General features: G+C 38.3%; 7 protein-coding genes and 3 non-coding genes across 12 annotated transcripts in view; 7 read left to right on the top strand and 3 right to left on the bottom strand.

The window, feature by feature from the left end:
• Positions 1-702: 702 nt before the first annotated feature.
• Positions 703-3,383, bottom strand: LOC146332502 (uncharacterized). Its single transcript, XM_084723195.1, has 2 exons — positions 2,479-3,383; positions 703-1,718 (listed from the first exon to the last, which is right to left on the bottom strand). The coding sequence occupies exons 1-2, from the start codon at positions 3,355-3,357 to the stop codon at positions 1,392-1,394; spliced, it is 1,206 nt and encodes a 401-aa protein (XP_084579321.1). The 5' UTR covers positions 3,358-3,383; the 3' UTR covers positions 703-1,391.
• Positions 3,384-16,380: 12,997 nt separating this feature from the next.
• nqo1 (NAD(P)H dehydrogenase, quinone 1) lies at positions 16,381-25,452 on the top strand. The gene is made up of 6 exons (XM_084722772.1): positions 16,381-16,569; positions 20,315-20,491; positions 20,778-20,908; positions 22,310-22,423; positions 22,915-23,016; positions 24,984-25,452. The coding sequence occupies exons 1-6, from the start codon at positions 16,566-16,568 to the stop codon at positions 25,323-25,325; spliced, it is 870 nt and encodes a 289-aa protein (XP_084578898.1). The 5' UTR covers positions 16,381-16,565; the 3' UTR covers positions 25,326-25,452.
• Positions 25,453-26,492: 1,040 nt separating this feature from the next.
• LOC146332500 (gamma-aminobutyric acid receptor-associated protein-like 2) lies at positions 26,493-33,420 on the top strand. The gene is made up of 4 exons (XM_084722643.1): positions 26,493-26,720; positions 29,395-29,450; positions 29,553-29,725; positions 33,234-33,420. The coding sequence occupies exons 1-4, from the start codon at positions 26,687-26,689 to the stop codon at positions 33,322-33,324; spliced, it is 354 nt and encodes a 117-aa protein (XP_084578769.1). The 5' UTR covers positions 26,493-26,686; the 3' UTR covers positions 33,325-33,420.
• A 22,991-nt stretch (positions 33,421-56,411) lies between these two features.
• On the bottom strand, positions 56,412-71,044 carry LOC146332499 (voltage-gated potassium channel regulatory subunit KCNG4-like). Its single transcript, XM_084723182.1, has 3 exons — positions 70,654-71,044; positions 64,491-65,336; positions 56,412-58,290 (listed from the first exon to the last, which is right to left on the bottom strand). Exons 2-3 carry the CDS (start codon positions 65,250-65,252, stop codon positions 57,448-57,450), a joined length of 1,605 nt encoding a protein of 534 aa, XP_084579308.1. The 5' UTR covers positions 65,253-65,336; positions 70,654-71,044; the 3' UTR covers positions 56,412-57,447.
• A 24,346-nt stretch (positions 71,045-95,390) lies between these two features.
• On the top strand, positions 95,391-101,411 carry rpl12 (ribosomal protein L12). Of its 2 annotated transcripts, none has more exons than XM_084722428.1 (6): positions 95,391-95,549; positions 98,122-98,195; positions 99,010-99,108; positions 100,578-100,659; positions 100,767-100,853; positions 101,258-101,411. In XM_084722428.1, exons 1-6 carry the CDS (start codon positions 95,513-95,515, stop codon positions 101,374-101,376), a joined length of 498 nt encoding a protein of 165 aa, XP_084578554.1. In that variant the 5' UTR covers positions 95,391-95,512; the 3' UTR covers positions 101,377-101,411. The 2 variants fall into 2 exon arrangements, with proteins under 2 accessions (XP_084578554.1, XP_084578638.1); XM_084722512.1 differs by lacking the exon at positions 95,391-95,549 and adding an exon at positions 95,556-95,669.
• Positions 98,237-98,363, top strand: LOC146332498 (small nucleolar RNA SNORA65). Its single transcript, XR_014771357.1, has one exon. It is a non-coding gene; the product is annotated as a small nucleolar RNA SNORA65 (small nucleolar RNA).
• LOC146332497 (small nucleolar RNA SNORA65) lies at positions 99,522-99,648 on the top strand. Its single transcript, XR_014771358.1, has one exon. It is a non-coding gene; the product is annotated as a small nucleolar RNA SNORA65 (small nucleolar RNA).
• On the top strand, positions 100,971-101,097 carry LOC146332496 (small nucleolar RNA SNORA65). Its single transcript, XR_014771359.1, has one exon. It is a non-coding gene; the product is annotated as a small nucleolar RNA SNORA65 (small nucleolar RNA).
• Positions 101,412-106,047: 4,636 nt separating the features above from the next.
• On the bottom strand, positions 106,048-110,953 carry pole3 (polymerase (DNA directed), epsilon 3 (p17 subunit)). Its single transcript, XM_084722310.1, has 4 exons — positions 110,477-110,953; positions 108,687-108,772; positions 108,348-108,466; positions 106,048-106,593 (listed from the first exon to the last, which is right to left on the bottom strand). The coding sequence occupies exons 1-4, from the start codon at positions 110,540-110,542 to the stop codon at positions 106,412-106,414; spliced, it is 453 nt and encodes a 150-aa protein (XP_084578436.1). The 5' UTR covers positions 110,543-110,953; the 3' UTR covers positions 106,048-106,411.
• Positions 110,954-121,871: 10,918 nt separating this feature from the next.
• kmt5b (lysine methyltransferase 5B) overlaps positions 121,872-121,896 on the top strand; it is an 11,678-nt gene continuing 11,653 nt past the window's right edge. The window contains exon 1 of one of the 2 annotated variants that reach the window (XM_084722075.1): positions 121,872-121,896. This exon is cut by the window's right edge and continues 179 nt beyond it. The gene's annotated coding sequence lies outside the window, so the exon portion shown is untranslated. The other variant, XM_084722093.1, reaches the window with a different exon arrangement.

Here is a 121,896-nt window from a genome sequence, read left to right as displayed (position 1 = left end):
AATTTTCAATATGGAAAATGCTGACATATGTTTGTTAGTTAATGTTTAACTACAGTACGTTACTGTTTTAAGCACCAAGTTCACTTTAATTCCTAGTCTGAAAACTAATTTGGAAGACAGTTCAGGTCAGTTCTGACCTGCTTAATGACAAGTACTGTAGGTTCATACTGGTATTACAATTTGTCAAGGTTCACATTTTACTGGTCCGGGATAAGCATCTGCATTTGTTGTAAACAGTTACCTTCCTACCACTACCCTGCTGCTTCTGAAGACAAAATTGTGTTTGTTATTGAATGCTGGAAGTCCATCTTGAAAACTCTGGCAGATACTTTGTATGCACAGAGGCTTGTAGATGTGTTAAGCAACTTCTGAAATTCCAAGAACAGATGACTGCGCTTCAGAACACTGGCAAGAGATACATAGATTCTGCACAGGGGTAAATATGCTTGGACATCCCATCACTGTTCAGTTATTAGAGACTTATACATTCCAGTGTCAGTGACTTCAGTCTTGTGCTAAGAAGTACATGTTATCCAGCTTAATGACATGTATTTTCATACCAGTATTACAATGTTCAACTTTAGCTTATCTTTTACTGGTCCAAAACAAAATCTGTCTTTGTCCAGATATCTGTTGAAATAAAAACCACTGAAAAGTATTGTGTTAAGACCATTTATTGTACAATAGCACTATATTTGCTGGTATACTTTAAACAGAATATTGGTCACATCATTAAAGGCAGTCCAAATCCCAGCTAACAAACGTGAGTGCAATCAAGAGCTGTAAAAAGAAAATGTATTTTATTTTACACTCATTCAATGTCTGTGACACTGACAATTAAATTGAGTTTCAAAACCACAGGTAAAGAAAGATAAACTTAAAGACTATGCCCCTACCTTTTCTGCAGAAAGAAGCTTATTCATCATGTGTTATCCATAAGCCTTGATATACAATTAAACACAGATGTGTTCACTATTTTCTGTGCTGCAGCTGTACACAGAATAAACTTATGCCAGCATATGCCAAGATTGGCATCGTATCATTGATTAATAAGCAAAAAGAACAACAGAATACAAAGCCTTTGAATCAACTAAAGTAAAACAGATTATAAGCATTAAGGTGTATGCTTATTAATGCAATTTCAAGACTTTTAAACAAGGTGAACTATAGACTTGCTGTCCACTGCTGATCCTTTCACAGCCAACCTATCCTGATTTGTGTCATTGTTATGAAAAACATTACAAAAACATTAGAATCAGACCACAAATTTTTGGTGGAAATCCTTGCCAGACAAATTATTATCAAAAGCAGAGTATTTGAAGTCTTAAAACGTGTCTGGAGGGTATTTTTAATCATTTCAATTGTCACTTATGCAGTTTGCTGCGTGCTGCTCAGTTAAAGATGAGGGTCCGAAGAGCTTCCCGAATTGTCAAGTAAAACTCTTGAGCTTGAGATATGTCCTTGGGAAAAGTAAGGCCCATCTCTGACATGATCATATTACACAAGTCAAATATATCTTCGTCGCATGGGATGACTGAGAGGAATTTGCATGCCTCTTTGCAGACATCAAGATCATTATGTGGAACAATGAAGTCCTCAGAACCCCAGAGCTGTGGCACAGTGTACATCACGTCAGGAATCCCACTGGGTACATTGTGATTCTTTGTTGGCCGAATGCGGTGGCTGTTCCAGACCGCCTTGATCTCATCAAGCTCCTCCTACAAAGAGAATATGTACCTAAGGTTAAAAGAAATGATTAAAGACTCAGCGGGGGAGGGGTCCGTGTTTCAGTACCACGGACAGTGCTATTTGCTGCGTAGCCTATCGTGTTTGCGTGGGTTGGCTAGGTATGGAGCTGTCCATGGTCCTGAAACACAGCGGAGGAGGGATTTGTAACGTTTGATTAATAAGTCTGTTGTTTTTAACCCCTCCCCTACAGATGTTGAAAGACAACGTGCATAAATTCAATTTCACGGTTAAATCAATGATTGTTTTTTTGTTTTTGTTTTTTAATGAAAAAACTGGCCCCTTGCAATTTTTTTTTTAGCAGACCGCTAAGTCACTTCATCCCTGCGCCCGGCACTTCCGTATACAATTCGCGGTATAAACAAACAGTAGGCTACGATACCGTCAGTCCCATTTAATTCCTTAAATATTAGTTCGGTCGACGTTATTTTGTCTGAGCTTTTATCTTGGTAGCCTCTATAAAGACTTCGGGCCTACAGAGCTTTATCAATTAGACTTAGGATACATTTTTACTGTCAAATTGCCTCATCTTTTAACAAACCGGAGGAGCACCAGTTGTTCCTCCAAGCACAGAAAGCAGGCAATAAATCTGTTTACCTCTCATTAGCACTGGTAAATTAACAAAAGTACCGTGTTAACATCACTGTTAATATTTGTGCTTTGTTTAACATAAATACACCAGTTAAATGGATGTAAGAGCAGTTCACTTAAGCTACAGACTTTCAACCTCACCTGAATAATGTTCCGAAAGCACAGCTGCACAAGTGATTTGTCCAGGTAGTCCCCAGCACACAGGCCCTCATCTTTCATTTCGCCCAGAAACTGTATCCAGTACTCCATGCCTTCTTTCCGCAGCACACCCCACAAACTTTCAATCCTCTGATTCGCAGTACTTGCTCCTGCGATGTAGCTTTGTTCACCAGCTCTGCTGTCCACATCACTGCGGCGGAGGTAGGTCTGGATATCTCGGACAACCACATTCTCCGTTCCTGAATCTGTCCGGATGATCCGGGGACAGCCACCAAACTCCTCGATGGCCTGTATAAAGTAGCCCCCTATGACGCGTGGATCGCTGCTTGTGTATGCTGCTTTCAACCAAATTATTTTGCGCGAAAAGCCGTCCACGCAACCATTGATGCAGATTCCATATGGTTTTAACTTATCGTAAGAATCTACATGCCAGATATAGTTAGGTCCTTGAGCAAAATACTGCCTACGGTTCAGTCTCCTGGAACGACGGGTGGCTGACGCGTCAGGATCCAGAGCTGCCAGAATCAAGCGAACATCTTCCTTTTTTGCACGAATTCCATTCGTTAAGCACTTGTTGTACATCCACCTGTAGCCATGTAGTCTCCCAGGTCCTTCCATCTGGTGAACGATGAAATCTATTACTTCCCCGAGATCAGTATATTCCTTGCGTTTAAGCCCATGCATTTTGAGCAGCCGAATTAAATGTCTCTTGCTGAGAATTACTCCATGCCTTGCCGCAAGTGACTTAAGTATGTCATTGTAATTCATTCCCATATTAAAATAAAATGAAATTAAATCAAACTTGTCCATGATAAACAGTCTGCATGGGATGACTACAATAACTATCTCGTGGCCACGCATTAAATATCTCGTGGCCACGCGTTATTATCTCGTGGCCACGCATTAAGTATCTCGTGGCCACGCGTTATTATCTCGTGGCCACGAGATAGTAGTGCGTGGCCACGCATTAAGTATCTCGTGGCCACGCGTTATTATCTCGTGGCCACGAGATAGTAATGCGTGGCCACGCATTATTTTTTTTTCATCCAATGTCACCAGAGGGGCTCCGTAAGGTATAGATACTCCTGGTCAAATATTACTCAACAACAAGTGAGTTAAAGTATTAGAGTACTTGCTTTTAAAAACATTTTATTCAAAAGTACAAATGACAAAGTACATTTTCTAATATCAGTACACTGCTATGTTGTTTTCACGATGCATTCAAAGAACCTTGTAAAACTCTCTGAAACCACCTAATGATGCACTGACCTGCTTGTAGAACCACTCTGCCACACAAAGCCTAGAAAGAAAGAAATGTAGTGGAGTCAAAAGTACAATATTTGTCTTTGTCATAAGTTTCCAAAAAAGTAAAATACAGTACTCAAGTAAATGTACTTTGTTACTGTCCACCATTGGTTTTAAACAGCTGATCAACTTACAATAGAGGACTTGTCATCGCTTGTTATTGTCAATTTCCGATGCAGCGTGCATCCTGCATCCCTGCAGCCTGCCTGTTTTTTTTCAAAGTACACAATCAGTCGATTAATGGACAAAATAACCAGGTGATCAGCACCGAAACACGTCATCAGCTCATCCCCGGCTTTCGTCTTACTGTGTTTAACCACAGTTGTCTTTGTCTTTTGTGACTGGTAGCTGGTTTGTCATAAAACTTAAATTCTCAGCCATTACTACGTAGATTCTGGCGCCCAACAACACAGAAAGATAACATTTTAGCTTGGTTTTGTGACCTGCTAACCCGGCTTTGCCTTGAAATTTCATTTCATTTCAGTTTATACTTCCATCATAATGTTCTACACCTTTATACACTCTAAACTTTCATTTTTTAAATACAGATTTATAAGTAGGCATCAGCAGATTAATCCCTCATGGAAAATAATGAGAAATTGTAGATCCATACAAAAAATGTTCAAAATGAGCTCCAAACAATTACAACAGTAACATCCTGCTTTTACATCATCACATCACATGTCAAAATCATCTAATGATATCATATGTAACAGTAGAACAGAACATTTTCAGTGTTTCTGGTGTCATGTGCTTCTGGCCTCACAGTGAATCATAATCTGTGAAAATAAGACAGTGACCTAGTCATCTGTAAAACTGTGCTGACAGTATTTTCACTCCGAGAACAGCAGTCTTGGCAGCCACGCAAAATTACTGCAGCTTCATGACTTCACCGATTACTCACAGGCCTCACAGTGTTTTTTTCCTGCTAAATACTTTTGGGCTTTGATGAAACTGTGGCTTTTAAGATGGAGAGGTTCACATGATGAAATAGGAGAGCAGAGGGAAAAGAAACGAGGGTGGTACAAACAGATTTATGTCATTCATTTACCCAAATATGTGTTTCCATGGATATAATTGCAGCTCCCCCTCATTTTTAAATCCAACATTTATTCTTACGGTTTTGTTTTCAGGCATACTTTGATTCATGATGAGAAAGAGGATCTGGTACTAATAGACAGATGTACAGTGTAGATTTAATGCAAAGGTTGGATTGGAGGACTCAAATCCACTACACACTTCTAACCATGTTATTTAGGGGCTTAAGTACATAACAGTAAGCATTTAGAAAGTATCCAAATTTAAAATATTGTCATCTTAGTTTTTGTACACTTTCCTACTTTGGGTTTGAATTAGGTTGAGATTTATTGTGGAAATTACGCGATTCCAAAAACCAGTCATAAAAAATCCATTTCGCTTGCTGTGTGAGTGCAACTTCTCTTCTCCTGCTGCTGCAGTTTACGCTAAATTTAGAAAATCTTCCCTGCTTTAATCACAGCCACAAACATTTTTTTCCCCACAGGGCACAGGAGCTGCTGGTACACCAGTTACACGGTAACACAAACTAACAAATCTCTGCATGTCCTGCGAGATTAAAAAAGGATGGTTTCTGTCCACGAGTCTGGTGGTTGTAAAGAGAGCAGAGACAGCGGTTTCAGTTCTCCGTTGGAAAACGCTGTCTGACAACAAAGTAAAAGTGGAGAACATGTTCTAGATACAGCGTATGTTTTGCTGCTGCCTGCGTCTATAGCCATCCACAGCAGGACATTTGTCTTCTGCGTTGGGACTCCTGAGACAGCTGTCAATCAAACGTGCGCTGACACGCCCACACACTCTCCAAAAATGGTCTAAACATTTCACATTTTTCTAATAATTAAGAAGATTTATTTTCATTCATATCTTAGTGGATGCTTAATGAGAAACCAAACTTTAATATCATATAAACATTTTTACTACTTCAAGGCCAGTTGTCAGCGGCTTTAAAGGAGCAATATGTAGCCATTGTGCATGCAAAAGTACTTACGTTTGGGTACATTTGCTAATACAAGTATTTAATAACTCTTACAATAACATTAAAAACATGAAAGCTGAGGGCTGCACTACAAAGGAATCTCAACACAGCCAAGCTTCCTTTGCATGAGCTGGCTCAACAGAATTAAAACCAGACCGACCAGAGATAACCGGTATCACCACAGTCATCAACTTTCTTTGTTAACTCAACTTTTCTTCTTCAGGCTCGCTCAGTGCACGCAGTCATGTTTCTTTATTTTAAAGAGTGTGATATTAAGTCCTGAATGACCAAATCGTAATCTTGATATTACAGTTTCTGCGGATCTTGCCATCTTTCTCATCACACCCACTTTTCTTTGAATATGATAAATCCATCTGCCGGTTCTTCTTCCCACTTTTCTTTTAACTTGTGCTTAACTTTGGTCTTCATTTCTGTTTTACTTAAAGGACCTAGTATGTCAGTGTGATTAATTCTTGTTGCACACATGTCTGATGGGTGTATTTAGGACCCAGATGCAGCACTCTGGGAATAAGTGACAGTTGGTAATGATCTTTGTTATTAGTGCAAAACAGGAACTTGGGCAGACGAAGAAGCACAGCTAACAGTTTGTTGTTCCGGCTCAGAGCCCACACACAGTCTCTGGGTTTCAGGCTCGAGGAATGGGTTGAGCCAAACCCAGAAGCAGGACCGAGGGTGAGGACATGAGTCCTCAGACCTGAACAATTCCATTCACTTGCCGGCAGAAGTGACAGAGAGGGGCTTAAAGGAGGCAAGGAGGCAAGGAGCCCAGAACCAGAAGAGCAGGCAGACGAAGCAGCAGGGAAATCAGGACTAGGCAGAGAAGTCGGGACCAGGTGAGCAGCCAGAAACCAGAGACGTTGAGGCAGAACTCATGGTTGGGAACAGAAGGCTGGTGAGTTTACCAGGAGACAGGGAATGCAGGCAGGTTAGAGGCAGGCAGGTTAGAGGCAGGCAGGAAAGGAGTGCTGGAAAGTCCTGCATGTGTGCTGAAGGACAATCTGGCAAGGAGTGAGCGTGCTGGAGAAGCTTATATACTGGGCTGATTGGGGATGAGCTGCAGCTGAGCTTGCAGGTGGGTGGAGCTGGGCTGATGAAGTGGGAGTGGCACAGAGGCAGGGAGAGTGAAAAATTACTGAGGCAGAGGGAGAGGAGAGAAACTGGGAGAACGGGGAACTGGGCAAAGGAAACTGGGCCTGCAGAACTGTGACCCATGTCAGCTATTTCATTTTCAATCAGTCCTACATGAGCTGGTTGTTTGTATTTCCAGTAAAATATCCTGTCTGCTGTCTGGATGGCCGTATTTCATGTTGATGAACTGGAGTCAGGGCATATTACTGCCTTCAAAGGTCTCACCTCTTCAACCCACTGCACAGCTGATAATACAGCCATCATCTCCCCTGTATACACAGATAACTCATCACTGATTCTTTGGCAAACTTTAATGCTGAATTCTGGAATAAATTAAATATCTGTTTTGTTATTTGAACTTCTCAAAGCATCTGTATATATTTGAATGTAATCATAATAGTTATTTTCTATATAATCCTTTATTAACAGTGGAGATAAAATAAATCCCTTATCTTTGTCGTTTTTGTTGAACAGTGTGAGATCAACACTAGGTTCACCGGCCCTGTTCTGCTGCACACTGTCTGCTTTTAAGCACCAGGCCCTGATTGCCGATTGACTGCAGCTGCTGCCAATCAATGCCGCGTGACACCGTGACCAAGAACGGACGGTAGACACGAGGAATCTCCCTGAACTCTGCATCGTTTTGGTTCTTTATCAAACTGCTTGTGTTGAGTGGCTACTTTTTGTACAGTGTCCATTCCTCTTGGCCCAAGTAAATCTCGTCCTCTTGTTATTTTCCTTCAGCAATGGTTTCTTTGCAGCCATTTGACAAGAAGGCCTGATTCATGCAGTCCCCTTTGAGTTGTTGATGTGGGTGTGTCTGCTGCTGCTCCTTATTGGGTGCTGAGATTTTTTGATCCAATAAATTCCCATCAAAGCTCTGGCCCACCTTCAACCCGAGCAGACGTCTGATCAGCCAGAATAACTGAGAACACCTGTGTGGGTGTCCAGAGGCTTTAAGATGTTCTTCTCTTTCATGTTCTTTTTGTCTGTCCTCTTTGTGCCCACTCCACCTGTCACCCTGTGTTTCCATAATGTCCATCATTTTGTAACAGTCTGTTTTTCTTGTGCATCAGTATCCAGGCACACTCACACCGAGCCAAGGATATGGTTTAAAAAGCCTTCATTAGTTAGGGCACATCAAGGTTAAAAATCTCAACCCGTTTCGAGGGTGTGCTTGCATTGTGAGCGTGCATGGAGAGCAGAAGCAGCCCAGAACAGCCGTTGAAAAGAGAAAATGAGTGATTTACTTCTCAGCTGCAGAAACAAACCTTCAAATTAAACTGTATGAAGGATATATAGGGGTAATCACGAAAAAAGCCCAATACTGCTACATTTAACAAAATGGAGACAACTGGCAAACAGTAAATGTCAGGATAATGTAATCCCAGTGTACATTGTCCTGTTGTAATAGCTCACTTACTAGCCACCGCCTGTCCACTGAGACCTCAGCAACAACCCGGGCTTGATTCCAACCTGAAGCCGATCTTCATGTCATCCTCCTCGTCTCGTTCCTCCTTTTCATGTTTATCTTCAGCTGTACTATGTAACAAAAAGGCAAAAAGGCACTAAAAGCATTTTAGAGAAGATATACAAGCTTACTGTATGTCTTTTTGTTCTCACAGCTTGAACAAAATGAGTGAATAAATAACTTCAAGACAACTTTGGCACACATCTTTCTTAAACTATAAGTGTTAAACTTTTAAGTAAAAGGTCATTATTGGCTTTTATAGAAATTATTTTCTTAACTTTTTTTTTTTAATTAATGCATTCCTTGAAACTAATTTAAACAAATAAATTTATGTTTGGTCACATACAAAAATATCGAAACTTGTGTTTGTGCACAGACAGAAGAGAAGACACCTGAGCTGTCTTTAACACAGCTGAATTAAGCAGACAGACAGACAGACAGACAGACAGACAGACAGACAGACAGACAGTTGCACCTTGCATTCACCTGGAGTTTACTAACCCATCTATGTGAGCGCCCGATTTATTCTTTCTTGTTGACTCATTGCCCTTCATCCCCCTGTGAGCTGCTATCTACATAAAAGTTATCAAAAACATTCAAACTCTTAAATCTGTAGTTGAACATATTTGATTTTCTATGAACTATTCTAAAATCACTGATGCAGAACATGAATCTGTATAAAGAATAAACTCTGTAAGTTGTGACTCTTCTATCCACTGTAATGTTGTTGCAACTGCTGTCATTCCAGCTGTGCATCTGTTCCCAGTTCTCTCATCAGCCCTGCAGCAGCCTGTTTTCGGTTACCCGTTCTCAGTTCATTGTAGCTGGTTTGTCGATTTATGATGTGTAACGGCAGCTTGCGTCCTTGGTGTTGCATTGCTGCCATCTTCTGGAGTCACTTAAGTCCTACAGTGTCAGATTCTCCTCATCAATCCTCTCGTCTTCAGAAACACCTGTGCATACCTATATAAGCACATCCTACCCTGGTTAGACACTGCTCTAACCAGTCGGTCACAAGTTCTACCATTTCTGTTCCATTATCCCACTATAAAGAGCTGATTTGTCCTCCCTACATTCACCCGGGTCTCCACTGCACTCTCCGATTCCACCTCAAGACACGTATATTCAGCTAATACTTCCATTATTTATCATTAATTCTTCTTTCTTTCTCTCTTTCTTCCATAGGAACCGTGGCAGACCACGTGCCGAACCTCACCAATACATTTCCCCCACCCTGAGTCTCGACTACCCCAGGGTCCTAGTCGCCCAGCTCAACAACTGACCACCTTCCCCTCAACCCTTACCGTCCCTCTCCATTCAACCCCTATCATCCTATCCTTCCCGATTCCCATTGCCATTCCAAATAAAATATTTTTTTAATGTCAAACTTCTGGTGTGGTCTTGTTAGTGAATTTATTTATCCATCTGTCAAAGGTCAGCGCTGTCAGGATGGTTTGTTATAGACCCTTTTACACTTAACATCATCAAAAAGCTGTGGATGCACTTCCTGGGTCATTCCAATGAGTTATCAAGCTGCAAACACTGAATCAGGCAGTTTACCAGCAACACAATCACCAAAATGTCTGGTTGTTGCACGTACAGAAGTTGATCAGTATTCCACTGGTTGACTCAAGTTGTACAGATCTCCAACAGGATCACGATCGTTTCAGAGTAATTGGTGGCATCTGCGGCAGCAGGCTATGAAACGTGTTGACTGGACTGAGGGTGCGATCAAAACTGCTCGTGTTTGCAGCAGCGCCCCACTGACAATCTGTTGTGATCCGCCATTCTTCCGTTGCCAAACTGTGCATGCAGTTTGCTCATTGTTTGCAAACTGTAAAAGGGTCAGTTGGTCATCACAATTCCTATTTGCATGAGACAAGTATTACCTGGAGAAATCTAGTCATTTGTAATTATTGTGGAGGTTGTCTGTTATCTTAGTGCCATGCAAGTGTCCATAATTTGTGAAGTAAAAATTACACTGCAAATCACCTACCATATTTTATCAGACTGTTACATCAGCCCCTGGGACATCTGATTCATTCAAGACAACGTCAGAGGTCAGAATTTTCCCTTCTCCTACTAGAAAAAATATACCGGAACGCCACTCAAAAGTCTGAGCTCCTAATTGTTTACTCGGTGCAAATCCATCTTCACACAACAATGGCAACACCTGTGGAGGCCTAAAATAATAAATACTATCATGTAATAAAACCTGTTCGGCAAGTAAATTGATGTCAAAATACTGTGTGTCGCCAATGTCATTTTTCCTCCTGTGTCGTTTATGCAAGGATGCTGCACTGCTGAGGGTTAAACTGAGTTTACACTTGCCTGAGAGAGTCATTAGTTCGTCAGTCAGTTTACTTTTGGCGTTGTGCACCAGGAGTGCTTCAAGATCGAAAGTTGGAAATTTCAACGGGGAAAATCCTGACCTCCGCTGTTGTCTCAAATGCAGCAATCATGCTCTGTGCCTCAGTAACCTGGTGTGTGTGTGATTGTGTGCAGGTGCCACCAGCTGCATCTCATCACAGCCAATCAAGTCCTCTTAACATTCTCACGCTGCGTTCCAGACAACTTGGAACTCACAGATTTCCGACCTCCTGCTAGAAAATGTCCAATGGAGTTCCTACTTATGAACTCAGGGAAAATTATGAAGAAGCGGCTGTCAGAAGTCAACAACGGCGGCACACACTGATGCCTAAAATAATACAGACCGTCATATAGTTCTGCATGTAAATTTATATCTAATATATCACCAATGTTATTAAATGCCATGAAATAAAATGTATAATGGCGTCTGTGACTTCACATGTTGTTTTTCCTCCTGTGTTGTTTATCCAAAGAGGTTTCACTGATGAGGGTTTAATTGCACATGTGCACACCTGCTAAATAAAGAGGAAACTGTCGGTGTCAATGTTTTTTGCTTGCTTTTGGCGTTGTGCACCTGGAACGGTTTGACGTCAGAAGTTGGAAAATTCATCAGCTCTGCCATCTCTGCTCACTGTCAGATCAGAGTCAACAGTCAACATGTCCAGTTTTATTGTTGTTTCAGGCTTCAGTTTTTCATTGTCTTCATTGCCCTTTTGATCCTGACTCTGATCCCTGCCTTCACCTCCTTATCTGTTCGGGTTTCCTGTCCTAATTCCACCCTGCTGTCCTGGATCTTGGTTCACTTTTCCCCCTGAATGATAATTAGACCTGTTCCCACAGACTTTTACCTGCCTTTCCCAAGTGTTCCACACTTGGACACCGAATAACACTGATTATCTCTTCATCATGGCACCTGTTAGTGGGTGGAATATATTAGGCAGGAAGTGAACATTTTGTCCTCAAAGTTGATTAGAAGAAGGAAAAATGGGCAAGCGTAAGGATTTGAGCGAGTTTGACAAGGGTCACACTGTGATGGCTAGATGACTGGGTCAGAGCATCTTCAAAACTGCAGCTCTTGTGGGGTGTTCCTGGTCTGTAGTGGTCAGTATCTATCAAAAGTGGTCCAAGGAAGGAACAGTGGTGAACCGGCGACAGGGTCATGGGCGGCCGAGGCTCATTGATGCATGTGGGGAGTGAAGGCTGGCCCATGTGGTCCAGTCCAATAGACAAGCTACTGTTTTTTGTCAAATTGATGAAGAAGTTAATGCTGGTTCTGATAGAAAGGTGTCAGAATATACAGTGCATCGCAGTTTGTTGCGTATGGGGCTGCATAGCTGCAGACCAGTCAGGGTGCCCATGCTGACCTCTGTACACCGCAATTGTTTATTGTAGAATTCAATCAATTTGGGCATATTTTGAGCAATTATTGGGCTGGAAAAACAATCTGGCAACACTGGCGCTGATCTCAACATAAGATTGACCCTTCAAAATAAAATCTGCAATGATGCCACTAATGAGCTCAACTCTGCGGCTGTGGTTGTCAGCCCTTATCTTATGATACGTTATACTTTATCGTCCCCGTAGGGAAATTTGTTTAGGGCTCACATGCTGCGCACAAACATGCCTCCACACTTCCGGTAAAACAAACATAATAAATTGCACATTATCCACATACCCCCTGGTAAAAACACCATGAAACTACTGCACAATCCCTGCAGCCTCAAACTGCATTATTTAAAAGTATAATGGAGTTAGGAACAAGTGAGTTTTTAAACCAGTTAAGTTTACAGTGGGGAAATCTGTACCATCTGCCAGAGGGCAAGAGCTCGTATTATACGTGCAGGATGATGGGTTGGTCAATATCCTGTGAGCTTGCCTAAGAACAGACTGCTCATAAACTGACAGGAGGGGCTGGGATTTGTTTCTCCCCATCACCTTCACGGCCGTGTGTACCAGACGGGTAAGCTTAGTTTTAAGTTGTACACTAAGTTTCCCACACTGACATGCCATATCTGATCACACTCTCTAAAACAGCCTGTTAGAATAAAAACATAATCCTCTGGTCCAACATAAGCCCTTGTCCACACCTCTGTAAGTCCTGTGCAAAAAGGGCTAAAGTTGAATTAATGAGAAAATCAGTGCAGATTTTTGTCACTACGTCAACGAATCACTGCGATTCCAATGAAATGTGTTGATTTTCTGCAAAATTGTATGATTTTAAATGCTGGAGTGACTTGGCCTTAATACAAAGACTCCAATACCTGATTATTTAGATTGTTTAATAGATGAAAACCGCAGCCATCTGAATAGAGGCCTTCATAAGATCTAATTTGCTCTTTGAGACAAGCCTGAGAATCTGTGTCTCTTCTTAATGAAACATCTGGTTGCATGATTTCACTCAGACCACCAGGATGTTTCTACAGGTATTTAGTGATGATTTGCAGTTAAATGTATGAATGTGTTATTTCCTGGTACTTGGTGGTGCAGTTAACTAGAAATTTAGGCTGCAGCAGGTATTTTTCCTACGACAGGTGACAGATTCTGAGAAACTCACTGACTGTGGCGCTGGCACAGTTTTCACAGTGAATAAGAGCTAATGATGTTGGAGGGAAATAATGAGATCCAGTAACACAACAGGATCAGACTTTTTTGCTGTGTACTCGGGGGGTAAATTTGTCTTAATCCCACCAGTATGTCTCTCGGGCTGCTGCATGTCTGGATTGCCAGCTGGGCCTGCAGGGCAACCTGAAAAACAAAACTGTCACAACTGATGTGTATGAACTGGAAACACGCAAGAGGGACACACACACATTCAGCCTGAGACTGCACCTGTTTTTATCTTTGTGCAGGTGACGACAGGAAACAAAATGATAATTAACAGGACTTAAGCTCTTTTTTCCACCGAACAAAAAACCCACAAACACCCACCACCATCTGGCTTTTGTTGTCATTGGGAAAGTGCACAGTCAGCATTCATTACAGGTTAAACGACTCAAACTTGTCTACCGGGAATTGGGAAAGGAGTTGCAGGGGTACCCAGGTTTAAAAACCTGCATATATGCACTAACTTTGGTGTAAAAGACATATATGTATAACTACTTCCTAATTAGAAGCCATATGGGTGAGTGAGCCAGCAGCTTATTGCTTCAGTCCTCCTCCTCCGTCCTCCGAGGACGTCCTAACCTGCTCCATGCATCAGACCAACAGGCTTGTTTGAAAATTGCTTGCCCTGGCTCTATCCCAGCAAGGTTTCACACACCTCCAACCTATTTTATCTGGTTAAAATCAATGCGACATCCTTGATGTCTCTGTTTCCACCCATCAAAGCAGTTGACAGGGAGGACGAGGGAATAACTAACCAGGTTGAAAAGCCATGCCTTTATTTAATGATCCACAGCAGCCTCTTTGGAGGAACATCCTCAAAAAAGTACGGGGTGTGAGAGGGAAAAAAAGGACCTTTGGGAGTTACAAATGAGTTAAGTGAGTGCTTCAAATATATATGGGAATTTTCTACTGGCGTTTTTGGCAGTGCCAAGTCAAACATGCTCATTTGCATTTCCATTACCAGGTTTATCTCGCTGAGCCACACCAAGGAAGGAACCACTCTGGAGTTGAGCCAAAGTGAGCCCAACCCACCTGCAAGCAGGCTGCGATGCACAGTACTTCCTCCACCACTGGCTGTATAAGTAAAGTTCCCTTCCTTTCCACTGACTGGTTGTTCTGTTGATGCTCCGTGCACATGGTTACACAGTTACCTCCGAACTGTTTGCACAGCATCTGAAACATTTCCCTTCAGGCTGGTAATGTGATCAGCAGGTGACAGAAAGTGTCCAGGTAACATTCCTGTCACATTCCAGCCTGTCGAGCGTCACCATGCTGAGGGAGTGTCCGATCAACCGCAGGATAACTCTGTCTCAGGGTGACTGAAAGGATGTCTGCATACTTGCATTTGGTTCTTAGCAACAGAAAACAAATAAAAAACTTGTTTGCATCTATTGAGAAGTTGTATTAAAAACGACCTATCAAACACACACATGCTGCATGTACGGCGACCTCGTTCAGATTTTCTCCCTCACATGTCAGAAAGCCTGAAACAGCTAACATGATAAAGACACAGACTTTCTTGGTCTTCATCTCAGGGTTGGGCAATGTCTACCAAACTGGCACATGTCCAAGCTGATCCGATGCGATGGACGATGGTATCATTATGGGGAAGCAACTTTCATATAACAGATAAACCGAGTTGCTCGAGTGATGAGGAGCCTCCCACCACAAGCAAAGGGAGCAGGCAGATCAACTCACACATCCCAGCTCGGCTAGTGTCCAACATAAATCTCCATGCCGGGTTTAAAGGGACTTTGTCTCCACACCACATGTCTGTAACTTAGTTGTGTTCAGCCTCTGAAGCTTGAAACAATATTAACCGGCGAGCCATAGTCAGGAAACAAAGTTAAGAAACCAATAATAGATATAACGATGGCACGATTGAAAGATGCATACCAACAGCAGCCTGCAGAAAACTCTATATTGTACACACGTGTCAGTTTTCCTTTGATATGTGTGAATATTCCTGTATTTGTTTTCCATCAACACCATGCAGAAGCACTACAGTATGTCTATGCACAGTGGGTGTGGATGTGCAAAGTGGGATTAAACTTAAGCAGTAAAATTGTCTTGTGGCATTAAATGTACAGTTTGCCCACAAAAACACTGCAGAGGTCCATGAAGTTTCTGTGTCTTGACTCCCAGCTGCTGGGTGAAGCGAAGGAAAGTCTGTGGGATTAAACCGGAGCAGAGTGAGAGGTTAAAGAGGTTAAAAAAAAACATGAATAAAATACATTTTCACTGTGTTTTTATTGGGCACCAGCCCAAAATATGATCTCACTGGAACTACACTGTAGAAATAGTCCTTTCATAAACCCAATTATAAATGTAGCAGTTCCAGATGTGTTGAAATAGTTTTACATGTTAAGACATGCACCTTGTGGTGGGATTGTTTTTGCCAAAAACTACTTCCAAAGTCAAGGATGAACTTTCAGTCTTAACATTAACTCTAGTGTTTTTATTTTCATTTTCAAATATTTGTGAGAAAAAGTAAATTATCTACTATTAAGCCAGTGAGCAAGATTTCACCTGTTTTCCTCCAACTCTTCTCCACTAAATATTATTTGTATTATATTATATCATAATCTTCCCTGTAAAGTGTGTGAAAAGTCATCTCAGCGACTCTGACAGTCGGTCATTAAAGCCTGTTAAAGGAAAGAAGCTGGTGACAGGTGACGTTAAACTTGGGGACTCGACCGAGCGTCTTAGGCTCGACACCTTCGTCCACTTTTCTTTTAACGAGGTGAAATTAAGCCGGATTAAAGCGTTTATTAAGCCACATGACCCTGAAGGATAATCCCTTGAAAGTGACCCAAACATTCTTTTCCAGGCCAAATGAAACCAATCTTATTCCCCTGACATCACACACACACATGCACGCACGCACACACACACACACACACACACACACACACACACACACACACCTCCCTTTACAAACTTTGAACCGGTCCTACAGTCTGGCAGCAGGCTCTTTTTTTTTTTCTTCCTCCGGTGTGTAGTCGTGATTTACAGACACATTTTGCTCCATCTGATATCTAATCTAACCATGTTTCTCACGCAAAGAAATCCAGCAGGTCTATAAGAGCCACCGTGCCACCAGGAACCAGCTCTACACGGCGGACAGGACCCAGCAGACAGTCACACAGACAGGCAGGCATGGGTAAGACTCATTTATTGCCTCCTCTTCTTATCAACCTGTTTCTCTGCTGCTGCTCTGACACACAAACCAAACTCTGTACAGATTTTACTCGATTTAAGCCATTTAAGTTCCTGTGGTTGGTAAACAAGTAGAAAAGGCGTAGCGGTTTGTTTATTTTGAAGTAAAAGTGTCTGTGTTACACTTTTAGGACTGGAAAAACTACATACTTGTGTCAGGGGAAACCACCGTGGTTTAATTATCAGTGTGTGGCGACTTAATCATTTCAAATTTTCAGAATAAATAGGCCCAATGTTTCGTGTCAGATCAACAGATATAAACACAGTTGATGAAAAATGAAACAAAAATACTAAAAACAATCAAAAGGTTAAAAACTACACATGGAACTGGTAACAAAAATATTAAATAATAACTAAAAACGTGAAAACAACAATCTAAAAGCATACAGTAAAATGTGAATAAAGCTCTGTGGAAAATTTAATTGCATTTAATGTGTCATTGTTGTTGCTGACGCCCTGCGTTTCGTCTTGTCAGACATGTTTCTCTGCTCTTTAACTGTCATTGTTCAATAATCAGCTGTCTGTCCGGTGAATCCTCCTCCATCTGTTGTCCCTGATCATTACCTCTGATTACCTTAAAGGAATGTTGACTGTTGTCTGAGTCACAGAGAAGTGGTATATGTATCACCTGAAAGATTCATTTAAAATGCAGCGCTGTGTGTCAAATTTTTCTTGTCATAAATCTGTTCAAAACATTTTGAAAGTTACAGTCTCCTAGGCATTTCTTGGAGTCAGTAGTGGTGTTTCTTATTATTTTTTTTTAATTATTTAAATGTCATCTTACAGGGCAACTGGATAAAATTCAGCTTGGTGGCTAAGAGTTGCATGTTAGGAAATTTGCACTATCAGCATAATTAGCTCATTATCAGGTAAAATAAAGATGAAACTCAGAAATCGTCACAGACTTTCCAGAGTAAGTTAACAAACTGCAGACTGCAAATAAAATACAACATAAGAATTATTTTATTAGCATATTAATCATTAATAACACCATGTTGTTAACTTGCTATTTGTTATGTCAGGTTTGTTGTCTCTTTCAGCCTCACAGCAGCAGAGATGAAAAAGAATGGTAAAAAAAAAAAAAAAAAAAAGGCAAAACAGTAAAAAGGATGTAGATACTAACAATACTAGTCCTACTGTGAGAACAGGATACATAATATGTGTAGTAAAGTGTAAACTGAAGTATAAACTGTTAAAAGTAAAGTGAAGAACAGTGCAAACAGGGTGATGGACTTGTAGACAGTCTGCATAAATTACATGGAGGTATGAAATGTGCAAAACTGCAAAAAATCTTTTTAAATAAGGCAGTACAAACAAACTCTGAGAAACTCTGGGTGTCATACAGGCCTTATAAAGGTTTCCAGTAGAGTACAGGGGATTAGAACATTATGAATGAAGTATACGAAGGCCGTTCCCATGATGCTCTCCTATGTTTCATGAGTAATTGTAGCAGTTTTGGGGTTGATACCATTTATTACACAGATTACCCTGGAAGGAGGCGTGGCCTTGTTGACTGGGGCTGGACGATCTGTTAGGTCTGATGTATTGACTTCTGATATTGGAGCATGTGATGCCAAACAAATTTACGTGCGACCAAACAATAAAGGTCTTTCTTATCTTATCACATAGCGTGCAGCGTGCTCTGCAAGCTTTGTGAAAACACAGGTCATGATACATGTTAAGCCGACTGAAGAGTGTTTTCTTTCTCAGCGAAGAGCACAACAAAGAAGGGAGGTCCACACACTAACAGCTTAATACACGCATGAGTAATTTCTTAAAGATAACTCAGAATAAGGAAACTAATGGTTAAGTCAGCACTCAGTGGTGTGGTGAGGGTGTTTGGTGCTGCCAGAAGTTATGTGTAAAAGGGAACCGAGGCCAAACTGAACACAGTCAGACCAAACAAAATCAGGGTGGGTGCCAGCAGGGAGAGACGGAGCCATGTTTGATTCTCAAAGCTTTTAAAGGCCCCGGCGCAGGAGAGAGCGAACTCCCACCGAGGAGGGAGGGGCCGAGCAATCTGGGAGGATCTGGAGGAGAAAGCAGAGGCAGGAAGGCAGGAAAACATACTGACCTCCCTCTACATGCACATACTGCACCTCCTCCTCCGCGTGTAAATGAAGTAATCAGTTACTATTCCTTAATGTGTGTGTGTGTTTGTTTACAATCCATAGAACACTTGTGTTATTTGTATGTTGTTGGTCATTGTTACTTTTAATATATGTAGGGTTTCAAGCAGCATCACTCTTCTTCTTCTTCTCCTTATTTTTCTCCCCTGGTGTTTGTGCAGCAAAAACTGTTGTTGATCTGAAGTTATCAAAGCCAATCAATTTTTTATCAGAGTGGCTAATTTTAAAAAATCCGTAATAACTCTTGAATGCAATGAGATATCAAGGTGAAAATCAAGACGTGTTTAGGATTGGACGCTAAGCTAATGAATTTAAATGCATTGCATTTCACCTCTAGGGGGCACCACTAATGTGAAAAGTTAATATCTCATAATTGGCTGCATGGATTCGTACAAAAATGATTTTGCATGTCCTTTGATCTGTGCAGCCGTACGTCCTACAGAGCAGAAATTTGTTCTGAATTGTGACCAAAGTTTGTCTCACTGCAACCTGAGGTCAATTCAAACGTCCATCACTCTATATTTTTATAAGTAGGCAAAATAAATTAACATCTGTATCTCCAAAAGTCTTCAATCAAATGTGACTAACTGTGTTCAGATCAAACAGTGGGTCTGCAGTGGTATTTAATATCTGGCTGTAATTTGTACTGTATGTACAACATTTTCTTTTTCGCTCAGTGTTTGATGAAACGTCACCAAAATATTTGACAAAACACCTGAAAGCAGCAGAATGATGTGTATTTTTTGTTAAGAAGGTGTTAAGAAACCACGTCTCCCCATGTGTCACAGTCTGTAAGTCGCCTTCTCTGAGGATCCGAAGGTCAAATGTTCAAATCTCACTCGCCAACAATGTGACAACTTCTGCATGTCGTGTGTCTCATCAATGCTTGTTTCTTACAAGCATCCAAATATTTGCAGTCTGCCAGAACCCTGTTTCTTGCAGCTATATTTACATTAAACATATTTTGTAATATTTTAAATAACTGTTTTTTTTTGTTTTTTCTTTGTCCATCTGTGTCGTCATTGTGTTTAGCTGCATGCCAGTTTCTATCTTCCTGTAAACTGAAAACTTAACAGAGCTGCTAGCCTTGCTGTGGACACTGTTTAGGCTGGTGAATCCTGGTTTAATCTTAAATAATGCTGCAAACTTTATTTTAATTTGCCTAAAGTTTATTTAATTTAAGTTTCCATCAATAAACTTGGCTTTATTAAACAGAGATTTGTTTTTAATTGTTCAACAGAGCTCTGCTTAATTTTAAATCTGGATTTACTCATTTTAAAACTAGTTTTACAAAACTAAACCTGACTAGATCTACTCTTAGATTAAATTAATCTTGGTTGGTGCAACTCAGTCTCAGTCTTGTTAAACCGAAGCTGTTAGTTTCAACTTCTAGGCTTCTTTACTAAGTGCGGTTTATTAGAAAGTGGCATAAAAAATAGTCCACTACATGCAAGTTTGCTGAAAAACACAATAACGTGTGTGTGTGTATGTGTGTGTGTGTGTGTGTGTGTGTGTGTGTGTGTGTGTGTGTGTGTGTGTGTGTGTGTGTGTGTGTGACAGCTCAGAAGACGCAGAAGACAGTTCTGATCGTGTACGCCCACCAGAGTCTGGGTTCGTTCAACGCAGCGGTACGTGATGTGGCGATGGAAGAGCTGTCGGCGCAGGGCTACAGGGTCATCGTGTCTGACCTGTACGCCATGAACTTCAGAGCCAGTACCACGCAGGATGACATCATCGGTGACTCAATATTTTTTTTTAAATAATGTTTTGAGTTTATAAAATTCAAAGCTTTCAAAGTTCAAAGTTTATCTAAAGAAGCAACGAATTTGAGTTGCGCTCAAACAGGAGGAAAAAGTGCTTTTGTTGGGGACTATTTTCAGCGGTGAATTGATCCACATTTGTTGCTCTAGTGAGAATTTGGGGAAGAAGGATGGTGTGTGTTGGTCTTTTCATGGACAGAAAGAAAAATGTAGAATATCAGCAGAGTTATATTTGAAGTTCTGACAGAGTTTGCCGTGTCCAGGTGATCTGAAGAGTCCAGAGCTCTTCCAGTACGGAGAGGAGACGATGCACGCCTGGCTGGAGGGTCGCCTCAGGGAAGACATCGTAGCAGAGCAGCGCAAAGTAGAGGAGGCCGAGCTCATCATCTTCCAGGTCAGAGGTCACTCACATCGCCAGTTTGTCCCATTTTTTATTTTGTGATGAAAGCACTGTGAGCCAATCAAGTTTTTTTTTTTTTTTTCATGTTTTTCTTAATTTATGTTTTTAAAAATCTGACTAAGAGCCGACTTTTGGTAGTTTATCCCTGAACAACCGTGATGACGTCACTCACACAAGACCACACCTGTACGTCTACACACCTTTAGACCACAGAATTAGACCAGGCCTTAAAGAACCAGTGTGTAGGATTTAATCGCCATGAGGCTGCAGACTCGTGAAAGAGGAGTTGCTCGTTCTCAGGTAATAAAAACACAATTATTATTTTCAGGTGATTATACACTAATATAAACATACTTAAATCTTATACATTTGACCTTTAAACAGGGTTCTTATACTATAATACTGCAGCTTTTTATTAAATGATAAGGCAAAGAAGCTTTATTTATATAGTAAATTTCAGACACAGAGGTAATTAAAAATGTTTTATAGGCAACGAAGAGTATTAAAATGACATTTAAAAACAGTGACCAATATAAATCATAATAAAATCATTTAAGATCTAATAAAATGAAATGTTACAAATCAGATCAAATGACATAATTAGAGTTATAGGGCACTAATAAGTTTTACATTTCTCCCTCCCTCAAAAAACTATTAACAACACAACAATAAGCCGCACTTATACACTGACACCATGAACACACACACTGTTGTTAATTTTGACTCAGACCCACACACACCATCCTGCTGCCACATATACTCACTACAGCACCAAGTGTGGATTAATCCGCCGCTTAAAATAGTCCCCAGTTATTCCTGTTTGACTAACGTTTGATGAAAAACTACAGTGACCAGCTTCTTTAAGAATTATTGAACATCTTTTGAAAATGTAATGAAGTATTTGTGGGGTGTTTTTAAAGATTTCCGTCTTCAGTAGGAACCAGTGAGGCTGAAGCTGTAAACCACACACACAGAGTAGGAAGTGAAGAAAGAGGAAAGAGGAGAGACGGACAAACCACAGTGTTGGTTTTGGTCATTTAATCTGATTTGTCAACATTAAGAAAATATAATAACAACAGCAAATTTATCCTTTAAACCTGAAGTAAATCTATAGCATATAATTTTAAATACAGATTACAGATTCAAATTAGCCTCCTTACAAATATATAAAATTAGTGTACTTATAAAAAAATTTAATTAATTGATTTATTTGGTTTTATTCTGTCATGAAATGATATGTACCATACCTTACACACTTTCAAATATGTACGCATAACCCGAAACAAAGAGCACAGCAACAACAAAAGGAAAAGAAAATAAAGTAACTGAAAGGGACTAAAACAAACTATAAAAACATAAATATCAGTATGTGACGTGTTGTGTGTCCTCTTGCAGTTTCCTCTGTACTGGTTCAGTGTTCCTGCCATCATGAAGGGATGGATGGACAGAGTGTTGACACAAGGCTTCGCTTTCTCTCTGGAGAAGATGTACAATAACGGAATATTCAAGGTCAGTCTCTCTCAGCTGGACAGTATGTAAGGTATAATGTACAGTGAGGAGGTCGTTATCATAAAATAAATCCTGACAGGATGATCCAGGACCCCAACGCAAAGCTCACTGTACATTATACCATACCAAAAAATATTTGGTACACTTATGTGACACAAAATATCAATTTTAAAATGATTTTATAGCTTTATTTTGCAATAATGACCTGCTCAGTGTGCACCATCCTGCGTGTTACAGGGTTCTGTACAAAAACAAATCAATAATTTGACAAAAATGATTTTAGTGATTTAACAAAGATCTTATTACTTCTCCAGAGTCTATGATCAGAAGCTTTTCAGATTTAACAGAACGCTGTAACGGACCAACGAGAATCAAGTGTTCAACAAAGCTGTGTGAAAAATCCCAGTAAAACACTGACAGGAACCGTTTTACTGTACGACGACTGCTTTTACCTTTGATTCTAGTTTGTTTATTTTTGTGTTTCCGTGAAGCACAAGAAAGCGATGTTGTCCTTCACAACTGGAGCAACACAGACGATGTTCAGACCTGATGGGATCAACGGAGACATCAACGTCACGCTGTGGCCTCTACAGGTGAGGGAACACACACACACACACACACACACACACACACACACACACACACACACACACACACACACACACTATATACACACCTATACATGGACTAGGAATCAGGAAGAAGTCATTTTTATTTTATTTATTTTTATTTATAGACCACATTTCATGAAACAGACACAACATTCTGTCCTGGGTGAGGAGGATGAAGCACAACAAGACAGAATATAACCTGCATGAAAACAAGAGTTACATAAAAGAACAATTCACCACATACAAGACAGTTAGAGAATAAAACATAAATGCATCGGGATACCAAAAGGTATTTCACAATAATATGATAAATTAAAAAGCATAAACACATTAGTTGTTAGGAAAAGAGATTCTGTCTCTGGGGGTTTTGAAGAATTTTGAGTTGAGATTTAAAGGCAGACACAGGATTAACCAGAGGTAAAGTCAGACTCAAGGCACAAATTTGATGATTTTATACTCAACTTGAGAACCTCGTTCAAAATTTTAAGTTGCAGATAGAGCAGTAAGTCGAGGCTCTGTTGTTAAAATGACATTACATTTGGTGGCGAACACATTATGACTTGTTTCAGAGTGGAAACTCAAAGTTTAGGACTCGGGGCCTTTCTGTCTTGACTTGGGATTTGAGTGCATCGTGCCTGTGGAGAACAATGATCCCACGTCTGTTATTAACTAATCTGATCTTGACCGGACGGCTTTTCCTGAGCTGAGGAGCCAACACTTTTTTTCAGTCTGGAACAAATAAAGTGTTCAAACTGACACATCCGAGACCTCGTAAGGCAGACGCGCCAAACTCAGTTCCATCCAGGGCCGATTCAGCATTATAGTTGTCCTCAAAGGGCCGGTTCTAAATGTAAGACTATATAAATGAATACATGTATTATACAATTTACTTAAAAGAGACAAATTGGCTTGTTTCCATTAAGCACAAATGTGTATTTGCTTTCACATCTCTCATGAAATTGCCTTCCTCTGCGTCAGCGTTTCTTTTCTGGGACATTTTGTGAGTCTGCTACTGTTAACGGGGCAAAGCTCGGGGGTTACTGGTTGGAGGGGAGTGTGGCTGTGAGGTGAGCAGGCAGGCAGGCGGGAGGGTTGGCGGGCTGTGATCTTCAGGCACAGGGAAAAACAGGATTAGTTTCAAAGGAAGACACAAAGCAGATTTAAATCCAAAACTCGAGGGCCTGAAGCATGAAGCTGAAACACTGATCTGGTGAGCGCTGGAGAGAAGCACTGGTATGGGAAATGACCGAACGAGTTTTCAGACGCGACACTGAAATTTTCTGAACATCGATGCGTCAGTAGATGCATTGATGATATTTGTGTGATCCAAGCAGACCCGCCCAGCATCACGTAAACAAACTAAACACACCAGACAGCAGTGAAGTGTTTGCAGGTTTTATCGATGTTGCACGTTTTGAATGTTTGGTTTTGCCAACTATGATCCTGCATCCTGATGGCAAACTGCAACAGCCCACAGGCTGTTTAGTTAACAAGCTCACAAGCTAACAGCTAGCACCACCTTCCATATAACGGCTGTATCAGTGGCTAAAGCTGTTAGCCAATGTTAACGTAATTGTTTTGCTGCTGTTGGTACAACCTCTGCTTCTTTTCTACCACCACAGTGCAGTGTGGTGTGTGGCAGAAATAAAAAGGTGCATCATCTGTTCACTGGAATTTGCTGTGCATTGTGGGTATTTTGTAGTGGACTATAGAGACCCTTTTACAGCCGACGTCATCAAACGCTGCATGTGCATTTTGGCAACAGAAGTAGTGTTTTCCTCCAGTTATCCAGGCGTTGTTATTTGATGACCTGGGAATGAGGAAAGGCTGGTTACACTCATACCTCTCTCCTCATGTTATCATCAAAATAATCTAAAAGCCGTCTTAACTTTTCTCTGACTGTTGTTGACCTGTATCTCTCTAATCCCTCTGTCTCTTGTTCCTTTCAGAACGGCACTCTGCACTTCTGTGGATTTCAGGTTCTTCCTCCTCAGATATTCTGGAGTCCGGCTCACTGTCCCCCCGCCGTGCGAACGGCAATGCTGGACGGGTGGCGAGCCCGACTAAAAGGACTGCTGGCAGAGAAGCCTTTGACCTTTGCCCCCTGCGAGCTGTTTGACCTCAGCTTCCAAGGGGGGTTCATGCTGCAGCCCAATGTGAAAGAGGAGCGAGAGTCGCAGCCCTACGGCCTCACCACCGGACACCATCTGGGGAAACCGCTGCCGCCTGACAACCAGATCACAGCTCAGTGTGCCAGAGAAAGTAGTGCCAAACAAGACTGCAGGAAATAGGACCTTCTCTTCCCTCATGTGCCTTAAAACCCATTCATATATAATATCGCTTTAATATCAAAATATGGAATTTTATAGATGCTTCATGTTGACTGAAGCTGAAATAAAACTCTGTGGATAACTATGACTTGCATTTATTTTTATTTAGAAAATGATTTGCATACACACCAAACTGAGGCCAAAGGCTAAACTAAACTTCCCAGTGATGAACAGCAACATATAGTTTCGATGTACTTATATGCTGGTTTAGTATATCCATTCTCAAGTTTAGTACATTTTTGCTGATAATACCTGTGTACTTTTACTTCAATAACATTTTGAATTCAGGACATTCTGTATTTCTACTTTATGTTTGTTATTTCTATATATTCTCTACATAAGACACCTCTCCCTCCCCCCTCTGCTGCTCTACCCAAAGGTTTTTCCTCTTTTTATGCATTAAAATGTTTTTGGGGGCATTCTTAGTCATTTAAATAAACAACAACCCCATGACAAACAGGATAATATACAGCGAGCAGGTCACTGTTGTGAAAGACATAAAAATTATTTTAAAAATTACATTTTGTGTCACATGAATGTGTGACAATTTTAGTTAAGTAATCATGCAATAAATGGGATAATTCAAGAACCTTCCGCTTCACGCTGGGGTCCTGCATCATCCTTTTGGGAGTTATTTCACTCTAATGACCTGCTCACTGTACAGGAAAGATGAGTTATGGTCCTTTCAATATTTATTATTTTAATATAAGTAATGTTGTTTGTTAACTGGCCCTTGGCCTCTTGTCATCGTTCAAAAGGCCCAATGGTAAAGAAAGTCGAGTACCCCTGTGCAAGGGGTCCTAAACCTGAGAAAAAAACAAGAACTTCTTCCTGAGGATATGGTTATGTTTATGTTCTTGACAGGGCAGGAACAGTAGTAAGTACCAAATGTGACTAGCAGGGAACCACGTTAAAAGGTTGTCATGTAGAATGCGCATTTTTACTGTGAATGTTGAATTTTAAACAATAACTCATCAATGAATACGATAATGTAGACATGAATGCATTTGATTTCAGCAAGTTCAAGTACGAAAAGTCCTTTCGTCTCGTTTGGTTCCGGTCGCTCACCCCTCCTCTCTGCAGCGGCATGGACCGGTCCTGCAGTGACGTCACCACTGGGGCCGTCTTAGCAGGCTGATAGTGAGGAGGAGGTTGTTGTTTGTTGTTTTGCTGAACCGTTGAGGGCTGCTGTGTCGTTCCTACTGTCATTAAAGAGTTTTAACTAACAGTAGACGTTAAAGAAAGATATTTCAACCCTTAAATTAACCCTGAGTCGTGTTTAATCTGCCGCATCGAGCGAAAAGAGCCCGGACACGGCAAACATGAAATGGATGTTCAAAGAGGATCACTCGTTGGGTAAGGGAGGAGGAGGGAGGTGATATTTTGATGAAGAGTGATAAAAATGTCTACGCAGATTAATTTTTCAAGTGAAACCCTTTATGTTAGGCCAAGGGTAGCCGAATTAAGGTTTTAACTGATAGAAAATGCCACATTAAAATATGTCGGGCTCTCAGACTGGCCTGTCCTTCAGGCTTTTGTTTAGAGAGGAGAGGCTCTGGTTTTTAGCTAGCTGTATCCACACATGAAATAAAGCTGTAAAATACTGATGTCAGCTGATGTAAAAGTCAGATACCTTTTGTTTAACTTGAAATTAATGTGTTGTGTCGGTGTAGGTAAAGAAATGATCGCGTCTTTGTTCTTATTGGCACCCGTCGACGACCTGGTTTTAGGCTGATGGAGGATATTGACACATTAAGCTGCTAAGCCTCCATTCTGCCTTCAGTTACAGTAAACAGCTGCTTAATACAGCTGTGATCTGCCTGTTTACACAGCTAAACATGGTGTTTTACCTTTTCTACACTTGTCATAAATTAGAGGCCTTAGAGGCGTCAACAAGACGGAAATAAAGTTATTTTGGCAGAAGAGTTACAGGCCTGCAGGCTGGTTTTTACATCAGATCTTTAAGTCTTTTAATATGTGATGATATGATATATTATGTACCTGCAAATTAGTATTTTGTTAGTAAATCAACCTAATGAGTACATTAAATTGACAAAAATAAAGACAAAACACCTGACAAATAGAGGCCAAAGTGGTTCCTTAAAGGGACAGTTCACCCCCAAATCAGACAGCCTTATTTTTCCTCTCACCTGAAGTATTATTTATCTCTGTTTATTATGTTTTGGTGTGAGTTGCCAAGTTACAGTTGGCAAGTGTAGATCGGTAGGAAGAAAAAGAAACTATGCACAATAAGGTCTGTGGATTATCTTGAGTAACTGAGTCATGATTTCTTGAACGAGACGTTACTGTTGAGTTCTTTAAAAGTTCTTGGCACTTCAAGCACAGCAAGCCAAGTGCCATTCAGTTGCATTATACTGGAGAGAAGGCAAACATCTCTACGGTCGATATCTCCAAAATTCTGCAACTCGCACTGAAACAATCTAGATGGATAAATAGCACTACAGGTAGAAGGAAAAATATGTGTTTGATTTTGAAGTGAACTTTCCCTTTAAAAAGATGCTTCAGTGCTCAGTTTATTTGTTAAGAAGCAAAGCTGATGCGTGACTGTTGAGAAATAATTTGGCCTTTACAGGTGTCACACTTCTAAAAGTGAAAAACAAGCAATTGGCCTCTTTCCAACACATTGTTATTGTTAGTGGCAGTCGTAAGACTACATTACCCATAAACCCTCTGCTTCCTGTGACAAGGAGGATGTCCTTAATTCAGACAGTCACTGCATCCTCGCTTCATACTGCACTCTACTTCTATAACTGTGTGCAACTATCAATAATTTTCATATTTAATAATAATTAATTGATTATTTTTAATCACTTATTGGTAGGTTGGTAATAAAATAAGAGGGATTTTTAAAACAGAAGCTCATTCCAGTTTTTCCAGAGCTTAAGGTGAATTCAAATGCCTTTTTATTTAACCAAGGGACCAAAATACAAAAATAGTCAATTTACAGTAAATCAAAACAGAGAAAAGCAGCAAATCCTCAGTTTTAAGAAGTTTGAAAATATATGTGGTATTTTTCATCGATAAATGACTTTTAGAATGAATTGTCAATTAATTAATCCTTTCAGCCGAGGCAGAAACAAATAAAAAAAAAAAAAAAAAATCAAATAATCAAGTGATCTTTAATTCTGAGGAAATTCAGATGTTACAGCCCTTAAAAAGTACAGGTGGAAAAGGAGAGGCTGATAAATGGAAGAATAAAAGATCAAGTAAAAATTGAATTTTAAAAAAATCTTTATATAGATAAGACAAGTATACACACAAACTATTTACACATTAGTCATTACATAAATGAATAAATACATCATTATGTAATTTATTGTGTAATTGTCATTGATAGATAAGTACATTAATTAATATACAAATATGTAAATATATGCATAAATGATTATATAAATTCTAATGAATAAAAGTTCATAAACATTTATGTATATATCATGTCTCACCTAATTTGTGATGTATTTATTCATTGTGACAATTAAGAATTAAATTATATAATTGCTTTCAGCATTAAAACCTGTCTTATTCATTTAATCATTTAGTATATAAAATTAAGTTAAGAGGCATGATATATAGGGAGTAATTCAGATAATCGGACTTTAAAGTGATGCCTCAAACCTCATGACTTTGATCAGCAAAACAGTCCTTGTTTTATATCCGTTTTAATTTGATTGATAATTAAGATAAAAAATAAACATAAAGTGACAGAATCTTTTTTCTGTAAAATAATAATCCTCTGGTTTCAGCAGGAATGCAGCGTCGAGGCTGCTCTGCTGTTTATGTGCTGATGTTTTATTCATGAGCCAGTTCTGCACATTCACCTTTTAAGTGACTGGACTGATGGTTGCTGTGGTTCAGCTGGTCTCAGTGCGTCTTAATCCAGACGTCACGTATTGATTTTTGTCCATCACCAGTTTGTCTCTCGTGTCTGTACAGAAGAGGAAGTCTTAGTGTTTCTGTTGTGGGAAACATCACGTAATAATTAACATGAATGTTGCTTTTGGTTTCCCAGAACATCGATGCATAGAGTCAGCCAAAATCCGCAACAAGTACCCTGACAGGGTCCCGGTGAGTGAATTTAAGCTCCTGTGATATTACAGTGGATTTACAGGATGTTTAAAATTAATGTATAATCATGTCTGTGGCGTCTCTCTGTGTGTGTCCTGTCAGGTGATTGTGGAGAAAGTGTCCGGCTCACAGATTGTGGACATCGACAAGAGGAAGTACCTGGTCCCATCCGACATCACAGTGGCTCAGTTCATGTGGATCATCAGGAAACGCATCCAGCTGCCCTCAGAGAAGGCCATCTTCCTGTTCGTGGACAAGACGGTGCCTCAGTCCAGGTGAGGCGCGGCACTCTGAGGGGAGGAGTTTAATCAGTGCAGAGGTTCACACGATTAGAAATATGCCTAAGTCTGAAGATACTCCTTGAAAAATGCTTGATTTTTAACAGAATCTGGTGTTTCATCTCTGAACAGTCCCACAAAAAAATCATGATCAAAATGTGCAATGAAGGTTAATATGAACACCTGGTAAAATAAATAAACTGACAATAATACAGCGATTGATCAGGATATAAAGGACTTTGCCATCGCAGTTATAATGATAATTTAGATGTGATGATGAAGGCTTTGAAATTCTGGAAATGTTTGGTCTAAGTATCTTTAAAGTGCTTGAATTTTACTTTTAAAAAAAGAATTATGAACCCAAAATGTGAACAGTAATTAAAGTAAAGTAGGGCTGCAACTAACTATTATTTTCATCATCAGTTAATCTGTTGATTATTTTTGTGGTTAATCAAGTAGTTCTTTGGTCCATAAAATGTCAGAAAATGTTGAAAAATGGTGACTCATGTCCAAGATGATGTCCACACATGTCTTGTTTTGTCCACAACCCAAAGATACCCAGTTTACTGTCAGGGAGGAGTAACGAAACCAGGAAATATTTACATTTGAGAAGCTGAAATCAGAGACAATTGACTTTTTTATTCAATAGGCAAATATTAATCAATTAATAGAGAAAATGATCAGCCTAATCAATGATGAAAATGATCAATAGTTGCAGCTCTTGTGAGGATCATTACAGATCATCGCAAATAAAAAGAGTCGCTGTACGAAACTGACTGTAACTTAATAACATCACAAGCTTTTCTCTCTAATCGGTGGCACCAGATTTGAATTAACTTTTAAAGTTCAGAATCTTTCTCTGTTTTTAAATTCATTTAGTTTGTAATTCAAATGTTCCAGCACCTTTGAACTCACTTTGAAGTTAATAAAAAGTGCAGATAGAAGTGTGTTGCTTATAGAAAATGCACACAGTTGTTTATGAAGGCTGGTCCAGTTCAGGTCTGATTCAGTTAACCAGATAAAGGTGCAGTCAAATCACATTTATGGCTCGTATGAACAGGAACACTGTTTAATTTCAGATGCTGTAACACTCTGGACAAAGTGACTCTGTCCCGTTTTAATTTCCTGTGCAGCCTCTTATCTTAAGTATTTCATTTTCATGGAGGAGTGTAGACGTGATGTCGGCGCTCCTGATGAGGTCCGTTTAAGAAAAACTAACATTCATTAAGGAGCTAAAGTAAGAAAATGTAGGGCAGACAGAGGGGCTGGTTTTTTTGTTTTTCACTGAGTAGACAGCTGGAAAATATTAGCTAGTGAATGAAATGAAAAAAAAAACAAAACCTCCAAATAATGCCAGACGTCACACGTTAATGTGTTGTCAGGACTGCGTGTTTCGGCTGATTCAGCAGTAGTTAGACCCGACACTCCTCTGTGACCAGACCGTCATTCCTCAGCACTCTCAGTCTGTATTTTTAGCTCCGTCACAGAAACCAAGTATGTCCAGTCGGTTAGTCACAGTAGTGAGAAATGTGGTTTCTTTTCTTTTTTTTTTTTGTGCCATGCTAGATGACCACATCTGGTGGAGAAACAGCTGTGTGGAAATCTATTCAGAAACTGATGAGCGTGTTCTCAGATTGCAGACAGCTGATGAGGCAGCTTTAAAAAAAAAAAACATGGAGTCTTGGTTTTGAATATTTCGCTCAGTGTAAACAATTAGCTGGAACGAGCTGGTACAGAATATGTGAGCTCCTTTCCCACCTCAAAGCTACTTAAAGGGATAGTTTGGGTTTTTTGAGGTGGATTAGCATCAGGAAGCAGCAGGAGCACCGCTGTAGGAAGCTAAGCAGCGTCCTGCTGAGGACAGAGTCAGCAGTAAGACGTATTTAAGTCACGTAAAAAATCTATTTATTAATCTATCTATTTAGAATATTTTCACCATTTTACCTTGCTGTCCAACAGCCTTTTGTAATGGGAAACTACAGCTCTATAAGCCAAATATCGCTCTTTCCAAAGCAACCAAACTCCATTGACAAAAACAGTCATTTTAACTCACAGAACACAGGAGTTGCTGGTCTGCTGCTGCTTCGATCGGTTAGTTAGTTTGTGTTGTTGTGTGACTTTGGTGAATCCAAACTAACCCATTAAAACGACGACATCACACAGTAACACAAGCAAATGAACAGATCGAGGCAGCGGTAGATCAGACACTCCTGTGCTCTCTGAGCTACAATTACTGATTTTGCCAATGGAATTTGGTTGGTTTGGAGAGAAGAATATTTTTGCCCATATAACGGCAGTTTCCAACTGCAAAAGTCTGCCTGACATCAAGAGTCAGAACTGTTCTTTGTTTTTGTTGTCATAGTGATGTTAGTTAGATTTGGTTCAGTTAGAACAGTGGAACATTAAATCATCCATCTTTGCTCTGAGCCTTTCTTACCCTCAGGTGTCCATAAATTTTAGGTCATATGAACTTATTTTTAAAATGCAAAAATGTGTAACCTGTCATGAGAAGCAGGTCGTCATCAGTTGTTGTTTTGGCTGAACAGCATCCCTAAAAAATTGAAAGTCGTCTAGAAAATCATCTCACTGATAATTATGTTTATACTAAACAATTTTCCTGTTCAGATTTACTGGAGACAATTTTATTTTGGTAGGTAAATATGAGCAGTTTATTAGCATCCTGTTATAGCTCGTATTAGCAGATAGTTTGACATTTTCAAGTGAGACATTTTTGCCCTGAATAAAGTCTCTAAATCTTTGAAAATATCTCTCAAATCCAGAGCTGCACTGATTAATCGATTGTTTAATTAATCACCAACTATTTTATGAATCAGTTTATCGGTTTGAGTCATGCTTTTAAGGAAAAAAGTTAAAATTCTCTGATTTCAGCTTCTTAAATATGATTTTTTTTTCTTTAGTCCTCTCTGACAGTAAACTGAATATCTTTGGATTGTGAGTAAAACAAGACAGTTGACGTCGTTTTAGGCTTTGGGAAACGCTGATGGACATTTTTCACCATTTTCTGACATCGTAAAACAAACAGCTATCGACTGATTAATCAAGAAAATAATCTGCCCATCAATCAATTATGAAAATAATAGTCAGCTGCAGCCACATCCTAATGTGAAGTTTCATAAACAGGAGGAAATAGTGCATTTGTTGGGGACTATTTGAAGCGGCGGATTAATCAACATTTGGTGATCTAGTGAGTATTTGTGGCAGCAGGACGGTGTGTGTGGGACTGCGTTCAAATAAACAGTGTGTGTTCATGGTGATGAAAAAACATGTCAGCCAGTGACACAGTGCGACGCAGTAATGAGTTTTTAATTGTTTTTGAACAAACGTGGAGCTCAGTGGCACCGAGGAAGAAGATCCAACAATACTTGTTAGTAGAATAATTTAATTTAAACAAAAAGAAAAGTACAGAATATGATTAGTTTTTTTCAGTGTCATTGATCAGCTGAGAGGATCAATATTAACATTTTTTTCTTCTCTGATGTTTCAGCATCACGATGGGGCAGCTGTACGAGAAAGAGAAGGACGAGGACGGCTTTTTATACGTGGCCTACAGCGGTGAGAACACCTTTGGTTTTTAAAACGAGAAGCCATGATCGAGACCGGCCCGACCCCGCGGCGGCACCACCGCCGCACGGCCACACCGACACCCACCCACATCTAATCACAGCCCTCACTCGGCCCCTGGAGAAAACCTCGGGAAGCCCCGGAGAGATTCAGTGAACGTACCAGAATGCTGGACTTGACTGCTCACCTGACTGGAGAACCATAAACGAGTGCACCGGTGTGTTTGTTCTGGCCCATGTTGCACCAGTTCTTTAAAGATTCATAGATTCAGTTGTGTATAGTGTGTTTCTTTGCAATTCTTATTTGTTTGACGATGTGATTTGAGTGTTTTAGGAGGAACTTTGATTTGTTTTTTTGTTTTTTTTTTGTTTTTATTTTCACATTTTAAATGATGTGTGTGAATGAGTTTTGCTTTTAGTTGTGCTTTCCTCTTTGAAGACAATATTTAAAAGAACTTTTAATTTAATTATTTGATTATTTGAATTGAATTAGGGTGACCTAACTAATAAAAATATTAAAATTAAACCTGCTTGGGGTTTGTGTTTTTCAAAACGCTGGAGCTGTATTCATGTACATTTGGTTTGATGAGCCTCAACATGTCAAACTTTTGACTTGAAACAGCTAATTTGTTGTGTAACTAAGTACATTTACTCAAGTACTGCACTTTTCTTCTACTTTATAATTCTACTTCACTACATTTATTCATTAATTTTACTTTCCAGATTCAGATTAATGCTATAAAATATAATCAAGAAATAAATCAATGAAACTTCATTGATCCACGGAGGGAAATTCACAAACTGCCCAGTACGACCACAGGTATCATGGAAGTAGTGATGAAGCATTTCATTATATCCAATTAAAAACATGCATGAATAATTTTATTTACAAATTAATTTACTTTTCTATAAATTGACTAATTCATAAAGTAATTATTTGCTACATTAGTCAGCAATAAAAGAATTTTGAAAATATTAATCCATCAAACACCAAACAGCAACAACAAATTAAAAAGAGATTCATAATAACAACATGAAACAGTCAACAAGTGCATCATTTAAAATACATAAATGAATTCAGAAATAACTGGAATTTAAAAATCTCTGTTTAAGTAGAGAAATAAATATAAAACAGTAAATCAAAATTTGCTCCAAATTTACCAGCTGCAATGTCAAAGTGATGAACACAAATGATTAAATAATTATAATCCAATAATATAATAAATTATTCTGAAGAGGGCACGTTTGCTTCCAGTAGCATTTTGTGGAAGTATATAGGTATTTTTGATGCGATTCTTTTGCTCTTTTACTGAGTAAAATCTTAAATGCAGGACTTTTTACGTGTAAACTGAATTTTTAAACTGGTGTTTTTATAACCTGTACTTCTGTTAACTGTCGGCACGGAGCCACTTTCACAAAGACACACTCAGACTGTAACGTAAGTCAAACTAAAGCTCAGATAGACACGAAAAATTCATCAGCCTCGGTTCTTAAGTGAAATTATGGCATTTTTTAAACTAAAGACATGACTTTTTTATCACATGGTTCCTCTGGTCAGCAGGTGTCTCTGTCTAATACTCACTAATGAAATCGGCCACCAGGTGGCGGTAAAGAGCCTGAAGGTCCCATCAGTTTATTTACACTTTACAAACAGTATCAGCTTCTTCATTCACGATGAGTTTGTTAAGACATCTGTTTAATGCAGATGTGGTTACAAAGTACAGATACTTGTGTAAAAAAAAAGAGAGACTGGTAAAAGTAAAAGTATTGTTTCAACTTTTTTTACTGCAGTAAATGTGAAAAAAATTTAGGTTCTGAAATGTTCTCAAAGTATAAAAGTAAAAAACAGAACATTTCTGAAGGACGTGCTTTTCTCCACTCGAGCCTCCTTCACTCGTCTGTGTTCTTACGTTTTTTTTGTCGTTTCATCTTTTGTCATCTTTGTCTTTTAACATATTCAATATTGTTTTTCATCTTTTGTGGTTTGTTACATCTTTCACATTCATTTTCAGTTTTTGTTTTGTGTATTTTAAGTCTTGATATGTCTTTTTCACTTTATTACATTTTGTCATGTTACATCTCTTATGTTGTCTTTTTCTTGTCGACCAGGACTTCAGTGAAGAAAATGTGTGTGAAAATAGTTGCTGTGTGCTTTTTGTCTTGTTCCGTAGCTTTAACTTTTTTGCCTTGTTTCAGCTTTTTTTTCTCATTACGTCTTTTACGTTGTTGTTGTTTTTTTGTCATGTATCTTTTTTGTCTCATTATGCTGCTTTTGTTTCATCATGTCTTTTTTTTGTCTTGTTGTGTCTTTTACCTTTTTTTTGTTTTGTTGCATCTTTTTTGTCTTATGCTGTTTTTGTCTTTTGTCTCACTATGTCTTTTTGGTCTTGTTATGTCTTTTTTTTTTTATTTATTACGTAGTCTTAAGTCTTGTTTGTTTGTCTTTCTCGTCTCTTCATGCCTGTTTCTCATTACATAGTTTTTTTGTCCTGTTTTTTTTGTCTTGTTGCATCATTTCTGTTTTACAGTTTTTGTCTTTTGTCTTTTTTTGTCTTGTTACATCTCTTCCTATGTTGTTTTTTCATCCTGTTACGTCTTATGGTCTTGTTACGTCTGTCACTTGTGATGTGCACTGATGGAAACACCAAGACAGGAGCAGGCAGGTTAGTGAAACATAAAGTCTTTTATTCTGAAAATTTGGCAGGCAGGAGTCATGGCAGAGGTGAGGGGAATGGTGTCTGGGGCAGAGGGGTATTCTGGGAAACAGAGCTGGCTGGCAGTCTGAGCAAACTAGAGATCCTGGAGTCGTGTCCGACTTTGCAGGAAGGTAAACAAACTGCAGATGCAGAGTATTTTTGTAACGAGGAGGTGACGAGGCCTGAGGTCTGAAGATGCTGCTCAGGTGTGCAGAGAGAGAGAGGAAACAAGCAAACACACCAAACACAACTCACACATAACAAGGCAGAAAATAACAAGAATACACACACACACACACACACACACACACACACACACACACACACACACACACACACACACACACACATACACACACACACAGAGCAGGAGTGGCAGAGACAAAAGTGAAAGTCAGAAGAAGTATTCAGATCCTGTGCTTAGAAGTAACAGTAATATCACACTGTGAAAATACTCCATTACAAGTCTAATGAAAAAATACTTCACTGGGTGGAAATTTCACAATTTGTTGTCTTTAAATCAGTCAATCAATCAATTGTGCACAACAAAGGAAGCAACAGCTGGACAAACTAGTTAACTAGTAACCTTAGAGCTGCAACGATTAATCACTCATTAAGTGACTATTAAATCAATCTGCATCTAGTTTATTTAGATTTGAGTCACTTTCAAATTTAAAAAAAAGTCAAACACAGACATCATACCAAAAACTAAACAGAACTCTATGTTTAGTACTTTGTGGTTAATGATCTCATGATTAGTTCTGCTTCAGCCATGATTTCATTTGTGATTTAAAAACGTGAGAGGTTGGCTGGGACAGACAGTTGGGGGAAAAAAACAACAGAATGCAATTTTCAAAAATAGATATTTAATGTTCAAACTGATCAACTTTATTGTTTTTTGTAATGTACCACACATTTTCAATGGGAGACAGTTCTGGACTGCAGGCAGGTCAGTCTGGTACCTGAACTCTTTTACTGTGAAGCCCACAATGTGTCTTGGCATCATCCTGCTGAAATAATCAGGGACGTCCCTGAAAAAGACGTAGTCTGGATGGCAGCATGTGTCGCTCCAAAACCTGTATGTACCTTTGAGCATTAATGGGTCCTTCACAGATGTGACAGTTACCCATGATGCCATGAACAGCTGCTCTCTTTTGAAGTTAGCGCTGGTAACAATCTGGATGGTCCTTTTCCTCTTTAGCCCGGAGGACACGACGTCCATGATTTGTGAAAACAGTCTGAAATGTGGACTCTTCAGTCCATCTCAGATGAGCTCGGGTCCAGAGAAGTCTGCAGTGTTTCTGGATGTTGTTGATATATGTCTTTCTCTTTGCATGGTAGAGTCTGAACTTACATTTGTAGCTGCAGAGACAAACTGTGTTTACTGACAATGATTTTCCAAAGTGTTCCTGAGTCCATGTAGTATCCTTTATACAATGATGTGGGTTTTTAATGCAGTTTTTAATGCAGTGCTGCCTGAGGGGTCAAAGGTCACAGACATTCAACGCTGCCCTTACGTGAGTGTGTATTTTAAAAAAGACAATAAAGTTGATCAGTATGAACATTAAATATCTTGTCTGTATGCAGCTGAATAAATATTGGAAAGTATTTGTATATTTGTTTTTATTTACATTTAACACAGCGTCCAAACTATTTTTCAGTCAGGGTTGTATATGTTGATATATTCTGTTATATGATTGGTGGACTGATGTTGTAAAATGGTTTGGGGATGTCAGAGTTTAACACTGGCAGTAGAAATTTTATGCATAATGAATATTTTTTACTTTTGATATTTAAAGTTCAGTTTTCTGCTGTACTTTTATTCAAGTAGAATTTTAAATGCATGAATTTTACTTGTTCAGTAACAAAGTATGGCAAATATGAAGAAAGAGGTTGTTAGTAAAATAAAAAGGAAAAAGTTCAAATGACTAAGATTTATCTAGAAGATGTTGATGATCCACATGGGAAGAATGAGGAATGAATGATGAGGAAGAGGTGTGTGTGTGTGTGTGTGTGTGTGTGTGTGTGTGTGTGTGTGACAAAGGGTGTGTTGACAAAAACAGTCCTGGTCACCTCTTCCTTTGAATTCTAAATGAAGGAAGTTGCAACATTCTACATTTTCTACGTTCTTAGAAGTACAACTGAAGACAAGGAAGTGACCACAGGAAAGGAAAACTACTGAGACACGCAGATTTACAATAACGTTACTGGTTCTACTGTTCTCTGTATTTATATGTTAAACACAGACCCTTCAATGTACAGCTTCCTCTATTTTGCCATTAAAATGGCTTTAAGCAAGTTTTCCACACTCTTTGTCAGACCATCATCTGTAGATGGTTGTGTGTGAAAATCCCAGTAGATCAGCAGTTTCTGAAATACTCAGACCAGCCTGTCCGTCAACGACAGCCGTGCTGCGTTCAAAGTCACTTAAATCACCTTTCTTCTCCATTCTGATGCTCGGTTTGAACTGTAACAGCTCATCTTGACCGCGTCTACATGCCCAAATGCACTGAATTGCTGCTATGTGATTGGCTGATTAGATATTTGCGTTAACGAGCAGTTGAACAGGTGTACCTAATAAAGTGGCTGGTGAATGATGTTTATACCTGGATGATGCTGATGTATAGAGAGTAAAGTAGTAGTAGTTTAGAATAATATAGTAAGTGTAGTATAAAATATGAAATATCAAAAATATCATGCTGCATGAGCCAAAAAGTTTTCTAGCTTCTGGGTTTACTTCCTGGTTACACGGCCCTCTGAATACCTGCAGTGATGTTTCCCGCCTCGCACCCGCCGACAACTTCCTGCTCGGCTCGTAGACTTTACATTGCGATGAGGTCACAGATTTTTAAAATCGCTTTTTTTCACTCAAGGAAGATTTTAAAAGTCTACGGTAACTAAAATGATAAAAATGATGAAGTGATGACCGTAAATGGTCAAAGGTCTGCTTCACTGTGACGTCATCGTGCTCTGGAGAAACACTTCTCTGACATTTATAATTCAGGAACAAAGGGGCAGATTGTGACATTTGGTCGGACACTGAACTGCTGACACGTGTCTTGGGTGTCCACCTTGACACTCTGCTTGATTCTGGGCTTCCGTCCTGTACTGTAAAAATACTTTCTTGACAAAAAAATACACTCAAATTCCTTCAGAGTCTTCACTACAGACGTTTCATGAGTCTGGATGTAAACTGGAATTTGACTGGTTGCGTACAGCTGTGAGGTGGTCACTGTAGTTTTTGTTTTATCTTCACTTTTCTTGTGCACATAAGTTATTATTGTGTGTAACAGGATAAAAAAAAATGTTTGTTTTGTTGCAACATCATTTGTATTAGTGTGCATTAGTGTGTGTAACTTCACATGGTCTCACATCTGTCCTGTGTGTGCCGGGCCTTCAATCATATGTAACAGCACAGTAACTACTAACTTTAAATACATGTCATGTAGAAAAAAGTTCAGTTATTCCAACTGAAATGTAGTGAAGCAGAATTATAAAGTAGAATTGAATGAAATGACTTACAAGGACCTCAAAACTTTACTAAGATACAGTACTTTGGGGCGGCAGTAGCTCAGACTGTAAGGACTTGGCTTGGGAACCGAAGTGACACCGGTTCAAGTCCCGTATACTCGAAGCTGCAGAAGTCCAGTTCACCTCCTGGACACTGCTGAGGCGCTCTCGAGCACTCTGTTTGTGCATGTGTGTGTCGTTCGGGCCTGTGTATGTGTGTACGAAATTATAACAGAGTGAAAAATATCATTTCCCCTCTGGGATTAATTCAGTATGCCTTCTTCTCCTGCTTGAGTAGATGTACTTGATTACTTTCCACCACTTCTATTTTAAAGACTCTTTACATAAAAGCTCTTGTGTTTTTTGTGTTGAATCCTGCGTGTATTGACACATCTAATAATGTTACCTCTGAACCGAAGCTCGCAGGAATAAAAAAAAAAAAAAAAAGAAAGGAACAGGGCTGAATGAAAGGAAAGAAAGTGGAGTTTTTTTTCTTCTCTAAGTTTCCTCATTAAATGGTTTCTATCTTATAACTAGATGTTTATCTTTTGCAGAACAGTTACACTTTGTTCTCAGAAACACTGTTCTGCTGTTTCAGGTGGAAACGGAGGAAGTGAAAATCAATTAATATTCATATAATCTGCCCGTACTGCAAATATTTAATTTTGCTTCTGATACAACTATTACTACTTCTACTATTACACACATCGTACTTTTCTAATCATATGGCGATGACAGAGATTTTACTTTTAATTAACTTCTCTTTTAATTCTTTGACTGATGTGATCAGTCTGTCCTTAATAAAAGGGTTTGTAGCCCCCCCCCCCCCCCCCCAAAAAAAACACACTACTGATCCAAGTTTTAACTAACTACAATCATCCATTTCTCTCTAAGATCCTTGATAAAGCAGTTACCAATCATACAAATTATTAGTTTATTTGCAGCTTTTCAGTCAGGATTTAGAGTCCATCACAACACAATTAAAAGTCACAAACGACCTTCTAATTGCATCGTTTCTGTAGTTCGTCCTGTTAGATCTCAGTGCTGCATTCAACGCCACTGACTGTGATGTCCCATTACTACTCATTACATTAAAGGACATTAAAGGAACCACATGAAACTGGTTTAAGTCAGCTGCATCAGTGAAACAGAAAGTCATCCTGAAATGAAGAACTGAATCTGCACACTGATTCTTAGAAGGTTCTGATGATGATGTGAGTTCACATCGTAAAAGTGAGCAAATTATGTGAGAATGGACACTAAAATATGGTTGATGTTTGGCCTAAAGGTCTAAAGAACATGGATGTGAGTTGAATGAGTTGGGTGTGTGGGGAACTGGGCTGGTAGCTGAGCAGGTCCGGGATGTAAACTGAGCTGAGCGGGGGGGGGGGGTCTGAGGCAGAGGAGCAGGGCTGACGAGATGAAGGGCAGGAGCAGAGCAGACAGGCCTGCAGGGGGAGGAGAGACGGGAAAACAGGCAACAAGCAAATAAAATGCAGGCTGTGACAGAGCTGAGTGTTTGTACATTAGTGTACATAATCCTTCACATTGGTTTTTTTTTTTTTTTTTCAAATATATAGTGTTCTATATGTAGATACACATACTTGCTGCTGACATGACCCCCCCCCCCCCCCCCCAGGGATCAATAAAGTATTTCTGATTCTGATTCTGAATTCCCAGAAAGTTGGGATACTGTGTAAAACATAAATAAAACAGAATGTGAAACTGCTGTAATCCCTTTTGATATATACTCAATTGAAAACAGCATACTGATCAGCTTCACTAATTTGTATAAATATCTGCTTACTCTGAAACGAGTTTCAAACTGGCAAAGAACTTGGAACTTTGTAATGTTGTAGTCAAATTAAAGCAGCTGTTTTCATCCAGAAAAAGCGATGAAATGTATTTTTGCATTAAGACGATCTGCTGCTCTGTTTCATATGAGGAGTGCTGTGGTTTTGATTGAATTTGACCGTGTAGAGGAAGTGGGGTGTGGAGGAACAGTGATGCTACGTGTTACCTGCTCTCACACTGACATGACGTCTCTGTGGGTCGGGAGACTCGTGGCTCTGTACTCTGCTGTCAGAAACATTTTGCATAAATGATTTGCAGTGTTTCTCATCTCATTCCTTATAAAACAATATCATCAATATCAACAATGGCTGCTGTGAAAAAGGTTTACTGTAGATGGAGTGAGGAACACTTTGGCCTTTTTCTCTCTGAAGTTCAGTAGCAGTCGACCTCCATGGATATTTGTATCACGTCCTGTTTAGAGCAAAACTGTAAGGTTGATATGTCCGTGAGCTAACTGCAAAAAAAAGACAAACTCTGAAAATCACAATGTCACAATTCATGTACAAGTTTTTTAGTACAGTCATTTCCAAACACGAAGCCAAACTATGAACTTAAACACGTGAAGCAGTTCTTCAGTGACACGTCAGTATTTTGACATTAAGAATTTATCAACAGACTTATTCATGTGAACAGATGAGGAAGTGAAAACTACAACAGTCCACTCTGCCTGTGTATTCCCCTCGTTCTCTTAAATGCCAACCAGAGAATTCACCATCACCACTAATACGACTTGACCTGCAAAGTTTTCTGCTAAAGTTTCTCAGCAACTTTACTTCTAAGAAGCAAGTAGTAACAATATGAACAGCTTAGGGGTCTCCCTCCTCTTCCTCCTCCTCCTCCTCCTCTCCCTCAGGCAGGAGGACGATCGTGTCTAGAAAACTCTTGCGATAGTGATGGTTATGATGATGCTCCTGATATGGTTAATAAGGAGGATAAACAGCCTCAATAACAAACAAAACAAGTTAAGGTGAGCAAAATTAATGAGACAGGTCAGCAACCAATAAAGTTTTTGTGATTCGTCTCTTTAAGCCAAATATTTATTTGAATAACAAACTTATTGGAGCGATTTCATTCAGAGACCTGATGACTTTACTGAGAGTCAACTATTGTTAGATGACATTTTAATGTAATATATTAATATTATATGAAAGACAAACAAACAGATCCAACTCTGAAATGGCATTTTCTGATTGAGTCAACAAGATGCAACGAGATAAAAATGATGTAAAAGACGACAACAAAGAAGCAACACAAAAAAGACAAGACAACATAACAAGACGAAAAAACATAAGAGACATAATAAAACAAGACACAAAAATGTGAAAAAGACGTAACAAGACTCAAAACTACATAAGAAAAAAAGATGTCACAAGATCCATCCATCCATCTTCAACCATTTATCCAAAATCAGGTTGCAGAGGTAACAGTTCCAGCAGGAAGTTTTATGTCACAAGATGAAAAAAACAAAAATTAAAAACAAAAAATGTTGCAAGACAAAAAAGACAAAACTTGCATAATAGATGAAATGACAAAAAAGATGAAAAACAACATAAAAGACATTACAAGACAATAAAAGACGTAAAAAGGCATAAAAGGACACAAACAATGAAAATGACGTAAAAGACGTAACAAGACAAAAAAGAGAAATAACAATATAAAAGATGTTAAAATACAAAAAAAGTAAAGATACAAAAAAAAGACAAAAAATGATGAAAGATGTAACAAGTGAAAAGATGCCATTTTAGATGAATCAGGAGGAAAAACTAACAAGATGAAAAAGACCTGACAACACAGGAGAAAAGGTGAGTGTGGAGGTGGGTGTGGTTAACTGTCACCTGCAGAGACAGAGGTGTGTGTGTGTGTGTGTGTGTGGGGGGGGGGGGGTTCGTTAAATGTCAGGTGAGATAATTGGCTCAGCTGCTGCTGCTGGTTTTTCCTGATTGCATCTCTCCCCCTTTTTCATGCAGCAGTGTGTTGACCGCTGCTCAGATAAAGAAGAGGAACTCTGCCTGAGTTTTCTGTTAAACGGAGACGAATACAGTCAGAAATACAGTCTGAGTGCTGAATCTGTGCGTCTGTGCTGGGGGAGACTCACGGTGGCAGCCACAGTGAGTCTCACTTAGCTTTGCACAGAAACAGTCAGTAGAAATGCCCAGAGGTACTTTATACTTTTATACTTTCAGTACACTTCAGAGCCTGAACTTGTTCACTCTCGCTGCTGTAAAAAAGCTGAAACAATCCTTTCATCTGTCTTTTCTTTTATACACAAGTATCGGTACTGCCACTTTTAGCAGACATCCAGTCCCCACTGGAGCATTCAGGCCACAAGTTGACCATTTCTGTCTTTGAAGGAGTGTCCCCTTGACCTTGAGATGTAGGTGGACAGCAGAGTCCTGATCTGAGGCTCTGTGCCATGTGCTTGTGCAGCGGTTGTTTAGTTTCCCTGATCTACATTCCTCACTACACCGGGCCACGGACACGGCATTGTCCAGCTTGTGTCTGTGTGTTCTGTCAGGTTGGACTCAGTTTTTGCAGAAACGCCCCCAGTGTTTTAAATGCACAGACCTGAAGCAGAATCAAAACCGATGGCAGAATTCAAGAATAACTTTAATGAAATAGACGATGTTCTCTGATGTCTTCGTGTTCATGTAAATCATCATCAGTTGAACTCCTCGAAAAAGCTTTAAGATCTGATCATTTGTGCAGGAAAGGAGGAAGTTGGAAGGTACCAAATTACACAGCTGTTATTGGAGCACAGGGTAAAAAAAGGGGAAGCTTCATTCAAGTTGCATATTTTTGTACATTTGAATTTCCAACTTTACAGGTCAGACATAGAAAAGAATAACATCCGGACCCATTTTTTAAAGTCGGGCCCTTTGTGAAAAAGGTAACTGAATCCTGCATGGTTTATTAAAATGACTCATGGAAGAATACGTTCATTAGTAGATGTATAAACAGAATAGAAGACGCGAGTTGTGCCAATAAAAACTGAAGGCTTTATCATTTCCAAAGCAAACTCGTTGCTCAGAAAAACAGAGCTGTTTTCAGCTTTGTGACGGTTTTTCCAGGTGATCCAAGAGGCTTTTTAAAGAGTTTATTTAGTTTAAAAAAGGAGAATTTACTCGACATGTAAAGGAACACTTCATCCTTCAGTTTATCACAAACATTCAAAATCAACACGCGCCAAAAATACATTTGCAAAATTCCAGACCACCGTCTCTTTCCAGAAATCATGACCCGCGAGCTTAAAATAATCCACAGACCTCGTTGTAAGCAGTTTAATGCAGGAACTACATGATTCTGCTCACAACCAGGTCTGTGAGTTATCTTATGTCATGATTTTTGGAAAGAGACGCTGGTTTTGAACTTTTTAAATGTATTTGTTTTGCAGCTTTGAGCACCACGAGCTGAAGAAGACAACCTGACAGCTGATGTCTCCAAAACTACAAACTGCAAACAACAACGACAAAAACAATAGATGGATAAACAGCACTACAGGAAAGACCACTGGTTCCCAACCTGGGGTCTGGGCCCCCCTTAAGGACATCTGCTCCGATTTGCACATGTCAACTAAAATCACACACCATTCAAATTCAAGCACTTTAAAAAGTAATTATAATAATAATGATCTTTTCCAGCACCTTCCAGCTGTGTTAAATGGCATATTTCTATACAAAATGATTATTTCACTTCTTCATCACGTTAAATCAGATGTTACGGTGCATTTATCAAACAAAAATATGTTTTGAGACAGAATTCTACAGATGGGTGACAAATTAAAGGAAATAGTAATGTGATTACATTTTCACGCAGTTTCCAAGTATTTTTCAAACATGTTTTCATTCGAGGATTTCCAGCCCCTGTATGAACGCTTCAATTTATACAAAAGTCTGAATACAAAACTGTTTTAAAAAGGGACATTTCTTTTGGTTCAGGATGAGTGTGTATAAGAAAAAAATAAGTTTAAACTAGAAGACAGACTTTCACCAAAGGTTCTAGGAATTGGGAACAATTCATCTGATGTTTATTTTGGTTTATGTGGACGTGTGGTCAGACTCAGCGGGGCTCAGCTTTCCTTAGATACAAAAAGTCTGCAAGGAGAAAAATTTGGTCTGAACTACAGCTTCACTCCATTAATCAGAAAATACTGTCAACAGGCATTAAAAAACAAATTCTTGTTTTTAGGAGCAAAACTTTCTATAAATCAAACTATGAATGAAACAAAACAAAACCTTCTGTAAAATATATTAATAATGTATATAAGAATAAAACTGTTAAAAATGTTTGATGAGGACGAGGAAAAAAGCCATTTTGAGAAAATGACCAGTGAAGTTTATAAAATCCCACACAAGTGAACAGGATTAAAAAAAAAAAAAAAAAACTTGCTGAAACTCGATACGCATGAGTGTGTGAGACCTGTGCCACATCAGTACGATCAATACTTTCCTGAAACACCTGTTGTGAAGTTACAGACGATTATTAGCAAGTGACCCCTGAAGAACAAAAGACACATAATTCAAATTCAAATTCAAAGTCTTGTCTGCATCATTAACAGACTGTGGATTCTGCTATGTGGTAGGAGGTCTTTTATTAATGTTGGCATTCAGACTGTCGCCTAAAAAGACAAGCATGAGTGAAAGCCCCTTTCACATTATATTCTCTGTAAGGTTTTTTGCAGAATTGTTCTTCTTACTTTTTCTGCGTACAGAACAAAATAACCTTCAGCACTGAAAGAGAAAAGAGAAGAGGAAGCAGAAGGGGAGCTTCTTTCTTAGAAGAGCAGAGCAGCAGCTGTATAAAGGGAGGACAGAGAGGTCTCCAGCACAGACCAGCCCTGAAGATTAAAGGCTTTTCATCCTAACAGAAGCTCGTCTGTCTGCTGTCGGGGAAACATGAAGACTCTGGTGACCTTCGTCCTTCTGTCTCTGATCTGCTTCCTGGTTAACAACACCGCAGCCAGTCAGTAACTCTGCTTCATTCATCTGTGAGCTGTCAATCTATACTGCATTTAAACAATATTAAATGTGTGTGTTCTGTGTGTTCACAGTGTCTGTACGTAAGATAAGAGCTGCACAAGGACCATCACTTGTGCACCAACGCTGCTGTCAAAACCTCATTCAGTTTTCTATTTCTCAAGAAAGAGTGAAGAATGTGACGCTCCAGAGTACCTGCCCTCACAAACCAATTCTGTAAGTATGCAGAGCATGTGCAGCAGATGCAGCGATTCTGCACTGAAAATCCTGACAGAAGTGTGCAGTTTGGGACAGTTCAGGATTTTGGAATTGGGTTTGTTTGAAGTACTTGTCCATACGTACCGCTGTGGACAGGGTCGCCAGCTAAATGTATTTTATATCAGTTTATTAGTATCAGTTTAAGTGTACGCTATATTTAGAATATTTTCTTGCTGTCAGACAGACTTTTCTGACAGGAAGCCGCCGTTACACAAGCCAAATATCGCTCTCTTCAAAGACACCAGACTCCATTGACAAAAACACCAATTTTACGTTAAAGAACAGCGGAGTAGCTGCTCCACCACCGCCTCTGTGTGTTTGTTTTTATGTCTTATTGTGCGACTTTGGTGAATCTGAATAAACCCTTTAAAACACAGAAGTTACACTAAAATACAAACAAACTGCTCTGATCAAGGCAGCGGTAGACAAGCAACTCCTGTGTTCTCTGAAGTAAAATTACTGATTCTGCCAAAGGAGTTTGGTTGGTTTGGAGAAAGTGATGTTTGGCTTATATAACAGCAATTTCCTGTCAGTAAAGACAGTCTGAGGACAAGGTGAAGGTACACTGATATTGATTTACTACTATAAGAAATACAGTGATATGGATAAGTATCTCAGACAACCGCACTTAAAAAAATCTGAACTATCCCTTTAAGCAAAATACACAACATCACAAGGTTAAAATTTTCCTTTGCAAGCTTTAAGTAAAAAATATTAACACAAAAATAATGTCTTACAAGTGCTATGTGAAGTTTAAAAAAAAAAAAAAAAAAAAAAATATTTAGGTTAACTGGTCACTTGTAAGAAAGTAAAGAAAAGTAAGAAAAGTTTGTTTAAAATCTAATGTTATTTTTTTAATAAGAAAATGGTTCATTTAAATGGTCTAAAGTATGTTTACATTGTGGAATTATTCAATCGCTTAATGATCATCATCATATTCATATATAAAATTTTTGTATGTAGATCTGAGTCATGGTGGTAATAAGGTAAAAGGTCTTCTTAAAATTCAGCACTAAGAGCCTCTAAAAACTGTGTTTTAACTGAAACAATCAAATTAAACATCTTGAAAAAACATATTAGACAAGAACGAACATGCAATAATCAGATTATTGTCATCATTACATTTTAATTAGATAACAATTCACCTAATTCCTACAAATTCATCTACAGTAGTTTGAAAACTCACCACAAGGGGGAGCTGTGCAGTTATTTTACATGCAGAGCTGCAGGTTAACTCTCAGGGGTTTGGTACTGTAAAATAAATAAATAAAAGTCCTGATTTTAAATTTCTACAATACAGAGGGACATTTCTTCTGAGGCATTTATGCATCAGTTAATACGATATAATACAATTCAACTTTTTAATAATTGTTGTTATATGACAAACTAGTTTCTGTTCTATAATATTTTTCTAGTCTACCTTCATTGACATAATTGGGGTGGACAGAATAATAGAAACAGCTGTTAGTATAATGCAACTCAATTCAACAGCAGCACAAATACGAGCGAGGTGTCCCTAATAAAATGGCAGTGACTCTGACAGGAGTCACCCTGCAGCATAATGATGGTCCTTTACTTAAAGCTACTACAAGAAACTTTTATATGTTGTTGATTTCAGGGGCGATTGTTGGCAAAAGAGGTCGTTTTAATATAACGTTGAAAATAAAATAAAAACTGTTTCATTGGATTTGAAGGGAAACTGACCCAGTGGCAGGCAGTAAGAGCAGTGCACCAGTGTTTGATGGGATTAAAGGGAAAGAAAAGAGGAGAAAACAAGAAAGTTAGACCTAACGATGTGCTCCTCTCTGTTATTTCTTTCTTACAGGATCACCACTGTGTGTGATAAGGAGATTTGTCTTGATGGAAACTGGGATCATGCGAAGAAGCTGCTGGCAGAATTTCAGAAGTCTGGCCCGTCCGATCAAAAGTGTAACAGAAGAAGAGGGTGAGGAGGCTTCGCTGCTCCTTTGTGGATTTTAATTACACGTAGATTAATGGTCTTTTTGTCTATCAACCCTCAATAAATGATGATTATACAGAAAATAACTTGAACTGACACTGACCTGGAAGTTTTAATGATAATAATACATCTTAAAAATGCTTTGTAAGATATCAGACTCAGCAGCTCGGTTTCTTCTGTGACAAACACGTGACTGAATTCATCTGAAGTGATGGTTTATACTCAAATATGTACAGTTCTGTCTTAATTTTGCCACACAAGGTTCTGATTCTTTCTGAATAAAAGCGTTTTGGTTTTTTTTATTTAGTGTTGTGCTTATTTTATTTTGAAATTATTGAGTCAAACGGCCCTTTGACTCGAGTTTATAATATTTATGATAAATAAAAGCTTATAATAAATAAAAAAAATTATATCGTTTAAAAAGGAGATGAGCTGCTTCCAGTGGTGGACAAAGTACTCAACCCCAGTAACTGAGTAGATACTCTCGGTCAAATATTACTCAACTACAAGTGAAAGTTGCTCAGTCAAAATTTTACTTGAGTTAAAGTACTAGAGTTCTTGCTTTTAAAAATACTTAAGTATTCAAAAGTACATGTTTTTAAAAATACTTAAGTATTCAAAAGTACACGTTTTTAAAAATACTTAAGTATTCAAAAGTACATGTTTTTAAAAATACTTAAGTATTCAAAAGTACACGTTTTTAAAAATACTTAAGTATTCAAAAGTACATGTTTTTAAAAATACTTAAGTATTCAAAAGTACAAATTACAAAGTACATTTTCTAATATCAATACATTGCTGTATTGTTTTCATGATGCATTTACAGAACCTTGTAACTGTCTGAAACCACCTGATGAAGCACTGACCTGCTGTAGAATCACTCTGCTACACAAAGACTGTAGAAACACTTCTAAAAACTTCAGCATAGAAATACAATCAAAAACAAAAAGGACAGCTGTTGTCATTTTCTGATGTAACTGTATTAAAATCACCACATAAATTATATTGAAGCCGACTGTAAGTAGTTCTTCAAGTCTGTTAAATAACTGAGATTTCTTTCTGGTTTCAGATGCAGTATATATATACATGAATTATGTGGTATTTTTCACCCCGATAAAAACAATCCAACTTTAAAAGCTACCTGGAATAATGAATAATTATAATAACATCTTGAGATTTAAATGTGTCTTTCTCCTGCTGTCACCGTTACCGCTTTTTGTTTGAATGAAAGAGGGAGAGTTTGCTTGTTCTTGTTACAGACGCCTAAATGACGTATTTCCACTTTTACATCAGTCCCATTTGAGAGGAGCTACTGTGATTGGTTTCCTTCAGTGAGGAACAACAGCATGTGACCAATTGCATTTTAGAAAAGAAAAAACACCATCAGCTGACTTCAAAGCTCAGTCAAAAAGTAACAACCACCTTCCTAGAAATGTAGTGGAGTCAAAAGTACAATACTTGTCTTTGAAATGTAGTGGAGTGAAAGTAATAAGTTTCCAAAAAAAAACAAATACTCAAGTAAAGTACAGATACTCAAAAAATGGACTTAAGTACAGTACTCAAGTAAATGTACTTCACTACTGTCCACCACTGGCTGCTTCTGTGTGAAAACAGAAGAAATGGAGAGTAACTAAGTACATTTACTCAAGTTCTGTACTTGAGGTACTTGAGTATTTCCATTTTCTGGCACATTACAGATGAATATTGTACTTTTTATTCCACTACATTTATTTGATAACTTTAAATGCTAGTTACTTTGTAGATTCTGGATAATATTACAAACATAACCAACAAATAAATGATTATAGGTTCGAATAAGTTAATTATTCATTGATCCAGGGTAGAGAAATCCAGATGTAATTAATAAAATAATTAATAAAAATAATTAAAATTAGCCCCACCTTTACGATCGCCACAGGAAGACAGTCGGGATAAGAGCTTAGCTATCCCTGCACATCTTCAACATGGAGAGAAAAGGAGAATTTGACAGCCCTAGTTACGGTTGCTAAGCTCTGATTGGACAGTTGCTGTTTGGAGGAAATCTAGAAACTTTTTTTGACATATGCACCAGGTGAGCAGTTCTTCTTGGACTGATTGGGCTCCATCTTTTGGTCTTAATAATACATCCATGGATTTGATTTCTCATCCATCACATTCACTAATCATTTAATAACTTGTATTTATTGATGATCCAATCATTTTAGACCTTTAACGAGTTTCAATCCTGTAATTTCTCTGCGAGGTTTGTGTTCCAGCCTCCTCTGTGAGGACAGCAGGCGGTGCAGACTGGAGGAAAAGAAGAGGTGGTGGACAACAGGAACAAGTGACTGATGGACTTTTCAGTGTTTCCATTGTTTCTGCTTTGAGTGACAGTAATCGTGCCAGCGACAGTGTTTGAAGAAGTTCAGCTGAGATAGAAAGAGGCTGTTCAGAAACGCTCCATCTGTGTCTTCAAACGCAGTCGTAACAGCAGATGTCAGCGAGAGGAGATTCTTGCTCGTGTGCACAGATGATAAAACGTTTCACTCGCCAAGTAAAATAATGACTCTGTAAGAAAACAAAATGTTGTCTTTAGTTGTCAGACCAGCTGAATGGAAGCACAGACAAACAACTGATGTCAGAAAAAAAACAATGAAAATACGACTCAAGCTGTAATTAACAAAAACAGTCCAGTCACCGCATGAGAGCCACTGAACGTGTCTTTGATTGTCGGCATAGATGTTAAAATACATCACGGCATGTGAGCATTCAATGGAGTGTTTGACCTCTGGTAGCACCGTGGAGTGATTCACTGATCTGCAGGTGGTGCTTAAGTGCCATGAAATGCAGAAAGATGGTGAAGAAGAAAACCGCAAGCTAGGGGAAAAAAAAGCAGGGGTTGGTGACGCGATCCGAAGAGGAGGGAGGTCGAGTGAAGGAGGTCGAGTTTGAAAGTTGTGGCAGGAGGGAATGACAACAAAAGACAAAAACCACTCAGCAGGAATAAATCTGACTGGGAGTCAGAACACGTTTGGAGCAGGACTGCACAGTTAATCACACTCGCAATAAAATCGCAATATAGCCAAGAGCAAAACGCAGAACCAGAACTACATCGCTGCAGAGACGTCCTGACCTAAAAGTCCTCCTCCACATGAAAGAAAACAAGTTTGTTTGGCTCAGACCTCATTTCCACTAACTGTATCACATATCACTCAAAATAATGTCAATATGACTTTTTACCAAACTGCAGCCCTGATTTGGAGTTTTGTCTGACAAAGAAGTTGTGAGCTGGATTAAAGACGAACTTGGTGAAACCAGCCTCGTAGATTTAAAAAGAAGTGCTTTAATAATTGTCAGATGTGTGTTGAAGACGCAACCGGAGAAAGTATTCAAAACCACAGAGTTAGGTGGATAACTCAACTAAAGATTATAGGTCAACAAAACTGTTCAATGTTTAAGAGCCGGACTCAAAACTCAAAAGTCGTCTCAACTTTTTTTTTTTTTTTTTTTACAGTGTAAAACACAGTCAGTTGTGTTGCATTTTAAATCACAAATCCTGCCAGCAGACTTCTCATAAATCACATCAGTTACCCAGTGCAGCCTTCTGTTCCCAAACCCATTCAGTGGAAACTTTAGAGTTCTTTCTCACAGTTAACTTGTGCGCAGACTTCAGTCAGGGATCTGCGGAGAACGTGGAGACGAGATGTGCGGTGGAAAGGAACTGTGGGAAAGAAGCCGAAGTGTAATCAGTGTGGAGGGGATCATGAAGCATGTCAGGCCGACTGTCCGGAGAGAGGAACGGAGACAGAATTGATGAGGACCGGGTCCAGGAGAAGGCAACACCATGAAGAAACAGTTAAAACAAGAAAAGATTCAAGAAGGCAGGGAGGACAGTTCTGGCAGGAACCATGATGGAAACTGTGTTTGTAAGGACACAATAAGTTCTTTTGGTCATGGTGATTAACTGCTGGATTGACTGGAGGATGTGATGAGGGTGGGAAAGAATATACTTTCTTTTCCTTATTATTATTAGTTTAGATATTTGGACTTGAATCCTTCAGTCCAGTAGTCGGCTGTAATGCAACTTTTTGGATGCAAACCACCTTTAAAATCCAAGAAGAAGAAGAAGAAGAAGAAGAAGAAGAAGTAAACAAAGCAGGCTTCAAATTAAAAAAAAAAAACAGCTTTCCCTTTAACACATTTGTTTGACCTCAAGGATACACAGAGTGATTCGTGGATGGTACCTATCTAGTACCTCAAATTCTGACTTAAGTCTGACTTAAGACAATTTTGAGGACCTGAGACTTGATTGACTGAAGTCGATTAAAGACCCAACATGACTTTGAGTTGATATTCAAGACTTATGACTTGACTTTGACTTCAGACAGATGACTTGTAAGGACTTTTTTTCCCCTTGAGTTAGTAGGTAAAACTACGAAAAAAAAAATCCAAAAACTGTAACCCACGACCTCTTTTGATCTAAAGGTTGTATCCGTTATTTTTCTCCCATATGATTCCTGTCAGACTCCTCACATAGTTAAACTGAACTAGTTCTGATTAGGACTGCAACTAATGATTATTTTCATAGTCAATTAGTCAACCAAATATAATAATTGCTTGTTTTAAAATGCTGAAAAATGTCAATCAGTGTTTCCCGAAGCCTAAGATGACGTCCTCCGATGTCTTGTTTTACTCACATCTCAAAGATATTGAATTTACTGAAGAGAGGAAGAAAGAAACTCTCGTGTACAGTGAACACACCATTCATCCTCTGAGGCAGTTAAAAACACAAGCAAAAGAGTAAAATAACTTTATTTTAAAAATGCCTGTAAGTTGGACAAACAGCAACACTGGAGGAGCTACGAGATATTTGAGTGTAGGATGAAAGTGATCTGCACATTAAAGGAGCATTAAACACACGTCTGACGCGCGTCTACCCATCAGTCTCCACTGCTCCACTGTGACGTTTTTAAATTACTCTCCTGCCTTCCAGGCTGCCATTGATTTCCTCTAAAAAAAATCATGCTGCAGAGACATGACAGTCGTGCTGTGTAATCTGTCACAGTGAAGATTTTGTCACTTTGTCTTGAAATCGTCTCCTGCTTAACGCAGCTGGACGGTGCATTTAAGGACACCCACCCCAAATCTGAGAGTCGGTGACATGAAAGCATCACTTTAATGAGACGTGTGATCGAAAAACTCAGAACCACAGGACAAACAATGAGCAAACAATGAAGTTACAAACAGGATAAAGAGAATTTTGATGTTTCTTGTATTAGTCGTGGCTGTTAATCAATTTTTTTTCTGTACTGTTGCTTTTCTGATGAGTTTTTTGTGTTTATCTACCCGATCAGTTTATGAGACCTTCATTTAATCTCCAAACTAAGACACAATCTAAAACTAAATCGAAATATCTTCCTTGTGAAATTATTTCAGTTTAGATATGAACATACTGCATCACCTTGGTGTGCGTTTTGATTTGTGTACTATTTGTTGAACATAATTAGAATAAAGAAGAAACTTGAATTTTATTTATTTATCTGTCAGCCTTGATATTATTTTTCTCCAGGTGGTGTGAAACTGGCGATGACTGATGAAGTCGGTGTGGTGTAAAATCTGTGTTGGTGGGTACAAAAACAGTTTATCACTTCACTTACAGCAGTCTGACACTTCACCAGCTGGGATCCAACGTTGTTACCTGTTGCTTCACCCCATCTGTGATTTGCACAGTCCTTACTTTAGTCCTTTTTGTGATCTGAATCACAGAATGAAGTGCTGAAGTTACAGAAGACGTGATCTGCCGTCACGACGACTGGATGCATGAAAGAGCAACATGATCTCATGAGATGGTGTATAAAGAGAACAACATTTAGTAGCACACTTTTAGTTTAAGTTTTGGATGCGGTGACAACAGTCAGGTGACCTTCACAGTCACGGTGATCCTCACTGTGGTTAAACGTTGTGAAATGATTGTGAAATGATTTGGTTAGGTTTAGGTAGTCTGACCGGATGCACACTGCAGGTTTAAGTCCTGCCGTTGGCCGTGGGATCGCAGCGTCCACTATCTGCATTTTCAAAGTCCCCGGGAAACAAGAACAACCTCCTAGTTGCAACCTACACGCTGAATTTAGCACCTGGGACGCTAATGGTGGGGTTTCGAAACAGATTGTGGTTTGGATTGTAGGTTACGTAAATTAATTTATATACTGAAGCTGAAATACATCAACGTTGACTTCTGCTTCCCATGGACATGAACTGCAGTGTCCAGGATGAAAGTCCTATGTTTGTTTGACACGTCCATCCACCCTAACCTCTTCCATCCTGCTCTTTATACCACGTCACCTGACATTGTTTATGTCTGACATTTGCATGTAGAATGACACGCTGTCTTTGCATATGTCATTTGTACAGACTGACTTAATACACAATGCATGTTATTTTTAAACCATTTGGTGAGACCAGAGAGCTGGCTAATGCTAGCCAGAGTCTCTCCTTTTACTTTAAAATAACCAAGGCAAAAATGAATGTCTAGTGGGAATCAATGCTAACATTAGCAAGCTAGGCTAACAAGCTTTCTCTCTCTGTGAATGGATCACAAAGAAAGGGAACGGTGATGTGATGTCACAGACAGCAAGTTTGCTGTTTAGGAGGATACCCACCATGACCTGTACACTGTTACCACTAGTTACTGGTTGATTCCACTTGGTACGGCACGTCTGTGCCACAATTTTGATCCGTCCTCCACACGTCTGCAGCCCCCCCCCAGCAGCGGTGTGTTTTGCCCGCCTGATGATGTTGACTTGCTCAGATTTTGTTGATTTGGTCCTCTTTTCTTGCTTTTTGTGCTTCTATTATGGATAAGAACACTGAAATTGTGTTTTTCCTGTCTGCACTGGGTCTTTTATTTTGAAAATTGACCAGATTTTATCTACTTTTTTCTGTGTCTGACTTCCTGCCCACTTGATCTGCTCTGTGCAGATTGATTGCATGTATTAGCAGAGAGGTGCTTCTGGGATGCTCTGATTGGTTGATAGATTGTTTGTGATCAGCTCCGGCTGCTGCAGCGTGGTTGTGACGTGATGCAGCTGTGCCTGGTGTAATTTAACTGTTATGATGGGTAATCTCAACCTGTTCCAACTCAGTGTAACTCAATTCATAGTTCTAGTTCCTGATCAAGTAACTGTAAAACTTTATGGCGTATTTAACATGACCTTTGTGCTCCTCTGTGTGGCTCATAGATTTGCTTCACTCACCAGTCAAAACAAAATGGTTCTCCTGTCCAGCGTAGAGATAGTTAGTGTCATGGTTCGTCTTCCCTTGTGTGTCTTTGTGTTTTTTACTTCCTGTCTTTGGCTCTTTTCACCTGTTCTTGATCGACCTCACCTGTGTCTTATCCTCCTCCTCCTCCTCCCTAGAGTGTTTTATCTTTAGTCACTTGTTCGTCCTCGTCTGTTTGCTGCTGTCTTTCCTTCTTGATTCTTGCTTTGCGTTTTTCCCTGCGTGCTTTAGGATTATCTTCTGGACTTTGACTTTTATGTCTTTCCTTTTGGATTTGTTTGTTGCCTTTGCACTGTATGTTTTTGAGTTTTGTATTTTCATTAAACTTTTGAACTCATCCATTCCTGCTGCAGTCTGCATCTGGGTCCTTCCTCCTGCTCCTGGATGATATATACCAGAGTATATCTCCTAATTAGTCAGGATCAATATCATTATCAGTTTGGTAATATATCACCTCTTTCACTCTGCAGAGACTTTATCTTTATATGGACATTTGTCTTTATCAGTCCCTCCAGGACTTTGCAGGCTTTATTTGGGATTGTTGCAGCCTAAAATACCTGATTTCCCATCAGCTTTTCTAAAAAAAAATATGATGCATGTTTTTATGCATTTATTATAATGAAACTGTGGGGCCAAGTGAAAAGGTTTTGTGTATATTTTGTTCATTAAAAGTCAAAGGCAACTTGTTCTGGTGAGAATCAAACTGCACTCTGTTCTGAGTGTTCTAAGTAACCTCAGCAAAAAGTCTAAAAGAAATTGCTTCATTTGTAAATGAAATGCACTTGTTTTCCCACAAAGAAACGAAATGTTTGTGGAGTTCAGACTGAGTCAAAACACAAAATCATAAAATATAAAAGTGCTCAGAGCTTTGAAACATTTCAAGAACGATGACAGACTGTGTGTTCTTTTCAGTAAAGTAAATAAAAATACAAAAAACGATTAATAATAAAACATTAATCAATGATGACGGGTCGAATTTGCATAAAAGTTAAGTGGATTAGACTAAAAGTGCAAGGTTTTGCAGAATTCACAGGGATTGGCTGAATTTGCTGAATTTATTGTTGCAAAAACACCCTGGAAGGACTGATTTATGCATTTCTGATGACGAATGACTGACAGATCACAGATAATGCAAAATGCTCCACTATTCCCATTCTCTCTACGCTGTAAAGGGACAGATGGATGAAATGTCTAAAGACTAATATCTAATGTTTAGTGAATCTGTTGAAAAACTCTTGTATCAACGTCCAAAGGCTAAAAATCATGATGAGAGACTCACATATGTTCTACAAACTGTTTCATCCTCTTGTGCAGAATAGTTGCAGTGACATTATAGTTTATATTTTCTTACACAAAAAGTGAAGAGAAATCAAATTCAGTTCAGTTTTACTTAAAGGTTTCGTACGTAGTGCCGCATGTGATGAAAAAAGCTCGATATAATCTGATAAGGACTAGATAATTTGCTGAAAGCTTGAAGTGTGACTCAGGAGCATGAAGAGACAAGAACCTAAACACTGTCCACAATATAACAGTCCTCTGGAGTCTAATTGTACCTATAGATCGAGTATGTAGTCAAGTGTCACCATTTTTAACACATAATTACTGCGTGAAGTGTCTCTCTGCTGCGCCGTTAGAAAGCTGTGGATGGAAGCGTGGATTGATGACTCCTGCCTGACATCAGCCCGTCATTTTCCTCCTTGGATACAGATGTGAACTTGTCTGGTGACAAATCGACTTTGGACCAGCTCTCCTCTGATTCGGCAGCTTTCTCCTCGCCTCTGTCCTCCTTCCACAGTTGCTCATATTCCTGCTTCAGCTCCTGATACGAGCGGGAGAAGGTGTGGAAGATGGAGGTGGCGGGGAACGCCATGATGAGGATGCCGCTCAGAATGCTGGTCAGCGCGACTATCTGTCCGGGGATGCTGCGCGGCACCATGTCGCCGTATCCCACCGTCGTCATGGAGATGATGGCCCACCAGTAGGAGGCCGGGATGCTGCTGAAGCTGTGGTGGGGGTGTGTGGCAGCGTACGGCGCCAGCTCGCTCTCCGCCAGATGAACCAGAGGTGAGAAGAGGGTCACGGCGACGCAGACGAACAGCAGCAGCAGGCCGAACTCCCTCATGCTGCGCTGCATGGTCAGTCCCAACGTCTGCAGGCCCAGAGAGTGGCGAGCCAGCCGCATCACATACAGGATCCGCAGCGCCCGCAGCAGGCGCAGGATCAGACTCAGTTTGTCCAGGTAGCCTCGGCCGGCGCCCATGATGACGTCCTCCTGCGACTCGTCTCTGACATCGACGACCAGGGACACGTAGTACGGCAGGATGGCGATGGCGTCGATGATGTTGAGCGGGCCGCGAGCGAAGGCCAGTTTGCTCTGGGCATTGGCGAATCGCAGCACAAACTCCAACGTGAACCACGCCACACAGATGGACTCCACCACGAACATGCTGTGACACTTCTGAGAGCACTCGCCCTGCAGACACGGAGACACACTGTGATCAAAACACACTGAGCAACTTTAAAGGGACAAGACACCAATAATCAGTTTGGTGCAATTCAGCCATGACAACAACAATATCCTCTGTGACTCCAAATGTCTGATTTTGCAGCCTGTTTTGGTAGAAACCAAGATCTTTTCCCAAAGAAACTCCCTAAAAATTTGGTATTTCACTCTGGGAGTGGTGCCTTATGTCCTGCGTCACACAGAGTGTTGTGGGAATTTTATTTTTTGATTTTTTTTCATAGATACGTTTTGATTTTTACTCCTTGTACTGCTGCACGGCTGCAACCACGACTGGACCTCCCTGCAGATTCCCAAATGATTTTTACCCGACTGCACTGTAAAAAAGAAAAAAAGATGAGACAACTCAAAATTTCAAGGCAACTTACTAAGATAGATTTTTGAGTTCCGAGACCAACTAAAAATTTTAAATTTTAAATAAACTAAAAATAATTTTTTGCAAATCTCTGACTTTTAGAAACTAAAATAAAACTAAAAATAATTGTTATATATATTAATTATTATATTAACCATTAATCACTCTCACTTCAATGAGTTTACTCAATAACTTTTGAAATATTATTATTTTGCATTTCCAAAACTCAAAGATTCAAGACATGTAAATTATCTCAACAAAAGATTAAGAGTTGGTAAAACTTTTTCAAAACTTAGGAGTTTGAGTTGGGCTGAAAAGTAAAAAATCCTTTGCAGTAAGTTGCCAACAAATTTAGAGTTTTCTCAGCTTTTTAAACATTATAACATTATAACATTATACTGGAAAATATAACTAAATAATGCTAAAATATATTGAAGATGGACTAAATTGCCTATATTTTGCCACTCAGTCCAACTATTTTCCAGTACTTGGGAACACAGACTGAGGAGGTCACAAAACTCACCTATGAGCTCGCTGAAGTGTGCACTGTTACATCCTGCAAAACCACATCCAGAGGAAATACCAAGTTTTTGGAGTTTCCTTTTCCTGAACCCAATAAAAGAGTTTCTGTGCCTTTATTTTGAAAGTCTACCAAGACGTTGCATATTTGTTTTTGCTAACCTGACTGTGGAGGCCTGTAGGGGCTAAACTGATGTCTTCAGTGTCAAAGTTTGGAGTGTAGGGACACTGACCGAGTGTTTGATATTGTCACCAGGGTTATCTTGGATTAGACCTGAGACCTTGAATGCAAAGTAAAAAGCCTGAGTTATGAACTGCTGGTGAGGAGAATGTGGGCATCTATCAGACACACAGTTTGGTGAAAGAGACCATTGAGTTGCATTATGGGAAATGTGGGACTGTGAATTTCTGGTGCTTCACACACACCAGAGACCACATCAAGGGTCAGAATACCTCAGACTCCTCTGCAGCAATTTCTCCTCACACGTTCTTTTCATTGAAATTTTCATTAAGTACTGAATTGTATAAAATCAGGATAAAAGCCTGTGAATCTGTGAAGGGATAGTTCAGATTTTTTGAAGTGTGGTTTTATGAGGTACTTCTCCATAGTCAGTGTACGGCGGTCAACATGCCCCCAGTTTGAAGAAGCAGCAGGAAGCAATGTTCCAGTGTGGACAGGGTCAGCAGCAAAATGTATTTTATATCAGTTTAATATCAGTATTAGTTTAAGCAACCAAACTCCATTGACAAAACCAGTCATTTTACCTCACAGAACAAAGGAGCTGTTGGTCTACAGGTGCTTCAATCAGTTAGTTAGTTTGTATTATTGTGTGACTTTGGTGCATTAAGTGTTTAGTTTGGGCTTCAACAACCAAAAACAAACTATCTGATCGAGGCAGCGATAGTCCAAAAACTCCTGTGTTCTGCAAAGTAAAATTACAGTTATTGTCAATGGAGTTCAGTTGCTTTGGAGAGAGCGATATTTGGCTTATGACAGCAAGGTAAACCAGTAAAAATATTCTAAATGTATGTACACTTGATATAAACTGTCTAAAATATAGTACTTCTGCTGCTGATCCAAACCAGGGGTGTGTCAACAGTCATCTACTGTAGGTAATACACCGACTATGGCTAAATACCTCACTTAAAAAAAAAACAGACTACCCCTTTAAGTCTTTCCAGCACACGTTTGCTCTTCAGATGTGGTCAGGCTAAAAAAAGATTTTTCTACAAGAATGAAACAAGGGAGAAAAAACATCAATTTTAGCAACCGTTCCTTACAAAAAATGCTTCAAATCTGGCTGCATCAATTTTATCCATTATCTTTAAATCTGTCTTCAACTCCCCGAACTGGACGGAGATGCAGCAGTGAATCACTGAGTTTCCTTTAAAGAAAACATTATTGTTTTTTTCATTTCAACGTTCTGTGTAACTGTGCATTTCATTTTAAATAACAGAGATCCTGTAGATATTTAAACAACCTCGTCTCTGAAAACAGGCCTCCTACCCTCCACATAATATTGTATTGTTAACTGTGACACCCGCTGAGTTTTTCAGAACATCATTTCAATGTCAGTATGTGTCCCTGCAAAGTAAGACACTGAAAACTTTTATTAAAAAAAAAAAATACACAGCACTTAAATTGATTTGTACAAACTAATACAACATTTCTTCGGCACAGAGTGTTATAAAAGAGTAAAGTGGAGCCATCAAAGTGGAAAAAAATCCATTTCTCTTCCAGAGTCTCTGAATGACTGAATGATGGCAGAGAAGAAAACAAGACCCTCTAATGAGGAGTGTCATCACAAACACTACATGTGGAGTGACGAGAAAACCCTTTAAATGATAACCTTGTAAAACACAGGCTTTCCTGACTGCACATAATGAGCCTCTTTATGTTTACTGACAACAAAAAGGCTGAAGGGCAGGTTTCATTAAGCGTTAAAATCAATACTTTTAATCTACAGTTCTGTACAGTGAATTACCACAGGAAATACAGCTCCTGGGAAGAAGTGAACGACGGAAGTAATATTCAGGGAATGAGAGTGAACTTGTGCTGAACTTTCTGTTTGGCGACATGTTGGTAGCTTTCTGCACAATTTCAAGAATTCACAGTCTATATGTGGTTAGTCTTCCTGGAAGGATTGACTTTTTCATCCTGAGGTTCGCTGCTTCACTTTTCACTGTTGGCTTTGTACAGATTGTAAATATTTACCATTTGATTTTATTGTGCTTTTGATCATTGTGATAATCTCCTCAGCATCTTATGTAACTGTTAGCAACGTTAGCTGGTGTCTCAGTGTAGCAACAACGCTAACCTGATTGTCTCACAGCGTGGCTAGCGTTAGATCACTATGTGTCTTTTTTACTCTTGGTGCTTGGACAGACATATCTGACTTCAGATGCTGATTCCCCCTGACTGCTCTGAGAAAGAATCATTACAGATTTCACTGAATTTTCAAACTGCAGAATCTTCTTGGCATTTTAGACGCACTTGGTGTCTCATTTTCAAAGAGAGGTGAACCGGCAGGCAGGGAGGCGATCACACAGGCGGAGCATGATCTCGTGAAAGTCTTGCAGTTGTGCAATGCAATGCAAATCTTAAAAGAAAAAACAAAAAACTGCAGGGTTTGTGCAAAAAATTTAAATGGCTGTATTTCACACAGCATTATGTATTTTAAATCAGTGTTTCCCAAACGTTTTTTTCTGTGGCCAACTTTTGAAAAACCATCCAAACCCAATTCACAATAAGCCTTATCAATAAATCTTCAGAGGATTAAATTTGTGCATAAATGAATGTTCCTGACCTTTTTTTACTGCCATTTCTGCATCACCTTACATTATCCTGACGTATGTTAAGATAAAGTAATTTAAAAATTAATGCATATAGGCTGAGTTTCATTTTTTCATTTCCTCACATCACGAAAACACACACACTTTTTATCGTAAAATTTTGTCCCAAAAATTAGACGAAATAAGTACATTGAGGCAGAATTAACAGGCTCTTGTTTTTTTCTTCTCATCAGTAAAACAATGCGCACATTTTTAATGCTTTCTAAACACTGTACTGCAGATATAAATCTTAACTTTGCAGAATTTCTTTCATTTTGTTTTCTTTTATTTATCTTGGAACCCAAATAAAATCTCCTGAGACCTCCTTGTTCTTTCATCCTCCTCCTTTCTCCCTTATATTTGATGTTGCATCACTTCCTTGTTTGCAACCAATCAGCTTGCCATATAGCTGTATAAATATATATCGTTCTCGTATTCTGGGGAAATCGTTTATGATTATGTTAACTAGATAGTAACAGCTAAAAAAATATCTGATCGTGACAGAGTTGAGCAAAAAAAAAAATGAGAAGTCGCTTTTTGTCAAAGTCTGAAGTCAAGGAGCAATTGTTTTACAAATTATCATGAATTTTCGTTCCTTTTTGTTTTCTTTGACAAACCAACATTCAGCTCGGTCTGATTCCGATCAGCCTCACATGCCTGTCAAAGTGAATGAAAGCACCAGCTGGCCAACATTCAACTTTAGATGTCTGCCAGAAACACAAAACTGAAAACAAAACGGCTTTCCAGAAATTAAAAGCAATCTTGGCGTCGCTCTTTGCCTCTGAGCCAAATTTAGAACTCCAGATGTTTGTTCAGTCCGACTCCATCAGTTACAGAACACATGAAGAAAACTTCGGCTCCTGAACTCGACGTGTGTGTCGTGTCTCGATAACGTAACTGACAAGCACATACATCAGGGAGAAATCAATCCTCCGTCTCCAGCTTAGAAAACATAATCACGTCGCCCAGTTCAGACTCTTTGCACTGACAATTTGTTATATAATCAATTCTTCAGTCTGCTTCTGTTTACCAGCAGAAATCTATGATTTCACAGTCACACTGGCAAAAGCAATTTCTTCTCCTCAACCCTTCACTGCTTTACAAATAACCCTGACCTGTCTTTTCACTGTGATCAGTCTCCTGTCAATCTAGTGAGTTTGACTCATCTATTTATTAACCTGATTGACTTTAATGTTTATTATTGATTGATTTATTAATTTTATCATTCTCCACTAATTACTCAATCTTTTCTTATTTAACCAAGCTCCCATACTCAGAGTTAATATGTGATTACACCGTCTTTCAAACTATTAAATCAAGTCAATTTTATTTATATGGCATAAAACTGAAACAGAAGTTATTTCAGGGCACTTTTCATACAGATCAGGTCTAGACTGTACTCTTTATATTATTATACATTCAGAGGGCATTTTGTTTGTAGAAAACATAGACTTTATAGTTTTAAACTGAGCCTTTCTCTCTGCTGCAGAGCTGAACATATTCAGTGCCGTACTGGAGGTGTTTCAGAAGTGTAACGAGGACCGACATAGTGGGATATCCTTTGTGACTTTTATGTAAATGTGTCTCTGGTGCTCAGTCAGACATGCGACTGACATGTTCGCTGTCCTGGCTCCACAGTGGTGGAACGACCTCCGCTGGTATCAGGACGGCTGAAACATTTTCCATCACAGACTGAAAATTCCTCTGTTCAGACTGCAGCCGCAGAAAACTCCTCTACCGCTTCACTGTTTCTACACGAAGCTTGAAGCTGTTCAGCTTACAGTATTTGGTGGTCAGTTATATCCACTTACTGTACGTGGCTATGAATAAAAGTGTCCGCATGGGAATTTAATGCAATGCATTAATTATTTTTTTGTGGATCAGTACAACATATTACAGTCCGTCCAGGAAGTCGTGACGTTGTGATCGCAACAATTCACCCAACTCAACCAATCCCTGTGAATTCTGTGTGACCTCGAAATTTTGTCAAAACTCCTTGAGTTTTCTGCAAGTTTGACCAATCGTCCTTGTTCCCTGTGAGTTCCACCAATAGTAGCAGTCCCCCCTGCAGACATCATACATGTACGTCTCAATGGACCAACTCAAAGTTTTGTTTTATAAGTCACAATTTTTTTTCTTTTTAATATTTTCACAGCTTCTGAAGAGATTTGTCATCATTATTAACATGTATCAACGCTCTGTCCACTTTTATTTTATAATTTTATTCTTGTTGTTTTAACTGAGTTTAAGCTCCAAAAAGATTTTGCCTTTTTGTGGAATATAAATAAGTTTTTGTAATTGTGAACCTTTTTGATGAGGTAAAATATCACAACTTTTTTTTTGCAGTTTTCCCTTGCATCCCTTTTCTCTTGCAAAAACATCACAACATGCACAGGTTCAACAGGATGTTTTGTGCCTGTCTCCTTTTCATCAGCTTCATACTCACCCTGATCTCTTCATCTCGGAGGTCTGGCATGGTGCTAATGCACAGGCTGATGACGGTGACCAGCACCATGACGACAGAGAGGCAGGCGAACATCTTCCCGGCGAGGCCCGACCCCTGAGGGTTCTCCACCACCTCTCTCAGCATCCAGGTCAGTCTGCGATAGCCCTTTTCTGTCTGAGTGGTACTTTTCTTCAGCATCAGCCTCTTCTGCCTCCACTCCTCTTCTTTGCGCTCTCGCTCGGCCACCTCCTCGACACGGGTGATCATGCGGCGCCGGCAGCAGCGCTCCATGTGGCCGGGGTCCACACCCCAGTAGTCGAGCTCATCGTGCAGTGACACGGCACACAGTTCCCGCAGCAGACGCAGTTTTCCTGCAGCCAGGAAGTTGAGGATGACCCTGAAGGCTGTCGGGTTTCGGTCGAAGAAGTACTCCTGGCATGTCTCGTCGTAGTCGTCGCAGAGTCGTGCGATCTCCTCGGGCGTGGTGCAGAAGCGCAGACGTCCCAAACGACTCTGGGGGAACTGCTCCAAGGTGCTCCAGGGGAACGTGTACCGGTTGCCCCCGACGTTGATGAGAACCTGCAGGGTGTGGTCGACCACGTACGAGGCCTTCGGGTCGCGGAGCAGCTGGGCTCGCTGGAAGTAAACGCCCTTGATGGTCTCGGTCTCCGGGATCTCGGTGAAGAAGCGGTCGAGGCTGCTGTCGTCACTGCTGATGGAGTAGGTGCTGAAGTCATGGTTGGCATTACTGATGATGGGCATGCTGGCTTCAGGATGTGAGACGGGGTGGAAGACGTGTTTGTATGTCCAGCTGACAGGAGGTTAGAAGGACGATCCACGGAGAAGCTGTGTTGAAAATAGAAAAACAAATATGTGGTAAAAACTTTTTTATGTCACGTAACTAACTTAAACCTTTAAATATGTCGATGTTGATTTTTATTTTCACTACAGACCACAGATCACCATAATAAATCTATATATAGGTCATAATAAGCTGCTTGTACAGATGCCTGTTTTTCATTTAATCACTTATTGACTATATCATTTAAGAACTAATAGATGTAATCACATTGGATCCAGTGTGCTGCTGTGATTGGTCAGTGATGAGGAAAATTCACAATTCACTAAAAAAAAAAAAAAAAAGAAAAGATTTTGGCACCCTACTTTTAGTCCTGACACCTTTCTGAAGATGGCTTCACACCAATTCACGCCTCGACTCATATGACTGTGACGACTCTCACATGACTGCTGTATGACCTCGAAACACTGTCACGGCGTGAGCGACCCGGCGGAGGTTCGACCAGCAAACAGAGCAGCTTTTACTGCGGCTTCTGTTCACTGGATAGTTTGTTTTCGACATCCACAGACAAGTTTTTTTTTTTTTTTTTTAAAGGTAACAGATACCTGCTAACATGCAAAAACACACTGTGATCTGAAAGGTTAAAACATTTTCTCACTTACCACCGCTGAGAGCTTCTCATAGTTTTGTTTTTTTTCTCTTTCAGCCAGTTAATGATATTCAAAAAATCAACAACAACAACAACAACATCTCCCTCCAAGAAGAAGTGTTACTGCTGCTGACAAACTGTCAACAGTTTTGGGACTGCTTTATATAAGAAATACTACTGACAGCCTTTTCTATGGATTAATATGGAGTTACCTCAGTGCCGATTCTAGAAAGAGGATCAGTTGTTTTCTCTTTTTTTGGTTCCCAGTGTTTCTATACATGCATACTTTAATGTTAAATAAAAGAAGATAGAAATTTAGAAAATGCTCACTTATAATTTGATAAATTGACTTCAAACCCTTTCATTAATATAGTGGCTTAAAAATTCTAAACACCTTTTCAAAGTCTCCAGTTCGTCTGCATGGAATTAAAGCTCAGATTGTTTTTTAATAAACTTTATTTGTTTATAAAGAGGTGTTGTTAAATATACTTTTGAAATGCTGCAGCCTTTGTAGCACTGCAAATGTCAATTTGCGTGTTATCACAGCGTCTTTCTTGCTTTTCATGTGTCACCTGTGTGACGTGTACCCTAACTCTGAAACCAACCCAAACCCGACCCTCATTAGCACCTGATTAAAGCCAGATTTTTCTTTACAAGCTTCCCTCTATGCACCAAACAGTAGAAGTTTTCAGTGACAGGGACAATACATGCGCGGAATTGGAACTGACAACAACTAAACTGGGGGAAAAAAAAGAAAATTAATAAATAAATATGTAAATATGGTGCAGCCTGAACCCGATGTGAGCCTGTGAAATCTGTGAGAAATACGGCCCGACCCGAACTCATCAGGTACCATCCATGATCAGGCACAGATCTCAAGCTCTAACGCCAGACTCATTATCTAACATAATGTATGTATTTATGACTGTGAAGGAACTTAATAAAAGTTTTTTGTTGTCATTATACATGTGTGATTCTAGTAAATCCAGGTAGAAACATGTTGTCTTCACTTTGAGACTGTTTTTTACAGAGAAGGACAGAGGACTGAAGACTGTGATGTCACAGTGAAGTTGACCTTTGACCTTTTGGATATAAAATGTCATCGCCTCATCATTTTATCCTGTCAGACGATTGTATGAAACTTTGTTTTAATTAACGTATGAAATCAAGAGTTATGACCTTTGACCTTTTAGCTCCATTCTAATCAGTCCATCCTTCAGTCGATGGGGACATTTGTACCAAATTTAAAGGAATTCTGTCCTTGTGTTTCTGAGATATTGTTTTAACGAGAATGAGGCGGACATGAGGTCACTCTGACCTTTGACCCTGATAATCTAATCAGTTCATCTTTCAGTCCGAGTGGAACTTTAAGCAAAGTTTGAGGAAATTCCATCAAGGTGTTCTTGAGATATCGCTTTAACGAGAACAGGACTTTCACCCAGAAGACGCAGTTCATGTCCCGTTTAAGACCAAAAGTCAACGCTGACTTCTTTTAACTTAAAGGGATAGTTCACCCAAAAATGAAAAGTCAGTCAGTATCTACTCAGCCTCATACTGATTGAAGGTTTCATGTTCATTTTTGGGTGAACTATCCCTTTAAGCATGTAAATTAACTTAAGAACAGATCTTGGCTAAAAATATCAGTGTGAAAAGCCCTTTATATCACAGCACATCATGTACATAACTAAACTAACAAACACACAACCCAAACTGTGATCTTTTCCTAAACCTAACCGAGTAGTTTTGGTTTCACAACATGAACCACGAACAAGATGAAGGTGACTTGATTATTGTCCAAAACTCATAAAATGCACCGAACCAAACAGCATTAAATGACATGTGAAAAGTTTAAAACATGTCGACACAACGTGCAAAATGTCCTTAAACATGGTATATTATTTACACACCATCTCATGAGATCAAGTTGCCTGGACAAATAAAAATAGACAGAGATATAATAGAGAGACATATGATACAAAATAGATGCTCAGTTATTATCTTCCACTTGACATGTTATATATATGTATAAGGTTTCCAAATGTTCCAAAGGCTATTTCAAATATTTTACATATTATATTATTAAATTAACTATTTTGATAATTGATTAATCAGTTTGAGTCATTTTTTAATGAAAATTTGTCAAAATTCTAAGAAGATTGTTTAGTTTTCCTCACACAGACAGGCCTTTTGTTTTTACACTCCTTAAAATCGAGAAGATCTCACAAACCTCACGTGAACTTTAGTGACTCCTAGTGGGGGTCAGGAGCCTCAGGTTGGAAACCGGTGTATTAGAGAGCTGCAACAATTGTTTGACTAATTGATCAGTCGATTAACAGAAAAGCAGTCATGAATTCTTTTTATAATCCATTAGTTATTTGAGTAATTCATGCAAAAATGGCAGAAAAAGCTGTTCTCAAACAATGAGATTTCCTGCTTTTCTCTTTTATTTCATATTAAACTGAACATATTTGGGTTTAAACTGGTAAAATGAGACATTTAAAGACCCTGAGAAACTGGGAAGAAGAATTAATCAAATAATATAGAAAATAAAGGGCAGATTAATGCATTAATGTGTTCATCACTCAGATGCTGCAGCTGGTAAAGATGGAGCTCATTTTAATTAGTTTATATATGATGAGTAACCTGTGGATCTTCCTCCTGGATCAATAAGGTCTTATAATGATACATCATAAATTATTTGTTAATTCTGTTTTGTATTATTAATCTGAATTTGCTGAGTAATTAGTAACTAAAGGTATAAAAAAAATGGAGTATAAAGTAGAATATTTCCCTCTGCAATATAGTGTAATCAAAGTGGCAAGTACTCGTATTTAAAGGGACAGTTCACCCCTAAACATTTCCTTTGGTGCTCTTTATCCATCTAGATCTGTCATTCCTGGAGACCGGTCACAGGAAATTTTATTTGAAAATTTTGCAAATGTAAGATTTTTATCTGCAGTACACTTTTCATTAAGCATATAAAATTTGCATATTGTTTTACTGATGAGAGGACAAAACACGAGAGACTGTTCATTCCACCTAAATGCACTTATTTTGTCTCGTTTATGTTCTATATTGTTTTTCTGATGACAAGAAATAAAAACAATGGGATGGACAGTTAACTCAGCCTAAGTGCATTTAGTAAATGAACTGTCCTTTTAAGTACAGTAGCCTACTTGAGTAAATGTAATTAGTTACTTTCCACCACTGCAGGAGACTAAACTGGGGAGACCAGGGGCAGTTATAACAGGGGGCAGTTGTAACACACTCAATTTCTCCAATCAGAAACAGTGCAGTGCTGCAGTGATGACAGTTACTCTGCACATGCTCAGTAGGTTCCCCTCTCTGTGGAGGATCGTTTCACCTCAGCAGAAGTTTTCAACAAAAAAATGGTTTTGAGGTGAAACTTTTTGCATGTTCAGTAGTTAGATGACTGTGAATTTAAAATTACATTAATTTTATCTCCAGGTTACAGGTTAAAAATAAACATAAACTATGCTAAATATATACAAGCAAACGTACGAGATTTTATCATGGCTGCCAGACTGGGGACAGTTGTAACACTGTGGCCTCATTTACACCTGGTATTAAAATGTGAATGTGTGTCTGTGCAAACCGGACAACCTCAGAACTGGTCTGGCAGATCTGATCACATACCGTTTACACCCTTCATTAACATACGTTCTTCTTTATCTGGATAAATTCTGCGGACACAGTCTCAGTCTGTTCCACTTTTATGTCCTCAATATGACGCTGATCAAATTCCACAGTAAAAGTTGAGGTGATGAGTGAGTGAGCACATGGCTGAGAGGTCAGGCCACCGGAAGACGGAGGCACAGATCATCTTTTCTTCTGGAGAAATATATTGTCTGTCCTCACCTAACAGCTTACTAACTGGGTATTTTGACCTACGTTTACAAAAATAAATTTATTTTACTGTTCAATTGATTTATACTATGGAAGCTAAAAGTCAAAGCTAACATAGCAGATCTTGCTAGCTGCCATTTATCTGTGAAATTAGCAAAAATGTAATTTCTGCAACAGTTTTAGCTGTCACTGTAGAGACAATTTCAAGGCAAACAAATGATAGCTTAAGTATTTTTAACCTGAAACCTAATTTCCTATATTTTTTTGTGTCAAGTGATTAATGGGAACAATAAATTTGTAAATTGCAAACAGTATTTTAAATCTTCAGTACAGATGATTTTTTAGGTGAAAATTGAACATCTGTCATAAAAAGCAAGATTTTTTGTGTGTATGAACACAATTATCTTCTAAGGTAAATGTCGACATTTTCTATTGAGGACAGAAAATCATGAAATCCTCTATTTGTATTTTTTCTTATTTCAGTATTTACAATAAGTCACAAAAGTTAATGAAAATACATTTAAATGTCTTAAAAATTTATAGAAAATAATAATTAAAATGAACGTTTGTCCTAACTCCAACGTAATGTTGCTCATAGTTGCAGAAACACTGATATATGTTGCTTCTATCAAAGGATAACTACTGTGTTTCAAGTAGTGTGTGAGTTTGAGTGGAAAATGTGAAAAATGTCACAGTAGCCCCTGGTCTCCCCTATTCATACTCTTATGGTTGACTTAATTAGAGCAGCAGTTTGTAATTAAAGAGAAACCCCTGTAATATGATTTTAATAGTGTTTCTTATATGATAGTAAAAGTTTAAAATAAAACAGTATTAATTAATTCTCTCACCTTAAAGGGCGCAGGTGGTCAGCCTCAGCTCTTTAATGTCTCTGTTATTGGTCCTGAACATTTTCTCATCTGTTGCTGCAATAAAGACGCTCCTCTCTAATTAAGCCATAATTGCATAATTGCTCTTTTAATTAAAGTGACGACGATCGGGCTCAGAGATCAGCAGGAGTGATATTACAGTTTATAAATCCAGTGTGAAGTTTGCAGCTCGCTGTGTGTCTGTGCAGCATCACCGCTCCGCTCTGCACACGTCGCCTCTCCGCCAGAGTTCAGCACAATTAAATTAAAATGATTTCTCCTTCTTCTTCTTCGTTGGTTCCATCGGTCCCTCCCGCCGCTGCCGAGGAGAGAATAATGCGATTATCTAACGGCGGTGCCCTCCTGAAACCTGCTGCTGTATTCTCATCTGTGTTTGACAGCAGGACCATCCTCCTCCTCCTCCTCCTCCTCCTCCTCCTCTTTTCACCCTCCTCCTCCTCCCTCCCTCCAGCTCTCTCCTCTTCTACACTGTAAAAAACGACGTTAAAGCAATCCACCTCACAGTATGATGGAAAAATTCTTTACATCTTTTACTTTTAGTGGCAGCGTAACTGGGTGTGTAGCCTGAAAAACACTCCAGTAAAAGTCAAAATCTTACTTTAGTAAAGGTTTTATATGATATGGTACTTAATGTAAGAGTAGAAGTACTCATTATGAGGCCAACTATCAATTTAGTATGTTGTTGATGAGTTGACCACATTTCAGAAAACAAAGATGGACGCCTTCATGAAACCTAGCTGTGCTTGATAACAAGACATTGCACATTGTGCGTAGAAACATGTCCACATACATAAGTTGTATAGTACTATGTGTGTACGACTGATTTAATAAGACACAAATGACACAAGAGCTAATAAATAGTCTTATTAATGTAGCTTTCAATACTGTTGATGTACGGAGCAGCCATCTTTGATTTTGACTTTCTGAGTTGAATGTCTGACTCCAGGGGTTGTACCAGTTGAAATTTGTAACTGGGAATGTAGAAATTCTTACTTCCCAGTTAACTGGAATTCACCAATTTCAACTGCATTGTATAGCTATTGTTGTTTTAGTCTATTATGAGACAGTATGCAGACATGCTAGCTGTGTTTTGACCTAAGTGCAAACATCAGCATGCTAATATACCTGCAATTAACATAAGTAACATACTGAAGTTTAGGAGGGATAATGTCTGCCATATTTACTTTCTTAGTTTAGTGTGCTAGCATGCTAACATACCCAGACTGAAAATGTTAACATGCTTATGTTTAGCAGGTATAATGTATACCAATGGTACCCTCTTACTTTAGCATGCTGGCATGCTAATACCAATTACTAAAATGCTAAAATGCTAGGAGGTACAATGTTTACTAATGTTACCCTCTTAGTTTAGCATGTTGGCATGCTAATACACACTATTAAAATGCTAAAATGCTTGTTTAGAGGGTAGAATATTTACAGATGTTACCTCTTAGTTTATGGTATTAGCATGCTAACAATATTTGTTGTTTAGCAGGTGTGGTTATCCAATTTTACCATCTTAGCTGAGTGTGTTAGCATGCTCATATAGCACTGAAAATGCTATACATTTGACTAAGACTGAAAATACCAACATGCTTATGTTTAGCAGGTATCGTTTACCAATGTTACCTTCTTAGTTAACATGTTAGCATGCTAATACCCATTGTTAAAATGCTAACATGCTTATGTTTAACAGGTATTGTTTACCAATGTTACCTTCTCAGTTAACATGTTAACATGCTAATACCCATTGTTAAAATGCTAACATGCTTATATTTAGTAGATATAAAGTTTACAGATGTTATCGCTTAGCTTATGTTATGCTTAAAATAAAAATAAAAACTAACATGTTGATGTTTAGCAGCTGTAGTCCACTAGTTTTATCATCTTAGCTGAGCATGTTAGCAATATACGCAGACTGAAAATCATAAGATGCTAATGTATTGCAGGTATAATGTTTAATAATGTTGTCCTCTTACTTTTGCATGTTGGCATGCTAATAATGACATAATGACAATGCTAAATTGCAGCTGTCGGCAGGCAATTGATGTGCACTAAACACAAAGCAGGCCCACAGCAGCTCTTGAATATAATTAGTTTTTCAGGTATTTTGTGCTGGGAAAAAAAAATGTCCTGATGATGGCACAAGTGGGAAAGTAAAGGGATCATCAAAACTGTTACAGTTAATTCGGAGGGAGACATGAATGTCTGTACCACAGTTTAGGGCAAACCATCCAGTAATTGTTGAGACATTTCACTCACATGAAAAGGAAAAGAGAATCATTAAAGTCATGATTGTTATAAAATATGTCCAGTAGATAACATTAGAGGTGTTCATCCTCTGAGCGCTGTTTTCACAGCCATTCAGAGAGTTATTTTTTTTTTTTACAGTGCAGAGCTGCTTGTCTCCACTGATGATGGCTCTTCGGTATATAAACTGGACTCCAGTGAAAAGCTTTTGTTTAAATGCTGCTAAATCCTGATTGACAAAGTTTGTGCAGGACGACATCCAAACACAGAGAGGATTAATAAAAAGGACAGGAGATAAAACACAGATCCTCAGTCTGTGTCTGCATCACACACACACACATGCACACACACACACACACACACACACACACACACACACACACACACACACACTCACACACAGTATTATGTCACTCATGATTTGCATTGCTTTCTGTACATGAAGCAGGTGGTCGTGTCCGTGCAGATCTGATAAACGATGCATCAGCTGCTGTGGCGGTGACGCCCTCGCTTGCTCTTTAACATGACATCTGTAAAATAAATGTTTGGTTTGTGAAACTGGGATTTATTTCCTGTTTATATTTTGTAGCACAGAGAGTGGATTACACACAACTTCACTATGTGTTTGTGTGTGTCTGTTTATCCAGTTTGACTAACTGTAGTCAGGAGGGAGCCTGTCAGTGATTTTTTCTGAAAACTTTGCTTCTCAAATGTAGATGGTGTATTGTGAAGTGGATATTACATGTAAAGAGAAAACCTCTGAGCCCAATTTCTATTTAACTGTATCACAAAGTCTCGTGTAAACTTAAAAATATCCTTTTTAAGGAGTGCGTGAACAGTTGTGCTCCATTATCAACAAGTCATTCTGCAGAAAAATGTGAGAATTCTTATATATTATGGGCAATTATCAGATTGTTAATACCGATGTATCAGTGCGTTAGCAGCATTTTAGTGGTGCTGTAGTTTGAACTGCTTTATATGCATGTACAGTTAGGTAGTTAAGTCCCATGGTTCTCAACCTTTTCATTTCAGATGCAGTGTTTTGCACGGATCTGCTGCTGCGCACCAATGTTTTCATGTAAGATAACACCATCTTCTTCTGCTGCTGCTCAATTCCAGTGGTCCTCTTCTTCTTCAAGTTACAATTTTTTTGTCAGATGTTGCATCAGTGTCTCCAGTGAAAACAGCAGTTGACGAAATATCTCGTCAATGGCAGGGAAAGAGTTAATGGAAGAGGAAAGAAGAAAAAGTTCTAATACAGACATTTGATATTGGTTCACTAGAAAACGTGTTGCTAATGAGCTACAGAGAGATTCAGTACATGTATGGACAAAATCAGCAAAATGTCTTGTTGCTGCATTGCATATTCCACTGGTCGACTTAAATTGTTCAGATTTCCGACATGATCACGACCGTTTCAGAGCAATCGGCGGCGACTATGACTGCAAACTCATGAACATGTTGACGTACTTCTGTTACCAAACTGCATGTACTCGCTCATCATTTACAAACTGTAAAAGGGTCAATTTGCAAACAGACCAGACCAGGTTTCACTTCTGCATCAGCTTCACTTTTCAGACCCAAAAGCTCCCTGTTCAATTTATAGTCTGCGGTTGTACAGACTTATTCGAACAGTGATGCATTCGCTTACCTATGTCCTGTACTGTGCAGTGCATTTGAACATTTATATATTAACCAGAAATATAAGGAAAGATATTTCTGCAGACATAAACTGATGCTGAAATTGTTCCAACAAGAAAGTTCATTATTTTCATTAACTGCTGCCCTCCACATCTGTCAGAACATCTGTGTAAAAGGCCTGAAAATGTGTTGAGGAGATTCATGTGTTCAGAAGACCTCACCGTCCTTCACTCGTGGCACACAGACAGAACAGACTGAGACATGTCGGGCCTCTGGAGAAACTCCAGACTGCTTTGGTGATATTGACTGAGAGGCAACATTGACTGAGAGCTGCTCATCTTGTCTGGTGCCCTCCTGACTGGTGCCGTCACGATACAGATTCTGAGCCGAGTGACTGTGGGCACGAACCATATGTTCACCACAGAGTCAAGTCAGAACGACCAGAAGTTTAGAAGATGAAGAAGGTCACGCTCGTCCTCCTCCGTGTTTTAACTGTCTGAGCTCCTCTTTAACCCTGCAGACCAGTACAATCCAGTTCATCCACATCAGGATGAGACTGATGCCGTAATGAGACGACCTCTGACCTCCACTGGCTGATGAATATCAGGGATTACATGATAATCCACGAGCAGGAGGGAGGCGGAGGGAAGGCGGACCGGAGAGCATGCTGGGACGCTACGAGCCTGCTGGTGCATGATGGGAAATGTACTGAGAAGAATCAACCATGACTGTGACCGTCCTCACTAACTGGATCAGGACTGGTTCTGGATAATGACTAGCTGGAGTATTAAAGGGGCAGTCCACCAATTTTACATATTCAACACACATTCAAATTTCATTCTTTAGTTTTGGTTCTTGAAAACAGCAGCTGAACCTAACCAGAAAAAAAAAAAATGTCTGGTGCTCTAACTATTAAATAATGTTTTTTTACTCTGAGACTTTCATTTTTTTAATTTTACATCCATAACTAGGGAGATTTAAGGCTGCAGATAGAACGTGTACTCAAATAATCAATTAGTTTAAATTACTGCCCAACTATTTCGATAATCGATTGATCAGTTTGAGTATTTTTTTAAGAAAAAGAAAATCAAAATTCTCTGCTCTTTAATTTTCTGGTTTCTTACTCCTCTCTGACAGTAAACTAAATATCTTTAATCAAGATATTTAAGCTTCTTTAGGAAACGGTGACCAACCTTTGTCACCATTTCCACCAGCCAACTTTTTCATATAGGACACAGTGGTGAGTAAGAAATGTGTCACCTGTGATGAACCACAACACACTGATATACAGAGTCAAGAGACTTTAAGGTAAACAATATCACCATAATCAAGCACAGACAGAATTGTAGATGAGACGAGAAATATGATTTGTTTCTGTACAAGAATCCAATTTGAACCTTAAGTTTGTTTGATAGATGTTCCACATGGATCTGAAAAGTGAGTTTGTTATCCAGCCAGAGTCCTAAATATTTATAAGTTTCAGTAGTTTCAATTTCAGAACCGTGAAGAGTTTGGATACAGACAGCAGGGGGGATATTCTTTGGTGACCTAGAAAACAGCATGCATTTTGTTTCGCCAGAATTTAGGACAAGCTTATTTTTGTTGAGAGAGACATGAAATGTATCAGAAGAAGCTTGTAAATTTGCAACAGCCAGATGAACTCTTCCCCTGCAACTGATGAGATATCTCATCAGTTGCTGTTTTCATGGCCAGGCAGTAGGGGGTGCTGCGACGGATTACCTGACAAAAATTTGTAACTCAAAGAAGAAGGGAACTGAATATTCTGTGGGTGTTGAAAAATCAGTGAACTTGGTCAAAAATTCTGGCACTGGCTGGCAACTTTATTAAAAAATGCTGTCAAGGAAAGAGTTAAGAGAAGAGCCTGTGGAGTATAAAGTTATGTCGTCAGCATAAAACTGTATGTTACAGTTTGGGGTGGCAGAAATTATATTTTTTTAATCTAAACGTTAAATAAAAGAGGGCCAAGAATGGATCCTTGTGGTACACCTAATGCAAAGTGAACTCAGTTTGAGACCACTGAAGACGACTGTCTGAGGTCTACCTGAGACTGTTCATCTACTCCAACTGAGCAAAGTTTGTCCAGAAGAATGTGAGAATCACTTTAGGTCTAAAACGATGAATGAAAATTAAAGTGTTAAAATAAACAGTCCCAGGGAGCCACTGGAGTGGGGCAAAAGAGCCACATGTTGCAGACCCCTAACCCGACACACCAGATGGCATGTTACACAGAAATGTTTGGAAAGTTGTCCATAGAAACTGTTTGGAAAAGGGTGAGCACTTTCAGAAAAAACAAACACTTGGCAGGTGATTGGATGAACATCTAACATGTGTTAACTTCAACCGATCAGATCAACTTACTGAACCGAAGAAGAAGAATGAAAATGTGTTTTCCTTCGATAAAAGCCTTCAGTGTCGTTCTTTGTTCTTCTTTCAATGAAGAAATTCTCTCCAGTTCTAATATAACTGATGCTATCAGAGTATCTACGCTAACCTCTTCAGGTGCCGACAGTGTTTGTTCGAGGCGAGTCGTTTCCATGGATACTTCTTGCTGTCGCCGCACCTAAAACCACACCTGTAGCCGCTAGTAGTCCCTCAGAGGACACTGATTGGCTCGCACCACCTCTGGTGTGGACACAAACGGATAACTTGGAGCCTAGCAAGATGAATTCTTGTGAATCCGGCTGCCTTGCAAAGTAAGTTGACCCCTGGACTAAGAGATAAATGCGGTGTAGTGGGAAAATTATGTTGAACTTTGTTCCGCACAAGGTTGCTTCTCATCATCTCGTCTTATGGGGACTAATTGGTTACTCGTCCTTGAATACACAGCTGTCCTTTTTGGAAGGAAAACTTCTGATAACACTTAAAGTACATCATGACTCAGCCTCCTTCGTCTCTTTACCCTTTTAAATGGATACACTTGACTTGTTATCAGCCTTCTTTTACAGTCTGTGTGTGACTGTACTCTGATCTTTTCCAAAGTCTTATTAAAACACCACAAAGACAAGTTTGTGCCTGTCTTTATTTTCAGATTCTTCACCGCAGCAGGTAACGTGTTGGTTCTGGTACTCAGCTGTGCGGGTATGTGCAGAGGCAGGTTTGCAAAACTGGACCTGTGCAGGACTCTGACTCATGGTGTGAGAAATAAAAAACACCACTGTGACTCCAGCTTGTGTGCCCTAAAACCCAACAACTCTCTCAGCAATCCGGCGCTCATTTCCCCAGATCCACTTAGTTCGAACCAATTAAAAACAATGACGCCCCACTCCATGTTTGTTTTATTCAGAGCTCCGAGGCGGAATAACCCTCCAAGATTGAACAGGTTGTTTGAAGCTGCACCTCCCCTACTAATAAGCAAACATGTTTTGTTCCTGCGCACCCAGAAGCTGATTTACATTCTGAAATATTGTTCACGGAGTTTCATCTGCTGAAGACGACAGCCAGCCTTTCATTTCATTTTGTTTGCAAACCTTAAGCCTCTTTTGCAACTTAATTTCCTGATGGTGCTGGGGGTTAACATGGTTCAGTGGAATCTCTCGCGCAGAAGAAATTAAACCAAACTCCTGGGGAATTGCTCTGCTCTCTCAATTTGTGGCGAGGCACCGGGGGACCCGTGCAGCAGGGCAACCGATAACTCACCCTCGATTCAGCACAAACACTCCTCTCCTACGCTCGTTAATTAACCCCCGCCTCAAATCCCAGCCTTATCAGGTCTCCCGAAGTCTACTTTAAACTGCTGCTGAACTGAACTTTCATTAATATGGCATGCTGATGTGAGCGCTGCTTCGTTAGGCATTCAGGGTTTGTTTGTGCCGTCTCCTGTTTCTCATAATGGGATGAAGAAGGGGAGGAAGTCTGTGCAGCGTCGATGGAGGAAACCCTCGGAAAGGAATCAGATTATATGGGCCAGGTGTCCGTTTACAGTTATTGATGATCTGTCCTCTCGGCGCCCCCCGACTCAGCTTACAGGCTGCTGACAGATCCTGGATGGACGGTGTCTTAAACAGAGTTCATCCTACTGTAACACAGTCTGCTTGTTAAATATGCTTTAAAGTTTCTTATTTAGCTCTTCTGCTCTCTGCTCCTGCAGATACAGAATCGTGTATGTCAGATCAGTTTCTCCTGTCAGTGACCAGGACGCAGGCTGAGATCTGTCCTCCAGACGCTGCTTTTCATACTCATGTTTAGGTCAAATGCAGTGAACTCTTTTTACTTCATACGTTGTGTAACTGCGCTGTAAATAAAGTTACTTTACCTCATTTATTTACCTTTTTGAAAATAAAGTATTCAACGTACAGAGATGCTGCAAACCTAAACGTCTTTTTATCAACATATTTTTATTTCCAGCGAGTGCACCAGCACCAATATGTAATCATACAATCATGATAAAGTACACTGAGTTTTCGCAAGCAAGCAAGCAAGCAGAGGAGCAAATAAAGGAAAGAAAAAAACAACACCAAAAAGTATACTTAGAACTGCACAAAACAAAACAACAAAAAAAAATAATGATAAATAAATAACATTTTGAACAATCCATAATTTATGGTGTGGCTATAAAGGCTCAGACCATGAAGTCCAGGCTCAAAAAAGTACAGAAAATGTTAGACTTCATTTCTGATCTTCTCTTGAAATTTTAGAGTTTTTGGGGCGGTAAACTAAATTATATTACTGTACTGTGATGAAACATACAAATGTTGCTGTTAATACTGATAGTTTTTAAATTCATTAATAAAAATCTACATTTCATGGGTTGAAAATGTCTCAAAACGTCACCTGCTGGTTTAAATCAGTCTTGTAAGGTCAATGCAGAACTAGAGCCAAATGTTTGAGAGGACATTTATATTTTAAAAAAGAACATTAACTAATAATCGTCTAATTTAACCAGACTTCTGCAGCCTCATTTTCAAATATATCCTGACTGAGACTCATCATTCACAGGAATTCAAACTGTGTTTTTGTAAACGCATATTTCATCTTTGCCGCTTTTCACGGCTGTAGGAGATTCACCGGACCGCAGTCTTTCCCTCGACAATGAGAAACAGCAGGGCTCAGACTCAGACAACTCAGACGATTTTTATTATACCAAGTGGGAAACTTGACTTGCTGTCGGGGCACAAAATAACAAAAACAGCATGAATAAATATCAACATGTACCAAAGTACAGACAGATGAGAGAAACAGAAATGACTCCTGTAGATATTATATACAGAACACAACAAAAACCGAACACAGTAAAATGGCAAATTACTTGTGCAGTTTTAGCAGGGTTGTTGCACAAGGGATGAAGGAGGTTTTAGTCCTACTGTCCACTTCTGATTGGATCACTCAAGACCTGTGTTAATACCAGGTGTAAACAGGGTCATAGGTCATCTTTACACGTCATCTTTAAAGATACTGTTAGCAAAACTACCTCCAACTACTTTCCCCTTTTAATCTGTTATTTGTTTGGCTTTCTTGCTGAAACATGAATCACCTATGACAGAAATTCCCTTGTAGTCATTGGAAAACGACAGGTAGGATTTCAGTTAGCGAGCAGCGGATCTTGAGGTGATCAACAATGTGTGCATAACATCAGTCAACCACACAGCCAGATCAGCTGGACGCACCTCTGCAGACCATCACAGGAGGAGAGGAAGTGAGCGGGTAAGAGCCATGCTGCAGCCCTGGTCTGAAAGCTTCTTAAAGTTCCTGGATAATATCCTGTCAGGAAAAATGACATGGACACCAGAGACTGTTATGTCCACACACAGAGACCTGGACCGGGCTGTTGCACCTGATGGGCGGATCGCATACTAAGCTGAAAGGACGCATCGTGCAGGACGAGGGGAAGAGGACTGTTTACAGCAGTGATGCTTCATGCACAAACACAAACACACAAATGTTTCCCAGATGTTAAACTTTTAACGTGAAGATGTCGACCACATTATCAACACCACCTTATTGCTGCTGTTTACACTGAAAATGATCTACAAAATTATTTCTTAGGTGCATACATGCATGTATAGTTTTATATTCTTTTGTTTTTATCCCCTTCTATTTAGTTTTTATTTAGTTTAGTTTAGTTCGCTGAAAGAGGAGAGTTTATCTCAACTGAAGATTACAGGTCAGCAGAACTTTATAAAGTATATTTCAAAACTTAAGAGTTTGAGTTGGGCTCCAAAGTCAAAAATCTATTACAGCGTGTTGCCTTGAAACTTTAAGTCATCTCAACTATTTTTTTTTTTTACAGTTTAATGATGATAAATGACCTTGATGGATTGATGCATTTTGCCAATAAAACTTCTACACAGGATGCATGAGTTTGAAGGCTTAAGGCCTGAATATACTCAAGATGGACGTGTGCAGCTGCCGACACCATGGACGCTGAGTTCTGTTAATATACTTTCTGGAGTCCACTTGTAGGACGCATCGCGGCCTCGCAGACAAACCATGAACAAGTCTGCGCGGTCACAACAAATTACATCTACGAGGATGTTTGCACGTGATGATGTCTGCAGTTCGGCTTTAGCTGCATATAACACTATTTGACAGGATTTTGCGCCTCTGGAAATTAATTTTGGTATCAGTTATTTTATCTTTAATCTTCACAATCATGAGGTAAACAGTAGAAATACAAGCTTCATGTCACAAAGCTACCAGGAACATCCACTTGCAGGTATGTGCTGGACGATGGAGTGATGTTTTGTGGTCTTTTTTGTCCCCTGTGACCATCAGAACTACCTATTTGTTAAAAAGCAGAGCTGCAGCCTCAAGGTCACCAAATTGCACGTTCTGTTCTCGGCTGCTCAGAGATGAAAATCGCAAACAATATCGGTCTCGTTCGGAGCATTAGATGGCCATTAGAGCTTTACTTCACTGGACCGCATTGTTATCTTTGGGGAAGAGATGCATGATGGGATACAGGTGATCTTTTGGGACGGCGGTGATGAGAAATTTCCCAGAGCTGTCAGAGATAAATGGAGCTGAGCCGAGATAAACCAGGACGAGGACAGAATGTTTCTCAGAATGATGCAGCTCAAGTCCCACATACCAAACATGATTATGTTCATTCATGTTTTACATCTCACCTGTAGTGTTATTCATCCATTTAGATTTTTCTGATGTGAGTTGCAGAGTTTTGGAGATATCGGCCCTGGAGATGTCTGCATTCTCTCCAATATAATGGGACTAGATGACACTCGGCTTGTGGGGCTCGAAGCGCATCTCTCGTCCACGAGTAGATTTGTTCTGTACAAACAAAACAAACATTGTGAAGGTGTCGCTTTGGGCTCTGAAAATAATGAGAAACGTTGTCACAATGACCCAGAGTTTTTATATACCGATCAATCAATTGATTATAATCAGTAGATTAATCCATAATGAGAATACTCAGTAATTTCAGTCCTACACACAATGCATAGATACATAAAATAAGCTCCACTTCAACCAACTACAACAGGAAAAATGCTTTTACTTTGATGACTGGATCAAAATCACCTCATGAGATCATATAGAATAGAAAAACCATCACAGGTGACATTTTATGGCTCTGAATTAATACTTTAAATATATTTTCCTGTTAATACCTGCACACCTTTACTTCAGCAACAGTTCCAATGCAGGACTTTTGAGATAAGATAAACTTTATTGATCCCACACTGAGGAAATTCACATGATACAGCAGCTCAAAAAGTACAGGTAGAAAAAATGGGTGAGTGATAATAGAATACTTCTAAAATAATATTTGGAGATGTTTGGATATATGGACAGATATATGGGTATGTATGGATACTGTGCAGGAAAACAGCACACACATATGGTAATTAAGAGACAAATCAAGTAAATAATGTTGCCTTGTAAAAGCAGATTACACAGAGAAAGATTATTTTCACAGTGTGATATTAGTACTTTTACTTAAGTAAAGGATATGAAGACTTTCTCCACCACTGAACTACTTTTTTCATTCACCCAGGGCCACTGATTAGATTATTGCACTACTTTGTTAAATTCACATGATTCTGATTGGCCTGATCATAGAGTCTGCAGAAGCAATAAAATCATTTTTATATCAATCGTTTTTGTCAGATTGCTGATGTTTTTGTTTTGGAATAAGCAGGATAATGTACGGTGAGGAGGTCATTATCGTGAAATAAACTCTGACAGGATGATTCAAAATTCATTGTATATTACATTTACATCATCTCAGACTTAGTTTAGTTTAGTTCAGTCATTTTTCAACTTACAACTCCAATACACATGGAAATGAATGAATCAAATCAAAATATAAAGTACAGATCCCTTCAGATTTATACACTGAAAATATGTACAAACCTAAAAGTCCCAAACAAAAATTCATATAGACGGTAGAGGTATTTTCATTTTCTCAAAACTATTTACAATACACATTTTCATTTCCTTTTTTAAATTATTGATTCCTTTAACCTCCTTTCCTTTAGTTATAAATATTTGTTTTTGTAAACATGCATATCCCTCTTACTTCAAACTGACTCAGTCTAATTTCCCTTATCTTATTTTGTACTTCATGCATTACTGGTGCTGTTTTGAAGTTCACCAAATCTAAACATTGTGCAGCATCTCATAACTCCTTTTCTACATGGACTAAACAAACAACAGTCATGTTGATAAGTAGGAACATTTTTGATCTTTGGACAAATCCAGGCTCACTGTTTCCCTGTTTCCAGTATTTATGCTAAGCTAAGCTAAATGTCTCCTGGTTCCAGTTTCAGACTGAACACAAATCTCACTTCTCCCAAAAGGAAACATTTTGACGTGACAAGGACATTTTTGAGGAAATATTTCGATTTTTGGACATTAAGTCACAGGACAGGAAGTAAAGCATCACATCCAAGTGTGACACAACCAACTGAAGTCTTCAGCCTTACTGTGATGTGTTCACTGGTATTTACACTGTGCATGAAAGAATTACAGCACAGCGCTCCTGGTTAAAAGGTTCAAGGTCTTTATTTGTCACATGTGCAAGAACAGTTACAGTAAAGCACTTGTTGGCATTGAAATTCCTGTTTCAGTCTCCAACAACGCTCCAACAAAATGCATAAAAAAGAAAATCACACAAGAAAAGTGTGAAATAGAGCAGAGGTTACAGGAATAAAATATAATAAACCGGTGTACAGAAATGATCAAATGAATAAACTGAAATGTGGAAAAATTGTGCAGTAATTTAGTAAATGTATATTTTTTTAAAGAGAATTGTTGACATTTGTCTCCACTAACTTGTAGTTATGTAACATCTGTGAAATGTCTGCAAACCAGGAGACACAATAATCTCCCTGAAGTCTTAATCTTTTTCTTTGTTGCTGCCTTTAAGAGTCTAATCCTTTCTTTCTCTTATTTTCTCCATCTCTTGTTTCTAAATATCTCCTTTGAATTAAATTTAGATCCTTCCTCCTCTGTGTCGGGAGAAGAGGGAAATCTCTGCACCCCAGCTGTTTTGCAGATGAATAAATAGTTTGAACTTTATCTTTAAAGTATTTTACTCACATGAATAAAGCAGCAGATTTTCCAACCCTCCTCAGACTGGAGACAGATTACACCGAAAAAAATAAAACACAGGTAATATCTTCAAAATTAATAATTAAATCAAGCAAAATAATTGCACATTTTCTCATTGTGGGTTTAATAAAGGATTATCTTATATTATCTTTAATACATTATGGGTGATAAAGTCTGGACTGAAGACAGTTCAGTCAGTTTCACAGCAGAGTTTGTGTTTTTTGGCAGCGACGTCCTGTTGGCGTTTTCTACCTGAACAAGCACGAGTCAACAGAGAGCGAAACCGTCCGTCAACATGGAAAATAAACAGATCAACACACTGCTGAGAGGAAGTGTGTGTGCTGACATGTTCTCATCTCTGTGCCAGTTCATCACAGGATATTTTAAATCCATTCTCCCCTCTTTAATCTACACTCAATTCCACAAAATGACAAAGTAAAACAGAATTTTTGGGAATGTTTGCAAATTTATTGACAAGAAAAAATACTCAGGTTCTGTACTGAAGCACAAACTTGATCTACGTTATTTTACTGTAAGTATTTTCATTTAATGCTACTTACACTTCACCTTAGAGGGAAACATTGTACATCTTACTCCACTACATTTATCTGACAGATTCAGTTATTAGCTACTTTTCAGATCAATATTTTATTCGTCAAGCAAACTTGGACTGCAATGAATCAGGAACACAATGCCAGTAATAAATATATAAGGGATAAACAAAGAGTAGGTGTGCGTTAAACAGTTTGAAGGGACGATGTGGAGGCGATGTGAAGAGACTTCAAACCCTTTAACACACACCTACTTGTTCAATCATTGAATCACCAGAGTTGGTGATTTTTGGAACAGTGGAAAGACGAACCAAGAAGTTTTGGGTGTTTAGTTTCTGTTGAGTTCAAGCGAAGTGTTTTTTTACGAACATCCTCATCTCAGTTTGGTCAAAGAGAGAAAGCAGAAACTGTAAGTGCATTTGTCACAACTGGTCGTAACTCACCCAAAACATTTGAATCATGTCTCAGGAAACTGGTCGATGCCACGAAAATTAAAAGTTGTTCTGTCATCATGTGAGCCGTGCTGCTTAAAATGTTTCCACTGTCACAGCTGACCCTGGAAATGTTTCTTATATACAAATATCTGTATTCTGTTTTTTTTTTGTACTGACTGTACTGCACAAGATTTTTTTTTTTTTTTTCTGTCTGAATGTTGTGGATCTTCCTGAGCTTTTAAGATTCAGATTTCCACATCAGGGTCAAAGTTTACTGAGAAAAGTCAATACTGCACAATACTGTAGTGCACAGAAAAGACATATGTAAACTTGTATGTAAATTTATTTGTGTAGCAAACTCTTATTGATTGATGTAGTTGATCTGAAAATAGAAGAGTAGATTGTCAGCTGCATTTCAAGACGTGATCATCTGAATTTAGTTTGGTTTACTCCCAAGAACAAAACCTGTGCGACACACTTGAACGAATGAGAAATTCAAAACAACAAAATAATTGATCAGAGATTTGAACTTAATGTTTTTTTTAATAAATGCAGTAATTCTTATTTATTCTTATTTGAGAATTGAGCCAAATTAAATGGAACAGTAGACTAAAACAGATTCTGTAATGTTGTGAACTCACTGCTTGCACACATCTCACAGCTGAAACTAGAGAGAGATGCCGAGTCAAACCATCGTATCGTGTGGTTCGACGAGACAGGACGGGCTGAGGCTAGACGTCTGTGACACAACAGCACAACTGTTATTTCTTCACATTCTGCAGCTCCTGACCGGCAGGCCTCCCCGCACGCAAGTTCAAACCTCTACAGACGATCCGGAACGTGGCGGCATGTCTGGTTTTTCAATCAGCTAATAACAGCACGTGTCGTCCTCCTGTTCAGATCGCTCCGCTGGCTTCCAGCTTCAAATTCAAAACCAGAGCTCCCTCATCCAGGTCCGCTCACTGCAGACGCCTGAGTCAAACACAACAACCCCAAAGTCGCAAGCTGGACGGAGTGGACGGAGCTACAAGACTGAAGACCAGCTCTTTCATGAACACCTTGGCACTTACTTACCGGCTGCACAACATTGAACTTTGTTTCATGTCACTGACTCGTGTTGAGTTTAATTCTTGAATGTTTTAAAACTGAAGTACTTACATATTGCATCTTTACGTTGCCTATTTTTGCTGCTAATATTTTTTTTTAACTTAAGTGAGATTTTGAGTGCGGAACCTCACTTGTAACAGAATATTTTGTCGTTGTTTTTATGATAGTTAAGGTAATTGTTATTATCAGTTTTTTGTTGCAGTACCACGAGTGCGCAGGTCGAATGGTGGCGCTATAATGAGGTCTCTTAGTACGTTCAAGCTAAGAACAGAGAGCTTTTCTATTTGCTTAAAGCAAACTATAGTAAGAGAGTGAACAGAGGAGTGATTTCAGGCCCAGCAGCAGACTTAAAGTGTCTTTCATTAAGACTGGATTGTGCACTAAATGAAGTGAAGATTAAAGTTGCCTCATCGACGTCCTCCTCACAAACCCAATCATGAACCAGCTGCTCCGGGTTTGTAAGTATTGATAAACCCGTTCATAGATCGGCCCGGCTGAGCGGCAGAAATCCAAAGACAATTTCTTCCCCTCTTTTAAATCCAGTTAAAAGAGACAAGCGGCGTACTTAGCCCTGATTCCCCCGACCAGAGCCGGCCCTGAAAAGAAATCAATAGAGGAAATTGTACAGCAGAGAAATTAGAGCGAAGAACAAGAGGAGAGGAGCTGCTGATTGGAAAAAAAACACACAGAAGGAAAAGGTCAAGAAGGACGAAAAGATGGAGGAGAGAAACTCTGCTGAAATCGAATCATTCCCCCGAGTTTAACAAATGAGCTGTCCAACTCTGTGTGTGTGTGTGTGTGTGTGTGTGTGTGTGTGTGTGTGCGTGTGTGTGTGTGTGTGTGTGCGCATGTCAACATTGGCTCGATGGTTGTGCTTCAGGCTCACAGTTTGTTTATGCAGAAATAACAGCTGGCTCTTTACCCTTTACACTGTATTATTATGCCTCCACTCACACACACACGTCTCTGTATACTTGTGAGGACCCTTGCTGATGTAATGCAGCCCCCAGTGATGGAAAGTAACTAAGTACATTTACTCAAGTACTGCTTTCAGGTCCAGAGTGTCAGATTTTGGGTATTTATCAGCAGAATATGGCAGAAAATCTAATATTTCTAATTATGTTTTCAGTAGTATATAATCACCTGAAAATAAGAATATTTCTGTTTTTGTTACCTGAAAACACAAACACAGGCTATAGATACAAAGCTTTGCATGTTTTGTGAGTTTCGTGACCACCGAAGGTTCTCCTACACACTTGGAGAGTAAGACGAGGCATTTGCAAGCTAGATGCCACTAAATCCTACAATCTGGTCCATTAAGTACAATTTTAAGATCTTTATTTACATTTTATGCAACTTTATACTGCTGCTCCACTAAAAGTAACAGTAAAAGAATAGTTGAAAAGACTTAACATTTCAAGACAACACACTGCAATAGATTTTTGAGTTCTGAGCCCAACTTTGACTCATAAATTTTGAAATAAACTTCAAAAGTTTTGCTGACTGATGAACTTTAGTTGAGAATTTATTTTATTTAGTGCCTGAAAAATAAAATTGTTTTAATTGAAAACATTAAAATTTTAACATTTACTTTCACTTCAGTAAGATTATCTCAATATTTTTTTTAAATACAGTGTTTTGAGTTTCTACAATTCTAAGTTTTAAGTTTAGAAAAGTAAAATTAACACAACAAAAGATCAGCAGTTGATAAAACATTTTCAAAACTTAAGAGTTTGAGTTGGGCTCAAAAGTCAAAAATCTATTGCAGGTCCCTGCCGTCAAAATTTGAGTTTTCTCAACTTTTTTTGTTTTTGCAGTACAGTAGCCCAATAATAAGATAAGATAAGATAAGATAAGATAAGATAAGATAAGATAAGATAAGATAAGATAAGATAAGATAAGATAAGATGACACTTTATTAATCCCCGGAGGGAAATTCATTTTTAATACACAATTAAAAAGTAGAAATACAAGAATAATACAATAAGTTAAATAGAATAATAGTGATAATATGAATAAGAATATAAATAATAGCTAGAATAAGGTAAAACTGAGCAGCTGACAGTGTGGAAATCTACACTGGGTCTTGAATGTGTGTACAGGCAGGTAATAAATACAGTATAAACATATGTACAGTATATATTAAATATATATTTGTATATATGAATTCTGTGCATTTTGTGTCTTTTTTGACAACTGAATTAGTGTTTGGAGGTGGGGAGAGAGTCTGTAACAGTCACTGAACAACAAGTGCATGAACAGTGAAAAGTTAACCAGATGAACTGATAAACAACAGAAAGAGGAATTATGTAAGAGCATACAGGATGTTTTAGAGGTGCAGGATTATTATTACAGTGGGGTATTCTGAATTATTTATTCATTTATGGTTTATTTGATGGTGACAGATACAAAACAGACAAACTGAAAACATCTAACCAGTCTACGTATCATGGTGTTAGTGGATGTTAATTTACAACACGCAGTAAAATACCATAAATCAGATCAGAATTAAAAAGCAGACATGTCTGCAGGTTTGTTGCTGAATTAACCAGGATTTTTTTTTTTTTTTTTTTTTTTTTTTTTTGCTCTCTTAATAGTGATGAAGTTTGCAGCACATTTCAAGTTCCAGGATGGAAAAAAAAAAATCTGTCTGAGAATAAAATGTTTCACAGAACAGAAATTTACAACTGAAGCTTGAAGCTGCTTTTACTGAGGTGAAAGATCTGAATACTTTTTTTTTTTTTTAAATAAAACTGCAACAATTAATCAATTATTAAATTAATCACTATTTTGATAATCGCTTTGAGTAATTTTCTTTTCTTTTTTTAACTTATTTTTATTTCCCTTTGACAGTTACAGTCATACAGAACATGAGTGTGTTCAAAGACTGCACAGGGTCATTAATGTCTTTAAGAGACGGTCCACGAGTCTCTGCGTCCCCTCAATGTCCATATGTTGTTTCAGTCAGTAAGAATGAATCATCCTTTTTGTCCATGTGCCCAGAGGAAAAAAAAAAAAACAATTACAAGTGGTTACATTTTCAATCAACCAGTCAGAAGAAAGATAAATAAATTATGAAGTTATTGGGGACCATTTAGTTTAAAATGCATCTGTTTTTAATTATAATCTTACAGTTATATTTTCCACGTGATAAACTGTGTTCTTTGCAAATAAAAGCAGGACTCTCCATAATAATATTATCTGGTTGTTATTCTCTGTATCATCAGGTAATATTCCAGTCTGAGTAATTTTCAAAGAGAAATAAATAAATAAATCAATAGATATTCTCTGATTTCAGTTTCTTAAATGTGAATATTTTCTGGTTTCTTCACTCCTCTCTGACAGTAAACTGAATATCTTTGAGTTGTGGACAAAAGAAGACATTTGAGGACGTTGTGTTGGGTTTAGGAAACACTGATTGATTGATCAATTAATCAACTATGAAAATAATCATTAGTTGCAGCCCTCCTTCTTAACCCAACCCAAAACCACCGTCTAACCTCAACCTTAAATCAAACCATCTGAAGTCGTGTCAGAACGTCCACACGGTGCTGAAATGTCCTCATCACAGTGGTTTAAATATGTCAATACAAGCCCAACACACACACACACACACACACACACACACACACACACACACACACACACAGAGGAAAACAAGAGAATGGAAATGCAATTGCGTCACGAGCTGCCGTCAGTCTCCTCTGCAGGACTGAAACTGGACTCCTGTGTGTCTCATGTTGGTGTAACGTGATATTACTGTACTGAACTGAGTTTACATGACAGACCAGCTCGTTCACACACAGAAAATCTCCCTTTTCCTTCATCAAATGTTTCTCCATCACTAAATTTTATGAACAGAAACATGAAGCCAAGTGACAAAAGAATAAACAGAAATAAAACTCAATATTCAGCTTTTCAGCGACACAGATAAAACATGTCTTATCTATTTTCAACATGAAAAAGCAACATTTAGGTTTAATGAAGCTTTTTTTTTTATCCATCAGAGCTTAAAAACATTTAATGACAGGGATTATTCAGACGTGACATTTCCTGTAAATGTTGAGGACTTTGTGAAAATACAGATAAAGCTCTCCTTTGATAATATGAGCTGTGAATTTCTGACTCTCCTCACAGATTTTCATGATGCATATTAAACAGCACAACAGTGATGATCTCTGCTTCTCACCCACTTACTCCCTCTTGTGTTCTGCTTCTATTCCTGTAGAGCAGCTCTGAGTCAAAAAAGTCCTGCAGGAATCAAACACTGGTTCTACATGAGACTGACGAAGGCCGCGGTGACACGACCGACAGGCGGCCTGGAAACATGGCAAACACCTGCACTGGTATGAAAACGCTGTAATGCTGTCAGAGAACAGCAGCAGGGACACTCGACTCAGCTTCGGGCCCATTATGGAGCTACGGAGGATGTTCATCCACTCAGCACCCACATGCAGCACTTTGGCCTCCTCTGAGTTCATGAACCAGTTCAGAAAATAACTTTCCACCACCGACAAAACTCTCAAAGTCCATTAAACACAACAAAAACCCTCACAGCAGTCTGCATATAATAACACAACTGTTATTACTGTGTTTCGTTATTCTAAATTCAGAATTCTTCAGGCAACAAACACACAAAAATCTTCATGAATATGGCTGAACTCAACATCAGATTCAATGCATGAGACCTCTACAGCATCAATATGATCAATACTTTCCTGAAAAACCTGTTGTATCATCTGAGACGTGTCTTCTGCCCTCTGGTGGATCATCAGTGCACGGCAGGCTGCAGCCGCTCCGTGAAAGCAAAATCCAACATGGCTGCCTTCACGTAGTGAGTCGCACGTTTTTCGCAGGAAAATCTTTGCCAGTTTTGAAAAAGATGCAGTAAGAATAACAGTTACATTGTTACTAATATTTCATTATGGATATTTACTTCAATGACCGACCTATAATTACTTAAAGGGATAGTTCACTCAAAAATGAAATTAAGTCATTATCTACTTACCCTCATGCTGACTGAACGTTGGGTTTAGTTTTTTTTAGACCACAGGAAAACAGCAGAATCTCACAAACAGTTTAAGCAAATGGTGACCAGTTTACAAACAGAAAAAACAGTAAAAACAGTAAAAAATAAATAAATAAAATGCCTCCATACTGCTCAGATGAGCATGAATGCTCAGTCTTTTAAATATGATTTAAAAAACATAGATGTAAATTATGTAGACTTTTTTTTAAAGTTTGCCAAAAGGTCCAATAAACACTTTAATTTGAAAGAATTTGAATTTTTTGACAATTATTTCATGTGTCAGACTTTACAGGGTTAAAATAATTTCTAAAACTGATAATAGCTGGCAAAAAGTTGCTGGAAATCAAATATAAATGACATTAGTCTGCTCTAAATAGTTTTCTCTCCTGTGTTTGTGACTGAAAGCTTTAATCAGCATCTGGAGGGTTACTTTAAAAATGTATTCTGGTAGTTGTTTGGTCCATGAAATATCAGAAAATGGCGAAAAATATTGAACAAAGCTCAAGTTGATGTCCTCAAATATCTTGTTTTGTCCACAACTCAAACATATTCAGTTTACTATCAGTTTCTATCAGATTACATACGAACCAGTAATCCATTACTCACCAGTCCCGTGTAAATGTATGTGAATTTATAGATCTGATTAATTTTAAAACGACTCAAATCAAGTTTTAAAATCAATTACAATCTGAATGTATCTATAGGTTGTTTAATATGAGAGAAAGACAGACAAACAAACTGTGAGGACATAAGAAATCATTTCAGTTAAAGGGGTGAGCACCGTGTTTTTACTCTGTGTGTTTAATAATCTTTATAATCTGCACCTGTAATTTATGTAACACGGCATATATTTGTATTTTACGGTGTACATTGCATATTGTACTGGCAGGGATGTCAGAGAGAAGGCTGCTATCCAGGTCAACTCTCCCACCCACTCCATCATGTGCAGGTCAGTCTGCACAGGACTCAGTCCACCATGATGCACCACAGGAAGTGTCTCCTGCCTGTGGACATTAAACTTTCCAACTGTGAGTCAACAGACTGAACCCTGGACTCATCTCACCTCTGTCAGCAGCTGTAACCCATAATGTATTTATTATTTCCAACTGTGCATCACTGAGGCGCTGATGCTGCATTTATACTGCACGTTTCAACTTATATTCTATTTATAATATTCATGCATTTACACAACACATTATAGATCCTATTTCTCAGCATTTTTATTTACACGGTTGTCATATCATGTCAGGAATCACTCGTTCTCTCAGGCCTGTAGGGTTCTGTAGGGTTGTGTGGTCCTGTGCAGCATCCATCTTATTTCTGAGTGATTTGTTTGATTTCGAGGCTGATGTCACTGAAAGCCGCTTCCTGGTTCTCCCTCTTTGCCACAATATGTTAGTTTTGTATTTACTTTATTCTCCATTTGGTGACCCCCAGATATAATCACACAGATCCTGACCCCCAAGATGAGAACCACTATTTTAAAATTTGTATTCTTTTTAAAATCACACTTTAATACATGGGTTGTTTTTGGCCCATGTGTATAAACTTAATGTAGTAATAAAAATATATATATATTGTCATAAAGTAAGGATGTAAAATGAAAAGAATCCTTCGTGTTAATCAAACATTTAATGAATATTTGGGATATTTGATTATTAAATAAATTTACCAATACAAGCTATACCAAAGAAACACTCACCAATGCATGAAATCACGTAGGAAATGATCATTCATTAGAAGGGGTTTGGATAGTTTGTGCATCAAAGGGTTAAAAACTTACATACTTATAGAGGCTCCAGTCAGTGAAACACATTACCTCCACACACATTAAACAAATCAGAAGCAAATATCTTTTTGAATAAAAACACTTCAACAAAAACTAATGAGAGAGACGACAAAACAGGAATAATACCTGATATCTGGATTTAACTCACGAGCTTGTTTGATGGATTCTGTGCATGCATTGTTTGAATTTTCTTATATTTGGACTGTTTTGACTTTTAATATGTAGTTTTGGGTGAGACTGATTGGAGTCACTTGTTGTTTGTAGGTTCTTTGTTATGTCTGTGTGCTGTCAGTGTTTGTATAATATCCTGCAAAATTTTACGTGAACCCAATTAGCAAATACTACTGTCGAAGCTAATGGACAACAACAAATAAATATAAGAAATATATTTCTTATTTCTATTTTTTCCATATATCTTTTGTTATATATTGTAGCAGGCTTTAATGCACATATTTTACTTCTTATTTTCTACTTTTTTTCAAATAATTCCTAAATATTTACATATGTTTCTATTCTATAACAAGTGCAGCTGTAACATGACTCAATTTCCCCTCATGGATCGATATCATGGATCTAATTTCTGACTTTATTTGTACCTCCTGTGTGTCTGTGAGCTCACTGCTGCTGCCTGCAGCGATCAGGTTCACAGGGAGTCAGCAGATCACAGACAAAGACAGGAGCCTGAACATTCAGGGCTGTAAAATCCCAGCTGGGACACGGCCTTTTTGTGTGCTGTTTGCATGTTCTCCCCATGCTGGTTTTCCAAGCCATCAAAAACATGTCTGTTAGGTCAATTCTCCAGTCAATGCCTATGACAAGGTCCTGGATGAGAACTGGAGCTGGTCCTCTGGGGGCTGCAGCTGCCAACTGCATCCTGATACCAGGATGGGTTAAAAACAGGAACTGAATCTGACTGTAGGTTGTTCTCTGTATGACTGTATATGTTACAGTAAAATCAGTCTTTAAATTGACCTTTACAGGTAGTAAAATCTTAAACTCAGTTCTGACAGGCAACCAGTGAGGAGCTCACCTCTCTGAGAACGTGTTAAAAGTCTGACAGCAAAGTTTTTTATCGGCTGCAGCCTTTGAAAGATCCAGCAGGATAAATTCTGTCGCAGTAGTCGAGTCTATAGAGATAAAAACATGAATGACCTTTACAGATGAGAGGAACGACCTGATCTTAAATGTCTCCGCTGGACAAAATGGAACCGCAACACTTCAGTCACCTGAGCATCAAAAGACAAGAGTGGGTCAAAAACTACAAACAACACGCCGCGATTATAGTTATCTTTTTATCATTATGAAATAAGTGGATATGAGAGAGAATTAATAATACTTAATAATAATGTGTTAATGATGTGTTATGTGTTAATATTTGTGTTGCATTTCAGGTTTATCCTTTATAATGAGGCTTTTGTGAGTAATAGCTCCTCGCAGCATGTTTTAATAATGAAATAAAATACATGTATGAACACTACACTGAAAATAAAACTTTATAAAGACTGGTATTAAGCATGTACAAACAACAAGTCATACCAGCTCATTTAACCTAAATAAATAAATAATAAAGGCTGAGCAAATTAGCTGCATCAGATGAGCAAGCAGACAAAAAATGAGAAAAGATTAATTTTGGTGACAGACTTTTTCATATAAGCATGTCCGAATAAATTTTAGTCATTAGCAGGCATTTACATGTTACAAATTTAAATTACTCAAAATAGCTATCAATTTCAATTTGAAACAACTTAAAACATGGATCTAGTTTTAAAAATTTAGATTTATGAATAAATTAATATATAATTTTCTCCTAATAAAAAAAAATATATCAATAGAACATAGATTTATAGAGTAGAGTTATAGATAGTTATAGATAGATAGTCATAGAGTTATCCTTACATTCAGAATAAGTGAGAATATTTTTGCCTCAGTGATAATTATTTTGCAGAATATATAATATATTTTTATCAGAAACAATGAAAACAGAGAAAGAATATTACATATACTATGTATATTATATAGATATATATTCTATGTATTTTATCTTTATTTTATTAGTTGATATAAATAATAAATAAATTTGATTATAAATCTATGAATCACAAATATATTTTTTCTTGGTCATGGTAATTTATAAAAATAATTCAGACATGTGCTTTGCCAATATTATAAAATTCAGAAAGAAACATACCTACATAAATAATTAAATTAATAAATAAATAAAATTTATATGAAAAGAAAAACAAAAGGGATAAAAGGAGGAAAAACATAATGAAAAACTGACAGTCGTGACGTTAAGAAACTACGTAACGAGAACTGAGTCCTAACCTCTCGCGATACTTGTCGTCCCTATAAATTCCTCCGCGGCCTGTGCTCGGTCTTTTCTTTCTCCCTTAGCGGTGAAGGTGCAACAGTAATCGGTCGTCCCGAGTCCGGGTTCATCCGACACCCTCACCAACCAAGCTGAACTGAGCTCAACCTCCACAGCAGCAACATGCCTCCCAAATTCGACCCCAACGAGATTAAAGTTGGTATGTTTTCAGAGTCAAGTGGGTAATAAACGCTGAAGTTTGTTCACAGACAAGATGGAGTCGTTGTTCTGTGCCGGCTGCCTCCGTGTCTGCCGGCCTGTGAACGGGGCTGAAAAAACGGTAAAGATGGGACACTAAACGCGACGAAGATAGAAAAAACGATATTTTAACTAAATCTCTGCATGCTGAAATTGTTGTATCAGGTGAAATTGGACAGATTTGTGTCGGGTTTGATGAGTAAATCGGTGTTTCGCTCGGAGGAAGGGCTAATCCACGTGGGGTGAAGGGTGTGCTAGCTAGCTGCTAATGTGGCTAACTGTCAAGTAACTTAGCCAGAAGTGTTGAAGAATCAGTTTTAGCGTTTGTCAGTTTAGTTTCTTTAAATCCATTTTTAAATTCATTGTATAAGGCAAATAAGATTTTTGGTGGGTTGATATTTTAGAATTTGAACATTTTTGAACATTTTTAGAATTAGAATTTTAATTTTTTGGAGTAATCCTATTGGTGCATTCAGGTAAATGCATCTCCTAAGTTAATTGACGCTTTAACATAATTTGTAGAACTATAAAGATGTTCCGTTGTCAAAAGTGATCATTTACAAAAGTTCCAGCGGTTCTCAGTTTTTCATCTTCAATATTAGGATTCAATTATTTTTACAGTTTGTTAAATAACTGAACATGTGTGGTTTTTCCACCATGAACTTGAAGGGATAATAATTGGCTGACTGATTATTCCATGATTAATGCATATTGGCTTGTAATGAAATCGAGCATTCATTCCAGCTGGAGCTGCAACTGTTAATTTATTGATAAACCTGTTTTCTGTAAACTGATTGTAGGTTGGTCTGTAGAATGTCCAAAGTCAAAGTTCTGTCAGCTGAGTTTGGAAAACAGAAAATGTTCTTTTAAGAAGCTGGAATCAGCATTTTACTTTAGTCAAAAGTGGTCACACTGATTAATCAATCACAGCACTGTCCTAACCTCAAATGTGTCAGGATCAAAGTTTAAGTTGTGGGAGAGTAAGGATATGCATATCATGTGGTGCAAAACATGTAAAATGGCTTTAAAGGAAAACTGGACACTCTGTGCTACAAAATGTGAAAGTTTGCTGTATCTGTTAGGAACATAAAACTAGTTATAGTTTTGATAACTTTACACAGACCTGTTTCAGTCCTCCTTTGTCCCTGAAACTACAGTCTCCATCACTACCTGCTCTGATCACACCTGATCATTTAGAGCAGACCGGACTGGTGTTAGGCCTGGTACTAAAGACAGTTCAGTGGGTAATTTGTCGAATATTTTCTCAATTGATCTATTAGTAGTTTGGTTCATAAAATGTCGATCAGAGTTTCAGTTTTCTGTCACATCAGATGAATGAAGTCGGACAATATTTACTCAAAAGGCTAAAATCAGAATTTAGTCTTTTCCATTATCAAGTACTTGTCAACAATTCAGTTTAATTGCAGTTATTAGAAGCCAAAAGTGTTAAACTGTCAGTCATTTTGTTTAATGGGTTACATTTTCTGACATGTAGATATTTTAATGTTTAATAGTTTGTGTTGTATTGTCATGTGCTTTTGCATACATTTGCCATACAGTGAGATCATTATTAATGTGCCAAATGTGATTCTGACTCGGTCATGTTGTGCTCTATTGACTGAATAGGTCTGATTTAATCGATCAGGTGTAGTCCAGGCAGATAATCTGTGCCTGAGGTATCAGAACAACCGGGAAACTAAATGTCCACAAGGTTAAAAGTGTCATTTATTAGATTTATGAATCGTAAAGTACAAACATGCACATCCATAGCTGATGAACTTAAAACCTGTTTATATCTTTAGAGACATTTTTCTGTATCTACAGGTAATCTTTTTTTAGTCCTGTAATCGAGTAAGAAAACATTCCTAGAACTGAACCATATCTGAGGATTGTAGTCGGCACATCCCACATGAAAATATAATTTTAGCTGAAGGGTTCATACAAGGTTACACACTAGGTGAGTCATATTTAATTGAATGAACAGTTTTGAGTACAAAAATATTACATCAAATTAAAGTTCAGGTTTTTGACAATTTAATGTGACAAGCAGCCGTCAAAAATCTGAACACGTCAAATTCAAATGATACAGTTTGGTTACTGGTTACTGTTCGATAATCTGATACCTATAGAGGTGTGTAACAGTGATCAGGGTGGGAAATGAGCTCCAGCCAGATGCTGGTGAAATATGAAAGTTGCTGGTAGATTTCAGGCACAATTAGGATTTGCCATCCTGAATTTAAACATGCCGTACGTTTCCCACCCTGCAGTGATGGATTTTAAATTGCTGTTGCGGTGTTGACATTTGGTGTCGGTTTTTAAAAAATGGCAGGGAAGTGTGAAAACCTAATGAGCTGCGGGACAAGATGTCGACTCCAACAGCAGCATGGAGACTTTCTAATGACGGCAGTCCTCTGTATGGAGCTGTCCTGTCTCAAACCTGTTGATGATCAGCTGTCAGTGGGTGAAAAGTGTGAAGAAACTGCATCGAATGAAGCCTTTAATCAGTTTGTGCTCTGCGTCTCTTTATCTTTCAGTGTACATGAGGTGCACAGGAGGAGAGGTTGGAGCCACCTCCGCCCTGGCCCCCAAAATCGGACCTCTGGGTCTGGTGAGTATGCAAATATCTCCCATTAAGAGTCAAACCAGCCTCCCGCCACTATTCCTGTCTGTCAGAGTGACTGAGTATAATCCAGTGGAGGCTCAGAGTGACCCGGCTTTAGGAAACAGGGCTGCCCAAACTAATGGACAACTCTGTGCCGAAAAGTTCGGAACACAAATTTACTGTTTATTGTGTAAAAAAACATGGTAAAGTCCAATGTATCTGAATTTTAGGCCTTAAAATGTCTTGCATTTAAGTTTGACAGGCACAAGAGACTGTTTGTCTCTTGTGTTAGCCTAATGAGCTAAGCTAATGTTAATTTGGCATGAAAGAGCATCACGTCATAATGTGACATTTAAAAATATCTGAGACTAACTTGTAAAGAAAAGATCAAACTGAGCACAGGTCTATAAATATATCAGAACATATTACAGAAGTTTTGGACCTCGCTTAAATTCGGCGTATCTAATAAGAAAACTGCTTAAAATTCTGTATATTTCTCATATTTCACTGTTAGCTTTATTAGCTGCGAGCATTAATATTCCTCAGTTCACACAGCGGGTTAACATTCGACCTGTTTTACCTCTGTCAGCATCACTGGTTCATTCTGTATCAAAACCTTTTTGTAGTCTTAATAGATCTGAAATTGCATAAAGGTCCTACAGAGTCCTAAATTTTACTTGTTGAAACCTGCAGAACCCAGAAACAAATCAAGGACTGTAAATTAACGTCTAGGCTCAGTAAGTCACTGCTGCAGCCCGAGTCATTTTCATATCAGTTTTCAGTTTCCACATCAACTGATCATGTCTTTGTTTCCTTTCAGTCTCCCAAGAAAGTTGGTGACGACATCGCCAAGGCCACTGGTGACTGGAAGGGCCTGAGGATCACGGTCAAGCTGACCATCCAGAACAGACAGGCGACAGTACGTATTCTGTCCAAAGTGACCTGTAATATTAACCCCCTCGCTTCATTAACACCCCATTCACACCTGGTGTTAAAGTGGAATCTGTGTCTGGATGATGATACGCTGTTTTTGTTGCACCTCGGATGTTTAATGTGTTCTCGTTATCGAGGTCACAGTTCACAGGATCACAGCATACTTTGAAATGCTGTGGACGACCTGTTTGTCTCCTTGTAAATTTAGCAAATGTTTTTCCTTTTATTTGTATAAAAATATTATCAATTTGTCACGGTGTTAGGGATGCATCTGAATACCTTGTTTTTTGGGAAACCACTTTTTTTTTTCTATCCAAAGTGCATCATTTTAACCAGGAAAACCAGCTGCACAGATTAATGCGCCGCACACGGCACAGTTATTATAAACCAAACCAGCCTCCCGCCACTATGCCCGTCTGTCAGAGTGACTGAGTATAATCCAGTGGAGGCTCAGATCGACCCGGCTTTAGGAAACAGGGCTGCCCTAACTAATGGACAACTCTGTGCCGAAAAGTCTGGAACATTTCGACTCGTTAACAGCAGATCAGCTGCACGAATGAATGCACACCATCACTTATTTCTTACTGTGCATCATTCATTTCCCACCTCACTGTTGCTTTCAGTTCTCATAGTTCTGTTGAATAACTCGTCTTTCGTCTCTTTCATGGAGCACAATAGACAATCAGTGATTTGCCTTCTTGTGCTCTAAACTCAATCTTTTTTTTTTTTTTATCTTTCCGTTCTCGTGTTTTGAGTTTTTTACTTGTCTGGATAACGTGACCAGATACAGATCCAGGGTGACTAAAGGTCTTAAACTGTCTTAGATTTACACTTAGTAAGAAAATACTTTAAAAAGTATTAAATTCTGTTTGGGCTGGTCTTTAATTTTAGGCCGTGTTTACAGCACTCAGTAAATATTTTAGTGCAAAATGCCTCTACATGTCAACAAGAGTTGAATTCTGTTTTCAGCCAGAAACTCCTTCTAGGTGAGCTTTTGGAAGAACAGGTTATGGATTAAAACGTCACAATGTCTGCCAGAAAGGGCTTTCTGGTAAACGGGATTTTAAAAAAACAAATTTTTGACAAATTCTTAAAGTTATTGTCATTTTGCCTTATTTATGATATTGAACTGACAATATATGCATTAAATCTAAAGCATATGTCCATATTTACACATTTGAAGTTGAATTTTATGACAAAATGACCTTAAATTTGATCAGTCAAATTAAGTCTTAAAAGTTTAAATTTAACTAGCTGAAATACTCGGGGACCTCTGATAGATTAGTGTCTGTGTACAGATTGTTGACCTGTGGACATGTTTTAATATACTTTGTTTGTCATTCTCTAGTTAACGTGTCCAGAGACAGATTGTTTTTAATACCAGGTGTAAATGAAGTCTTAACCTCCAGCCTGGTGTGAATGTAAACCCTGATGACTTGACTTATTGTTTTTCAGGTCGAGGTCGTTCCCTCTGCGTCCGCTCTGATCATCAAGGCTCTGAAGGAGCCTCCTCGTGACAGGAAGAAGGTCAAGAACAGTAAGTGACCGTGGCGTCTTCATGAGGAAACAATCACTTTAATCAAAGTCTCTTCAGGTTGAAGTGGCTTGACTGCATTTCATCTTGTTTTTTTTCCAATTTTCCAGTCAAGCACAGCGGAAGCGTGACCTTCGATGAGATCGTGAACGTTGCTCGCATCATGAGGCCTCGCTCCATCGCCAGGGAGCTCTCTGGTAAGAGTGTAAACATCAAAAAAACGACGTCACAAATGGACAAATGTCCCCTTAGTGAGCAAATATTCTTCAAGCGCATCTTTTCCAGTCTATTAGCTTCGGTGTCCTGCTCAGCCTCCCGCCACTATGCCCGTCTGTCAGAGTGACTGAGTATAATCCAGTGGAGGCTCAGATCGACCCGGCTTTAGGAAACAGGGCTGCCCAAACTAATGGACAACTCTGTGCCGAAAAGTTCGGAACATGTCGTCAAACAGTTTTTAATCCACATCTGTTAAAACTGCATTGATTTTGTCCCCATGTCAAACTCTAGTAAATTTTAAATCAGCTGTGAGCTCAGTCTCCTGGACTTTGGACATTGAGTGGACTATATATAAATCTGTATTTTTCTTTATTTTCCCGTTCAGGAACCATCAAAGAGATCCTGGGAACCGCCCAGTCTGTTGGCTGCACCGTCGATGGACGTCCTCCCCATGACGTCATCGAGGACATCAACAGCGGCAAAGTTGAGTGTCCATCTGAGTAAACTGAGGACTTCAATAAAATGTTCATTAAAAACGAGCAGCTTGTGTTGAATCTTATTTATCATTTTTATTTTTTCCCCTGAATGAACAGGACACATAACTGAGAATGTGTTTAGTGTAGCGGTGAAAATAAACTCCAGCCTGTTTTTGAAGTGCAGTTATTTGTACTTTAAAAGGATTTGAATACTGAATCGCTGCTCCACAGGCTGCAGACATGTTTTGTTTTTTTTTAAAACTCAGACTTCACATGGCTCCATCTGGAGACACCAAAGTCTTTATACATCTTTTCTAATGTGCTGTTTTACCTGGAAACACTTTAACATCCCCTTAAAGCCAAAATATGCAGAAGTGCAGCTTACTCAGCGTTCACTGGTTAATGACTGTGATATTGATTCCCAAATGAGAGAATTAATCAGTTGAGCACAATTATCAGTTAAATTTGAATGTTTAATAACTTCAGTCAAATTTAATAACTGAACACTGAACAAAGTTTCCTAAAAATGCCAACCAATTTAAGGATGCACAAAAATATTAGCACATCATCAGTATCTGTAGATTGAGGCTTTAAAATAAAATATTGAACATTTCTGCTAATGTAAGATGATACTTAATTTATATGGTTTGCAACCTGAGTGTGTGGAGGCTTTTTTTTTTTTAAGGAAACCTGTCTGCAGGTTTGAACACCAGGAAGACAAGTGATCACCTTGTGGAAGCTGATGTGGATCCAAATAAAGAATAAATAATAAACCTGTCAGCAGGTAGTTTTCTTATTTTCTCCAGTGAATGTATATTTTGAACAGCATTTTATTTTATATCTGAATCTGCCCCAGCTACAATTCACTACAGGAACGACGATGTTTTCTACAATTAGGTGGAAATAAATATGTGCATATTGACAGCTGCCAAGCAAATATTGTGAAAAACATTAAATATAATCGAATAATGTGTAAAACCAGTTTAGTCTGAGGATTTATCTGCTTTATGAAAACATCTGACAGGCAAAGGCTGCATTCCAAATTGCATCCTTTTTAAAACATTTACAGTAATGACTGCAGCTGCAGCTTCCTCACTGTAGTAAAAGGAAGAAGTGTGCAGTTTGGAATAGACGTGATCTGTCGTCAGTCTTTGCTCTCTGGGCGGATCCATCGATGTGACGTCATTTCTGCTGAGCAGAAGTTTGTGGGTCAGAATATCCAGAAGAGTTTGCAGGTTTGTTGTGTAGAGTTGCAACTAAAGATTATTTCTCAATTAATTAATCAAGATGAATTAATTAATAAGATCCAGTCTTGCCAGGTGAAATGTGTGTGACGTACGTCCACGTGCTCCACGTTCGGACCTATTCTTCAAGTCTTTCCTGTAAAGATTATTTTCATAATCAACTAATCTGTCAACCATTTTCTCAACAAATCGATTAATTGTTTGGTCCAGAAGTTCAGTTTTATCCACAACAAGAAATATTCAGTTTACTGTCAGAGAAGAGTGAAGAAACCAGAAAATCCTCACATTTAAGGAGCTGAAATCTTGAAATTTTGACTTTTTTTTTCTGTAAAAAAAATCCTCAAACAGATTAATCGATTGTCAAAATAGCTGGTGATTAATTTAATAATCAGTAAACCGTTATTTAATCTTTGCAGCTGTAGTGTTGTGACATACTGGATCTTTTTCTGGCACATTAAATAGTTTGGGTAACAGAACACAGTCTGATTTTCAACATGGCAGCCATTTTGACCTGAAAGACTGGGGCTAATTCCATTCAGGGTGCTGCTACTGTGCATGGTGGCTCACTGGAAAGGCTCTGCTACACTAAATGGAACAGAACCTTAATTAGCATCATTGATAAGACCTGTGTTTACCCTGATATTTCATATCAACACAGCTGCTGTGAAGTGTGAAGTCCTTTCTAAAGCCGCAACAATTAGTTGATTATTAAATTAACTGGCAACTATTTTGATAATTGATTAGCTTGAGTCAAGAAAAAAGTCAAATTTCTCTCTAGTTATAATATTTTTGGGTTGTGAGTAAAACAACACATCTGAGGATGTTGTCTTAGGCTTTGGGAAACACTGTTTTTCACCATTTTCCGACAGAGAAAGTAATTGACCAATTAATCAACTATGAAAATAATCATTAGTTGCAGCCTTCAGTCCTTTCTCGCCGTAAACGCCAGCCTCTCCCGGCTTTAAACGAACTGCAGCTGCAGTAAAACTGCTCTCATCATGTTTGGAGGATGGAGTGAAACAAAAACGGCTGTGGTGGGTGTTCGGGGGTCGTTGGGGTCAGTAATGATTCACTACAGTTTCTCCTTTTTATACAAAATATTTATTGAAAATTCAGCCAGTCAAATACAACTCTACAAAAGTATAAATGGTTCAAAAACTCAGCAGATAAAGAACAAACAGAACTACGAACACACCGGTGCAGCTATTTTTCTTACTGGGTCTGAAGTCATGTGAACAGTTCGTTACAGCCAACGCTGTTCTCTTACAAAGAATCTTTTTTTAGGTGTGAAACTGATTTCAGAGGATGACACTTCTTCTAACACAGGATTTCTCACATTTAGTCGTTCCAAACTTGGTATTTGTTCCTTCTATTATGTCAAATAGTTTGCGTGTCATTGCCCAGGAAAGAGCACAGAAGTTACAGAAGAATCCAGAAGACCAACCATGATGCTCGAGGCCGTTTACACCTGGTATTAACATGTGTCCTGGGTGGTCCAATCACAAGTGGACAGCTCTGAGTGCAGGTGTGATTGATTGATTGATTGATTGATTGATGCATCACTCAGACTGCAATCAGAGGTGGTCACAACAGTGGAAAGACGAACCAGGACGGTTTTGGTGAGTTTTATTTTGTTTCTGTTGTTTTCATGAAGTGTGTTTGACAAAGCAATTATAAGCTCGTTTTAGTTGACGAGAGAAACTTGAATTCAGAAGATGTACATTTGTTTGATAAGGAAAATTTTAACATATTGCCCAACCACAGAGTGTACGTGATGTGTCAGGGGCCAGACTGAAGGACCGCCTACTCAACTGATGTCCTGTAAGTACATCGTTTGGTTCACTGTAATGAGCACACGGTCTGTTTCAGCTGATTTCACCACTGAACTAGTAACAGCAATAATCCCCAGACTCCCACAGACTGACTAACAAAAAACTAATGAAACTTTGCAAAACAGCTACAACAAATTCTACGACCTTGTTAATTCAGCATTAAGTGCAATAGGTTCAGTTGTTTATTCTAAGACTCAACAGATAAAGTAGATAAAGTAAAAGTTCAGGTATAATATCACACTACAGACCATCTGAGAGAACATCATCAGCGATCAATTAGTCGAGTCTTCCCTCACTCTCATCCCGTACCTGTTCACTCTGCAAAGAGAAAGAGACTGTGGTGCCACCGCTATTGCTGAACAATTAATCCAACTTTTATCGAAACGTTTTCTCAAATTAAATTTAAATTAAATACTGTCATTCTGCAGAGACGTCCTGGCCTACACATCATATTCTACAGACTTAAAGCTACTACAAAGGGTTTTTAAATGGTTATAAAATGGTCTCATTTAACACTGATGCCTTAATATGATCTACAGAAGTTAACCAGACCATCCATGAGAAGATCAGCTATTGTTGTAGAATTGTTGAAGGCCGCCACCGGGTCGGATTCTCCTTGAAATGAGATGAAACAAGCCTGTCTTTGTGGTTCTTAAGGTGGAAATATTACTGCTTTTGTCCACAGGGGGCTCCAAAATCAACACAATATCAAAGATCCTTGTTGAAGCTTTAAGAAAACATCTTCGTTTGGTTCAGATCCCTGCAAAAATCCCACCACGATTCAATGAAAATTAAAAGAATGTAAAAGTTATCATTCTCTCTAATAGTGCAAATCATACTGTAATTGCAGTATCAGTCAAAATAATCGCAACTAGATTTTTTTATTTTTATTTTTTTTTTTAATTGTTCAGCCATTGCCACCACAGTGTAAGTCTCCTTCTGCAGTTGTTTTGTAAAAGCCTGTAAGTGCACTTGCATCATTTCAACAGGCTGCATCCATAACGAGAAGTCTACTTCACATGCTGTTGTGGAAATGGAATTACAGGTGGAAAAAAAAAATTCAAAATGTGAGTTGTGGTTTTTGGGCGACTTCATAAAACATCTCGCTGATGAAGAAAGTCAAAATCTTTCCAAACTGAACCGTCTAATGGACATTAATGGACATTCAACTGACAAAATAAACCCTGTGTTCATTTGCATATGGAGTAGGGAAGTGAGGTCTGATCACAAGTGGTCACTTGAGATGCATATTAATACCAGGTGTAAAAAAAAAACAACAAAAAAAAACAGGCTACTAAATTCACTGGAGCGTTATTTTGTACCAAAAGCCAGCATCAAAACTGAGGTCAGATTTGTGGTTTTGTTTTCTTATTTTTTGATCAAGAAATTCCTGATTTAAATCTAAACTTTACTGATCTCAGACTATTAAAGTTCCTATTCAGCTTCTTGTCTAAAACAGGTATTTTAATGTCACGTGGACTGTTAATGTGCTTCTATCAGGACGTTTCAAACAAGCCCTTTTCAGAACTGGACTCTGGTCAAACTACCGCCTGTGTTCTCACTCCCTCCAGTGGTAAACTGACTGAAAAGCTCACTAAGGGAGAGATCAGAGCCAGAATCAGTGTCTTTGTACTTCACTTCCTGTCCATGAACACTAACTACTGTGTATTATTGATGTTAGAGAAAAAACTGTGTATCAAAAATGATTGAAAATACAAAATGGACCGAGACAAAAATCAGGACTTGTTGTTTCTTTGTGCTTCGTTTGTTGTCGGGTTGGAAAACAGCAGCTGCACCTCCTCAAAAATAAACTGTAACCTCTCATGAGCTCATCACATCGCTGCTGCTGCTGAAAACCTTTGATGTTCTGATTCATGGTGGTGCTGTGATGACCGAGCGTCACTTAAACGCACCACGTCCAGCTGGTGATGAGAACCTCAGAGGAGTCGGTGGGAGTGCATTTCATTCATCAGTCAGCAGAGCCTCATCAGTTCTCCACCTCCTCCTCCTCCGCTTCGTTCTCAGCTTCAGGCTCCTCCTCCATGCGCTCCTCCTCCTCCTCCTCTTCCTCCTCCCTGCTCTTATCGTTCTCAGAGTCGGCCTTCTTCTCTTTGTCTTTGCGCTTCTGCTCAGACACCTCCTTCTTTCCTTTCTGGCCCTTCTTGTACACTGTGGAGGAACACAAACACCAAACATTAACTTGAAATACATGATCTGAAGTTCGTTATATTTTGCTGATTAACCGTCTGTTTTGAGGTGCATTTAAGTCCAAAACACACACACACACATTTTGAACTACACCCACTGCTTTAAAAGACAGAACGCACACTGAAAGCATCGACGCACGTCCAACTGCCTTGACGCTCTCAATTCAAACTTGTTTCGATTTTGGAGTATTAAATTAGGAACAGAGCTTTTTTCCTGCAGCTGCAGTTCATGTCTGAGGAAAATTAAATGGAATAAAAAGAAAAAAGAAAAAAAGCCAACTCGCAGCAGAGAGAGAGAGAGAGAGAGAGAGAGAGAGAGAGAGAGAGAGAGAGAGAGAGAGAGAGAGAGAGAGAGAGGAGAGGCAGGGAGAGGGAGAGAGCGTGTGAACATGGACAGATCTGCTGATTTTATATAAAAACTATATGATCAAGAATTATGTTACTGTACTCTTCTGTGGTGTGATTTTTTAATTATTTTTTTTTACTCAAAGTCTGATTTGTGTACTTTTAAATACTTAATTACTTCATGCCGATTAAACGCAACTGCGAGGGAGAGAGGCAGCAGAGAGGAGGGAGGGAGGAAACGTGTGTAAAGTGCTGACTGGTATAAAAAGTTTTTTCAATCATGAATCTCGAGGTCACTGTAAAGTTTGCAGGTTATTCACTGCAGACTGGAGTCTCTGCATTACTGTAAACCATGAAGAGTCCAGACTCTCTCTCTCTCTTCATCTCCTCGGTATGCAGTTTGTCTGCTGTGGTCTAAAACATCCTCACTGATGTGAACTGTCAGAGTGAAAAATCCTGCTGTCTTGATACAAAAACATGAATATCACACACCGTTTTATCATTATATAGACTGAGCTGAAAAACCCACAGGACAGTATTTTATTAAAGAAATAAATAGAAGCTTATAAATGGTAAACTTTTCCTAAAATACTGCTGCTTCTGTGGTGCTGGAATTTTAAATCTGAAGTCTGCAGTGTGCCACAGGAGCTTCAATTGATGCTTTTAGTGCATCTTCGCCTTCACAGTTAAATGTAATGAGTTTGACTTGAAATGGAAACTCCTGTGTTGCTGCTGATATTCAAGGAATTCATTGAGTCATAGTTTAAACAAGTGTTTCCCAAACCACCATGACCCAAGTTACGATAGAACTTAAATCTTATAAAGACTAAATCTGCGCATAAATGAACTTTCCTGACGTTTTTATTGACATTTCTGCATCAACTTACATTATCTTGACTAGAGCTGTAATGATTAATCGATTAGTAAATTAATCGGCAACTATATTGATAGTCAGTTTGAGTAATTCTTTAAGGGAAAAAAGGTCAAGATCTCTGAATTCAGCTTCTTAAAATGTGAATATGTCTGTTTTCTGTACTCCTAAATGACAGTAAACTGAATATTTTTGGGTTGTGGACAAAACAAGACATTTGAGGACGTCATCTTGGGCTTTGGGAAACACTGATTGACATTTTTCACCATTTTATAGACCAAACAACTAATCGATTAATTGAGAAAATAATTCAAACAGACAGATCATAAATGGACATGCCAGTTTTCCGTCACCAAAATCTTCTTTCCAGCTTTAAAACTGAACCTGCTGCTGCAGCCTCTAGACCACAGTAATGTCAGCCGTGAACCTGGGTGTCCTAACAGACGTCTACTTCATGTCATGTTTCCTCGTAATCTGAAAAGCCTCACTGATGCACTGACCCTCCAAAGCTTCTCTGAGAGGCTCCAGGAATCGTTCAAACTCCATCTCCTCCATCGCAGCCAAAACGTCTCCTGCGTTCAGAGTTTTCCTCTTGGCTTTCATAGCAAAGTTGTTTGCACTGTGACAAAATTAACAGAAGAAAATGTTATGAGTGACATAATGAAACATTCTCAAACTTGATTCAAGCACTTCAAGCAAAGTTAGAATAAGTCGACTCAGTCGCTGCTCATTTCTTCTTTGTGAACTGTGTTTAATCTCGCTGATGTCAGCTGCATCGAGCTGAATTTTGTGAATCAATTCCTGACCGTTAGATTTTGATAGTGGGTTTTTATTCTTACCACGATGTTGCATACAACACAAACACACTGGCAGCTTGGGATATGGCTCTCCTCGCCTCCTTCGACACGTTCACCCCATCTGGGAGCTGTTAGAAAACAAACGGAGCGGAGGAGTTTATCTCAGAGCCGCAGTATAGAAGCATTTTATCATCAGAAAACAGACAGGCTGAGAAAAAAAAGACTCAGTTACTCGGCAACAATAACATCTGGACATAAAGGAAGACGTTAAAAAAACGAGTACAGTCGTTTTTTAGAAAGATCTGCTATTAAATTTTTCTTTTATAAAAACATTTGCTTATAAACCACTTTATTCTATGGAAATGGGTAAAGTTTTGAGCAAAAGTTTATATTGAGAGCTGTTTTATGACAGTTGCCAAATGTCTGAGAGGAAAAACAGTTCTTCTCTATGAAAATAGTCATATAATTATATGAATAAAACGTAACACTGGCCCCTCACAACCAACCAGCAAGGGCCCCTGTTCATGTTTCTGATATTCATGTGTTTGTTATCATTTACACCAAACAGAAATTTTTCTACAAATTTAAAGTTCTGCCAACGACTCAGATGGCCTCATTTAAATTGTTAAATAGTTCAAGGCTCGTGTCAAATACTGTATTTTACAAAGAATAGAAAGATAAATCAAGAAAATGAGAGAAAAGATGTTCATCATCAGTAAATCTGGCAACTCACTTTCTAGACTGGGCAAGTGGTAAAGAAGAATTAAACTATTTTCATAATCAATTAACTGTTAAAGTAAAAGTAAACTGTGTCAAAGTAATTGTTAAAATGTTGTTTTCAGCCTCTCAAATATGAAGATTTTCCACTTTTCTGTTTACCATCATATTAAACTGAGTATGTCTGAATGTTAGACTGACGAAACAAGACATTTAAAGACTTCACCTTGGACTTTGAAAAACTGGGATGAACAATGTTCAGCATTTTCTAGGGGTGTGTACTGGCAAGAATCTGGCAATATGATACGCATCACAAAACAGCTGTTATGATTCAATATACTGCAATACTGTAAGCAAGGTGATATACTGCTAGATCTGACTTTAGGAAAACTGTTATAGTATGAAAGTACAAACACAAGAGAAGACAGAATAGGGTTAATAATAACAATAATGATAATAATGATAACAGTAAATAATATGTATTTTCATTGTTATTATTATCACAAATAACAATATGCAAAAGCAAGGAAAAGTAAAGGCAAATGGTCACACAGAGTCCATTTGTGATCTACAAAAAGTTTCAAAAAGTTAAGAGTCAAATTCAACATTTCTTTCCTGGCCTTTATTAAAAATATATAATTAAAAATGATCAAAAACTACCAATTTTGACTGAAATTAAACATTTTTATTGTGATACATCACAAGCACTAATTTTGACCATTTTATTCCTCTCCTATGAATCATCTCATGACCCCTCAGATTTATCTGGTGACCTCTTGGAGGGACCCAACCCCCATGTTGAAAACCACCGGAGTAAAGTAGTTCAAACTGTCTCCACCTGGAACAGCTCCAATAGTTAAATGCTTTTCTAACATTGATGCTTCAGCATTAACAATCTAACAATGTCACATTAAATCAGATATCAGTCATAGTGGATATTTTACTGCAAAATTATACTTTTATAGATACTTTAAATACATTTTGTGATGATACTTTTCTGTTGTTACTGAAGTAGGATTATAAATAAAGACATGTACTTGCAGTTAAGTATTTGTACATGTTTAAACTGGTTCTGTTCCTTCAGTAAAGTCTCTGAATGATATTTACTGACTCACCGCCTCCTTAATGATGCGGGTGATCACCGCGTTGGGCAGGTTCAGGTCTTCTGGTCTCTCTGCCATTTTTTAACCGAGTCCTCAAACTCAAACCTGCTGTCCGCCGTCTGCTCACCGACACCTGGACCGACCGTCAGTCACGGTTACCGGCTGAGTCTCTGGTATAAACCCGGGCTGACGCACACAGAGCTGGTTGATGCTAACAGATTAGCTCCGCTCACAGTGTTGTGTTAGCCTGAAGGAGCTAACATTAGCTAACGTTTCCAGCTCCTTCAGTTTCACAGCGAGCTTCGGTTCCTGAGACGTATTGCTGTCAGTTAAAGCAAAAGACGCTACTATCGATCTGGTCGATTAGTTTGATTGATTGATTAATTCAAACTCTTTCTGAAGTTGGTCGCGTGCCCACCAGAACCGATTTGTTTTGAGACGTTTCCCGCGAACCTTCCAAGCACGAGCCCTCCCCTGTCAACTTTCAACTTCGACCCCGGACGTATACGTGACGTATGACGACGTTATATAGTTAATTAACATAAAAAATATTCAACATTTACGTGAAAATGCCTTATCTTAGATACATTTATTTTTATTAAAAACAGATTTCTACTTTATTTATTTATTTATTTATTTATTTATTTATTTATTCACTCATTTATTCATTTATTCATTTATTCATTTATTTATTATTTCAGAATCAGAAATGCTTTTTTGATTCCCGGGGTAAATCGTTTGCGTTATGGTTGCTTCTATTCAAGAACAGATTAGATGTAAATATATAGAAATTATAAGTAGGTAAAAAAAATGTGGAGTATACTACAATACAGAAAAATAGAAAATTTGTAAAATAAAACATATATAAACAAAATACACAACAATATTTACAACAGTGGTACACATAATAGTGCAAAAACAACAATAATGCTGAGATGGGGAATGTGTGGGAAAGTGTGTTAGGGTGCAAGTATTATAAATCAGAGTATAGGTTGGTTTAAATACACAGTATAAACAAACAAACAAACAAACAAACAAATAAATAAATAGATGAACAGAAATGACGCCAGTGTACCAGTGTGCACTACTGAATTATTATTTTTGCATTTTTGAGTATTGATCAGTTGATTTATTTATTTTTTTATCCATTTTTATTTATTTATTATTGTTGTTGTGGTGATATTGGGGAAATTATGTATACTATGAACAGTAGATTTTATGTTCCAACCCTGTTTCTCTCTATTTTAAATTAATTTGAACTCAAAGCTTAATTTTTAAAAATTATTTATATGCTTTTTTATGTTGTTGTAATCAGCTCTTCTGTACTGCAATGTGTACTTTTTGTGCTGGATACAATATTTAATTTTTTTATTGAAAAACATTGTGTGTGGGGGGGTAAATAATAATGAAACAGTAAGTTCACTGTTTAAGACAGCAAAAGTATGTAAGTATAATGGATAGGGAATATTAGGGAAACCTGTTAATAGTAAAAGTACTTAATGCAGATAAATTGCCTCCTGTGATTGTTCTACTATTGATGATTATTGCAAGTTCAGTTAAACTGATCATATGTAAGATAACACTGGGGCCGCAAGTAAACTCAGTTTATCCACATCCTTGAGATGAGGTTGAGAGTTTACTGTCTGTTTTCACATCACCTGTATGATTTATCTGTGAGTGTAAACTATGGTTCTCCTCCTCTGTGTTCACGTGGGATGAGAAGAACAGGTCAGCGAACGCACTGAGAGCAGAGGTATAAATAACAGCACCAGTCAGATAAATAAGATAAGAAAGAAATTTAAATAAAAATCAGATAAATAAAATGCATCTCTGTAACCTAATACTATTACTAACACTATGAAGATTAGTGTTATAGTTGGAGTGATAGATGTGTACAGGATATTACACTTTACTCATGCATTCATGTAAAAGCAGGATTTTATTGTTGTTGTTGGTTGAAGAGTTCATGTCAGACTATATCTAATGTTTATTTTCATTTTGAACTGATCTGCTGATCATTTTCTCTTTTAATTGATTGATTGTTTGGTTTGTAAAAATTCTGAAAATATTGAGAAATGCTGTCACATAGCCCAGTACTCTATATGAATACTGAATATGGTCATGCCAATAATGCATTTTGAATTTGAATTGACATTCAACACAATTAACAACATTTAAAAACTAAACATAAAGCGATAGGCTAATCATTATCTCTAATAATGTGGCACTTTCACTAGGTTATTTTAAATGGATTTATTATTTTTTGTCAAAGATTTGTAATAATATTGTGGCAGTTAAAAATAATCCAATACTTTCCAATGTACAAACCTGAAAAACAATCTCGGTCACATTATCTGTGAGCTGACAACATCATGTGTTTAAAGACCACAGCCAGTTATCAGTGTGTCATAATGAAACTGAAACAATAAAGTTGTGATTCTTGTTTCTCAATTTCTATTGTTGTCAACTAATCTCATAAAAAGACCAAAACCAACAATGTGTCAGTTGTTGGTTATCAGAGTTTAAATATTTATTTATTTATAATATAGAGTTAGTGTTATATGTTAAATCAAAATGTTTGATTAAGTCAATTAAATTATTTTCAGTAGCTGGAACTCAGAATTTTCAGTCATCCTTCTGAAATTAACAGAACTTCTAAGTATAAAAACTATCCATAAGTTAATTTTTTAAAAGAACATCTTAACTCAAAAACATTGACTTCATAAAACTCAAACTGATTTACTTTCATACTTAGAATATTTTTTTTTACATCTGTTTATTGATTTTGAAAATTGGTATAAAAACAGAGGAGAAGATACACAAACAACAAGCAAACAACAAAGAAGAAGGACAAATTCAGACAGAAAAGACAAAAGAAAAGAGAAAACAAAAAAAAAAGCAAAACTAAAGCTTCTTGTTACCAATAATTATTTTGAGCTTTCTGTTTTACAGTTCGCACCATCCTGCTGCCACAAATATTCACGTTCATGCTTCATATTCAGGGCTTTCTGTCAGAAAGTCTTTCTGTCAGGCAGTCTTTCTGGCAGAACAGTCTTTTTCAACCCCAACCACGATCTTTTCTGAAACTTAACCAATGAGTTTTGTTGCCTAAAACCAAATTGTGACAGAAATATAAAAAATATTAAAGGGATAATTCACACAAAAACGAAAAGTCAGTCATTATACTCACCCTCGTACTGTTTGAGGGTCAGGTTTATTTTATTAGTCACAAAACACTGCTGAGTTTCACAGGAAATCAGCAATATCTCCCTAACAGTGAAAGTGAATGATGACCAGTTTTCAAACTGAAAAAACAACTGAAAAAATATGCCTCCATACTGCTCGTCTGGTGAAATCCAAGTCTCCTCAAGCCGCTGTAGTGAATTAACATTCTCCCAACTCTTATCATGATGCTGGCAGATGCAGACAAAACAAACCATGCTTTTCAAAATGTACACATTCACTGTGCAAAATCAGAAAAGTGCTGACATTGTTTTTCTCTCTTTTGTCTTTTCTCTCAGGAGAACGACTCTTTAGACGAGAAGGATGAAGGATGTGATTTGCCTCCTCCTCCTCACATGACCGACGCTGAGCAAATAACTTTTTTATTTGTTTCAGACAGAACAAAAAACCTCCACTCTGCAGACAGTTCACCCCAAAATCAAAAATACACATTTTGTAGTTCTATTTACCCATTGAGATGTGTGAGTTGCAGAGTTCTGAAGATGTGTGCCTTCTCTCCAATATAATGGAACAAAATGGCATTTGACTTGTGGTGCTCAAAGCATCAAAAGATATATTTAAAAAATTTAAAACCAGTGCCTTTTTCCAAAAATTATAACAGTTACTCAAGATAATTCACAGAGCCTGCTGTGAGCAGAGAGAAACTCTGCAGCTCTCACCAAAACAGCATAGATGGACTGTTGAAATGGTGATGATGTGATATTTATTGAGGTCTGAACAAAACAAACATGTTTTCTCTCATAAGGAGAATAAGATGTTTAGGCCAGGTCATCTACGCAACACTATAGTACCTCGTTATAATGCAGTTTTTTGCTATTTGAATATTGCACTTGGCCATATTATAATTTTATTGCAATTAATAATAGCACCACAGACCTGAGAAAAAAGATATACTTTTGATTTTGGGTTGAACTGTCCCTTTAAATATGTACCACTACATAATATCTGTTTTAAAATGAGAAAGAAAACATTGTACAATAAAAAAAGAAGAGGCATTTCTCATTGTTGATCAATGGGTTACAGATAAATGAGTTGTCACTGAAACATCTTGGTAGAAATCACAGAACACACACTTATCTGTGTGTTCCTGATGCCAGCCTTTGTTCAAAACACACCGTGATGCAACCAGGTAATTTTAGAGATTCATCACTTTAATTGAACATAAAATGTTAGTACGTGACCTCAGTGTCCTCAGTGGTAGCTACAGGCTAGGTGTCATCTAGTTTAATTTATCTTTTACCTTTAAAAGTGAACTGAACAGATGAAACACTCACACACGACCAAACACATGATCCCCTCCATAAATATGACCCCACTGATCACTTCTGTGCTGACAGCAGGTTCACCTCAGTGAGTTTCCTGACTGTTTTGGACCCTGCAGACAGAGAGGACCTGTCCCATTCATTAAACATCTCCAGTGAACTGACAAACATGCATTAACTAAAATCAGGATACCAACTCTGCAGCGATGATGCCTTCACTGGTCCAGTCACACATTGTTTGCAGTGCACAGATGAATATTAAAAAGCCTGACTGGGCAGACTTCCAGCTCACACCTTCATTACAAACAGAGTGGAGAAGGTCAGGGTTTGTTGGGGGGGGGAAAGGTATTTAGGTGGTTTCCATGGCAGCGGGCTTCCTCACGCATGCAGGAGGCGATGATGCAGCCCACACATTGTAAACCGCTGTAGAGTAGGACTGTGCAATGAAAGGCGAGTTTCTACACCCACCAGGTTCAAGCGTCTGTAGCTGTTTCTGGGCAGCGCTCCAGGATACTAAAGTTTCCTCAGCGTGTTGTTGGAACGATGGCTGCCGCAGTCACGGTGTTCACCTGACAGGTCTGCAGGTCGAGGCAGACGTGAAACAAATCACAACAGAAATGTCAAACCAGTTTTAACAGTACATGATTTTTATTTCTGATGATATGATTGGTTGTTTTTCAGTCAGTGCTTACAGTTGAGGAGGAGTTAATATTGTGTGACAACAATTCACATTTATTAGGTTTGAGCTGTCTGAGGGGCAGGGACGACCCGTGAGCTGAAAGTCGAGATGGTGAAACAGTTCCAAACACTGGTTTAGATTTTAAAAAAAAAGGGACATTTCATCATGTTTTCTGCACTGGAAGGCCACTGTAGAGGACACTTTATCATGTTTTATCCATTGGAAGGGTGCCCTAAAGCATTGCTTCCTAGTCTGGGGTGTGGGCCTCTTCTAGGGATGCACCAAAGATCACAGGGGGTCCCCAAGGCTTTGGAAATAATCACTTATTCTTTCATGCAACAGATTATGTATTGTACATGTGTACACAGGGCTCAGCTTTTCATAGATCAAAGTTGGGGGTTCCTTGGGTTGGGTTGGGTTGGGTTGCCCTAGAGGACTCTTTGTCATGTTTTCTGCACTGTAAGGGTCCAATACTCAAAACTTGACTTGGACTTTAACATCAGTGACTTGTGACTTCTCTTGGACTTGAGCCTTTTGACTTGAAAAGACTTGACACCATCTCCAAAACAAACGTAAAGATTACATGTCGGTCTATGCTGTTTAAAAATTATGCCACAAATCAATTAATTTCCTGACTGAACAATCATTTGCATCATACTTGATATAGATAAGTTTCTGAGATCATTGCAACATCAATGTGATCAATACTTTCCTGAAACACCTGTTATTCGTGATCTCAGACATGTCTTCTGCCCTCTGGTGGATTGTCAGTGCACTGCAGGCAGCAGCCAGCCTCTGAGTGTAAAATCCAACATGGCTGCCTTCACGTTTTTGGCAGGAAATTAATGTTGATGAAACAACCAATAATTACTTAATATTTTGTACCTTATTTTATAGTAAAATCGTGTTAAAAATGTGTTTATCAAATACAATACAGCAGGTACAAGCTAACTTATTTGTGACAATAATGTTAAATAAAAAGGTTCCTGTTTGAAAAACCAACCCAATTACCCAAAAGCAATGAACAATACTTTCAAATACACTTTACAAACAAAATATAATTTTTCATTTCTCAAAATGTCTAATAAACACTCATTTTTTAATTAGAAATTTCTGGCAGTTATCTCATGTGTCAGGCTCTACAGGGTTCATTCTCTTCTATTCATTCTCAGCAAGTCGATACTGAATTCCCAAGATCCACTTTGTTAAAACCAATCAGACAGCATCCAATCAAGCTGCAGGAAAAAAAAACATAAAGAGAGCTCAGACCTCCGTCCAAACAGGCAAATAGATCTATTTCACGCTGTTAATGAAAGTGAAAAATGATTTGTGTGACTGAACAAATCTGTGCAGGAGGGACTGTAAACAAGTTGGACATCACACACACACACACACACACACACACACACACACACACACACACACACACACACACACACATACACACACTAATAGGGATTCATGCAGAAATATTTGCCATTGTGGATATCGATTCAGCGTTAGACCCATTCTGTTATATTATTTGCTTTTTATTTGCTGCAGATCCTTTTCTTGGTAGATTAAAAGAAGATGTCTGTATCTTGGCTCAAACCGTTGCCACCCACCTCACATCAGCGGCAAGACGGGTCAAAGAAGGTGAACCAGTGGAAACAAATAACAGCAAAACTCCACAAACAGACAGATCTGCTTTAAAAATGATGGGCTGTGACAACATGCTGCACTGATTGATTTTTTTTTTTTTTTTTTTCTATTTTTTGCTAAATTAAACCTTTGTTTCCTTTGGGGTATCTTCTTTATTTTATTTATTTTATTTTAAGGACTCCAGTGGATCTACATTATGCCATTTTTGATGATAATTTGTGTTTGCTGAGCTGTGAATACTTCTTTCTGATATTATTATTTGCAGTAGTCATATTATTAGTATGGCCATTATTATTTCTTAATAAAGCAGCTGTGTATAAGTCAAATGTGCACAAGCGTAAATAAATATTTTGTTCAAAAAACAAAACAAACAAACAAAAAGATTTGTGTCTCCGCCCAGCGATTTGGATCCGCTCCAAAAGTTTTTTCCTCGGCTCACACCCTTCATGAAAATCAGACTGGCAGTTTTTTCTTATAATCCTGCTGGCAGAGAAACAAACAGCACTGAAAACACGACCTCCTTGGCAGAGCTGATTCGTTACACTATTCAAGTAGGGAAACATACCAAAGATCATTTTGTTCACTAACTAGAACTACACGGTGGTTGACAAAAAAAGACTTGCAGTCTGCAACTTCCAACTTCATTCAACACTTGAAGTTACACAAACAGCAGTAAGTTGAGTCTCTGTTGTTAAAATTGTGTCACATTTGGCAAAGAGAACATTATAATTTGTTTAGGAGGCAAAACTCAAAGTTTAGGACTTTGAACTTGAGTTGTGAATTCATCCTCATGACTTGAAGACTTGAGACTTACTCATGACTTGTAAAAAACTGACTTGGTCCTAACTCTGCCAACAGATACAACATTAGCATTTGTTTAGCAATATGTCTGTGTCCCACATTCACTCTTTTAGCTCTGGTTTTGGTCTCCACCAACTTGTGAGGTACCATTGTGACATGTGACCACGGTGAATAACAAACAATGGAATAAACATATTGAATAGAAACACAGATAAAGGGAAAACAAAAACACCTTAACTAAACAATCAAAATGATTAGGTAAACAATAAGCTTGGAAATCATGCTGTTGATAAGACAGGAAAAGAGATTTTTTTTTTTTTTTTTTTTTAGAAAAGGATTAAAAAAAAGGAAAGTGCTCCCCCGTATTTGGTTGTTGACTCCAGTCATATCTATTAGTCCAATAGCATCTATTGGCCATCAGAGTGTCTACAGTTACTGTGCTTTTTATTTAGCTCAGGTGTTTTATGGTTATATCTGATGTTAGTCTACTGTTTTCTATGTAGCTCTCCAATTTCATTCTAAGATTTCCTCTAATTTTATGTTAACTGCTCCATTTCTTGCTTGTTCTACGCCTGCTAAGATAATAATCATTGCACTTTTATATTAATGCATAAGGCGTAATCATGTAATGAGATTATATACACTGCCGGGCCAAAATCAGTCACACTCTAATATTTCACTGAACCGCCTTTAACTTTGATTACAGCACACTTTCATTATGGCATCATTTCGATAAGCTTATTCAGCGTCACAACATTTATTTCTGTCCAGAGTTGCATAAATTTTTCACCAACATCTTGTATTGATGATGGAGAGTCGGACCTCTGTGTGAAATCTTCTCCAGCACATCCTAAAGATTCTCAGCGGGGTTCAGGTCTGGACTCTGTGGTGGACAATCCATGTGTGAAAATGATGTCTCATGCTTCCTGAACCTCTCTTTCACTATTTGATCCTGATGAATCCTGACATTGTCATCTTGGAATATGTCCGTGTCATCAGGGAAGAAAAAAATCCATTGATGTAAAAACCTGATCATTCAGTATATTCAGGTAGTGAGCTGAACTCATAATGTTGCTGAACCTCGACCTGAACAACTGAAGCAACCCCAGATCATAACTCTGCCCCCACGGGCTTGTACAGTAGGCGCTAGGCATGATGGGAGCATCACTTCATCCTCCTCTCTTCTTACCCTGATGCCCCCATCACTCTGGAACAAACTGAAGCCTTTTTTCTGATTATCCTCACTGATAAGTGTTTTTCTTAAGGCTTCACAGCTGTTTAGTCCCAATCCCTCGAGTTTTCTTCACATTCTGTGTGAAAATGTTCTTACTTTCACTATTAAACACAGCTGTGAGTTCTACTGTTGATGTTTTATGATTTGATTTCACCAAATCACCTTCATTCAAGATTATTTTCCAACTGCATTTCTTCCTTGAAGATGATGGTTCACCTCTATCCTTCGAGGTTTTAATAATGTGTTGGACAGTTCTTAACACAGTTTTAGTAGTTTCATCTCCTCAGTTGTTTTCTTTGCTTGATGCAGGTCAATAATTTGACTCTTCTGAATCAGAGGAACATCTTTTCCTCGACCACAGGATATGTTTTCTGACATGTTTGTTGAAGAAATGAGAAGCTGCTCACTGCATCAGTTAGAGTTCAATAACTTGTTACCAGCTGAAACATATTAATCACTGCAGTAATTATCCAATGGAAGGATCTGACCTGTTTGATTAGTTAAATCCATGTGGTGACTTTTTTTGGCCAGGCAGTATAACAGTAACAGTCACAGAGTACTGTGAATATTTCAAGTACATTTTTCTAATTATACTCACTTACTTTTACTTTAGTAGCATTTTCAGTTCAGGACTTTTATGTGTTATCAAGTATTTTTACAGACTGGTATAATAAGTCGGCTACTTTGACCTCAGTAAAGGATCTGAACGTGTCCTCCAACACAAGCCTCTCTGAAATGAGAAAAAATAAATGCTGTGTGGAGGGAAGTCAGGAAGGACGACAGATGAGTCCTCCAAGGACACAAGATGAATGTGACAGACTCTGTTGACCATGACAGACTTTAATCAAATTCATGAAGCCAAGCAGTCACACCTGAGGACCTGAATGAAGGTTCTTCTACACCAAAGTCTCTTTACAAGCTTCCTCATACAAACACATTCAGAGCTCCAGTTTATTTAAAATCGGTAACTGAAATATTGATAAAATAGTGTAAAACTGTCTGTTTCAACAGTGTTATAATATGATCTATGAGGCAGAATGATTCTGGACTCATATCTCCTGCACAGTGGTGGAAGAAGTATTCAGATATTTTATTTAAAGCTACTACAAGACGTTTTTAACTTGCAATAAAACAATTTAATTTAATAAATACATAAATTGATGAGATCATTGTTGAGAGGATTTCTACACTGTTATTTTTAATGTCTGCCACTATAGGTTGGATTCTAGTTAAAAAGAATAAAGAGAAGATTTTCTGTAGATTGTTATTTTTGACATCATATTTTTTGGTTATGATGTTGTAAACACAACCGCTTTTGACCACAGGGGCGTCAAAAATCAACCAAATATGAAACCATTCTTTGAAACCACTTAGCAGAAACTCAAGGTAAAGTCACTCCACTAGAAATAAAAGTCTTGTGTTAAAAATAAATAAAGGCACAGAAGTTTTAGCAGCAAAATGTATTATACAGTATTTGTCAAAAGTGAAAGTAGTCATGATATTACATAATATTATTCTATTATTATTATAGATGCATGACTGTCTGCTTGTAAATGTTGTAGCTGGAAAGAATTAAGCTTATTTTGTTTCGTGGTTGTATTTCTGTTTTTCTGTCTGTCTGTTTTGCATCCTTTTTTTTTCTTTCCCCTTTCTTTGAAAATGTAACCTTAAACTTGAATATTTATTTTGCTGAAAAAAGCCACAGTTGTTAAAGCAGAGAAAAATGTCAAATAATCAAATATAATTAAATAAAGTAAAGTAAGTTAGACTGTAATCCAATGATCCTGTAAAAAATTTCTTTTATTTGAATCTTCATAAAATTACATCATGAGTCTCAAAAATGTCACACTACAATTAGGGCTGAGCGATATGGTTTATAAATAATATCTCAATATATTTTGACTTTTCTGTGATGCATGATATTTATATTGATAAACACATTTTCTCTAAAATAACATACAGTTAGATCTGGGTGATATGGACAAAACCAAATATCACAATGTTTTTTTTTTATTTTTGTTTTTAATCAAATAAGCTAGATATTTATCAATATTGTGACAATATTGCCTAAATGCTTTTGCAAAATATCAACAAAATTATATTTTTAAGTAAATTACTATTAATAATTTGGATATAATGACTAAATGGGTAAAAGCAAATAATAGAAAAGCTGGAACAGAAAATATAAAATATTTTTACTGTATTGCAGCCTTTAAAGACAGAAGAAGATACCTTTATTCCATATCAAGATACCATATCTAATCTCATATCACAACATTGATATTATATTTATAGATTGATAAAATATTGATATATTGCCCAGCCCTGACTAAAATTATAAGCCACATAATACAAAGTTTAACAGCAATAATGTATTTAGTAATTATAAATATTTTTAATTAATCTAGGGTGGGTGTTCACTTTTAAAAAAAATCAGTTCAATAAGTTAATGAAAGGATAAATCAATGATGTGGAACAATTGGTAACAGCGTCTGGTTCTGTAGAGGAACAACTGAGGAACAGTTTATTTACGAGCCTGCGCTCCCCTCATTAACAAGTGATGAGTGAAGAG

This window comes from Lutjanus erythropterus, chromosome 1 (assembly GCF_056507025.1).
Source record: "Lutjanus erythropterus isolate fLutEry1 chromosome 1, fLutEry1.hap2, whole genome shotgun sequence".
NCBI classification, from domain to species: domain Eukaryota; kingdom Metazoa; phylum Chordata; class Actinopteri; order Lutjaniformes; family Lutjanidae; genus Lutjanus; species Lutjanus erythropterus.
Note: the sequence above shows the minus strand (reverse complement) of the source record. Positions and strands in the feature narration are given on the sequence as shown.

What these genes read in the sequence shown, in the direction of transcription:
- LOC146332502 (XM_084723195.1), bottom strand. Translation starts at nt 3,357, where the DNA reads ATGCGTGGCCACGAGATAGTTATTGTAGTCATCCCATGCAGACTGTTT. An exon ending in GCTTTCGGAACATTATTCAG is followed by an intron (nt 1,719 to 2,478) that starts GTGAGGTTGAAA and finishes TTCTCTTTGTAG; the next exon opens with GAGGAGCTTGATGAGATCAA.
- pole3 (XM_084722310.1), bottom strand. Translation starts at nt 110,542, where the DNA reads ATGGCAGAGAGACCAGAAGACCTGAACCTGCCCAACGCGGTGATCACC. An exon ending in CCCGCATCATTAAGGAGGCG is followed by an intron (nt 108,773 to 110,476) that starts GTGAGTCAGTAA and finishes GTTTTCTAACAG; the next exon opens with CTCCCAGATGGGGTGAACGT. An exon ending in TCTCAGAGAAGCTTTGGAGG is followed by an intron (nt 106,594 to 108,347) that starts GTCAGTGCATCA and finishes GTTCCTCCACAG; the next exon opens with TGTACAAGAAGGGCCAGAAA.
- LOC146332499 (XM_084723182.1), bottom strand. Translation starts at nt 65,252, where the DNA reads ATGCCCATCATCAGTAATGCCAACCATGACTTCAGCACCTACTCCATC. An exon ending in TCCGAGATGAAGAGATCAGG is followed by an intron (nt 58,291 to 64,490) that starts GTGAGTATGAAG and finishes CCGTGTCTGCAG; the next exon opens with GGCGAGTGCTCTCAGAAGTG.
- nqo1 (XM_084722772.1), top strand. An exon ending in CCGAGCTCATCATCTTCCAG is followed by an intron (nt 20,909 to 22,309) that starts GTCAGAGGTCAC and finishes GTCCTCTTGCAG; the next exon opens with TTTCCTCTGTACTGGTTCAG. An exon ending in ACAATAACGGAATATTCAAG is followed by an intron (nt 22,424 to 22,914) that starts GTCAGTCTCTCT and finishes GTTTCCGTGAAG; the next exon opens with CACAAGAAAGCGATGTTGTC.
- LOC146332500 (XM_084722643.1), top strand. Translation starts at nt 26,687, where the DNA reads ATGAAATGGATGTTCAAAGAGGATCACTCGTTGG. An exon ending in AGTACCCTGACAGGGTCCCG is followed by an intron (nt 29,451 to 29,552) that starts GTGAGTGAATTT and finishes GTGTCCTGTCAG; the next exon opens with GTGATTGTGGAGAAAGTGTC. An exon ending in AAGACGGTGCCTCAGTCCAG is followed by an intron (nt 29,726 to 33,233) that starts GTGAGGCGCGGC and finishes CTGATGTTTCAG; the next exon opens with CATCACGATGGGGCAGCTGT.
- rpl12 (XM_084722428.1), top strand. Translation starts at nt 95,513, where the DNA reads ATGCCTCCCAAATTCGACCCCAACGAGATTAAAGTTG. An exon ending in CCCCAACGAGATTAAAGTTG is followed by an intron (nt 95,550 to 98,121) that starts GTATGTTTTCAG and finishes TTTATCTTTCAG; the next exon opens with TGTACATGAGGTGCACAGGA. An exon ending in TCCAGAACAGACAGGCGACA is followed by an intron (nt 99,109 to 100,577) that starts GTACGTATTCTG and finishes ATTGTTTTTCAG; the next exon opens with GTCGAGGTCGTTCCCTCTGC.